This window comes from Anguilla anguilla, chromosome 16, assembly GCF_013347855.1.
Source record: "Anguilla anguilla isolate fAngAng1 chromosome 16, fAngAng1.pri, whole genome shotgun sequence".
NCBI lineage: Eukaryota > Metazoa > Chordata > Actinopteri > Anguilliformes > Anguillidae > Anguilla > Anguilla anguilla.
Window position 1 is genome coordinate 25970814 of NC_049216.1, and position 141508 is coordinate 26112321.

At 42.3% G+C, this 141508-nt stretch overlaps 7 protein-coding genes across 16 annotated transcripts; 5 read left to right on the forward strand and 2 right to left on the reverse strand.

Annotated features, from left to right (window-relative positions):
- Nucleotides 1–12775: 12775 nt before the first annotated feature.
- On the forward strand, nucleotides 12776–15014 carry LOC118215583 (ribonuclease P protein subunit p25-like protein). Its single transcript, XM_035396477.1, has one exon. The coding sequence runs from the start codon at nucleotides 13686–13688 to the stop codon at nucleotides 14445–14447; it is 762 nt and encodes a 253-aa protein (XP_035252368.1). The 5' UTR covers nucleotides 12776–13685; the 3' UTR covers nucleotides 14448–15014.
- Nucleotides 15015–21094: 6080 nt separating this feature from the next.
- LOC118214692 (cytochrome c oxidase subunit 5A, mitochondrial) lies at nucleotides 21095–26193 on the forward strand. The gene is made up of 5 exons (XM_035394826.1): nucleotides 21095–21251; nucleotides 23460–23576; nucleotides 23914–24035; nucleotides 24504–24632; nucleotides 25476–26193. The coding sequence occupies exons 1-4, from the start codon at nucleotides 21179–21181 to the stop codon at nucleotides 24615–24617; spliced, it is 426 nt and encodes a 141-aa protein (XP_035250717.1). The 5' UTR covers nucleotides 21095–21178; the 3' UTR covers nucleotides 24618–24632; nucleotides 25476–26193.
- Nucleotides 26194–29050: 2857 nt separating this feature from the next.
- On the forward strand, nucleotides 29051–67861 carry LOC118215425 (AT-rich interactive domain-containing protein 3B-like). 2 transcript variants are annotated; one of them, XM_035396215.1, is made up of 9 exons: nucleotides 29055–29424; nucleotides 31537–32211; nucleotides 50218–50295; nucleotides 50799–50871; nucleotides 62724–62907; nucleotides 63416–63681; nucleotides 64822–65067; nucleotides 65534–65623; nucleotides 65966–67861. In XM_035396215.1, exons 1-9 carry the CDS (start codon nucleotides 29389–29391, stop codon nucleotides 66139–66141), a joined length of 1824 nt encoding a protein of 607 aa, XP_035252106.1. In that variant the 5' UTR covers nucleotides 29055–29388; the 3' UTR covers nucleotides 66142–67861. The 2 variants fall into 2 exon arrangements, with proteins under 2 accessions (XP_035252107.1, XP_035252106.1); XM_035396216.1 differs by lacking the exons at nucleotides 64822–65067; nucleotides 65534–65623; nucleotides 65966–67861 and adding an exon at nucleotides 64309–64496 and having other exon boundaries at nucleotides 29051–29424.
- Nucleotides 67862–70046: 2185 nt separating this feature from the next.
- On the reverse strand, nucleotides 70047–83190 carry LOC118215424 (semaphorin-7A-like). 3 transcript variants are annotated; one of them, XM_035396212.1, is made up of 17 exons: nucleotides 83016–83190; nucleotides 79974–80116; nucleotides 79650–79691; nucleotides 79409–79510; nucleotides 79191–79281; nucleotides 78923–79030; nucleotides 78550–78692; nucleotides 78071–78234; nucleotides 77436–77544; nucleotides 77092–77287; nucleotides 76188–76303; nucleotides 75612–75757; nucleotides 74681–74733; nucleotides 73550–73860; nucleotides 73007–73146; nucleotides 72345–72397; nucleotides 70047–71600 (listed from the first exon to the last, which is right to left on the reverse strand). In XM_035396212.1, the coding sequence occupies exons 1-17, from the start codon at nucleotides 83116–83118 to the stop codon at nucleotides 71263–71265; spliced, it is 2358 nt and encodes a 785-aa protein (XP_035252103.1). In that variant the 5' UTR covers nucleotides 83119–83190; the 3' UTR covers nucleotides 70047–71262. The 3 variants fall into 3 exon arrangements, with proteins under 3 accessions (XP_035252103.1, XP_035252105.1, XP_035252104.1); XM_035396213.1 differs by lacking the exons at nucleotides 70047–71600; nucleotides 72345–72397 and having other exon boundaries at nucleotides 73037–73146; nucleotides 73452–73860; XM_035396214.1 differs by lacking the exons at nucleotides 79650–79691; nucleotides 79974–80116; nucleotides 83016–83190 and having other exon boundaries at nucleotides 79191–79295; nucleotides 79409–79464.
- A 1343-nt stretch (nucleotides 83191–84533) lies between these two features.
- Nucleotides 84534–88497, forward strand: LOC118215590 (synaptotagmin-4-like). Its single transcript, XM_035396486.1, has 6 exons — nucleotides 84534–84606; nucleotides 84690–84842; nucleotides 85421–86442; nucleotides 87047–87215; nucleotides 87991–88157; nucleotides 88348–88497. Exons 1-6 carry the CDS (start codon nucleotides 84534–84536, stop codon nucleotides 88495–88497), a joined length of 1734 nt encoding a protein of 577 aa, XP_035252377.1.
- A 792-nt stretch (nucleotides 88498–89289) lies between these two features.
- On the reverse strand, nucleotides 89290–105337 carry LOC118214784 (trichohyalin-like). Of its 6 annotated transcripts, XM_035395007.1 has the most exons (30): nucleotides 105230–105337; nucleotides 104453–104661; nucleotides 104096–104160; nucleotides 103323–103611; nucleotides 102941–103038; nucleotides 102562–102727; nucleotides 102318–102443; nucleotides 101895–102020; nucleotides 101465–101569; nucleotides 100789–100977; nucleotides 100163–100377; nucleotides 99120–99405; nucleotides 98969–99042; nucleotides 98716–98779; nucleotides 98269–98376; nucleotides 97339–97382; nucleotides 96830–96876; nucleotides 95851–95884; nucleotides 95335–95413; nucleotides 94982–95113; nucleotides 94829–94902; nucleotides 94565–94649; nucleotides 94031–94148; nucleotides 93549–93622; nucleotides 93339–93431; nucleotides 92863–92979; nucleotides 92518–92709; nucleotides 91260–91320; nucleotides 90664–90827; nucleotides 89290–90415 (listed from the first exon to the last, which is right to left on the reverse strand). In XM_035395007.1, exons 2-30 carry the CDS (start codon nucleotides 104627–104629, stop codon nucleotides 90320–90322), a joined length of 3498 nt encoding a protein of 1165 aa, XP_035250898.1. In that variant the 5' UTR covers nucleotides 104630–104661; nucleotides 105230–105337; the 3' UTR covers nucleotides 89290–90319. The 6 variants fall into 6 exon arrangements, with proteins under 6 accessions (XP_035250898.1, XP_035250897.1, XP_035250895.1 ...); XM_035395006.1 differs by having other exon boundaries at nucleotides 89290–90827; nucleotides 92518–92604; XM_035395004.1 differs by having other exon boundaries at nucleotides 89290–90827.
- A 3858-nt stretch (nucleotides 105338–109195) lies between these two features.
- Nucleotides 109196–122576, forward strand: LOC118214957 (collagen and calcium-binding EGF domain-containing protein 1-like). Of its 2 annotated transcripts, XM_035395267.1 has the most exons (12): nucleotides 109196–109607; nucleotides 111339–111419; nucleotides 117295–117347; nucleotides 117745–117879; nucleotides 118080–118115; nucleotides 118351–118488; nucleotides 118643–118779; nucleotides 119083–119203; nucleotides 119304–119443; nucleotides 119564–119599; nucleotides 119873–119908; nucleotides 120003–122576. In XM_035395267.1, the coding sequence occupies exons 1-12, from the start codon at nucleotides 109498–109500 to the stop codon at nucleotides 120168–120170; spliced, it is 1191 nt and encodes a 396-aa protein (XP_035251158.1). In that variant the 5' UTR covers nucleotides 109196–109497; the 3' UTR covers nucleotides 120171–122576. The 2 variants fall into 2 exon arrangements, with proteins under 2 accessions (XP_035251158.1, XP_035251159.1); XM_035395268.1 differs by lacking the exon at nucleotides 118080–118115.
- The last annotated feature ends 18932 nt before the right edge of the window (nucleotides 122577–141508 follow it).

Consider the following 141508-nt stretch of genomic DNA (forward strand, 5'->3'; position numbering starts at 1 on the left):
ATGTGTCACACAGCCCCTCCCCGCCCCCCACCCACCAGCCCCCGCACCACTGCCCAAAGACATCCAGCCTTCCCCATCTGTATCTTTAAGCCCTCTGTTTTGCCAGACACAATACAGCACGCAGGAAAGAAGGAAATTAAAACGGGCAGACGGCTCATTGCCATTCAGATCAGGGACAGCCTTATTTGTAATCAGGGGACAGTGAAATCTATGGGGTGTGTTCAATGGGTAAATATTTTGGAGAGAAGAAAAGGAGGCGTAATTAAAGAAGAGAGCTGAAACATTGGATGAGGGGAGAAGCACAGAAGGCCGGGCCCGTGGAGCATCTAACTGATCAAGCATCACTGGCTTATTGGAACTGGACCTCTTTCAGCAGGCTGCAGAATGCCACTGAACATGCAGCTGGAGGAGGCATCTCTGGTGATGGGGCTGCTGCTGCGTTTTATGGTATGAAGTTGTGTGGATGTTGAGCGGATTCTGTGCAGTTTCAGAAACGGTTATGGAATGTGGTTAGACTAATGGGGCAGGCAGAGCTGGAGGGAGCCATGAAGTAAAATCTGCATAGTACCTAGACATTCCCTGAAGATCATAACAAACATAATAATAATAATAATAATAATAATAATAATAATAATAATAATAATAAATACAACTTTTTTGTAGAGCATGATTAAGGGACAACTGACACCCTATTTGTGTTGCTCTGTGCAGATGCAGCCACAAATGTGGTGAGTTTTACAGTATAATTACAGCATGATAATGATGTAATATGCCTGTCCCAGTCACCAGCATGAGCTACGCAGCTGAATTAAAGATCAATGAGACTGCACAAGATATGCTCAGCATTTGCAGAGCGACGCCCTGAAAGGTGATGCCCCACTGTGCACACGGTGTGCTCACGTTGAGGGTCACAGCATCTTGTAGCCCGACTACTGTTTATGTTTAGCATAGTGCAGCTCAGTCAGACAGCCAGTCGGGCAGTCAGTCAAGTGTACCAGTCTCCACCTCTGTCTTTGAGTGGAAAACCCAATGGTATGTATGTCCTTACCATGTGTTGGAGTGTCAGTCTGTATGTTTCTCTCTGTTAGGTTGACCCTCTATGAGAAACGGCCTGCAGGTGCTGGCTCTCAACAAGGTGTTTCAACACTCACAGCCAGAAAAGAAGCATCCAAACAGTGGGACTTAAATTAACACAGGGATGAAAGATTTCATAGATTAACAGGGTTTGTGACCCGTCACAAACTACATCATTATACAAATAATTTACCAGTCTGGTTCAATAATAGATGGTTCCATGGGTGTTCTACTTTGTAGTCTGTCTGTGTGTGTGTGCATGTGTGTGTGTGTGTGCGTGTGCGTGTGCGTGTGCATGTGTGTGTGTGTGTGTGTGTGTGTGTGTGTAATGCTCTGTCCTAGCATTAATTGCTGTGAGTACCCTGCAGCAAAACTCTAGTGAGGCAGAAATACAGTGCTACTAAAGCACACTATCTCCATATGAGTTCAACATCTGGCACCTCGCTCATTTAACCCCACATATTCTCTCTCTGAGTCTCTTTCTTTCTATTACCCTACAGTCCCTTTCTGTCTCTTACCCCATACAATCCCTTGCTCTCTATTACCCCACAACTCCTCTCTGCCTCTAAAAACATTGAAGGCAGCAGACAATCACTGAGAGCTCTGATAATGCACCAGCACGGTTCAGCATTGTCCTACTGCAAGTCATTGCTCCCTCACACAACAGATCTGGCAGATCCTGATGGGAAACAACACAGGTCTGCTATTAGGAGGTTTTATTCCTGCCAATGTGTGTTTGTGTAGCCCTGAAATTGTACCATTTCTGTTGGGCTTGTGGTGCTATTCCTGGGCTGGGGTTTCAGTCCTCCTTTAATGTAGCCAGTGGTGCCCATCATCATGGCACCTTGGCTACCATATCTGGCTAATTCTCTGCTGCCGGTCCATGGTAGCAAAGCTTGAATTTGTATGCAGGAGACGGAGGAGCCTGGTAATAATGTGTGAATAATAGCCAGTTGGGTGCTGGTGAAAAACCGGGGGGTGCAGTGGATGTCCTGTCACTGAGTCCATGGACAGGGATGGCTTCATTTACAGAATCACATGCAGAGGTCAAACAGGACGGACAAACATGCCCGTTGTTTTAACTTTGTTCATCAATGCATTCATTGCGAAGATATTTCAGATGGTTAAGAATTGCAGAACACTGTCAGAGACATGAATGCTTTCCAATCTCATAACTGAGCTTGATTACATCTTTGTTGACATGTTAAGATGTAAAAAACCTGATTATATTTTTGTTGACATGATTGACATGCCTGTGTAGCATGCATATTATTTTATAAGCATCTCTGTGAAAACTAATTTTTCCACTTAGTTTAATGTATAACCTGTCGTTCAGTTGGTGATACACTGCTCATTTGGCTATATTGATATCCATGTACGGTGGTATTGTTTTGCGTATCATATGCCAACGCCCATGAAAATGCTCAGATGAGCACTACTGCGCTGTATTCTTCAGAGGTCACGGTGCTTTCAGCTGTGCTAACTACAGGGACTGGGAGGAAAGAAAATTTTTCAGTTTGTACCTCCAGTGGAATACAGATCAGGAGGAGATTTATACACTTTCCTCCATTTCAAAAGCTGTGTTTTGGGCTGTGGCTTTTTTATTTTCTCTCCGGGCAAAACAAAAGACACAGTCCCATTCATTCTGAGCGACTGCATCGCTCCAGGATGAAGAAGCTCAGAGGTGCACACTGCACTCAGCACAGGACGTACAGCAGATAAGAGTTTATTTGTTAGATTTGTTACACTTTTGCTTTTTTGTTTTCACAGTTACCCAAACGAAAAATAGAAATGCTCACGGCTCCCCTCAAAGGCTTTTCTGTGTTCCACGATTTATTGTATTTATTACCCGGAAATGTCAGCTGAGAATAGAATCTGCTGCTCTGCAGCTGGGATGCCTTTGAAAGCGCAGTTTATAAGAGCAATGAGCACTCCTCTCCTGCTGTCCTGGCCTGTGGGCTGTTGGGTATTGAGTTCTGACAGGCCTGCTAAGACCCCAGCCGTGACTGAGTGATGAATGCGTTCTGGATCTGCAACTGCACAGTGTCAACACTGATCCTGTGTGTGTGTGTGTGTGTGTGTGTGCGTATGTGTGCGCACATGTGCGTGTGTGTGTGCGTGTGTGCATGTGTGTGTGTTTGTACATGGATGCATGTGTGTGCGCGTGTGTGTGTTTGTGCAGGTGTGCGTGTGTGTGTCTGTGTATGTGTGTGTGTGTGTGTATGTGTGTTTGTATATGGATGCAGGTGTGTGTGCATGTGTGTGTGTCTGTGTGTTTGTGTCTGTCTGTGCGTGTGTGTGTCTGTGTGTGTGTGTGTGTGTGTGTATGTGTGTATGTGTGTATGCGTGTGTGCGCGCGTGAATGCTCACGTGTGCCTGAGAGCACAGAGCGATAATGCTTCTCCTTTTCTCATCCCGCTCCCCTGACACCCCCGTGCCCTCTCCGTCACAGCTTTGAGTCTCATCTCAAACCTCATCATCTCGCCCCTTCGGCATGGTGGCGCGTGTGGCCAGAATTAAAATGCCTTTTTGTTCCTCTTCTTTCTTCCTCAGCAGCGCGAGTGCAGGACCTGTATCGATTCCCAGTATCTGCTAAAACCCTGCATCTGGTGGAGCACGTGAAATGCTTATCGTGTGGTCATTCACTGCAGACAAGAAACACTGGTTAATACGTGTTGGGGCTGGTGTAGCGATGGGATTTTTTTATAGGATTTGTGAAAGAGGCATGGCGTGTATTGACAAAAAGCCAGGCTGATGGAGGCACACACTGAGGGCTAATGGCTATAATTGCCACTTTGGGTTTAGACAAACAGCCTCAGAACCAGGAAAGAAAGCATCACCATTTTGCAAGAGATATGTCTCTGTTTATTAGCTACCGCAGCCATGGCAACTAGCATCTGCATTTTCAACCAACATTGATAAACAAAGATACATATTCAAACAGAATGTTTTAAACATAATATTAGCATTCCTATAATATATTTAGAGTGTGTGCCATGACTGTTAACCTTTCTTGTCAAAAGCTACTTCTTACAAATATAGCCAGAACTAGAAGATATAGGTCAGAAGAATAAATGGAGAAGTGCGGAATTGTGGGAATGAAAGACATCCTGAACTAGGTGACATGGGCCTGTTGACACAGTATCTCATTTAAATTGTTTCATAAATCTGTCACCAGCTAATCTCTTTCATTTGTGCTTTTTACAGTGGCTTTTCCATCAAAAGGAGCACATTAATTTTCATTTTGGCCGTCTGTTTTTCAAAGCTGCCATAAGCACAATCACTTGGAGCGGGGGATAGATATTAAAGTCTTAAAATTAGAAAACAAATTTAAATTCAGACCTTAAAGACAGAGTAACGCCTTCTGGGCCTTTTGCTGTCTGGGTGATACAGCTTCCAATTTAAAAATCCAACAAGTATTTAATGTTATCTCTTTAAAATGAAAGATGAAGAAAAAGGACGAAGAAAACAGTGGTGTGCTCATTCATATTGTGCCTTTGATGCAGTGGCACAACAAACACACAGTCTGCAAATGTCCTTCGTATTTCTGTGTCCTTCTGAAAGGATCTATGGAAGTGCCTTCATATAGTCTATAGCTATCCTGGGTTTTACTGTGTTCTTTGTGTGAATGCTTTCTTGAGAAACATATGCTATTTCTGTTGAATCTCTGAATTTGAACAAGCATTGTCTACAGCTGTATCCATGGCACTTATACTGTGGCTTGACAATAACTGAAGAAATTGTTATCAACCCCTCCCCCCGCCTCCTTCCCCCAGCAAAAAGTCTTTTGATTCTTGTTTTGAGTGGTGATGTTTGTATTATTCTTCCTTTTTTTTCCAATTGACAGACAAAACACATCACATAAAGCAAACAGCTTTTTTATGACTTTCTCTTTAATTCTCTCCTTATCTCATCTCTCTTTCATTCTCATGGCAGGCCTGTCCACAGCAACATCGCCATCCAATCAATTTCAACAGACTGCGACCCATTAGTCCACAAAGAACACACAGCAATTAGAAAGAGCTGGTCATGTGCGTCAGAGCGGGATCAATAGTGCCCATTTTCCATGCTGAGAGGTATCTGGGCAAAAGCAAAGGTCTTTAACAAAGCTGGAAAAAAATGGCTAATGCACTCCAAGTGAGGGATCAGGCTAATTTGTGCTGCGATAATTCAGGGAGAGATGCACCCTGAATGCGAATTAAAAAGTAAAGCATCACCCAAGTAATTCTAATGGCAGATAAAATATGGATTTTAGCATTTTTTAATTAATTTTTTATTTTTGCTTTACTTGTTCGTACATTTAACATTTTCTCAACTGATTTTCACTGCTACATTATTGACATTTCCATTCCGTCTGTTGTTGGCATTAAATTGTCAATACATAATTAATCTTAATCTTTGCTCAAATGGATGCGTTATATTAAACACAGGAATTTAGACGACTCTGGCCATGAAGTTGTGTTAATACTGATGCTATGGCATGCGGGCCCCTTCCAGCTCTAGGTTTACTCTGAGCCCCTTTTACCCCTCCACCCACCCTCTGTTTACTGCCGCAGAGGCAGACATGTGAGCTGGGGCTTTTGGCGGCTGTAATTTTCCGCCACGCTTCCCCTGCCTTTTCTCTCTTTTCCCCTCCCTCCCTCCATCCGGAGATAGCGGCGAATACCGCCGCGGTCCCCAGCAGCGGGCGTCCTCCTCGCTGGGATTATTAATGCGACAGCAGCCACTGTGTCAGACAGGTTAAACCAGCAATCAGCATTCTGTAGATAGCGTAATTCGCCGCGTCTTTAAACACGGCTCTCTCCACGCTCGTGCCCGCTGCTCTGTGCCCGCTGCGCTGAGGTCGGCTGTGCCCGGGCATGGCACGCTGCACTAACCTGCCTCTCAAAGGCACAGGTTACTCAGGGGGTTTATGTGCCATCAAACCTAGCTGGAAATACCAGGCCTTTTGTGTGCTTAAAAAATAGAGAAAATCTCCCCGAGTTATTGTAATGATGCATAAAAAGGGCCATGAAAACAACATTCTAATGGATTATATATGCATTGTAATGTGTGTTTTTCAATATTGCTGTCATAGCGAATCTGTGAAACTAAGGCACCTATGGAATCTTTACAGCGCTGATTTTGCATACATTTATTCATTTTACCCAGATCAATTATCCATTCAGGTTACATTTACACTGAACACTGATGAAATGAATAATTTTCACAACATACATACAAACACAAAGTGAGTGAGTGTGTGCGAGCGAACGCACATGCGTTCATGCTGGTCTAAATACATATGTGTATATGAAAGGGAGAGGAACACACTCAAATGAAGGAAGTGAAATCTACCCCCATCATTCCCTGCTGTTTCATGAACAATGAAGCCTTTCCCGCAAAATTTCTTCCTGCTCCAGTTCCCTGCTCTGCAACTGCCTCACTGTGCTTTTGAGAAGGTATTTTGTTGAGGATGTAGCCACTGGTGACCAAATTAGCCAGCTGGCACCCACATTAAACAAGTTTCTGTCACAAGGTAATATTGTTCTGTGTAGTGTCTTCAGTGCTCCAGTGCTCCTATAAAACAAGTTGTAGCTGTGAGTTAAAGCGCTGGTGTAATACTTTATATTAAGCTGACCTTATAACAGAGTAACACTAGTGTAATTGCTTTAGGAATGACTGTTAAACGGAACATTGTAATTTAGCACCGACATAATCCCACAGTCCAACAGATTTGTGGGGCTTGTGCACTAATAACTATCCCATATGTGTTGCTATGTGGCTGTCTGTACACACTTGATCCAAAAGTAATAGCAATACTGATACATTAGTAACTTTAAAGAAATACATTGGTATCCCCAAGCCTTGATTATAAAAATATTAAAACAAGGAAGGTATTTTTAACCTTCCAATGTAATAGTCATTGGCTTAGTTTAATTTAAAATCCAGAAAAACATTTAATTAATTATTAATCAACAATCGCCAATAAAAAAAGCTTCTGATAATGCTGCGTATGTATGTATGTATGTATGTATGTATGCATGTATGTATGTATTTGCATCTGAATAAAATACTATTTCTGATATTTTGGATGAACGGGGCCAGGAGAATGTGTGAAATTGTGCTGGTATCTGGGTTCTTAAATAAATATATATGCATGACATTGCACTGCATTCATCAAGAGGAAGCCAGATGAAAAATGCATTTCTGGGAAATGCTGATAAATGGCTTTGAATCATACCCAAGCCACACTGGAAAAGGCATGTCAAAGGGAATCAGGCGATGAGAAGTAATTCCCACGAATTCAAGGTTGATTTGGTTTTGTTTTCTTATTACTATTGTGACCCTCCTTTCTTTTCTATTCTGCAGTCTGTGCACATGTCCTGTTCATTTTTGTGTAAGAAAATATGATTGCCTTGTATTTAAATGTATTTCTTTGAAGCAGTGGTCCGACGAAATGCTTCTGCAATACCATTCACAGAGGAGCACACCTCATTTAAATCTGTGAAAAGGTTTTTGATTCCATCAGCAAAATGCTCTCAGGGGCAAAGCAAAGACCACACAATAAACGGGCAGTTCTGAGAGATATTCTTACAGTTCACAAAACTGGTATTTGGCAAAACACCTTCTCTTTATACACCTATAGCTGTTCGTCTTTTGCTATTGATAATTGCTCTAAAATGATTTTCAGTAGATACCTCTGTATTAGTCAGACGTAAATTTAATGAAGAGTTGTACTGTCTCTTTTTAACAAAACAGTCGGTTTCATTAAAGGCTTGTACAACAGGACTTAACGGTGCTTAACACTTCCTGTCCGCATAACTGAAGGAGCTGAAATGGTGAACTATGTTTTCAGTGTTTAGAAAATGTCTGGAAATATCTTCATAGTAGCAGCTTGTTGACCTTCAACTGGATCTCTACATATCTTTTTGTTTAGGGAGTTGCCAGCCTTTCCTCGGTCCATGAGGGACTGGATAATTCATCCTAAATTAAAAGCATCCATAAATCCAGGCACCTGATTGCTTGTGCGCCAGTGAGAGTTGATAAAACCTTGACGTTGAAGGGCTGCCTGATTCCCAATGTCATTTTCCCATTCATTATTTATCTTTCTCCCCACAGTTTGCTTTTCACCATCTTGGGATTTTCTTGTGCCAGCATGCAAACAGACAAACAGGAAAAGATTAAGCAGGAGCCTCACATTTTGGAACTGAAAGGATTTCATATCCTGTTGGTTCTTGCAGACAATGAGGAACATTTTTTTCAATGATTGTGTGTTTGTGCCAGTTTGTTCATGTGTCCCTGAGTAAATAATGACATAAAGGCGCTGAAATATGTTTTATCTTCAGTATTGATCTGACTGCTCTGATTACACATGGGTTTCTAATAATTAAACTCATTAAGCAGTCATATCACATTTCACACTTAGCCCTTTTCACGAGTTTCATATTGTACTTTACAAAGTACAATACAGAGATGGACACATTAAGACAGCACTATAAATTGCCAAAGATTGGAGGAAATTTTAGCCACAGAACAGATGGGAAAATATAAACAGAATGAGGATGTCGCAGCACGAGGAAATAGTCACAAAGTAATTAATAGCCACCAAAGTATGTTTTATGATAAAGCCATTTTTTAAAGCAGCAGTAGCTATTTCACAAAGAAAGCAAATGAACCAGAGCAGAAAAGTGAAGCTCGAAACCATTAAAATGTTGGTTAGGAAACCAAAGCCCATGTCAGCGGGAAGGAGCACAAGACGAGTGACACAGGACTGCATAATACTGGAGAAGAATGCTGAAGGCTCTTCTTTTGCATTATGATAATCGCTTGTACAAAATTGCCACCTAATTTTTCTGGTTGTAATTATTAAGCTCTCCAGTACCAGCATGCACAGGGCATTTGCAGGCAATTAAATTCCTTCAATTATTGGTCTATTGTGAAGCACAGCTTTACAGAGGATTTTGTGTGAGTGTGTGTGTTGGGGGGCGGGGAGGTAGAAGAGCTCAGTGATTGCTTTTCGGTGCTATTAAAAATAGTGCAAACCAGTAAACATGATTTAAAAAGACACTGCCTCACTCCTGTCCTCTGGCTGAGGCTAGGGTGTGAATCCTAGAGTGTTCATCTGCATTAACTGAACTGCACACAAAAGCCAATAGGAGGACACAAAAAGGACGCAGGATATTGGCTGAGAAACAGAGACGCACGCTCTGAAGTATGCCCTCCGTGTGCACGTTCGTTGTGGAACAGCCCACCTGGACGCGCTCACTCACGGGGAACTGGACCTCGTGCGTGTGCACGCTCACAGTGGACCCAGCCCCCCTGCACGCACTCACTCACAATGGAACGCACCTATTTGCATTCAACGTTTCAACTGTGGCGTTTGATTAGTTCTCCTCCCCCATAATGTGTGTCGGTGAGAGCAGTGACCCAACACGAGCCAGTGCATCGCTTTGGGTAAGGCACCTGATTCCAGCCATCCCCCCACCCCCTTCTCTCTCTCTCTCTTTCTCTCTCTCTCTAAGCTCCCTTTCTTAGCTCTCATTGGATGAAAGTTTTCTGCTGCTGAGCGTGGCTCACATCTGCATTGCAGTGTTGAGGGGAAGACCGTTCCTTTGAGTCAGATGTCGTGGGGGTTATTCTCACTCGTTGTCCCCTGGTGACAGAATGTTAATTCCGCCTTTCATCCCCAGAGATGCCTCCGTGTCCTGTTTCCCTTTTATGGAAAAAATGTGTCATCTGGTCACCCTGAGAGGACATGTGACAACACATAAAGATAAAAAGGCAAACTAGTATAATAATATTTGTCTCACTGCATACCCACATGAGTCATTCATACTGCCATCTGCAGAATACTATAAAGAACTGTCAGAAATTAATAGAGATCATTACATCATAGCGTCTATATTGATGGTTTTTTAATATTTCTCTTTCCCCCAGGGTTTGTGGATGCATTTACATCTTGTTCTGACCACATGGCTGTCTTATATCTAGTCTCTTGCTGTACACATTTGTACGTCATGTGGGAGGCCAAATGTGATTGAAGCAGGTTGGGAGTTTGTAGAGTGGAACCATAGAGCTGTGGGCTCACAACACTTAGAGCGAAATGATGGCCTTGAGGCCGCTGTGTTGGTTGAGGACTATAAAGTTCTCATAGTGAATGCAAAGTGAACAGCTGTCTGGCACAGCGAAGGGCTATGAAAACTTCTATCAGCATTAGAACAGCATCCGAGCACTTTCTATATGCAGTGATGTCGGAATGGCGTGGGCAGCAACAGCGGCATCAGCAGCAGCTTCATGAATGTTCCATTTATAACAGCACTGCCACACACAAAAGAACAGCATACGTGCTACACCATTTACATAATGACATCACACTTTACCAATAATTATTTTCAGAATATGGAAAATGAAAAATATAATGGTACAGCAGGTGAGAGCATATGCTATCGGTGATGAAACGAGAAAAAGTGAAATACTGGAAATACCCTCTCAATACTGAGTTTAACTAAATTTAAATAAGGGCAACTTCATATTAGCTGACCTCATATGCGTATGATAATATCAGTTACTTCAGGAATTATAACGAGTTTTAATTATAAAAATGTTAGAGCAACTTATGTAATGGTTGCCTTAGAGCAAAATAATGTTACTACATAAAGCAAAAGAGCAAGGTTCTGCATTTTTGTAAAACTGATCTCTTCTCGCAACTCTCATTCTGGTGCAACTGTTACTCCAACCTCAACCTCCAGTTGCGGTTGGAGTAACAATTCCCCCAGACCAAAAATAAACACTAGGTCTGCCCCTTTAAACGATAACGCATTTTACATAATAATGTGACCAAAATAAGCTATGCGCAGAGGTGCCAGTTTCTAGAGCACTGTAAAAAGCACACGCACACATAAAGAACGAGGGCTCTGTGAAAGTCAAGAGCACAGCTATTAAAATAAGTGATGTAGGCACAGTTGAGCAAAGCGGTCCGACATGGAGGAGGTGTAAAAGGCTTTGGAATTACAGGTGTGATTTAAGATAAGAGCAGCTGCTCTAAAGACAATTTAAATCCACTTTGACTTTTGAAAAATCTCATCTTGAAGCGTTCAAAATCGGATATTTAGGAGTTATCGTTTAGTAAAAACCCGAATATACAGTTCATCTGCTGTTAGTGCAGAGATAAAACCATTGTTACCACTTGAGTCTTAGGACTGTTAAGGTTCTGTGTGGAGGACATTTTGGGCCATGGAAAAGTTGAAGGATGCTCTGTTCTGTTCATGTGATTATGTATTATGTGCACCCACATCCAGAGGGCTAAAGTTTTACAGTATGAGTTGACTCATCATCATCATCTTCAACGCCATCATCCTCATCTCTCCCCCCTTTCTCTCTTTCTTTTGCACCCTTTCTCTTACCCTGTCTCCTCGCTCACTCTCTATCTATCTGGCTCTCTGATGTTGGCTTGCAGGTTTCAGCTTATTCCTGGCAAGAATGACCCTCGGTTAGAAGAAACAGAGAACAAAAGCACCGATGCTTCTGCTAGGCTAGGCAGTGCGCTGGCCTCACACACAGTATCACTAAGCCCAGTCAAGCCCAACCGCTATCTGGGAAAATGGCTTTCATTTATAACAGCCTGCATTGACCCTGTGTGCGCCATACTGTATCTTTACTCTTCTCGGTTCTTCTTTCATTCCTGGAATAGATTCATTTTTACTGCCAGTCTATTAAATTTCATATGCATACGATTGTCAAATCTACCTGTCTAATAAACATATGCATGGGAATGGATTGAAAGATGGAAGAGTAATGCACCCTCTGATTGGTCCAGATTAGAATAGAATGCGGATGCATCGTCAGCTCTGTTTCTCAGCCCCATCCACAGCACCTTCACCCATTCCTCCAGCTGTCAGTCACAAGATGAAAACAAATTCACCTGTCATCTGAAAGCCAGGTTCCAGAACCCCCAGCTGTCACAGATAATGATGGGCATGGGTGACGGCGTGTCCATAATGCTACTGCCCAGGTGTCCAACCAGCTCCGTTCCCCGGAAGAAACAGAGAACTCGTAGTACGCTTCTCACTGACAATTCTGTTTGGGTGAAAAAACATGGATGTTGACAGATGCTGGAGCATTTTTTTTTTTTTTTGGAACAATGCGGCAAGGTGTCATTATGTGTTTTAATATTCACTTTCCTATTTCGGTTCTAGCAATTTGCTAGTAATTCCCATTTTACCCACAGCAGTAAACATTTTTTTTTGTCCAAAAGCCATGTATTCCCATTGTGCTTTTAGTTTAAATTGAAAAAAATGCCCATAAATTCCAAACTAAATCCAGTGCCATTTAGTGCCTTTCAGTTTTCACACTATGTTGCCTCAATCAAAGGATGCTTTCAGTTAAAATGACACTAATTTGATTCATTTTTTGCAAGCTGAAAACACATTTTAAGCCTCACTGCTTCCCTGTTCGAGAAATCAGGCTTAATCAGTCATGTACATTGAACACACGCTGTAAAACGTCCTCTAAAGAGATTGACAAAGTTGGGCGTGACTTGCACACTCTCTCTTAAAGCAACAGCCGCCCATTGTCTGCCAATGGCCGTGATTTATGAAAGGGACAGCATTCATCAAAGCAAAAAAACGACTGTGTCTTTGTGCCTTTAAGAGGGCTGTCTTTCGTTCCCCGCACCCCCCTTCTGTCTCCCTCAACCACACAGTCACTCCTCCTACAAGCATTTGTGAGGCAGTGACTGTCCCCTCTCCCACTTTGTGTGTGTGTGTGTGTGTGCTGCATACTTTTTCCAGCATCAATGAAGACAGGACACAGGGGGAAAAGCAGCACTTGTGAGCCTCCCGGTCCCAGGCGACCAATTCCCTGCAGCCTTCACTCCAGCGCAGAGTGAGGAAGAGGAGGCTGGCCTTCCCTCCTTCCCTCAGGTCTCTGAGGACCCAGCGGGGTGCCGACGGGAACGGGCACTGTGAACTGCAGTAACTGGACCATCCCGACATGATAGAAGACTTTTCATGGATACGCAGACCATGATCATCCCCTATTGCTCTAAGTTAGCTGGCAACTGGACAAAAGAGCACGCAGCAATTGGCAGAGAATCGTGCTCTTCCAAAAGAAAAGTTTTGGGACTGGCAGGACGGTCATACGCAATTGCTTTTTTTCTGGTAGTGTTTGTACCCTTTTGATTTTTTTTGCTCTTTTTTTGTTGTTGCCATTTTTCCCTTGAGAAAGGCATGTCCTTTAAACGCAGCAGGACTGAGAAGGTTGTGCCAGCTGACAGGATTCAGATGTCCCGTGCACCTCGCGCTGCTCAGCATAATCTCCTTCATTTCAGCGCCTCTATCTTTCGTTTAATGTAGCTGGACGTTATTTATGGGCAATCACTGAGGAGCGCAGAACACTGGTGGGATTCTGCAGGCACCAGACTTTAATTGGAAACGCATCCGCATTGGATTTCAACAACAGCAAATGGACTGAAAATCAGCATCCACTATGTGAGCTATTCAGAGGTCAGTATATGACTTTTGAGGGTCTTTGATTCCTGGATGGGAGCTGTTGGACACCAGACTCGAAGGTGCAGGTTAGAGCACCTATAAGACCACAGCGACTGACCTGAGGACTGCAAAGGAGCATCTATGGAGGTCAGGGTGACCCAGGATGCATTTCTTCCTTTCCGGGGGCAGATACATAGCGGACAGCCCTCTGCTGCATGCAGCGGCACTGCCGGTGGCGTGGATTTAGCCACACCACCCTTCCCCACCCCTACAGTCCCCCCTGCCCCTCCCAGACCGGGGCAGCAGGGTGGCTTCAGGAAGGTGTGCCGCACCGAGGAGGCCAGCCCATGCCCCTTCCCGGGGCTGGCGGCGGGCGTGCTGCAGATGCGGGTGAAGGAGGGCAGCAAGATCCGTAACCTGATGGGCTTTGCCATGGCCCGCATGCAGGTGGAGGGCGGGGAGGGCGGGCAGGGCGGGCGGGGTGCCGGAGGGGCGGCGAGGCAGATCGTTTTCGCAGGCTCCGGCCGCGCGGTCACAAAGACCATCACCTGCGCGGAGATCATGAAGCGTAAGGTGCAGGGGCTGCACCAGGTCACCAAGCTGCACTACAAGGGCGTGCAGGAGGTGTGGGAGAGCCAGGAGGGCGGAGCCTCCGAAATGACCGTGCACAGGACCGTCCCGTCCATCAGCATACTCCTCTCCAAAGACCCACTGGACCCCCAGGAGCCCGGCTACCAGCCCCCCGCGGCCGTCAGCGCTCTCTGGGAGGCACCGTCCCAGGAGGAGAAGGAAGGAAGAGAGCTCCCCCTGACCGCAAACAAGAGGCCCTATCATCCCTCAACCCATCCCAGCCAGACTGACACTAAAAGAGTCTGTTTAATGGACAGGTCTCATCAGTGCTGACAAACCTGTTTTCTTAGGGACAATACAGGACAGGGATGAGTACTGTTCACTATGTGCCACGCACAGGAAAAACTTACTTTGGGACTTTGAGACAGAGTGATACTCATTCTGATAACAGCCAGAGTTAATCTCCAGAGGTTGATCTAAGTGAGAACTGAATGCTTATCTGTAAATTTATTGCATATATTACATAAGGAAATAAGGGATAATACTTTCACCAGTTTGTGAGGATTGTAAGGATACAAGCACACACAAGAAAGACTGAAGTTCAGTTTATTGCTTGAATGCCATTTGAATGTTACAGGACACAAAGCATTTCCATTGTTTTAGAGGTATAGAACTTTAGCGGATGGTAAGTGACCATATTTCTACAGATCTTCTGCGTTAAACCATTTGTTTAAACTTTTTATTAAATTGGTTTTATTCAAATACACGGTAAGTTGTGAATACTATGATTGATGCTATAATTTAAGACAAAAGCTTATGTACATATTGCTCTGATATACTGAGACAAACACATCCTAATAAGTGGTCCATATGTTCCATTAAAGTAATATATTCATTGGATATATTGAACACATTTGTTTCTTATGATTTTCTTCTCTTAGGGGCAGCATTAAAGACAGGGTATAAATCCTGATTGAAAAGGAATCATGCAATTCTTATCTTTTGATGAAATTGAGGAGAAAGAGATTTGTCCTCCAGAAAAAGAAGGCTGCTGTAATGGCATCCCATCTGATAAAACTACACTTCCCAGAGCGAATTTAGACAGAAACACCAGCAGGCAGCTGAGCGTGGGCGCTGATTATCATTAAGATTGCACGGGCGCATGGCGAGGTGCACTTTGAATGAAGAACAGGAATAACAGTACAGTGTGTCGCCAAATGCCTGCCTTCTGAGGGAAACTGTGGAAGTGCCCAAACTGAGCTGCGGAACTGCCTGACCTCCACTCGGGCTGCCCACTGATGTGGAGCTCACAATAAATTGCCCATGTCAGGCAAGCTAAAGGACTAGTGGGGTTAATAGTGCAGTGAACTATTGATCACAAGGTGGGTCAGAGTTAATATCTGTGTTAAGGGTACAAGTCCCGTAAAATTACTCCCGGGGAGTCTTGATATGGTAAGTTGCTCCCTGAATGATTGCATTTTATTGATTATGAATGGAGCGTTGATCTCTCCAGCTCTACAATCTGAAACATGCATACCTGACAATATCTTCCAGACTGGATTTGATTTTGAAGTATAAAGTAACAGTAATATTTCTTCTATGACACACACACAAAAACAGAGGATATAGAGTATGTTTTCTCATGTGCTGAATTAAACTCTTTCTGAAACTGATTATATATATATTATTATGAATTTTATATATAATATATACAATATGTAAAAATATAAAACATTCTGTTTGGGCAGCACCTTCAATTTTCTGTTATCTTTTGAGAATCCAGCCATAAGCTTACATAATCTTAGGGTGAACCTACATTTCCTGTGTAATTAACAAGTCGAAATCATAATTTTCATTAATGCCTTTTACAAGACTATGGTTCTCCTTAGCCCATTACCACCCACTGCAGACCTAATAATTAACTTTCTTCCCTCAAGGTTTCAAACAAATCAAACAAAGTAGTACAGAAAGAAAATAAAAATGCTGCAGACACAATAAGCCGCAGACATTGGGAAGGGTCATTGAGGTTATCAGCTTGCGAATGGAGTTAACAGCTTGTGATGTGTAGCCTGAGGTGCTGTCATCGATGCAGGTCACATATGCATGGCTAGCTAAATCCAGTATCGACCTGCATCCTTTATCAAGCATTGCATATTCTGGGCCAACTGTAAACTGCAGCGTGGGTAATTAAGGATGACTCAATAACCTATCCGAGTGAATGAAAAGATAAAAAACAGCGGCAAAGGCATTAGCCAAAGGCCTGGCTTTCTCTGATTGGAAATAGGAGCAATCAAAAGCAGAGCGGAAAAGCCATGGAGGAGCACAGGTTTAAGCATGAGGCAACAACAATACAAGTTTGCCATTAGTCTGTAAAATTTTTGGGTTTTAAAAAAAAATATTTTGCAATGTGTTGATGGAACACGGATTAGTTTAAAGAGGGATCACATGTGTGTTTCTGTGCCTGGGTGTATATATTAATTTGTGTACGTGTGTATGTATCCTGGGTTCAAATGAACAGTACGAAAACAAATATGCGGTAAAAAAGCTCCGCTCCTGGTGAATGACTACGGAATGCTTCTGCTCGACAAGCATGCCGTCAGTCATGCAATGTCGCTCCAGATGGGGATATCGGGATGTAGGCTTTGTCTGAAAAACCAGGTTTACACAAATATGGACCTGGCCCTCTTTCAATAAAGGTGTACAACCTGATTAATTCCAGTGACAATATGAAGCATTCCTCTATGACATCACTCTATGCTTTTTACTTCACTCTTATAACATACTGTTATCATAAAATATAACATTTCCCATTATCTTGTCTTTGATCAGTGTTTATTTTAAAATTATGCTGAATATTATTCTCATTTCCAAGCTTGTGATTCTCTTACCACATAACCATTTTCAATAGGAGGGACAAATAATCACACTTCAGGGACACACCTTTTTATATTAGATACATTTATTTTAAGTCTTATTGTCTTTTGACCAATAAACCACCAACATCGCAAAGAGTGGGGAAAGTGTTCACTTTGTGTACTATTATTATTATTTTCAGAACACAATTTTCCTGTTTTCTGCACCGTTGCAGATGAAGACAAGGTCTCTCATTTGGTTTGAGACTTGCTATCTCACCCGCCAGATGGCTCTGTCTTTTCTTATCTTGATGAGTGGGCACTGCCTCCATTTTTAAAACTGCCCTTATCTAGAAATCCTTCAAATCTAATATTTATTCATTCAATGTTTTCTGCCAGGGCTATTTGAATTACGCACTTTCCCTTTAATTTTGTCCTCACTCTAAGTCAGATTTTTTGACGGTCCTTAAAGCATGCTCATGGTCTTGTTTCTAGGAGGGAGGGAGACTATTATTATCTGATAATTGGCTGGACCGAGAGGCATTAAGTTGGGAACATTTTAAGGACAAATCGATGATTGTGAAACTGAATGGAATATTAGAGGTGAACAATTTCAAGTTCAAAATGAATCTGGTGGCATCTCTTTGTTTATATTTTCAGAAGCAACACATTTTATAGAGCACTGAAACCACATTTTTCAAAACATCTTTAAAGATCTACATACATTAAACGAGACCCATTTGCATTCAGGAAACATGCTTCAAACACACATACCATCAATTTGGTTACAATGGATTATTGTAAAATAAATGGTTGGTGATAACATGAATTATGCCATGACCACAAAAAAAGAATGTCACATTATTGTTTCAATAGATGGAATTTTAACTTTGCATTTGAATGTGTAATTGCAGTAAATGGCTATTTCTTTACATCTGCAAACCAGGGGTTTTCAGGCATTAAATATTCAGTTAAATTAAATTCTATATGTATATCACAAAACCAGGCCTGAACCTCCAAATATCAATCAATTGAGGTAATTTATAAAAGCTTCCTACTAGGAACACAAAACCATAAAATTGACAGACAATATCATAATGATTGAGGTACCATTAAAAGTTATTTTCATGATGGGTATGTGTTCCATCAAATCTCTCAGAGAACTAAAAGGGGCAAGATTAAAAACAATGAGATGGTCACAGTCTAAATTTTATTTTATTTTTTAAAAGCTTTAAAATTACATTTTACATGATCTGATGTCCAACTGGAAGATTTGGTTTGATTTTTTTAATACGTCACTGGGTTTATGGGGAATAAAGAGCAATTGATTATGTGGACAGTGTCGACATCACTTCCTGAAAATAGTACTTGAAGTTAGCTTATGAGCTTAAGCTTATACTGCCGCCTTGTGGAACAAACAAACAGTTCAAATCTTTTTTTTTTTTAAACCAGAATGAAGTTTGTAGCTGATCACCAGGATGAAGACCTAGCCTTTTGGAGGAGTGTTCTCTGGTCAGATGAAACAAAAATTTAATTTATTTTAATTTAATTTAATTTTAAAATTTGAACTGTTAATGATCAGCGCTATGTATGGAGGAAAAAGGGTGAGGCTTTTAATCTGAAGAACACCATCCCAACTCTGAAGCATGGGGGTGGCAGCATCATGTTGTGGGGGTGTTTTGATGGAAAAGCAACTGGTGCACTTCAGAAAATAGATGGCATCATGAGGAAGAAAGATTATCTAGAAATACTGAAGCAACACCTCAAGACATCAGCTATAAAGTTAAAACTTGGCCGCAAACTCTGTCTTCCAGTAGGACAATGATCCTAAGCATACCTCCAAGTTGTAATAAAATGGCTTAAAGACAACAAAGTGAAAGTATTGGAGTGGCCATCACAAAGCCCTGACCTGAATCCCACAGAAAATTTGTGGACTGAACTGAAAAAGCGTGTCCGAGCAAGGAGGACCACAAACCTGAGTTACACCAGCTCTGTCAGGAGGAATGGGCAAAAATTCTGGCAAAGTATTGTGAGAAACTTGTGGAAGGTTACCCCAAGCATTTGATTCAAGTTAAGCAATTAAAAGGCAATGCCACCAAATACTAACAAAGTGTATTTAAATTTTTGACCCACTGGAATTATGATATAGTAAATTAAACCTGAAATAAATATATCTCTAATTGATTGTTCTAAAATTACCTCTGATGTGAACAAAGTAGATGCCCTATTTGACTTGCCAAAAGAAATGTGTACATAGAAAGTTGTAAGTAAATAGGTATTAAAGTTGTAAGAAATATAGCAAAGAAGAAGGTGTTAGGCTCGGATATATCATATATATTATTTCATACCTGCCGCTTCACTGTAATCAGGGGAACTGGTTTCTCTCTAGTTGCATTGAGTTCTTCCTGTACTTGCAATTTCTCACAGGAAATAACATTCTTGCCACACCGTTTGCTTGGCCCTGCACATCCAAGCTTTTTTCTTTTCCCAGAAAAGGGGCAGTGCTTAGGCATTTTCAACTTAGCTTGCCTTACCCGCATAAAAGTGGCAAGACCATCATTTATATATTAAATGTAGAAAGAATTTCACTGGACTTAAAGTTTTTATTACCTAACGAACACCCAGTTAGCCCCGACCACTAAAAACCTGACATTTAACCAAGGAAGAAAGCCAATTTTGGCACAGACGTTTATCCTTTTTTTTTTTTTTGCAAGAATCATTTTTAAATGTTTCTTGGCCGTTTGTGAATGCAAATACGTATTAGAACAACACATCAGCAAAGAATTGACAGATTTTAGTGTCAGTTACATAAGATTTCACTCACACATTTTAATTACCACTCCACGTCCCTCCCTCCCTTTAATTGCCCACTTTGCAAAATGATTGGATAGACTTCCAATAATTAATTTAATTGTAATTAAAGCCAAAGGAGGCTATTTTGAGGAAAGGCATTTCTAAGATTACTTTTACATAAAACTCATCTTTTTGTGTTATTGTACGTAAAAATGGAAAAAAATGTTTGTACTTTGGTTTGTTATTCAATAAATGTGAATATATTAACTGAATTGTTCCCTACATAAAGTCTCAAAGGCTGCCACAGGTACAGGCTCGCTTGTCTTGACTGATGTTGTAACTGCTCATAGCAACAGCAGAATTAATTCTGAAATGTACAAAAGCATCTTATCTGTGGAAGTTTAAGCAAATGCCTCCAAACCCATTGAACAGCACTTCATCCTAAAGCAAGACAATGATCCCAAACATACTTTTAAAGCAACAAAAGAGTTTTTCAAAGCTAGAAACTGGAAAATTCTTTACTTGCTAAGTCATTCCACCCTGGTCTGAAGATGCAGCTCTTCAGACTGTATCTAGACTATCACTGCTCTGCAGGGCACTGACAATCTAGGATCGCTCTTACTATTTGTATCCTTCAATCTTGTTCTTCCAGCACTTTCATGTTACATCTCTTGTATCATTATCTTGATGTTGTAGCTCGTCATCATGCCTCCTTGTATGCTAACTTAACATAACTTTCTGACCTAGCCTATGCTTACTGTGTGAACTGGACTTGATGTTCATGGGTATGGATAACTGATACATTAAGAGATTGTACCTTATTGTTCCAATGACCGTCGGTATGAACTTATTGTATGTCGCTTTGGATAAAAGCGTCTGCCAAATAAATGTAATGTACTTTCATTTACATAACATGAATATGACCCAAATATTATGGTGCCTTGAAATGAGTGGGCTATGTATAAATGTTCTGAATGTTCTGTAATTTCATCATGGTGAAACCAGTGCAAATAAAAAATACCCTTAAATAAAAGCTGCGAAAATGTACTTTAGCCCCATGTGAATTGTTTAATTTGTTAATTCGGCAGAGTATATACATATATATATATATATATATATATATATATATATATACTTAGAGAGAGAGAGAGAGAGCACGTGAGCAACTTGACTTTTTACATTAAAACATTTTTATTCAGATTGCAGATGCACTTCCCTTTGAATTTACTAATGAAAAATATTTAGAATTAGGCTCAATAGTGTTTACCATCGTATGACTGCGAAAAATCAAAAATCCCAAATGTGACGTATGGGCGGAAATGCTTTGCGCAGACGCAGTTTTGCCTTTCCTTTGCAGTGCCCTTCTCTACCATTTCGGCTAGCGTTTCCTCCTCAGTGTCTCTCCCGCCGGCCCACACAATGTTCAGAGCTGCAGTCCAACTTTCAGTCTCCGGGGTTCGGAGTTTGGCACGATCTCGACCTTCATATACAGGTATAGTTGATCTGTAAAGACATGGTTGTGGATTTTTGTTGTTCATAGTTAAAATGAAAAGTCCCGGCTGGCTTTATTGTAACAGGAACTGTAGCCTGTGTATGCTATCCAGCTAAGGGTCACTCTCACATGGAGAATGCGGACCATATGAGAACGAGACATTTAGCTAGCAAGCTATCAGACTTTGCGTTGTGAATGTACAGATAGCTTGACAGGTGACAAGAAACCGTTTGTTACGTTGGTTATAGACATTGAACCCGAGTATGTAGCTATTTGTGACCTAGCTAGCGGTAGCTACGTGAAAGAGTTAGCTAGTTAACATTCTAGCTAGCTAGCCTAGCAGGGGTGTCCTATCTTATCCGAAAAGGGCCGGTGTGGGTGCAGGTGATTTGTTTTAGCCCAGCACTAAGGCCCCTGGATCTAGTAGACTAGTCAATCTTTTATTGAAGATCGCAAATTGTTAGTTAATTAGCTAGCTGAATCAAGTGTCACAGTGCAGGGATAAAACAAAGACCTGAATCCACACTGGCCCCTAATATAATAGACACCCCTGCTCTAGACTATACAGCATTGTGTGTATTCATTAACCGGCGGTCTAGCTTCTACCCTCATATAGCGTTAGCTGCCTGAGTCCTTCGGTAACAGCTTACCTACATGTTCAATGTTTCAGCGATTGCTAAGTTAGCTAGCGACTTAACATTGCGCAAGTGGGCTGCAGCTAGCTAACGTTAGCTAATCAGATGAATCTTTCCTTTTTGTTAGGTCTTTTTTAAAGGTTACTTTTTTACATGTGTGCTTCTCTTACTGTACCTTGCATACCTGGCACAATTCAAACACTGTCTTGATTACAGTAGTTCACCTTTTTAGCCGCGCCAAAGCCGGCTTATTGGAGCATGCTCTGCTTTTGAGTTCGTTAGCACTGGCGCTAGCAGCTAGCTAGTGTGTCTTTTGGAAGTGACATAGCTGACTAGCTGGCTGTCACGTATCACCTACATGTAGCTACCGGTTTTTTTAAATACGGGCGTATAGCTGGTATGACTGGTGACGACTTTCGATTGTATGTGTTTCATAGAGCCAGACTTAAAAGCTTTTCGTGCATTTCAACGGAGCACACCAGTTCATGTGTCCTTGTAATGACCCACAAACACTGAGGCTTTGTGGCCTAGTTAAGCTACTTGACGAATGATGCTAAATCGTAACACGGTATCGTAGTGTGCTAACAAATGGTTTGATTCTGTGGTCAGGTCAAAATGTGTTAATTGTCAATCGTTAAATCGCAAACAGCTTGGCAGCGCTGAGCTGAACCCTCCGTGGTGATGGTTACATATGCTAACCGGGTTAGTCTAGTATATGAAGGTAACTGGCTTCTGTTTTGCGTCAAGATTCGGTTGAAAAATATGTGCGTCTAGCAAGCTAATCGTGTGTACACTACTAGTGTCATTGACTTTATGTAGGAAAATAATAAAGATTGTTAATTAGGGGATCTCGCAGTTGCATTCGCTGATTCTCTATTACTGTTACCTGAAATGACCCTGTGAGGCAACGCTAGCTTGCAAGACTTCAGAGGGTTAACTACATTGAACGAACAACGTCAGATTCCATTGGAGGCTTGAATTCGAACGTCAGTCATACGGTTTTTTTTTAGCACATTGGAGTACGGTCTGATGAGAAGTTACCTGTTTGTTTTTCTGTGCTACCGTGACTGGTAGCTTTCTGAGTAGCTAGCTTGTCACGTGGGAATTCATGGCTGCCAGCCAGCTGAAATACGGAACTGCTTATTTTAGCTGTATTGAAGACAACGGTTTTAATCAAATCTGTTATCATTTTGTTCATAATGACGTCATGTGTTTGTTTAGTTTGCTTAATCATACCTGGCTGTGTTTTCTGTTTTAGGGAAATAGGCTAAATTTACCACAGTAAAACTAGCTAGAGTCTGTGCCTGTTGTCAATTATCGTTGGACTCTCGGTTTTGGAGTGAATTGAGCAGATTTGGGGAAATTTAACAGGCTTGAAGTGAAGTTGATCAACAGTATTCTATATCAACTGAGGAGTATGTAGTTGCTGCTGAACCATTAAAGAAGGCTTGCAAAGAGAATTGCTACAGCTGCTTAAGACGTGAATGAGAATGAAAGGTAGTCTGAATGTTGCTGAGTGAAAATTGGCAAGACTGAATCTTATTGTAGATTTCTTTCCCCTTTATTTTTTCAGCTCCATTGGCATCCCGCTGTTATTCTCATGGCAAGCAAGAGACGGACGAAGAGTTTGATGCCCGCTGGGTCACCTATTTCAACAAGCCGGACATTGATGCCTGGGAGCTAAGGAAAGGTGTGTGGAGGGTACAAGGGTCTAGAGACAATGGTACAGTCTGATGCTATGCCATGATACTTCCTTTAATATTTCCTCTTCCTCTGACAAGATTTTGTTGAGGCAGAGGAAAAGCCAGATTGGTACTCATGCCCAGTGCAGGAATATGGTACAAACATTACCGAATTAGGGCATGATTTGGTGCCTTTGTGTAAATAGTAATGACACCACAAAATAAGGAATATTTGACCCATTTTTAGTTTTTGTCGTTTTTTTGCTATAAGAATGTGGTGATGCTGATGCCCCTAAATATACCAACAGCTGTACGTTGTCTGTTTCCATCTTGCAACACTTTCAGGCATGAATACTCTGATTGGTTATGACCTGGTACCAGAACCAAAGATCATTGACGCAGCTTTGCGAGCTTGTCGGAGGTTAAATGACCTGGCCAGTGCTGTCCGTATCCTCGAGGCAGTCAAGGTGAGTGAGGTGGCCCCAAGAGTATACAGCTGGCTTTTGTTGGCATCATTTTTATCAAATTTTATTCAGATTACTTATATTGTGTCTTCTATAAAGCACTTTTGCTGTTTTGTGAATGTTTAATCTGCGCAACATGAGTGTTTTAATGATTGTATCTCAAACACTTAACCCAGGTTTTGATCTGGGGTGTACTTCATATTATAGGGAATAACAGAAAGCTGTCGTCTGCCTACGTTAAGTCAAAGAAACAGTGGTTCCATCTGTTTTTTAACACCATTGTTTGTATTTGGGATTATTTCTTTTCTGGAGAACTGGCTCATTTTAACCTTTACATTTTCATGTGAAATTACATTGCTGTTAATAAAATCCTGAAACGATCACAATGCACAAACACACATGTTGCTGACTATACAAATTGTGGTGGTTAAGTCAGATGTTTTTCACTTTTCCATTCGTGTCTTGTTGCAGAATAAGGCTGGCCCTCACAAAGATATATACCCGTACTTGATTCAAGAACTGCGGCCCACTCTGGATGAACTGGGCGTCCCCACACCCGAAGAGCTTGGCATTGACAAAGTATAGACCCCAACACATTGGGTGGGTACAGCCAGGGCTTTATTGTATTATTCATTGTATTACATGACGGTCCTATTCCTCACTGTGACAGTTGTTTTTCTATGTTGTTGATGCTGCTCCACTATGTAGTACAGTTTGACAGCAGTGCTCCAGTGCAGTGTAAATATGTTGTTTTTTGGGGTTTTTTTGCTTTGTTTTTAAAGAAAAGCACTCAATAATGGCATTGCTTGTATGTGCAACTAACCCATCCCATACACACCAAATTTGCCTCAACAACCCAAAAAATCCACCATATTGCATTTTCCACCATATTGAATTATATGAAAAACATTTCAATTACTACTCCTACAACTGTTACTGATTCACACAAAATCTTATGGGTTACTCAGGTCTTACTTTTCTTGTGGCTTCGCCAAAGAATGGGGAAACGAGGAGCTAAAGAACAGGCATGGCTTAGCACAGAAATGCCTATAAATCTCTAATGGTTTTACCTAAAGGGGTGCAATGTGGTAGACTAATCCTAAAGTACTGGCACTATCGAACTCCGTATTAAAAATAATACATTTAAAAATCACAGTGCACCACATTTATCTGAAAGTTGATGTAGTGGTACATCCGATCAGCTGGGGCAGCCACTGCTGCAGGTGCTTGGACCCTGAGAATTGCTGCTTGCTGCTATATCATAGCTTTTAACTTTGCACCACTTCTTATTCTTCAGCTGTAGGAAAAAAATGCTTTCTAATTTACAATGTGTAAAGTCCAAGGTGCACTGTTTGCACAGTGGTACTGTTAACTGTACACGGGCACAAGTTTGAATCTGCGGCAGAACTCAAATCTAATTTTATTCCTCTTGTTTCCCCTCAGGTCTTCCAGAGGACTTCTGTTGCTGTGACGTCGATGTGACATTGTAGTTGCCCAATGCACTTGAAGTCTCAGCCTTGTATACATATATTTCTGTGATATTTAATTTGGCCTTTGTTTTGTCCTGTTGTGTATAAATATTGATGGACCTAATAAAGGGGAAAATATCTTTAAGGAATGCTTATAGTTATCAGTTATTTCAAATCTTCATTTTGCATTTTACAAAAGAAATAATGTGTACCTTCCAATGTCTAGTTTCTGAGCAAAAACAATTGTATTGACTGCTATTGTACATTATATATTAATTTGGCTCTTGTGTTTGTGATATGACAAATAAATGGTGTGATGTTGGGAGTACCAACATCACTATGTTGTGAGGAAGTCCATGAAAAGGTAGGTACTTGTTTTGTTTCTCTGATTTGACCAGAAGTCAGAAAGACCATATTAGTGTGATCCTGCCAGGACCTGGGCATGACGCTTAGATCAATGTATTTTATTCAACTAATCGTACTGGGCTCAAACACTTGTCACGTGCTTCATTGCTGCAAATGCTCTGGATGACGCTGTCAAATTTGTAATGTATTGCAGCGTTGCATGACCACTTTGGTGAATGGGATTTACCTTCTACTTCAGTTTCAAGCTGTATGTGTGCCTATGCCTTTGTGTGTATTGGGTACATTCTGTGACAAATCAAATTGATTAAAGCTGTGCAAAAATGCCACTATCAGTGTAGATACCTTTGGACCATAGAGATAATAAAACCAGTTCAGTTTTATTATGAAGGGTAAGAATGTTCTGTTTTTCTTGAGGAGTTCTATGTGTAATGTATAGTAGATTGTCCTGCATATATGTTAGCGAGGTATGTTATCTAGAGCAGTAACTGAGTTACTCAAAATTAGCATTATGTAATGGGAAAAGGGGCTGAATACATATATATTTGGGATTATACCTTTTTACGGAAATATCTAATTTTATATATTTTGCCTTCAAATGTATATAGATGTATGAGCTGTAATGAAACATAATTGTATAGGAAAGTATTTAACAACATTCAATATTGATGGTGAACCAAGGCTGAGTGTTAAATTACCTGCTTGCACATCTCCACGGTACTGCAGTTCGTTACATGAATTTCCTGTTAATACCCAGTTGTATAAATGGGTAATTTGTAAAATATAAATGTTGTTCTAGGTATTGTTTATCCCACACTGATGTATTGGTGGATGGTGTTCTTCAGAATATTTCTGAGCTTAGGAACAGGAAACCTGAAATAACATTTATGGCTGTAACTAAAAAAAAAAAAAAAGCTGCATGTACAACTGGAATGCAATTGTGTTTTTAAACGTTTTATGGGTGGGATACGTTGAAATTTTTTTCTGAAAGTATGCTTTAGAGAGTGTTGTGTAGAAACATTTATGCTTTTTGATGCTGATATTAAATACTGACATAAGTGATTACCACTGCTTACACTGCATAGACGATTAGCTGTGTTATTGTTGATGACTGCGTGTTTGGTTCAGTGCCTTCAGCAAGTTGCGCTTGAGGTTATTGAGTTTAGCCAATACCTGTTTAACATGTTCATTCATGTGTTCTGGATTCCATAGCTTATCACCTCAGTTATTCCTTACCTGATTTGACTCAACTGAAAACATCATCTTCCTGACTGACAGAAACACCCCAAAGCTACTTGAATAGAGAGGAGTTGTCTTGGGAATCATTTTAGTTAACTAAGTTAATGTACATTGCACATTGTAAAACATGTCAGGAGATGTTTTTTGTATATGAATGTGCACACCTTGTACAATGCACTCAAGCAGCTAACCCACATTTGCTTACCCTTGCCTATGCTATGGGAAAAAAAAAAACATGACAATGTTATTGTGTTGTGTGGAATCATAAAGAATCTCTGTTGCAGACAACAAACATTTAAATCGCTTATTAATGTTGTGGGTCTACATTTAGTCTTCTTTAACTGAAGATTCTATATCCCTGCAGTTTTTGAGTTCAGTTTTAAATTTTACTGCCTAAAATGTAAACTGAACCAAAATGTTTCAGCAATGTGTTATACTATTCTCAAGGTTTAATTATGGCGAAGGTGGTCTAGTAATACTTGCGATATGAAATGACCAGTTTTGCATTTAAAATGTTTTATCTGCTTTAAACTCGATAGTAGGTTTTTCTACTGTGTTTCGTGAGTTTACGATACACACGTGACGTGTACTCACGTGAATGACCACAGTTCATAAACTGTATTAGGGCACTGTTTGACCACTAGGGAGCAGTGGAGCCATTGCATATTTTGCCAAAACACAGAAGGACATATACTTACTGTACCGTGATTGAGTAATTAAAAATAAATACTCAATAAAAAATAATAAATACTCAAGTACATTTAAATTAACTTCAACAAATAACGATTCCTTTATGCATTTCCTGACTTTTGCAGAAAACCAAGAAATTATTTGATGAGATCAGCCACATCCGCTGTAATACTTGTACTTATCTCATCGACTCACAAACAGTAATAGTTCACGTTTAGATTTATATTGAAATTACGAATAAATCTGTTGTTGACGTGATACACGGAGTAAAAACTTTCAGTCACATACCACCACCAACCAGTACCACACGTAAGGTATTTGAATATTTATATTTATTTGAAAGGCCCGTATGCAAAAAAAGCTGTTATGCACAATGCTAATGAAATATTCAAGCTCAAAGCAAACCATAACAGATTTTTATGGCGTTTATGGTATATTTAACATCTATTATGTTTTTTTGCTAAAATTGTTTATATTGGGGTTTTTTTAAACTCGATTTAAATAAAGAAGTTAAAGCGCTTAAATCAAAACAATACGTGATCGTAGTAGTAGTAGTAGTAGTAGTAGTAGTAATAATAATAATAATAACAAGAACACAAGCATCATTAAAATCATCAGTATAGTCACATGCAATTTAAAATTTTCAATATTTTTCAGTAACTGAAATACACTGAGCAACTCCAGTTTTTCAATCCTTAACACAATTGCATTTGTTTTACATTTATTTAAATGAAACATTTAATTACGAACGACATAATAATAATAATAATAATAATAATAATAATAATAATAATAATCGTTATCATTAAAATCATAATATTCTAAATAAACATATGCAATTTCAAATTTACAGAACATGTAACAGATGAGGAACTCAAATGCTGAGTGACATAGTTTTCAGTCCTTAACACAATTGCTTTGCTTTATTTTTATTTAAATTATTATATATATATAATTGTGAACGAAAAAAAATCATCCTCTGTTATTTATATCGTTCGCCTACTCATTTTTTTCGTTTTTTCGTTTTTTTATTATTATTTTTTTATTATTAAGAGTACTTTAGTATAAATAATTGTCACCAACTGTTATATAAAATTGTCACTGCAACATAGTAATAAAATAAGCCATTCAGAATTTTGACAGTGAATTCAGAATATAGAGAATTACCATTACATTCATAGATTGTTAGCAGAAAGGTGTCAGTGTGATTCATGGTTGATTTGCATAGTGCGGTAATTATTCAACCACTCATTGCAGCGCAGTAACTCAGGAACTTGTTGCTGTCACGGGGCGGGCCTTAGATGTTGTTTGTTGAGGCGGGGGTGTAATTCAAGGGGAGGAAAGTCGAGTAAGGGAGTGGGAGCTCCAACGTTAAGCGCTCTGAGAGATGAAGCCAGGCGTCTTTCTTGGTCGTCCTCTTTTTAATTGCAAAACAGCAGTCTGAAGTTCGTTTTCTGCACCAGAGGCTGGCGCATTATCGCCTCCAGCGCGAGGAAGAGTTTATTTTAAAGCACCGAGAGTGAATGCACGGTTTTCCGGTAGGTCGGTTTGTGTCCGAGTGCGCCAGAAACGAGGGTTAACCCCAGGAAGGAGGGATGGTGGACAATTCCGGTAGCAGCAAGGCGCAAATGGTGAGTTTCGTCGCCCTGTTTGGCGCTGTGCCCAGTTGTATATGTGCGTGTGTGTGAGACCGATACTACCGTGACACAGTTTTTATTGCAGGAGGAATTACAAACAATTAGACAACTATTACACTACACAAACGTAAAGCGAAAGCCAGTAAATGCACGGTGATATTTCTGTATTTCAAGCGTTACCCCAAGTGTTGTCGAAATAATTCGAGCAACTTCGTGTGACGTAGTCATTCCCAAGGTTTCTTTTTTACTAACAGCAGTAATCGTTTGTGTAAATATTGTTACCAATACTTGGCCTCTGAAAACGTGTTGATTAGAAGTCATTTTGTCAATGCAACAAGGTAACACGTGCAGCACTATCCGTGTACACTACGCTCAGTGATTCGTCATTTGGCCTAATTCCAGTAGCTTGAGAAGTAATGTCGGCGTCGATATGAATGGCTACAGTAGATGGTTTCATTCGTGTCTTCTGGAACCGCGCCATATGTTTTTAGTGATCAGTGGTCTACAGCGTATTGTATTCGTAATTTAACTTTTTACGCACGTATAATATTTACGTGCTCGACCTTAAACCACTGTAGCGATAAAATAACGTTGTTAACGTTGGTACAGATAATTAGTTGGCAATTAATTGATTGAAAAACCTATTTTGAAATTAAACATTGTGATTGCAAAGTATAATTTGTTTAGGCCTATGGTCATTAACTTGCAGTGCCCCTAATATAATGAGTGATTTTGGTTACAGTAGCCTACTTCTCTTTGGTTAACGAATAAGGTTGTCGAAAGACTACATTTAACTAAAAATGCCTCTCAATGTGCAGTGACCGCGTGCCGAAAGATTTTTTATTGCTGATCAAGCGACGCTAGTCGCCACTGTGGCAGGTTATGGGTTTGAGATCAAAGGTAGACAAAATGTTTATTTATGTTATGCAGTCTTATGTAATTCGCATTTATTATACATTGTGTGTGCCTAACCTGCTAATGATCATTAATTGCTTTTTTCGGCTACCATTTAAAATAATTCAGTGCATTTCACAATCACAACTAATAAAAGCTGTCGCACAGGCCCCGTCGACTTTTTGTCTGAGATTGATTGTACGGTTGTTTGCTAACCTTTGTTAACGTGCCGTGGTTTTACATGGGCTTTCTTGGTGTAACGTTTAACCACAAAGCCCGTAGATACGGATATGTTTTATTATTGAAACGAATGGTTTATAAAATGAGTTTCTACTTTGTTTATAGAAAATAAAGGTTTTTCAGAAAAGTGTTTATTTTGCATTCCCATAATCTTTCCAACTCTCCAGCTGTTATTTGTACATTGTTTGTTTCAACAAGCATTTTATAAATGACTCGTTCTTGAGTTTTTGTTTATTTTTTATTTATTTATTTAATCTGTAGTGTTTTTTGTCTCTGAAAGTGGCCTTCCATATCAAGCTACCCTTTCCCCATTCACTTTTTGTTCTTGGCCTTTCAATTAAGGACAGCTTTCTGTGAAATGTCAATGTTCTTGGGGTACAGAATAACATTATTTCTTTATACACGCTAAACTCTGTAGTAGGATAAAGTAGCTGGGATATGAACATTTTTCAAAGACGCTTTGGCTAGAAGTATTACAGCTGGGGTGTGCCAGTCAATATTCCATTTAGAATTCTATTTTGAGGTCTACAGAAACATAAAGAATGCAAAATCTCAGCATATATTTACACTGACTGTGTTCTTTTAGGGTCCTCATGTTACCAGTGCCATAGCTACACCTACAATTAAAACAACTTCATAATTTAGTCAATGTGTGAAGTATTTTGTTTGTTTACCGCACAAGTGACACACATAGCAGCCTATATTTTAAACTGTGAAGTTGCTAATTTGACCGTAATCTGAGTTGTTTGCTTATAGCAAAGTTTTCCTATTCTTCTAAATTCAAGTAAACTATAAAACTTTATTTAACACAATACAATGAGGATTATGCACTCTACACATCAGAATATATTTAAAAAAATAGTTTAAGCAATTGTGCATGTAACCCAGTTGAATGAATTAGTCCTAGCGGAGGACCCTATATAAACGTGCACATAAGAGAGTATATTAAATAAATGACTTTTTCTCTCTCAGCCCAGCTTGTCCCAGGAGGGTGGTCTAGGAGGTACTTACTCCCAGGGTGGGCCAGTGGGGGTGAAGCTGGAGGCAGTGATGGAGCAGTTGCAGCGGCAGCAGCAGGCAAGACTGGAGATGGAGCGTAAGGAGAGACACATGCGCGAGGCCCACATTATGTACGCCCAGCAAGTGGCTGCCCAGCAGGCTATCCTGGCAGCTGCCAGGGCATCAGGGTCCCCGCTGGGGTCCGCAGTGCTGGGCAAGGGCCTTGGGCGAGGGCCCCCTGGAGGTGGACATCAGTCGAGGGTCTCAAACCAGAGCAGTGTGGAGTCAGAGCGGGAGGACGAAGATGACCGAGGGCGGGGCTCAGAAGAGGAAGATGACGACGAAGAGGAGGAGATGATGGAGGACGAAGATGGTAGTGAAGAGGATGAGGAGCGAGCAGGCATGGGGTTGGAGTACCTTCGAAAGCAGACCCTCGCCCTCCAACAGGGAGTCCCCCATATCCCCCCCGGCCCGTATCCACCTTACCCCTCCTCCTCTCCCCCGGCGCCTGGCGTCCAGCGCAGCCCCTCGCCCCCAGTCAGGGTGAAACAAGAGCCAGAGGACGAGGACCAGTCCCCAGCGGGCCCCCATTTGTTCACATCACCGAGTGGACAGGCTGACTGGGCCTATGATGAGCAGTTCAAACAGGTAAGACTGCCTTACCTGATTCGCACGGGTGTGTGTATGCTTTGCAGAGTTCACTGCGGTTAGCAGTTACAGAATACAGAAACTCTAGTGACATTCCTGAAGACAGTTTTTGAGGTCTGCAATGTTCATGTCTGTCTTTAAAAACAAAAAGAAAAAACAGCGAATCAGGAAGACACAGTCGGCTGTGTTGTGGTGTCCCATTTAAATTTCACTCTGAAATTATATTGTGTTCACCACTGCGATGGGTATCCTAACTATGTTTAAAAATAGAATTTACAGGACAGTCGTATTTCGAAGAGGGTTTGCCTCCGGCCCTCAAGACTGGCAACAATGTTGCGGGGACTTATTTTAACACTTCCACACAAAGTGGAGCTGTGTAATCGCAGCACATGTGTTCCACAGAAAGGCGAACAAAGGAAAGAGGCTTCGCACTTTCTGCCCTCCGCTGCTGCACGGTGTGTTTTTTGTCTCGATTGTTAACCTGACCCTGCTGAGAGCGAGGGGCTAATCTTCAGCGCAGCGCAACCCTGGCAGACTACAACTTTTTTTGTTGTCCTCTCAAATCTCCGGGGGAGAGCTGTCAGCTGGCTTTTGCAGCAAAAAAAAAAAAAAAAAATCCTGGAAGTGTGTCCTGGCGGACAGCCAAGCGGGAGCAGCGCGCGGTTCAGGCAGCGCTCAGCGCTCTCACTTTCTCCCCTCGTCTTGCTCCTGGTGCTTCCGGGAAAGTGCTCTTGGCAGAGCAGGCGCTGGCTTGGCCCAGGTCCAGGAAGCGGAGACGATTGGATCTGAGCTGTCAGGGAGCCGGCGGTGGGGGGGGTGGGGGGTGTGTCGCCAAGCAGACCTGAGCGAGGCCGGCGTAGCGAGGGGGCGGGTTTCCCTCGCTGTAGAACCCCGCGGGCCTGGGCGCGGTGACGTCGTCCACGCGGCCCGGGTGTTTTTCACACAGCCCGCCAAGATTTCCCAGCCTGCTGTTGGGTTCGTCAGAGTGCGAGGGAGAAACCATGAGTCTGTGTGACTTACTGTGCTAACGACTAATGCAAGGTTTTCACGGCTTGGCTGGTCACCCTTAGATATCACATCTAGACTGTTCTGTTAGCTACATTGCATTTAAAAAGGGACTTTTTGTCAACTGTGTTTCAACACTTTCTAAGTAGCTAGAGGGAAGTGGTGTGGGCAGTTGCCTCATGGATTTTGAAATAAAGGCCATATACTCTATATGGCTGATACAAGGAGCGGCAGTTTAACTATGATAGCAGGGCAGACGGGAGTGAGGAAGTGGAGCCGGCAGTGAGGGTGGAGTGTAATCAGAGGTTTCATCAGAATAACAGCCGAAAAGAGGGCTTGCTTGCTTGCTCGCTCGTTTTTTCCTTTGTTGGTTTGACAGCTTTAAAAATTCACAAACAACATGTAAGTAGGAAAATGCTGAAGATGATGCAATAATAAAGTCCGAGGTGTGGGTGGAGTCATTGTCTGTGCCGAAGGCCCCAACTGACGCTCAGAAGCGGACAGCAGAGACGGCAGGAAGGTGTGGTCTAGGGGTAATTTCCCTGTGGTCTGCTGTTTTATTGCGGATGGGGCTGCGTCTGGCCGTGGAGAGTGTTTTGTGGAGTTGGGATTCCTCTGCCTCTGTCCGTTTCCTTTTCTTTCTCTTTTCAGGCCCTTGGTATTAATGGCGCTCATCTGCCGTAGTTTCAGGTTGCACTGGTAAAGGAGGAGGGGACAGAGCGGGATGAGGGGCTGTTGATGGTATTGTCTGCTCAAAGGGGTTTGGGCGAAGGGTAACAGATGCCACAAATGTCTTTCTTGAGTGAAGGTGGGGGGTTGCCTTTTTGTGAGCATGTGCGTACATGCACGTTAAGGTACGGCAGTCAAAGACAGAACTGTTAGACGTGCTTTAACAGCATTTAACTGAGATATTTAAAACGGAGTGTTTCAGCAAAAGTCAAGGATATGAGTAAAATGAACACTTTAAATGTTTATCACCAGCAACAATGTCCAATTCGCTTTGCCGTCCAGTTGCTTTGCTTACTAGCTAATTGCTGACCTTTCATTGCAAATGAAAGCTAACTTACTTCCTCTCCTGTGTGTGATGTAACAGTGGTTTAATTTTCTAAATTATATGGGTGTATTTTTGAAATGGGTCAAATTTAGAAATATTTATTGGATTAATGGGGTCAAAAGGGCGAGGTTCTGTAGTATAGATGAGCAGTTGCTAAATAAAATGTGCTTCTGTTGTTTAGAGATAGGCAGCGAGGATGGGCAGTGTCGTCTGTTCCCGTCTGCTAATGTTCTGATGTGGTAATGTGCTGTGCCAACCCGGAGGCCAGCAAGCGTAGAGGAAGAGCGGAGTGGTGAAATGGGAACGGGGGGATAGAGGAAGGAGTGGTGCGTTTTTTGTCATTGATGTATGTTTCCTGACCTTGCCCCTGCCCTAAACGGCGGAGTAAATGATTGTCAAACAAGGCGACGGACAAAAGGGCCCGGTGGAGGGATTGTCAGGGAGGGTCAGATGACTCTTGAGGCACGGAGGATCAAGGCAGGGCCTTCTCCGTCCCAGTCCGCAGTGGGACACAGGGGCCGGCCGACCCCAATAATCTCTTGCCTCTCCCCAGGGACGTCCAGACCGTCCTCCCTGTGCCACCCCCATCCCCCCTCGCACCCCCTTCCACAGCCCTCTGTTAACTAATCCTAGCGTGATTAATGGCTTTTTAATCACGCTTGGTGGACAGTGAGCCACGTGTTTGTCTCAATAATGGCGGCGACGGGCTCTGCCCCACGCCCCCCCACTGTCCCGAACAGTCACACGCCACGCTGGGCTTGGAGACAGCGAATCACCTGAACAGACCGCACCTTCGCTCTGTGCTGAATGCAGCCGCACATTCCCTCATTGATTATTTTGGTAATTGCAACACATTTTTTTCTTTTAATCATCTTAGAATTTTGGGCAGCAGTCAGCTGCTCTGTGTCCTCAAAGTCAACGCTCAGGCCGTGATGCATTCGGGCCATTTGTTGAATACTCCTGCATAATTTAGCTGTCGCCCAGCAACACATCAGCGCCGAGCCTAAGGAGGAAGCGAGGAGCCACACAGCTGCAAGTGATCGATGGGGATTATGTAAGCTTTTTAGTAGGGGGAAGACCGGTTTTGTTTATGTCTCATGCATTATGAATTAGATGCTGTAATTTTGGCTTATGGGTTTCTTTTAGCAGAAGATCGAGAAGCAAATGTAGCGCTAGAGTGTATGCTGGACTCGTGATTCCGAGGGGCTGTGTAACGGAAATGTGTACAGTCAGTTCTCTGACGCGTTGTTGGAAACTGGGGGGGGCCACCTTTCCTTTATGTGGCACAGGTGAGATTTCTTGCCTTTTGCTGAGTTTAAAGAAGTAGTGTTTTGAGTGGATTTCCCCCTCCCTCTCAGCTTCTTAATCCATGCCTGCTCGGAACCTGCATGCATTCTGTCACATAGACTCATGCTGCAAGGGTCATTTAACAATTTCATTCAGGCATTATTGCAGGACAGCTGCCAGAGGTCCTGTTATTTGTGATCTCTGGCATCTGTGTAAACTGTCGGCGTCAGCAGAGTAGATTGCCTCAGCTCTGAGTGACACTTAAACTCTGTCCCTCCTTCTCACCTTAGAATACATATTATATCCAATTTATAAGAATGGAAACTATTGTAAAATAGATTGTGTGTACAGTGGGGTTGTGGTACAGGGTTTCTACAAACTCCCTAGTATGATTTTTAATGTTGTTTAACCAAATGTTTTGACAGGGAAAGGAGCAGGCAAACCACTTTGTGTTGTGGTATGAGATCATTAAGATTTGTTGCACTGTAGAAATGCTGTCTTCATAAAGGAATTTTGTCAGCTTAATCTTTCTAAAGTCTCAGCACACAAGGGATTTTTCCAGATGAATGTGCACGTGTATTCATTTTACTCTGGAGTTTTACTGGGAAATTATTTTGGTAACATGGGATTAGGCAGTTAATGTAGCATTTCCCGTTCTTTAAACTGACTTGAGCCCCAGAGTGTATGCTTTGGGCTCATGAGCTGCATTGCGTCTACAGTGGAATTTTCTATGTGTGTGGCTAACTGCTTTGTACGCCTCCGTTTTGCCTCATTTACAGCAGGCCCCAGCTAGTGTTCTGGGGTGGGGGGTGGTGGGGGTGCCGCTTCACTCAGTACTGGAAGCTTTGACATTCCCACAACAAGGGAAAAGTCTTTTTGAACATGGATTCCATGCATGAGATGTGTTAACTTTGTTCAGTAACAGAAACAGAATGCGTAATTGGATATTGCAACATAACCATTGAAATGTTTTCTGTAAGTCAGTTGGAAATGTCTACAGAGCTGACATGGTCATGTGCATTTCAGCATGTTTGTTGATGGTCTTGTGCCATCTTGGCATTTACAGTGGAGCAAAGTGGACCATACAATAGTCTGCACTCTCTAAACTTAGAGCAGGAGCCATTTAATTTAGTGTAGAGACGGATGGGTGGTGTGTAGGATTGGGGGCGGGGGTGCGAAGAAGGGGGAGTCTGCCTACTGATTGCCCTGCCCCACCCAAAGGAAACATTCCAGACAGAATTAAAGAGTTAACTCTTCAAATAGTGAACATTCCCATTGGGGGCTCCAAAAAGACACTGGAGGGAGTGTCCATACACTAGTCCTCCTGTAATTTGTGATCTTTTCATTCGCTGGTAAAGTTATGTCACTTCCCCTAGCAACAGGCACAGTGATGACTGCCTCGTGTCCAGAACAAATGTGTTTAGAAGGTACTTCTGATCCATTTGATATAGGACTAACTCTATTGTTAATGTATAATCTAAAATGAGATAAAATGTACGGTTGTTGTGAATGTTCCACGGTGAAAGACAGTGACCCTTGACTGCTGTGTAACCGTTTGATTGGGTAGTTAGCAGACTGGCTTTTTTTGGAAGAAAAGCAAAGTGAATGGAGAGATTAGCTGTGTAACTCAATTCGAGGGGAAATGCACCTAATTATTTCAGCGCTTGAAACTGGTTGATAATCTTATGAGTTCAAAATTGATCCGTGTGTAACTATAGCAAATGTAGCACATTTTTTTACTAATAACCATACTCACCATTTGTTTGTTACGTTGCAGTATGCACACTTGCCACTTGAATATATTTTAATATCTGTATTTTGTATCATGGAAAGTCAACAAACCATTTTTCACATCATATCAGGTTAAACAAATTAGCCTCATCAATCTCATTTAGTATTTGGTTTGTGTCCAAGGGCAGCGTTGCTAGGGAACCTGACGTCACCCTTTACCAGCATATTAATTTCACTGAATGTCATTGGCTGTTAAAGAAAGAGGGGGAAAGAAGCACATGAGAGAAATGGGAGGAGAGTGGAGAAGAGGTTGGGGGAGGGTGAAGAGGAGGCACTTTTATTTATCTGTCCGTTTCCTCCCAAAGCAGCCTATAGTGCCCCACAGCAGCCTGGCTTCTGACTCACATCTGTTGTGTTTTTTTTAGGGCTGCACTTTTGGCCTCCTGAGGTGTCTGAGACTGAGGAAGTGCTCTTAGTCGTTGCTGTTGGCTGCTTAGCTAAAGAGGCTGCTCTAGTCTTGTTGTTTTTTAATTGTTGCGACATGGTGCTGCCTGTGTAAGTTTAACATATACTGACTGTATGGCTTTCTCGGTGTTCGCTCATTTGGGCACAATAGCAGAAGCAGGAAATGAGACTAGTTCAGCGAAGCCATGGGTCTATTATATGTATATATTGTTATATGCCATGTGGTGTGCGTGTGTAAACGTGCGTTTGTGTGTGTGCCTGCTTTGCGTGTCTGTATGGTGCATGTCCGTGTGTGTGTGTGTGGTACATGTGTGTGCGGTACATGTCCGTGTGTGTGTTTTGGGAAGTGAAGGGCACGCTTCCTCAGCTCTTCTGAGCTGTATCATTGACCTCTCCTGTAATTTGACCAGTCAACATTACTATGTCCCCCAACCCCCTCCACACATCTAAAAATCACACCCATCCAGCACACCTTCAACTACTTGTTTTTTTATGAACAATTGTGTGTGAGAATAATTTTTTTTTGTATGTAACTGAAGAAAACTGCCCCTGTGTACTAATTGGTTAATTATTTGCACTGCATAGATGCATTTTTATGACACAATAGACTCACATCTGAGCGCAGTACAAAGTAGCTCCTTTGCTAAATTATGTATGCTGCTTCCTCCTTAACATGTCACGGGCATCTCAATTTACTAAGAAATTGCTGAATCATGTTGAGCGTTTTTTTTTTTTTTTTTTTTTAATGCTTGCCAGAGGCAGTGCCTGTGTCCCCGTTTTTAGGCTCCGGTGTGGTGATACCGGTGCTGTTTTCAGGCTCTAATGAAAAAGGGCTGTGCTGTGATGAGAGGTGTTCGCGCTGTCGTTAGCATCTGTCTTTTTTGTCTCCTGAGCGTTGGCTTGGCTCAGTTCCTGGGTGGTGGCAAGCCCCGGGGTGCTAAACGACATGCTCTGTCATAAGCCTTCCAATCCCGCCACACTCCACCTCACATGCTGTCTATTGCTGCCCCCAGTTCCACTCTGTGGGGAAGTCCAGTGAGTGGGTGATTTCACCACGGCCTTCCACCACGGTGTCGTGACTCCAATGACTGGTTCTGGCAGTCTCATATGGCCCGGGTTGTACAAATGTGCAGTAAATATTGATGGCACTCTTGATTTTTCCTTGGCTCTAAGCCGCTTATCTTTCTGCAGTTCATGTGTTACTGAGTGTGACCAAAGGACTGCTTCAGATATCCGTTGACTGTGCATTTTGAAGTAATTAATTAAGTGATTAATAAGTAATGTTTTGGTGACGCAGATATCGCCATGGTGACTCCTGGTAATTGGAGTATTTCTATAAACAAATTGAGAAAAATGACTTGTTTAAGCATGAGTTTCATCCAGCTGTCAGTGCTCTAGGTGACATATTTATTCTCTACAGGGGGGCTTTGTTCAGCTGCTGCTGGATGGGGGAGGTAGGAGATCTGATTCTCTGAATAGACTAGATAGGTTTTTCATTACCTGCCATTTATTTATTTAGTTACCTGTTTGTGTGTTCATTCATTTGCTTGCTTTAAAGCTTCATGCACCCTGAAGGCGCATCACCACGTGTGACTACTTTTGCCGAAGTGATAAAATTCAGTTTGTTTTCACACAATATTACTGGTGTAAGGAATTAGCTTTCTGTTTGAAATGGCCTGAATGTTTGTTTGGCATCTCCATTGGGAAATAGCTCTCCAGAAGATGCAGAAAATGAACAGCAGGCAGTGGTTTGGAGTTGCGAAGAGCAATGCTATTGATGTTCCCTTGAAAACGTCATTTGCCATGTTACCCTTCCACTTACTATTACGCCCATACCCTATTGCTCTCAAAGCCCTTCACTGTATTGGTAATAAATTGGGACACTGAATGCAGTTTATTCCATTTTCAATTTAACAAATCAATAGAAATGCCTTTTAAAAATTTAGAAATCATGACAAGATCATGAAACTCAATTAAAAATTATTTTTCTAAAAAGTAAACCAAACAATATGAAAGGTTCCACATTTCCAAATGGTTCATCCAATGTAGATTAAATACCCTCAAATGAAAGATGAAATTCTGCATCGCAACCTCATATTCACCATTTCGTTTCAAATCAAACGTGCTGGAGTAGAGAGCCAAAACGACAAAATGGACTGCGCTGTTAATAATTAGAAAACAAATGCAGATAGTTTACAGATTTGTTTATCTTGAACAGCAGACAATTTACTATGCCACAGACCAACTGCTACTGTCAAAATCAGAAAGCTTTGTGAAATAAAGACAATTCAAAGCTGCATCCTTTGTATCTTGTGTCAATGGATGGCTTTGTAGGGGTTAACCATTTTATAGGCAGACAAACCAGGATGGTCACTCAGTGATTTTCTGTAGCAAAACCTGATGAATACTAAAACTGGGTGTAGAATTTAGCTTACTTATTTTGTAATAAATGGGGAAATGGCTTATAGTATTGCTTAGCATTACTGGACAAGTTTGTTTTTACAAAAGTGTCACGTTTCGCAACGTGGAGCGGCTGTGGTATAGGACATGAATGAATGGGTTTTTCCCCATTTCATGAATTCTTCCTATTATCATGTGTTTCTGCAATTAAATCCACACGTCTATATGCTCAGCGTGTAGAAGTGTCGATCTTCAGCATACTCTTCAGGAGGGGATCCTACTGTTCCAATTCCACATTATCAGTTGCCACCTTTGCTAATAATCCTAATAATCCTTTAAATTCATTCAAACTCAGATGACTGGTGTTTTGTTTTTCATGACCGAATTGTAGCATGTCGAAGAGCTGAGACATTCTGTGATTTTGTGAATGCCCTGGTGGCTATTAAACAGCTCATGCAAATGGTGCCCAACGGAGGCATATTGCAAAATTTTTACCATCTTCAAATTCAGCTAATCTCAGTGGTAGCATGTCTTAGACAGACACTTTAAGGATAAGATCAGTAGTTTTGTTCATGTGAGCTGTGTAAAATGTGGGAGGGGCTAAGCGATTGAAAGGTGAGACTGCTGCTTGTTTCCCGTTTCCACAGCTGGCTCCAGTAGTCTGCGTGTGCTGTTACTGCATATAGTGACACATTGTGAGATGGTGGCCTTATGTATGCCAACTTTGCATTGCAAAACTTGTTCACTTGTACTCGTGTCTATTTTATCCTAATATTTCCATATTGTTGTTTTATGCAAGGGAAACCGTGCAGTGAATGAATGCGTTGCTATGGTTTCATGTCCCAGACTTTTGAAAACTATGTTACTGCCCACATTCATTTCAGCTTGTAAAAATGCGTGATTCAGCTGCAATCCCTTATAAACTTGCAGTTTTTTATCTTCTTGCACCACTAATATTTAAAAGGTTAAGTGTTTCCTTGTCTTTAATGAATAGTGAAGACAAGAATTTACCAGTTTATGTAGCCTATATTTAACATATTTACAGAAATACAGCAGTGTGTTAATACTTAGCACTCATTCTGTTTCAAGTACACATGCCCTCGAATACTCATTCGCTCCTCTCACTAGTTTGGTTTGAGAGTGCTAAAACCAGCAGTGTGCTTCACTTTTGAAAAGCTGTCTCTTCTAGTTTTACAGTAGGATGAGCAGTGCCCATTCTTAACTTGGTAGTGGGGAATGTTTTGTAGACCCCTGAATACAGTTGAATTCCACTGATTTTAATTACATTAAGAATAAACAAAATAGTCTAAACTAAATGTGTGTAGAACCAATGACAGCACAGTGAGTGAGTGATGTCTCTTCGACAAGGTATATTTATTAGCTTTAGTTTTACTGACCTCAAAAAACATAGAATTGTATCTCGGAGCAGTTTGGAGCATCAGAGTCAGCTGAAATAAAGATAAAGTTAAGTAAAGTAAAAGTAAATGCAAAATGCAAAAAAATGCTAATTTCAAAGTTAAATAGTAGTTGTTCATTTTGGCAACATGCATTGGTCATCCTTAAAAAATGTTTAATGTGATCAAGTCATCCTCATCTGCTCAGATGTAGTTTTTTCGTGGCATGATGCTGCTTACTACACATACCTTTAATTTGACGTGCAAAAAACCTGCCCAGTTGAAACCGGTGTAGCTGCTTGCAAAGGTATGCTGTTTTTCATCGGTCAGTGTCCCTTTGCATCATGCTTCAACCAGGTGCACTGTGTCGCTAATGGAGTTTTCAGATTTCTTATTTTGACTGCCAGTCTTTCATGGGGACTCCCCAGCGTGCTCGCCTGTAAGCGTTGCATGGACGTGTGTGGAGGAAGGTAGGGTGGCGCATGTGTAGGGGGAGGGGAACCTGCCTGAGGAATGTGATGTCTTGGTGAAAGGGCTTTAGCAGAACAAACGCAGCTAGAATGTTTGGCCGGCCGGAGCTGCCAGTGGCCACCAAACCTGTTTACTTTGGCTTCTTGCACTGACATGTTGATAAGCTCATTCTCTACAATCCTCGCCCTTTCTTCTTGGCCTCACCTCAACTTGTTTTGTATTACCATCTACCACGCTGAACAGAATTTGTTTTTGGAATGCTAACCTTTGTTTCTTTGGGGCATTTTTGAGTGCTGCTTTCGTCATGTATTGGGGAATGTACTACCCAGTGGAAAGAGTTGATTATTTGATAGATTTTGGTATGTTTTATGCATTTGCATTTTCTGTTCTCCCGCCCCCCCCCCCCCATGTTAACAATAAAATACTTAGTCTTTTGGCTAGCTTGGATACTTTGCATTACGTGAATACCATTATATTAATGTTTTAGTTGTACTCTGGGCTAATAAGTAAATACATTTTTAAAAGTATGCCTGTGTAGTCCAGCCCTTTGTCCAGGACTCTTTACTCAAATGAGAGTTAAAAGAGGATGAGCAGGGAGTGAGAACCATTTTGTCAGCGTGACCAAAAATTTTTTTATTTCCCCCCTATTTCTGTCCATCTCTCCCTCTCGCCCCTGTTTCCCTCTGTTCACTTGGGACTCCTCTGTGGATCTCAGGTGGCTGAAGGTGAGAACTCTCTCAGAAGGGTGAAGGTGTGATTGGGGTGATTAATGGAAGGAGCCCTGGTGTTGCCTGGGGCCTGGCTGGGGCTCTGTAGGGCTGCAGCCTGCGGGGGAGACGTGTCACTGCACGCTTTCTCTTTGGACATTTGGCTGTCCACCATCTTTAAAGTGTAAGATCACAGGAGGTCCCAGACGTGAATGAGCAGAACAAAAGTTATAGTTCTTTGATTGCAATTCAGGTGGATGTGGATCCTTCATTTTTAATTGCCATGCGCGTTTGAGCGCATGCGTGTGTGCGTGTGTACATGAAGGCAGGTTGCTTGGCCAGTCATGGGAGTGATTAGGCCGATTGGAAACTGCCTCTACTGACAGCTCCCCATACATTCTGTTAGGAAAGTTATCTGATAAACAGTGCCGTCAGCCCATAACCTCCCCCTCCCCCCTTATTGATGCTCAATTATTTGTATTAGCGCTTGCACACACCCCCTTGCCCACAGCACACCCTCTCCTGAAGTGTGTGTTTTTAAATCTGATTTTTCTGGTGACATCCTGAAGCCACTATGTGCATTTAAATTGGTATACTGGTGATATTTTAAAGCATGTAAGCCTACATAGGGTGCGGCATGCATGTATGTGAGAGAGACGAGGAGAAGGAAGAGTGGGAGGGGAAGTAGGGGGGAGAGAGCGCAGGACAGGGAGATGGAGCTGGTTTAACATTTTTTATTGTGGGAGTACAAGATGCAAAATTGAACTGGAAATGTACTTTATTTCGTGCAACTGTTGGGTTACTTGCTGGTCGTTTTTCATGGAAGAGTATACCATCTGTACCTTTATGGCATGTTGGTCAGTCACCAGGGTCACCGCACATCGTAAGTGCCGGCTGTGATCCATTCTTTGAGTTGATGGATGGAGCCGTCTCTGTTGTGGCACGCTTAGCCCAGAAACAACCTTGAATGTAATTAAATTACCACTCCCCATGTCTGCTTTAGACATTTCCTCCTCTGTCTACCATGTAGTAACCAGCAATTTTACAGAAGATTAGTAAGAGGGTTTGCGATGAGGGAGGGATGGCAGATGGGGTACTACTGTGCCATTACCCTAGAGCTCCGAGTGTAAATATACATTGGAATGTGCGATGGTTTCATGTAGATTTACAGTTTTGCTGCCCTTATAGGGAAATTACTGTTTTTTGGTTTTAGACAATTTGGGAGTGTTTCTTTGTTTGGCTTGGCCTTTGCCTTGAACTGGAGACATGAATTTGTGGCTCACGTCAGTTGCCCTGTCTGTAGACCTTCGCTAGTATGTGTTGGGTTTTGGGCGCACTTCCTGATCATGAATCACAGTCACAGCAAAGCTTCCTTCTTTGCATTACTTTAAAGGTGGCCAGTGGGAAATGTAAGATCTAGATCTGAGGGGCAGATTACACTGCTGTTGTCTTCCAGTTTTTCAAGCTTGTGCTCAAACTAGGCCAATGGTCTGTTAGCTTCTTTTGCTTCCATGGAATTTTTTTGTTTATGGTCACAATAACACTGTGAGCCCAGTCCACCTTAACATAACTAGTGTCAATGCGCTTCACTTCCTCTCATGTTTGTGTGGCTCTGTACTACTGTTACCAGGATTCATCTGCATAAATTGATTCATAAATTGATTCCAAAACTGTAGAAGCTCCTACTGATATGCAAGCTTTGTGACAAAATATCCCCAGGGACACTGCTGGCAGGCTACACGTAAAAGACAGAGTATGCATAAGGGGCATCGTTGACCAGTTCACTGATGTGGTTTGTATATGGCTGTTCTACTTCGGATTTGGGGTGTAAGAATTCATGGGCAAAGTGCTTAAAATGCAACTGCAGTCTTGTTTAGATGGAATGCTGAGTTTGTTAATGGTATTGGAATGTAACCTATACACAAGAGTCCTGAATTGCACAATCACCGAGCCTGGCCCCCAGATCCTCTCTTCAGTGGAATATATGGCAGTCCTGGTGTAGTTTCATGAAATGCAGTAGATGCATTGGATGGACTGGTTAGCCTGGTGTAGCGAGCAAGAGTTTTAAACTACTACTTTACCTAAACTAGTTTTTAATTACTTTTCAGTTTGCAAAAGATTCATGGCAGATAGAGGTGATGCACTGTATGAAAATTATGCAAGCTGAACAGTTTAAAGATATGAGATGGTACAGCCATATCAAAGAGGATTTTCTATAAAAGCCACCCCCAACACAACATGCAACATAGGCATGATAAAGGCCATAAATGCCTGAATATGAAGCCTGGTATTGATGAGTGCAATGAGATCGGATGAAGGTTCCCATGTTTGCAAATCCAGAGCTATTGATTAGAATACAGTTCGATTACCATCCATCCTCTGGGAATTAGACTCATAATATGAAGCTGTAGGAATGGTTTTCATTGCTTTGTCAGTCCTGATGGAAGCATGATGCAAGCTACTGATTGTCGGCTGTTTAGATTTTACATATAATGTTGCAGGAATTTGCCTAGATCTCATGAAGTGCCCGTAGATATGAGGGACACGAATGTTGCACAATCAATTAGGTTCGCATTCTCCATTCTAACCCTCATTATCTACATGTGTTATAGTGACATACGTATATATAGTGACAAATATATATGACAACGTTATGTCCTTCCCCTGGCTGCAGATTAAAGCCTTTTTAAAAAGCATTGTATCTGCAATGGATCACCATCTTATTCTTGGGAGTTTACTGTTTTACAGTTTTCTAGTTTCATGAGCCTAGATTTGTATGAAAATAGGACACACTGTAATATTGGGGCCACAGTGTTATCAGTTAATACTGGTTTAAAACACTTTTCATTTGTGGTCCAGTGATAAGATTATGGCTAATATGACAATGCAATATATATTGGCCAATATGGCCAGGAAAATATTGATTATTGATTGTCCACTCATATTTTTTTTTATATTGGGGATCTAAATATTGTCATCCTAATTTTATTAGGAAACACCTGTATGGCCTGGGTGTAGATTGTGCAGGGCCATTTTGCCATTGTGACAGTGTGTCATGATCCGGTTCCAAGCATCAGCCATGTTGATGCTCTGGTTCCTGGCAATAAGCTCTGTGAGTCCTCTGATATAAATAATCATTGACTGTGCTTCAGGCCAAAGAGCTGGTGTCTTGTGTCAGTGCTTGTATTTAATGGCGAAGCGTGTTTGTTTTAGTTTGAATGGCCAAGTAACGTAGACGATCACCTGCTTTCGTTTTCACCCCTAATTCATCTGGTTGTCATATGTGGATATAACCTGATTATTCCTTAAAGCTCAAGGAAACCTGATCTTGTTAACATGAGAAAAAATGGATCAACCTTGAAAAATGCATTTTTGGCAGCCCTGTCTGATTTGGGTCTGGTTTACAGGATGGTGTAGGCGTGCCATTGATGTGCAAATTAGTTAGACATCAAACATAAACAAACGAGCATGTCTGTGGTTGCAAGGCTGCACACTGTACTTCTCTGCAGCCGATGCGGCTGGTTATCATGGCGGAATGTGGTAATATTTCTATTGTGAGAATATATAGGCTATATATATATATATATATATGAACTAGAGGAGCCTGATAAACCACAAGATGATTTCATCATGGAAGATGCCTTGCCACATTTGGCACAACAAATGAGTGTCTGTTGCACTGTTACATTATGGTGTGTAGTGAGCTGAACAAGAAGACATGTCTAGCTAACATATCTAGCTATGTGGCTATCTTTACCTTGTGTCTCGTTTTACAAGAATGATGATGAACAAAAGTCAGGTTGTGTGAAACTGCCTGCTGGTTGGCTGAACACAAGCCAATAAACCATGGGAAGGTTTTTAATCAGGGACGCAGAAGTTTTTGTTAATGCTTTGGGGCGATGCCATGTCTGTTAGTACCCCAGAGATGTGCATTATTGCAAATTCATGGCTTTTGGTTAACTCCAGCTTAATGCAAGCTGGCCAGGCCATCACAGATTCTGTCTTTTGGAAAGCACCACTACATGCACTGTAGGCTGGAGCCCGCGGTTTAGCGTGATGCTATGCGTGCGCTTTGCGTCTGTGGAGCAGGCCTGGCGTGTGTGATTGCTGGGGATGTGGGAGAAATGCGATGAAATGCAGTGGTGGTTAAAAAAGGGTGTGAGGCAGCCTAGGGGGGAAAACAAAATATTTTCAACATTTCTCAAATGACCACGTCTCTTTTACAAGCCTCTACTGTGTGGGCGAACGTGGAGTTTCTGTGCGTCAGTGAGTGAGAGTATATGTTGTGTGTGAGTAGCTGTGGTAAATGAACTGCTACATGCACCCATTACTGCATTACATTAAATCATATCTCTTCCATGTGCTGGAATTAAAATTGAAGTTGAACTCGAGTTGCAAATAGCATTCTGTATTTTGTTGTGTATGAAGAAGTATAGATCTCTTCAGAAGGCTTCCGTGCATAGTGCTCTGATCGCATTAACTTAATAAATAATTCATAAATGCTTATTGTGAGTTTATTAATGTGTGGCTTGCTTATGATTTTCTTGCGTGGATGTTGATAAGAAGGAAATATTGCTCATTCCCTTTGTTACCCTCGATGAAAGAGAGAATGTGAAAATAATTTCTAATGTTTTTATTTCATTCTAATTAAAATGTAGCTTGCCATTAGTTAGTAGATCTGTATGATCCTGTCATAAAAACATTGCATTTTATTTTCTGACCGAACTTCTGGATGCACAGCGGGTGTAGGGATATACAGAGGTCAGTAGCCTCACTGGGCATTGCTCCCTGCTGTCACTCCTCTGCCCCTCAGAACAGAAGGGCAAAATCTGTCTACCTGCCCTGGGGGAGCAGGGTGTTTTTTGTGAAACTGGTTGATCTCACTTTTGATGAAGAGTGAAGCGATGGAGCTGTGTCTGTGTGACATGTGTCTGTCGTAGTTCATGAAGATGGCCAGCCCAGGCAAAGGGCGAAAGGCGCTGCCACTGATGCCAGAGCTGCTGTCTCGAGAGTGACAGTCTTGAGGAAAGTGGGGAAAACCCCTGTCACAGCATGATGAAGATAGACAAATCATAATGCATGTTTGTGCTGACTTGTATTTATAGATGGTTTATATAGATGAATTGGAGGGGAAGTGGATTTTTCGGAGGAGTGGGAGGTTCAGCAGAGACCTGCACAATACTGTATTATTATTTGCCGGCAGCAGCAATTACGGGGTGATTTTAAGCCATTATTTCTATTTCAGGCCTCCATTATTTTCATGGGTGAGTGTCTTTGTGCAAAACTAGGGTTCTGAGTTTACCTCTATAAACTGTAGAGGCTTTTCAGTAAATGTAATGTAATGATACTTCACAGGCTTAAGATAATGTTCCTGAATTTTAGTTTTGTACTCTCCTTATTTCTGTTCATTTAAAAAATATATATATTATATGGTAACTAGAAAATGAGGACAGTGTAGCTTATATATTTAGTTGATATTTGGGGAATTGAAATGGACTGTTAATCAAAATAAATCTGACTTTGTAGACATTTTTGTAATCAGTTTTTCATTGATTGTGCAAATACATCCCACTTTTTTTGTTTTCAAAAGATGGAAACTGACCAGTGACTACAAACTCCATATCTGCTAGGTGTTATATCTTAAGGGCCTTTGACACTTGTAAATTGATACAGGAAAGAAGGTGCGAAGGCAAAGGTAGTGTCAAAGCAAAAGCGTATTGATTTAGGTGTAAGCCATACTACACTGACCTGCTTTCAGCCATGAGATGTAGTGATGCTCTGTTCCTAAAGTGCCATGAATTGTCTGGTTGTAATTTTAGCATGCTATGTATATCACTTTTCACAGCATTTGATTAATTACACTTGCATTATTCCCTTTCTCTTTTGTCATTGGAGCTAGTGTAGAGACAGTTTAATGTCAAAATGTAGGTCTGTTTATTTATTGAACAATGGCTTATGTTTTATGCATGTTTAATGGCAGAAACCTTTACATGCAATGATTTTGGACTGGGTATGAATTCAGATGCCTAACAGCAAGTAGGGGTGTACAAAATATTTGGACACATGTATTCGTTTTTAAACATTACATTTTTCAAAGTATTGTGAAAAGACATCTAAATCAGTCCATCAGGCATTTTGTCAAATTCTAAACAAGTGCCATTTGATTTGTAAGCCATCACGGCTGTATTGCTATTAAGATAATTTTGTTAAATGTTTATTAATTTGTATTTGATTTATTTTATCGCTATATTGTGACAGTGGCTTATCCTATTCGGAGTGTTGCACCCTTGCCCCAAACAGACTGGGCCCCTTGCTCCTTATCTCTTTTACAGGGCTTCTTTGACCTGACCAATCATGTCCCTGATTAAATGAGCTGCATGGTCTTTGATGTGATATAGCATGTGTTTCAAGTTGGTCAGGGAATATAGTTTTCATTCTGAATGTTCTAATAGGCATGTATCTTAGCTGAAATGTCTGTTCTTCACATAGCTTGAACCTCCAACTCTTATGCTCCCTACTAGGGGTGCATCGATCAATCGGCCATGCATCTTAAACAGCTGGTTTTAGCTCCATAACACACAATCGGTGACCGGCAGGTTTATTTTTATTTTGGCCGATCTGTTTTATGGTGTAAGAAATGTGAGCCGAGTTTATGTGCAAGATGTATTGGAATGCTGCTGCTGTATCTTTCCCAAAAAGTCACTCGTCTGGAAACCATACAAAGTCTGTGAAGCTGAAGTTAACGGTCTGTTTTTTCAAACTGGGTCTTATTTTCCTAATATTTTTTTTCAATCCTATGGATTCTGATAGTATTTTACCTAACTGATTCATTGTGAAGTGTTGGTTTTTTAGATGTTTTTTTTCCTCTATGCCAGTAGCTTCACCAGAGTGTCTATGGGGTATGTCAAGGCTACAGTTCAATCAACCTTCAAGAAAGTCCAGTTAATCTTAATCTGTTACTAGAAAGTAAAAATGAATGTGAATGTTGAAATTTATTTGTCGAAATTCCATCTGAACTTGCATAATTGACCATAAGCTACAAATTAAATTTAGCTCTTCATCTGTGTATTCCAGTCTAAATAAATATAGTCAGCCATCAAAGTCAAGAGGCTTGACAACATCTTCATTATAGTCTGATTAATAATTAGCTAGTGCAACATGTTCAGGATTTGGGTTTTCAACATTATCTTATGAAGGTAATCCACTTTAAAGGTAAAACACGTTGACGTTGAGCAAAATTATTTAAAATCATTTTGAGATGATTAGATTTTCATTTTAATTCTTAATTGGTGCTCTTTAGGCTTTTTGACCTGGCCTGATTTGATGGGCATTCACCCTGATCTTTCCTGGCTTACCCGTCTGGGGGCTGGGCATTGGGTAGATGTGGGGGAAGGGTGGCCAGGAACTCCAGGAATTTTATTTGCTCGGTCGGCTGAGCGCCTTTTCCGCGTTTGCACTTCCCACCTTTGAGATTGTCCATTCTGTTTACCAGCTGAATGGAAGCAGCACCTGGGGTGAGGAAGCTGATGGTGGAAGAGCGAGAGGAGAAGCCTCCAGAGATTTCTGCAAGGTGAGCGTCCTCAGAGCATAGCTGCCGTACTGAGAGATTTCTCTTCTGGTTTAAAATTGAAACTCATGTTGTGACATGCTTTGCCAATGTTAGTTATTTCTGACATTATTCTAGTAATAGGGACAAATACGAAGGTGCAGAAAGTAGGTTTGGCTTTGATAAAAGCTTAGATTTGGCGTGCTTTCTCTTACACTCATCCATGCGCTTGGCGCTAGACCTACTGGATATTTCTGTGTACGAAATGTGACGTGTCTTGCTAATACATGTAGTAAGCAGTGACTGTTCTTAAGTGTCCGCTGATTGACAAATATGCAAACCACTGTTGGATAAAGTGTTTTGTACCTTAATTAAGAAGCAGTTGCTGTAGTCATTGATTGTTCATTTTTTGTCTGCTTGGATATTTACTTGAGTTTTATGTCATGTCTCACACTGTTTAACTATAAGCAGATTGTATTCTTATTCTATGAAAAAGTGCAGTTTTAACCATAATTCTGTCCTCACAGCTATATGAACTAGACAGTGACCCCAATCGAAAAGAGTTCCTAGATGACCTGTTTGCCTACATGCAGAAAAGAGGTAAGTCACCTCCTCTGTCCCCTCACGGCTACACTAACATCTACCCTTTTTGAGTCCTCCCTAAAGCCTGGTATACACCAAGCTGACTGATACGTGTCTTTGGTACTGGTCAGGACGGATCGTCCCAGTTCTCTGATGAAGTGGTCACACAGCACTGACGGTTGCCTCCTCATTTGCACCTATTTGCCTTCTTCGCTTCGCTTGCATCCAGTCAACACTGCAAGAGATGAGCAGCGAGAGATCAGTGAAGGTGATCTCTGACTCCGAACGTAATCTGCAGTAGCACTGGCTTTACCAAGTGTAGCCTTGCTTGTGATGTGGAGTAAAACGTAGCGGTGAAAGCGTAGGAGGCGTTCCATGTGGGTTAAGCCACAGTGGCTACGGAGACTAGCACAGGGTGCCTTCAGGAGTTTTTTGTCGCAAATTGGAAGGGGAAGAGATCACAGATTTTGTGAATTTCTCCTGGTTGTTTTACTTCCCAGTTTTGCATGTCAGAAGAGTTGGTCATTCTTGGACACTGGTTTGTCAAACTGAGGAAGTAGCTACTGAAATGCGCGGATAAAGCCGTAAAGAAATAATGCATTTTGAAAGTGCTGCTGCAGAGACACCAGCCTTTTGTTGTCATTTTCCACTTCTGCCCCACGCCCCGTGTCCCACGTCAAGACTCTACTGCATGCTATTTGGTTTGAAGAGCCAACCAATAGCAGCCCAATTCAAAACAACACGCACACGCCTGGCAGACTGTTCTCCGATGCGTGTACCTCACTGTTGTTGGCCTGTAGCCTCTGTGTATTCTCGGCTTAAGACTGGCTCAGGAATTTAAATTACATTTTGAAACTTCCTGTCAAGCCAGTTGGTACCTTGGAGAACTACTTTTTAAAATTGAATACATTCACTCCCTTGTTTGAATCATGCTCATCTACATAATGCACAATATCATTATGATTTATTAGAATGCAAATGCATCTTCCTTGTCAGTCTCCTCTTCCGAGCTGATATGAAGTACAAATTGGCAGAAAATGTTTCCCAGCGAGAATATTTAAAAGTCCCCTGTCAGTGTTTTGTTTGCTTTAAATTGACTAAATGAATAATTCTTTACTTTTGCATGAATAGCAGAATTGATGTCTCAGATGTTGGAGGTAGTAGTTTTGTGAACCCAATGTGTTGTCAGTTTGTCTTACCATCACTGGCCCTCCTAGTGCTCTCTGACATCTGTCTGACATATGTAAGCCAGAGAGATATTTTCTCAGTGCTTCTCATCAAACAATGGTGTTTTATGTTGCTGGCAGACAAACGGTGACTCTGCTTTTCACTCCTTTACGATAGTTTGGTGTTATTTTTTTCTTTTCTTTTTCATTTGTGAAGATTTTTTTTGTTTGCTAAAGTGTAAAAGTTATTTCCTGAAGCTCAGCACCCCCTCAGCCACTTCTGTCATAAATTGACAAAAGAAGTGGTGTTGAGGATAAAGAGGGGGAGGGTCGTCATGGAAACCCAATGTGTGAAACCTTTTAAATCATTGGCGCTTTTTGAACCAATTAAAAATCTGTTCTTCTGGATGTGCTCCTTAGTTCCACCTAACAATATCAGGAACGTGTAAGCCATGTGATGCATATTCTCTACTATATTGTAATGCAGTTTGTTGCCATACAGATTAGTACATGTCCTGCCATGTCTTGCCTACTTGTCTTCATTTCCTGGTGTCTCTACCAAGCTGTGAGATACAGTAGCTCTGTCAGATGTGAGACTGATGCTCTATTGGTCTGGTGCTCATCAGAGATTTATAAACCTAGAACCTGCTTATCTCAGCATCACCCTAATTGCTGTGCACAGAGCATTAATATGCGCTTCTTGAGGAACTGGTCTGGTAACCCAAGTGGCCTATAACCATTTTAACCGTCTATGGAGATGTTGTACTGTTGTGTCTTTTGTGGTAGTGCCGTTGTTTGGCTCCCCTGCAGTGCCCCCCCCCCCCCCCCACCCCCACCCCAGTGAGATTGATTGCAATACAAATGAGACAGTTGCCACATGCCACTATCATGTGACTCCCTCTTTCCACAAATGTACTAGAGGGGGGAGGTGAGCCTCTCTCCATGTTGCTTAGACAAGAAGCCAATGGACTCATCAAACTAAGTGAAGGGTCTAGAACTGTTCTAAATAAACCGCACCATGTACTATTGTGCTCTCTTAGTGGAAGCAGGACATTAATCAGTTCCTGTTGTGAACATAGGAAATGACTTTAAAGATGTACATTTCAAATATTTGTTGTTTTGTTTAAAGAATGATGTGCTGACATAAATAATGTCAGGACAATCGGTTATTTTCGCTGACTTTCCTACTGTGTACCCTCCTCACTGTCTTATCTTGACAAAGTGAGAGAAATGGTGGCTCGAAACTGTTGAATAAAAATGAAATTGACACTGCATAATGGAGGTATTAACCTTCTCCAAAAGGTTTAAATTAAGCAGATGGGTGACTGTTTATGTTGCTTCCCCCCTATGTCCTCCTGGCAGAAATGGGGGGTGGGGGGTGGGGGGGTGGGCGGGGTTCTGCAAGCGAGACTACTGGCGCTTTATTACAGAGGATAAAAAAAGCCTGTCAGTGCTGTCCACTCAACATGATTAATGGTGTTGCCAGTGATGGACGCAATGAGAGTGAGAGACTTGTGTTAGTGCGATCAGGATGGGGAAGTGGGGGGATAAGATAAGTGTACAGAAATGAACAGGATGGTAGGACTCTATGCCCCTCTGTGGTTGCGTGAGCATCACAGCAGGAGACACGAGAACATTTGAGCAACACTGAGATGAACTCTCTCACCTACTAGCCAATTCAAATGAGCTGCTTTGGGGGGGAGGGCGTCTGCCGCATTCTGTATTTGCTTTGGAGATGCCGTCTTGGTCCCCAATACCTCTTTCAAGGCTCATTGTTTTACATGTTAGACTTTGTTTAGTTCAGTTTTGTTGGGGCAACGAAAGTAAAAAGGTAAGACGGCCGGGCTTGTTCTAGGATTCATTTACACGGCTCTTATACAGTCCGTAAATACACCCCCACTTTACCATCTGTAGCATGTCCATTCAGTGACGCTAGCAGTCTAGCCACTCCTGTACTGGAGGGTCCCTTTGAGTGTCTAGTACGAAGATTCTGTCACAACCTCAAGAAATTATTTAGAGCTCTTCCAGAACAGCCAGCCGTTGTCAGTTAGGTTAACCTGTGTTGGTGTGAAAATGGATGTACAGGTCATGGCAGCATCGTTGTTCAGCTTAAACCACAAAATATTGCATTTATCTTTTTCAAACCGCATGTTAAATTGCTTTAATGAGCCCTTTCTGTTTATCCTCAGGGCCTTCCTTTGCTGTAAAAATATTTTAATTTTAGCGGTCACATATGGTCACAAAGCGATCATATGATCATATGGTGTATCATCAGGAAAGAAGAGGGCTTTATAAATTGATTCAATAACTCCCTCACAAGCAACATTACACTTACAGTACTGAGATGGGCAGGAGAGGAACAATATCCCTTCTATGTCCCTGTCTTCCTTCCTCCCTTGTGTTTATTGTGCTACAGTTACAGCCATTGAAACTTGATAACCCTACAGGGGATAGGGGCCGCGGGGAGGGGGGCAGCACCATTAAGTGTTTAGGGATGGGGGGCAGTGGGGGTGGGGTTGGATTAAGGGGCCTCCTGTCCTGCAGAGGATGATTAATGAGCCCCTAAAACTGAGAGCCCAGCCTTTGATATGGGAAGAGTGATGGACAGCAGGCATGGAGGGAAAGCGGCCGTGTGTCTGGTGTGAGAGCGGGCGAGCGATTGTGGGGATGAAAGGACGAGACGAGAGGAAAGCTGAGAAAGAGGGAAAGGGAGTGGAGTGAAGCAGCGGCCTTGTTTGTACAGAAACAAGGCTTCGATCTCCACTCCCTCTGGAGCCCACTTCTATATCACTGGGGAGGTTTGGGCAGGCACAGAGACTCTATAAGTTCAGACTGAAGTCAGACTTTTAGGCCTGGGATTCCATGCTAACCTTGCATTAAAATGTATTTAATGCAACATTTTCAGTGCTTTTTAATGGATGGTGAAGTATGCCTAAAAAAGACACTACTATTTTGTTTGGAATCTTGTTATTTTTGATTAATGTATGGACTTACAGTTTTGATAGGGTTCAGGCTGAAGACTGAAATAGAAATCATGAAGGGTATACACTACTGGAAAATTACAAACCTGTATTCTGTGGTGATGGAGACGATCTCCCAAGAGTCATCTCAGTCCTGCTCATCAAAACAACTAAAAAGCCATTAAGCAGTGGAGTATGATTTGCGGGATGGGTGGAAGTTTGATGTGGTTTTGGCTTTCTGTCCCCTTTTAGCTCCGTTTCGCCCATAATCTGTCCGCCGCCTTTTTGTTTTCTCATTGTTTCTGGTCTTTCAGAGCCTCCGCTTAGTTTTAATTTTTTTTATTTATTCTTTATTTTTTTGAGCAAGTTCATTCTTTTTCCACTGCATTTTCAGCCAATTTGGTTTTTTTAACCACTTTCTCTGATCTACAACCCCTTGATTTTGTTTGTAAAACACTATTGAACCATTGGTGATTCTTTTAAGTCTTTACGGACATTATCATTATTTTTTGTGGTCAGACTTTTTTTTCCACTCACTCACTGACTCCATGTTCCCTGATTTGGTCTGCTGGATGTTATCTCTCCATTTTCCTGTCCTCCTTAACTGCAGGCATACTGCATGGTCATTTACTTTTCCTAAGCTGTGAAATTGAGAGGAGCTTAATCACTGTCCCTATAAACACATTCATTGAGGGTCAGGGTATGATCAAGAGGTGTGTGTTGGTGTGAGTGTGTACTTGTGTGTGTGTGCCTGCGTGTCTGCGTTTGTGTGTATATCTCTATTTGTGAGTGTGTCAGTGTGTGTGTGTGTGTGTGTGTGTGTGTACATGTATTTGTGAGAGAGACCATCTGTGTCCTGTTGTGTGAATTGGAGATCTTGCCATTGCCAAAAGACTGATCAATAGAATACTGTATTGCCCCCAAAGGGGACATTGTTATTCTTATGGTATGCACTATGGAATATCACATGGTTGACAACCGTAGTAATAATTTGTTAGAGGAAGATATCCATGTGCAGTGTATTTTGGAAGATTTCTGATGGTCGGGAGGAAACAAACGGTTCCTTTCCTTCCTGTGGTCGCCAGCCCTGTGGCAGTCCTCGGCCGAGCCGTGGTCCTACACAGCTGCTGACGTAGGCGTATTGATCACCACAGCGGAGCCAGAAATGGTCCTCATGAGCTGATGGCTTTATTTGTCAATCTCTTTCCATTGATCTGAACAGCGAGCGAAAAAGCAGGGGGAAGGGCAGGAGAGCCATTGAAGGGCCCCTGAGACGCTGTCAATAAACCACCTACTTTAGCCATTGGGGAAGCCTCGATCTCCTCTTTGCCCTTTGAAAAATGACCACTTTCACCTACACTGTGGTCAGTGAGTAGGTCTTAATGTTCTCTGTGATATCGAGAGTGGGGACAGGAATGGTGAGATGTTCCTTTCAGTGCTGTCGGGATCAGTTACAAAAAATGACATTTGTTTTCTGAGTTGTCTGCAAAATTTGTAATAAACAAAATTAACAAATGTATGCCTGAATTTGATGTGAGCATGACTAACGGTGCATGCTTAAACAAAAGAAAAATGTTGCCTTTCTCCTCTGTATTTTTGGAGGCATATTTTGTATAGAGAGATTTAGCAGTGTCAGTGAACATTGATACCAAGCTTTTCATTAATGAAGTATGTTCATTAATGAAAACCTGGAAAAGTATTTCTGTCCATGTCAGACAGTAAATAAATTAGTAAATAAAATAAAATGCCTCAAAATCTAGCAGTGCATTTACTGGATATTACTTATTTTTCTAAAACTGTGTAGTGCCATAGCCCCTTGAAGAAAGTATTTTAACAGCAGTGCAGTTTTGTCAGATTTGTGTGTAAATCCAGAGAGAAAAGACTTTTGTGGTGTTGAAATGGGTGTCATTAAGATCAAAGCTGTCCCTGGGAGTTTGGCTGACACCTTAGCCAGGTGTGGCATGCTTTGGGGTAAAAGGGTTAGTGTGTGTGTGTGTGTGTGTGTGCGCGTATTTGCGCGCATGCATACCGCTTGGGGGAGTTGTTTCCGCCACTGAGAGTGGTTGATCTGGAGACTCTATTTTGCGTAGCTGCAGTTTGTTTCATGATGACACTGTTTGGTTACTTGCCATCTCTTCCTCAATCTGACTGAGTGTTGATTTGAGTCAGATTAGTTTTGGCCTGTTTGACCTCCAGGGACTGAGGTGACTTGGGTTACAGTCAAAGTGGCCATCTCACTTTTCGCGGTCAACCCTCCCCTCACCCCTCCCCCCATATCTCTCCAGGTGACCCATCTTTACATCCTGAGAGAAGGGAGTCGGGTTACTTTTGCTACCACAATTGATCGCCTAGGGGCTATAAGAAAGTCATTAGGCTTCCGAAACAACAGCTCTCTGCTATGCTGGCCTATCAGGCCATGTACGCTGCACAGGAGGGGGTAATGAACGATAGCTCTTTATCTTCATACTTATCTAAATGAGCTGAATGAGATTAAGCACTCCTGCTCAAATGTTTGGCCCAGTCCCAGTGTACAGGGCATATTAAGTCATGATAATATTTTTTGGGTGGGGCAGAGAGTTAATGGGATTGTTTCTTTGATTAACATAAGGGAAGTTAATATGGAAATGAGCTTTAGCATTGGCGGTTCTCACTGCGAAGACCCACAAAGCTTCTGTTTCTCGGCTCACGGGTTGAAGCACTGTTACGGCATGCTCAATCCTGGGCCTTGCACGGCAGCCAGTGTGGCGACTCGTAGAGAAGAGTCTGTCGACTATGTGCTTTAGTCTTTTGTTAGAGCAGCCATCACTGTATTTATACTTTAAGCCCGAATGGTTTCTCATCTGAAGTCATGTTATGTTGTTGGAAGCAGGTGTTCTGGAGGGGTTTCAACCATTGTGAACCTTGTGTTATTCAATACGGTGGCTTTTGTTGAACTGATTATAGTTGAGTGAATGAGGCACTTAATTTTTGTGTTCTCATGTCTGTGGATTGAAATACAGGAAGCATTTTTTTCTAGGTAATTCCTGAATTATACCCTGCCTTAGACGCATTCTCTGTCTCTCTATTTTTTATGCTGTTACCTAACAGAATATGGATGACCCGATAGCAGATGCGTATTGTACTTCATAATTTTCAATGAGAAGGAAACCGTGGGAATATACTTGTATTCAGTTGCCATGGCATTGTGTTTTCGGTTTGGTCTGTTGTTAGTGGAACTAATTTACTTTTTCCAGATGGGAAAAACAGTCCTAAAGTATCAAGTGTAATATTACTTACTGAAATTTATTTTCCAAAATTATTAGGTGGTTCCAAGATTTTAGAAAATTTCTTTAAAATCCAGGATGTTGGCTAACTACTGTAAGTGTGTGCATGTTTGCGTGTGTATGTAATATGCATTAAGCTTGAATTTGATGATGTTTTATGGTGGAAGGGCTGTAGTTTAAGTAAATGAACAGATACCACCAATAAATAACTTTTTCCACTGCAGTCCTGCTTGTAATTTCCATAGTTTGACCAGACTATGAAGCTGAGAGAGACACATTCTGGAGGCTTTAGTTTTCACCTGGTTCTCATCTTTCATCTTTGAGGCCCCGCCCTCAGCAGTGGCTTCTACCTCTCTGCCTCGCAGACCTCCACCCCTCCACCCCTCCTCCCCTCCCCAGGCAGAAAGTATGGTGTCGTGGTGAAAACTGTGCGCAGTCAAAGCAGTGCAAAATTCCTCATTTCCTGATTCCTCCTCCTCAATCTCATTGCACAGGAAGGCTGTCACTCTCTGGTCCTTTATTATTTGAAGAATGTCAGCAATGCGAAATCAGTGATATTTAATTTGCCACACTGGCGTCAGGGGCCCAGCCCATTGATTTATTATAGAACCCCTTAATGTGGGCAGCTGTTTTACTCTAAAAATAGGTCAGGGGTCAGATGTAATGACCTTGTTTTTACAGAGGGGATGAGTGGAGTGTTGCTGGATCACGCGGGGAAGAGCAGGGGGCGGGGGGTTAAAACACCACGCCATAATTAGTGCCACGTACGCATCTTTTATCTGCCCTTAGTTTGCTCGGCCCTTTAAAACGCGAACGTGCCAGCGCCGCGGGCCGCTATCTGTTCACATGCCCGCGATGTCTGTGCCCAAGTGCCTGCAATACTTCACTGTATGGTTCTCCACAGAGGGGTGAGAGGTGAATGACTTCTGCTCCTCTCTGCCTCTTGAAGCTCTGGATAGACAAGCTCTCCATGTGCAGACTAAAGATATGGTGAAGGGAAAGGCTTAGAGGCCCTCTCCAAGACTACTTTCCACAAAGGTGACCTCTCGCCCTTTGAGCCATTAATCACTTGATTTTTGATGGGCCAGTCCCATGGGGCCTGGAGATGATGGGAGAGCTCGTAGCCAATCGGAAACTACTGTATTTCATCAGCGCACTGGGCCAATCCCCTTAGATCATTGTAAGCACTGACCAATGAAAGAAGGCATTAACATCCTGTGTACCAATCCTGAGTCAGCCTTTCAGAGCACAGAGTACATTCTTGTTGCCAGCGCTATGAGCGCTACTGGAGTTTGCTTTTTTTTGACTGAGTCCACTCTGGGCCTTGCATAATTTCTAATAATGTTAATATAGCTCTTCAGAATCGATAAAATTTGCAAATAATTTGTCTTAGGTCCTCAGTGTCAGAATCTAAATTAGTCTGAATATCAAAAGAATGTGGGACTCAGTTTTCAGCCAAAAAGGCTATTGTTCAGTGTATGAAAAGGTGTGACATGTATGAGCATGCCCAGGAGGGTCAATTTGTATATTTTTATCAACATGCAATTTGAATATTTGGAAGAAAAATATGTTAAATACGGCATGGACATTTTCTTGATGAGAATCAAAACATTTAATGAAGAAATGCACTGTCACCCTTTTCATGCCAGCAAAGATTTGTCTACTTTTACCTCCCCTAAAGCAAGTTTGGAGAGCCTGATGGTAAGGCGTGGCCTCATGACATTTGCACAGTTGTCCTGGATGTATTGGGTAGTTCACGTTGGAATGATGACATCAATATTTCATAAAATTTTACACGAGAGGACAGTGATCCATTATTTTCATGATTCATTTTAGCTAGGTTACTACTCTGACAATAGGCATTTACCACTGTGGTTGTACTACAGTAAGGACAACATACAACATAGCGCAGAATTCTATATCGGTAAAATTCTTTAATTTTGTAAATAAGATTTTCTTGAAACACTCATTTTTATTAATTTACCCTGCTCATTTACTGCATTTCATTCACTGCTGTGTAACTGTGTAATGATTTAAGGATTGTTAAAGGAGAATATTAATTACCTGAATTGTAAAAATATTTCAAAGCAGACTATGCTCATAAATTATCATTAGAAAAACTTTTTAGTTTTTCATTGGTGGTTAGATTACCTCACCTCCAGAAAGGGTCCACTATCTACAGTTGAATGGCTTGGGAGGTTCTCAACAGGGCAATAGTGACGCACAAGGCATGGCACATTAATCTGGTTTAACAAGCAGTGGTATTGTTTCAGCTTATAGAGTTGTGACAAAAGCATACAAATCAATTAAGAGGTAAATCCTAATTTATAACTGGGTGTGTAAATAAGAACAGACTTGTTTATCGATCTCTGTTGTTGAAACTCAGTACATATCTTTCATATTTAATTTATATTAAATTAAGTGCATCTCGTTGCTTTACTATTAAAGTCAAATTCTAACAAAATTCTTCATAAATTTTCATTGTGAGCTCTGTACCGTTCAGCAGCAGCCTGTGGTCACACGTGCATTAGTGTGTTTGGGTTTCTGAATCAAAACCAAAACACTGGCCTGCTATTACCAATCGGTTCTTTTGTACATCTGTTTTGCCCTTTGTCCAGATTGACGAATACTTCTTTATGAAAACATCACTCCGCATGGCTTCCTGCTGACCTGCACTTTAATTCACATGTTGGTAACCTCTGGCTGACCTCTCACCTCTGCAGTTGTACTAATTGTTTGATGTACGATTGATGTCCAGTGCTGCATTAAATAACTTGTTTCCTGGGATAGCCCCTCAATAGGCATGTAGTCCTCACTACCTTTTTCTGGGTGGATTTTGTTTTAAAATGTCTTGCTTTCTTGATGCAGTAAGCATGTAGCAGCTGGTCAGCATCAATGCTAGTGAAATAGACTGTCACTCTGATGCTGTGCCTTTTCCCACTGGTTGTGGGATGTATTTTTGGATGACATGGTATAGCAGAATGTTAAAGGTTACCCTGCTTCAAGCTACTCTGCTGTACCAGTTCACCTCTAATAAATGTTGATGATGAACAAGAATTGTTCTGAAGCATATTAGTCCATTCTGTGATTTGGGAGTTCCTGGTTATTGACCTGTCCCACTGTGAGGTGTCCCATGAGTACATCTGATTGAATTGGGGCCCAGACCTCAGAATTGAAATGCAGAGTATACTAAAATAGCTGCGGAAACATGACCCACATAGCACATGGCTGTAGGAGGAACTACTGGACCCCCCCAGTGGAATTATGCAGGGTAGAGGGACACCTTCCTGTCATCGCACAGTTTCTGCTGATGTCGGACACTGGGTTCATAACCCGGCAGCTGCCTGTCCGAGTGGGCTTGGGAGAGACGGGGCCGTTTTGTGCTGGGACAGTCTATTACCCCTGAAGAGTGAGAATAAATATACAGCTGTGTAAAGCGTGAACTTAAGGGCCCAGGTCTTCTCTCCTGCCTGACGTGTGTGTGCTGCTTACATCACAGGATCTAAGACAAATGGAATAACTGCAGACAGCAGGGCGTGTGGCCTTACTATATTGAGACATAAATTCAGGATAATCTCCACCCGAGCCAGGGGCCATTTGGAAAAGGCATTAATTGGTTTTATTCCAGGTCTGGAGCAGCCCCTTTGGAGGCTGAGGGGATTGGCTGGACTTACCCCCCCCCCCCCCCAGCCCATACAGCAGCAGAATGGTGCGGATTTACTGTGGCCAATCCCTCAAATGAGCTTCATTATATAGGCCTATCTACACCCCCCCCCAATGGATTAGCATCCCTGCACAATCCCAATGCCATGTGGAATTGAGGATCTGTGCACAGAAATTTCATGCTGACGACCCTCCCTCACCTCCTCCCCCCTCCCCACAGCCACCTACACACTTAGCTTCCGATAATCCGTTGACAAGATTAATGCAACTGCATCAAAACCAAGATGGTGGTGGTCTGGGGTTGGCTTCTGTGCTCGTTTGGAGTCCTCTCCTCTCTTTGGAACTGCACAGTTTTTATATTTTTTATATATTTTTTTAATCAACATCAAGCTACTCCACAAAAATCCAACCAGTGTGCAATCAACGTTTTGTGTAAGTCTAGAGTTTAAAAATGGCAGATTGTGTTCATGATATATTAGAAAGAGTTCCAGGCCTATATCATAACATTGTTCCATATTCCATCTACATGAGTTTTAACATGTTTAAAAATGATGTACAATATTTCATCTGTTCTGTAGTGACTGCAAGGGCTCTGTATCTGTTTGTCCTTCCACATGAAAGTGATTTCTGCTATTCTAACATCTCAGTTTGGCTTTGATGGACTTTATTCTGGTTTTAGTTTGACAGAGGTTGCAGTGCATCTGTATTTTTGTGGTTCCTCTTCCTCCAGCGTGATGAGCACCACTGATCTTTCCCTCTTGGAAATGTAGGGGGAATACTCTTTCATACTATCTCATTATTGGCTGTGTCCTCTCCAGGAACCCCAGTCAACAGGATCCCCATCATGGCCAAGCAGGTGCTGGACCTGTACATGCTGTACAAGCTGGTGACGGAGAAGGGTGGCCTGGTGGAGGTCATCAACAAGAAGATCTGGAGGGAGATCACCAAGGGGCTGAACCTGCCCACCTCCATCACCAGCGCGGCCTTCACCCTCCGCACTCAGTGAGTGCCCATCCGCCCGGTGTCCCTGCTACTTCATCCGCCCCCTTCATCTTCACTTTCGACTGTCTTTGTGCTCCTTTTCCTTCTTATTTTCAGCGCGCTTCTGCCACACGTCTGAGGAAATGATTGATTTTAATTTATTGATGTCATTTTGGGGTCAGAGTTCAGAGCTGTAATCTGAGGGGTAGTGTGTGAGTGAATTAACGTTATTTACTTTTTGCAGTGAACCCATTCATCTTCCATCTTTTGTGCTCCTGTAATGGTAACTAGATGTTTGTAACGGAAGAGTTCACCAAATATTTTATAATGGGCTTGTAATCGGGTATATTGATCTCAGGTGTGTTGGAGGCTTCCCTTGTTGTTTATTTCATATTTGTAGTATGGAGGCCACTCATTCCACCACACATTTCCTGTGAGATGCGTCATTCAGCGTGAGCTAATAGTTCAGGGTACAGTTGAGTAAAGCCCTGTTGTAATGGCCCTGTGGTATATTGTTTGATCTGTGCAGGTATATGAAGTACTTGTACCCGTATGAGTGTGAAAAGAAAGGCCTGAGCTCTCCTGGGGAGCTGCAGGCCGCCATCGACAGCAACCGCCGCGAGGGGCGTCGCCCCAGCTACAGCACCAGCCTGTTCCGCTTCTCGCCTTCCCCCAGCACTGCACCCCACATCCTCACTCCTCCCAAGATGCACCTGTCCTCGCTGGGGGGCGGGGTCTCCGCGGTTCACAATGGCATACAGGCATCACCAGGCCCCTCCCTCAAAAAAGCTATAGGTGAGTGTACACTTTATATTTAAAGATCGGATCAGATGATCAAGTTCAGCTCACTTGAGCTTATTAGGGTTGCCCATGTGACAGTTGACCAGTGCACTTTGTTTTTTATTTACTCAATTTCATGACTCAACTCAGCCCTCCAAACTGAATTTCACTCTGTAAAATTGGAGGAGTGATTTGCCCATTGTCAGTTGATCCCGAGCTGAACGCTGTGTTGGCTAATGGCAAATTTGCATGCATATGGCAGGCTTTCTGCAGCGTATCATGTGACTACGTAGTCTGCACAAATGTGTTAGCCGTGAAAGAGCACCCTCTCTTGTGCAGCACTGGAACTACAGCAGATACAATTTCCGAAGGCGCATGCTTTATTTCACAGATTCGAAACCGGCACTTATTTAGCTTAAAGAATATATAGATGCTGTAAAAAAATAAAGACTTTACATGTTGTAAACTGGTTCGAGAGCTGTTTCCCGCTCTGTTTCAATAGAGCATTACAAAACAACAAAATTCCTGTGCTGTAGCCTACAGGAAATCTGTTCAGGAAATCCTGTGTTGTTGTCATCAACTATGGGTCATTAATGGCGAGTTGGGCTGTTAAAGGCATTAAAGTGCAATCTTCCTGTTTAGCCCTGCAGCGGCTTGCACTGAGGGGAGGGCCGCTGGAGAGCCACGCGCCCTCTGTTAATCCAGGTGTGTTTCGCATTGAGCGATCAGGGCCAGCAGGGCAGTCCTGTAGCTTTCACAGAGAAGTGAGAGCACATGTTCCTGGGGAAACACACATTTTGATTTTTAATAATTAAAAAATGTGTCATTCGTGATGAGTAGGTTTGAAAGGCAAAGTTATTGAATGTGCCTTTTTTGTCCCACTCTCCACTTGTGTTGTACCTGTAAGTTTCACTAGGGGGCACCATCACTTCAAGAGGATTACTCTTATTTGGCAGCTCTGTTTGTCTTTTGGCATAACACCCATTTACTCTTTGTCCTGGATCTTTTAGTCAAAGGGTGTTGGCTTCTTGTCTGAAATTATTTGTGGGGGGGCTTTAGGACAGTGTTGCTTTTTGCTCAGAGTGACATGTGATCCGAATGTGCACACACACACACGCGCACACACACACGCCTCACTGCCCTCTCTGCCCACAGAAGAGGGCTCCCCGGCGCTCATGTCCAGCCGGCTGCCCATGGCCATGGCTCTGGGGCAGCAGCAGCTGGCGCGGGCCGCCACCCTGGAGCAGCTGCGGGTGAAGCTGGAGACAGGCGACGGGCCCGAGAGGAAGATGGCGCGGCTGGCCGAGGAGCAGCAGCGCCTGATGCAGCAGGCCTTCCAGCACAACCTGCTGGCCATGGCGTCCCAGGTCCCCATGAACCTGCGCCTCAACAGTGCTCGCGGTCAGTCCCTTTCTCGCACGCGCACACTCACCACACACACACGCACATGCACACGCACACGAGCCAGTCACATTCTCTACTCAATCTCCTGCAGTCATGTGGTATGTTTCCCCAGGAAACCCTTTGAGCAGAATGCGTGTGTTTAAGAGTGAATCTGCATGCATGTATGTCCTCCATCACAGTGTGTGTGCATAATGAGCATATTTTAACAAACCATTTTTCAAAAAGGGAATTAACACCTGTCACCTTTTGTCCCTCCAGTGTGTCAGAATGACCAGCCATAATGTCTATACCGTAGTTGTCTGTCAGAATGGATAAAATGAGGGGCCTTTCAGTGCACAGAGATTAACACACCTTATCTTGTGTTTTATTGTGACCCGTTCATGCAAGTTTTGATTATTTGGCTCCCCCCCCCCCCCCATGTTGGTTATTGTGCTCATTGTGTTTTGTGTTCCCTCCATTTCAGAAGACAAGCAGGACCTGGCGCTTAGCATCTCCTCCAACGGATCCACCAGCATCAGCGTGTCTGTGGAGGTCAACGGCACGCTTTACTCAGGTACACAGGGCACACTGGCTGTGCATGCTGGGAAATGACTCTTGCATTCTGAAAGAATACCTTTAAAAATGACTCCCCCTACCCCACCCCACATTTAAAATTCTTATAAGAAACCATATGTTTTTCTTCTTTTTATAGTTTATTTTACAGCATACTTATCCTCTGACACAATATTTATTTACATTTGTGTATTTCATAGTATATTCTTATATATTTAGTGCCCCTTAAGGCACTGTTGGATGTTGGGTTTCTCTTGCATGTTCTCATTCTTGTACAGTAAAAGTCCCTTACATGTATATGTAGCGACTCTCAGTATGCCTGCTGTGTTCACTGTCTCTCCAGGGATGTTGTTTGCCCAGAAGTCTGCAGCTGCTGGTGCCGCGGCGTCTGCTACAGCGCCCTCTGCTGGCCCTAGTGGAGGCTTTGGGATTTTGTCCTCTGCTCACAGCCCCGGCGTCTCCTCCTCCTCTTCTAAGGGCCCCAGCTCTGCTGAGCCCTCCACCAGTGGCTCACCCTAGCTGGAGCTCCCCACCACCCGCTCCCCAGGTCTCTCTACAAACACCTAGGCCCAGCAGGGATTCCGTGAATACATCTATAGATCAACCTGACTGATGGAAAAAAACAAACTGTTGCACAACAAATACCTCGTCACTCCTGTCGACCTTGGCTGTTCATACACGGTGCACACTCAGACATGCAAACATTCATGCGAACACGTGTCGCGTAAATAACATTCAAATTATCATGCAGTCAGCAGACCACACTCAAACACTAAAGACACGCGCACACATGCATACATACATACACAAACACGCACACGCGCACACACAGCCAAAAACACTGACAGGTGGTCAAATGAACTTGAAGATTTTTCGTTTTGTTTGCCATTTATTGTCTTTTGATTTTCAATTTTAGTGTAATTTTCTCCATGTACGTAATACTTACCTCACATAAAGTAATCTGCAGTGCTTTGGTAAAACAAGTATCTATACCTCATGAGCTGTTGTATACTTAAGATGAATTAACTGTTTTTTTTGTAGCTACAGTTTTGTTCTTTGGTCACAAGACAGGAAATCTTTGGTTGATCTCTATGCATTGAAAGCCCCGTCAGCTTATTCAAGATGGTTCCCTAAACTTCTGGGGACCATAACTGTGGACTGCGGATAATACCGGTCAGTTCCATAACATGTTTGAAAGAGCTTTTTTATTCTCTTTCACTGTTAATTTAGTATCGCACCACTTTCACTTTTTCTTCCAGGAATATTTTCTTTTTTTGTTAAGGTTTTGATCAACGTGTGTTCATTAATATGAATTACAGGAGGAGTTCACAGTTCTGTGCAAACCCAGCAGTACAGAAAGAGAGAGGGCACTAATTTCCTACCACGAGTCTGACGGTGTTCGAGCCCTCTCTCTGCTCCTTTCTGCAGCACCTGTCAATCACAATAACAGTGGGCTTTCCTGAAGACCTCGGCACAGAGCATTGTGCTGTATGTTTGCAGTTTGATTTTTATATATATTTATGTATACATAAGAAAAAAAAGCGTGTTTTTACTTTTTCTTTCTCTCGGCATTATCACCGGACCAGATTTTTTTTTGTTGTAAACTGCCATTTCAATTTCAGACCTCACTTTTTGGCTTTCCATATTGGAAAATTTCTCAGGAAGAACAGAGGTGTTTCCACAGGACTCACTTCATCACAAAAAGCTTTGTACCAAAAAAAAAAAAAAAAGAAAAGGAACAATCCACAACCACTCAAGACTGAGAAATACCTCAGAGACTCTTATGGAGAACAACATTACATACCTCATGCAATCAATCTGGCGAGACTTGACTTCATTTGAAACTCTGTCACCACCCACTGTCTGCGGAGGAGTGCTGAATCAGAACTCTGGACTGCAGACTGGATTTGACTTTAAAGAGAACTCACTTCCGGGTTTCTGATGAACATCATGTGTAAACGGGGAGGGCGCGTCCCTTCCCGTAGTGCGTTTCATATCTTGAGACATTTTTAAAAGTTAAGCGTCCTGCTCGGGTACAATCAGGTGGCCAGTATTTAACCTTTATTCTCCGCTTGGCCATGTTTGCCTCAGATTACTGCACAGCTATGAATGCCAAAGATCAGCCCAGTCTGTGTCCCAGTCCTTAAATCCACTTTAACCCTTGTGTGGGCACAGCGTGTCACTGTTCAGGTCAAGCTGGTGCTTTTTAATTAAAGAATCGTTTGATGCAGAAGACAAAGTTGGTTGCCCCGAATGTTGATTCATTGTTCTGTCTTGTCTGATGTCAGTGTGGCAAAAGCGGATCCGGCTGCTTTGTCTTGTAAGTTTTGACAACTACGTCTACATTTAGACCTGGTCTTTTTGAACTGCCAGATCATCAAACCCCCCCCCGCCCCCCCGCCCCCCCCCCCCCCCCCCCCCAATTCCTTCAAGTGGGCACCCACTCAGGGCCTTATGGCTGACAGGCTGCCAGTGGTGCTCCAAAATTGAGCAGCTCATTGGCTGAATTCTGTTCATGCTCTACCCTTTAAAACAGCTGTTTCTCCAGTTCCGTTTGTTTCTTTGCCTGCAGGGATGATTAGGTTTGAATACATCGTGCATTTAAATGAATCGATGTTCATGATGGGGATACATGTATATGCACATGCAAATTGTCATGTGAGATCATCATCTTCGGATTTACTTGGTGGCACTTGCCTGCCACCACCTTTCTGTTTTCAGTACTATAGTACCTCAAACAAGAATGTGTGAACCACATACCTTGTGGATCACCAGCCATTATGGCATTTCCAGTTTTCTGTTTTCACCGGGTGTTCATTGCCAGTGACAACCGCTCTTGCATGAAAATATAAGACCATATGTTTCACAGAAATAGGGAATATATGAATAATGTGGTAGTTGCTGGCTGCCTTAATATATTCACTTGTAATTACCTGTAGTCTTTTGAAGGTCTGATTTAAGGTCTTTTTTATACTTCAAGCTCAGTCTTTGAACATTCATTGATCTGCTTAAAGTTTAAATTAAAAACCAACATCACTGTCCCTCATTTGAGCTACTAATTTTAAAAATGACAAATTTTAATATTTATTGTTTTTTAGTTGGAGCATCCCCAGTCTTGTTTAAGGATGTTTTTAAGTTGGAGCAATGCTAAATATGCTTTGCGGTAAACACAACAGCTGTTGGAGATTAATTTTAAAGAAGATGTTGAAGAAATGACTGTTGTTTTACCATGTCCTTGGTTCCAGGTTTGACTAGTCTTTGGGCCTTTTCTAGCCTTCTGTGTCTCCTCAGAGTGACTGTGTGCCTGTGATACAGGCCCGCTGGCTCAGATGCCTCTAGCATGGCCTGGATGTAAGCTTTGAGACCATAAACAAAGAATGGGTGCATGCTGGGTTCTGTATTGGTAGAATTTGTTCACGAAACAGGAGATCTGGACAGTTCCACTATGCCCCGAAGCACCTTCAGCCATGGTGAGAGATTATTTCTCTTTGGTTCGGTCTTGGTGATGGGAAAATCAAACATCACTGTGATGCCAACTTGCAGCTGGAACAGAGACTGAATCATTCTGTGTGAAATTGCTCTCAGTGGTGGGTTGTGTGTGTGGGTGTGTCTGTGTGTGTGTGTGTGTGTGTGTGTGTGTGTGTGTGTGTGCGTGCATGGGAAAGGGCGAGAGAGTCAAAGATGCAAAAGCCAGAAGTCCAATGCTGAGACTCCGTAAATGGATATTATAGGTTAATATGCTATGTATTTGTGCGTATGTGCCTGTGAGTGTGTGTGAGAACGGGGATGGGCGATATCTGGATAATATGATCTTAAGATTTAGAGTCTCAAGTCATGACTGCAGTGGGGACAGTGTAACATTTCCACAGATGAGCCTTGGTTAGTGTTTGCCTGTGAACTCTGGTGTGCGGCTATATTGAACAGCTGATCATCTTAATGCTGATGGACTGGGAATTGTTCTTTTTTTTAAAGACAGTGGCTAAGTTCATATGTAGCATGCCCTTACTCTCTAAGGGGAAAGTGGATGCTAGATGTTAGGCTTTAGTTTTAGACAGTTTGGCGTTTTGTTTTGACGTTGTGGCTTTGCTTTTTGTCTTCTGTATTTCCAGTGAGATGAGTGCTCAGGAAATTTTTTATTTTATTTTTGTTCTGCAGAACCTTGTCTCGGGATGGCTTGGATTTTACATTTATTTGAAATATAACCTGATCTGTGTATTCCAGGTGTGTATGCAAGTGGATATTGAATACCTCATTTATCAGCCTTTTTGTGATTGAAATTTGTACAATGCTCCATTATAAAATCAGTCTGTGGGGTATGTGCATATTTTGTATTATTATTATTATTATTATTACATCTTTAATGAAAACAAAACATATGAATGCTTGTAAAATTGGTTTGTGCTGATTGTAAAGTGTATTTAAAAGTGGAGCACTTTCCCAAAGGTGATTTTGACACATTCAGTTTTGTTCACATAATTAATATAAGGATGTGGTTCTCAGGGCTTTAAACATGTATGTCATGATAAAGTTTTACTTTATATCTTGCCTTTCTGTGGTGTGGTGTTTTGGCCTCGGCTGTAAATTGCATGGAGGGCAGCTGCCAGTGACATCTGTCGCCTCCAGCCTTCAGAACCCTCTTGTCTGTATTTGAATGAGAAATTTTGTCTTTTGGTTATTCGTTATTTGGAGAGGATCCAATGAGCCCCACCAGACTCCCTCTGGCCTCTTTGAATGGTAGGAGCTGGCATGATTGTGTTTGTGATAATGCAGAGCTTATTCAGCTACTGTACCCTGCGTTCTGAACCATGCAAAATTGGTGGAATCTGCAGTGCGGACAATTTTCACACAGGAGCAAAAGAGAGAAATCGTATGGCTCACCCAGCTCTGGAGAGCTACAGGGGGTAATTTGTGGGAGCATACAGGTTGACATACTTCATGCTCACAATTCATCCCACCAAATTCTATCAGCTCTAACATGTTACAGAAGAGGGCTGCAGCAGTACAGTCAGATCTGGGGCTGTGGAACTTCTGTTAAACAATTGTGGCTTTGCTGCATCGTACGGAGTATACAGAGAACAGTGGGAACAGTAATACGTTTATCTGTATTACTTTCAGTAGTCAGTAGTTCAGGTTCAGGAGTCTGAATTTTCCATTCCAATTGTCTACTTCAGAATCCTGAACCACTTGCCCACAGTAGGCCAATGCTAACTCAGGAAGAAATGAAACACAATATGTTGGATGTGGGTAAAAATAATGTAGTTGACACACACATATATATATATAGTTTTACAATGTATATAACCCTAACCCTCCATGTATATAATGCATATACCTATTTCTAAGATTAGATTTCCCAAAATACAGTATTAAAAAAAACTAAAATATATTTTTCATGTGTTCAAGTTTAAACATTAAGACTTAAAAGACTTTTTAATGTAAGGCAGGATTTTGCTTTATGAAAAACATCAATGGCATATGTAACGATTACTGTAAATCAGGACCTTGAATGTCTCCTACTTCACTGTGTCCCTATCATTGCACTGGGGCTCGGTGCTCAACTTGGACCAAAAAGAAGCGCAGTTTTTTTAGGCCTACCAGCCCGAGCAAGCGCTGCAGCGGTTCGAATGGCTGCTGGTTTGACTAGTGGAGCAGGATCAGGCAAATCAGGACGACGACTGAGGCCAGTAGAGAAGAGTCCAGTCCTGGGGCCCTGCTCTCCATCAGCAGCTCGTACTCTACCAGCGTTCTCACATAGCCCCCCTCTGAGGACACGCAGCTGTAGTTGCCTACCATTGCAGGGGACATGTTCTCTATGAGCAGCAGGCATTGCCCCTCTGCCTGGAGGCACGCTGTCGTCCTTCCATGGTGGTGCCAGCTGTAGTTGGCATGGCCAGACACAGTGGGGCACAGCAGGACGTGCTTGGCCAATGGGGGGACGTTGTAAAATTTTCGTGAACTGATAGATCTTTCGGTCTTACCTGTGGAACACAAGGAAAAAAAAAAATCTGTATCTTGGTTTTGATACTGTATATAAAATGAACCAAGATTGGCCACAGAGAACCAGGTAAGTTTAATTGGTGCAATTAACACCAAAATAGCAGTTGATTTTGTTTAAGATAATGTGTTATTGTTTTGCATTGTAGCGTTTGGTAAAAATGAAACAATACTATAAATTTCTTGTGTCGTTTGCTTGGGTGCAGTCAGCAGCCTCTGTCACCTGCACATATGATCACTGTTTTATTTATGTATTTTTGCTGGTGTTTGTATTTCATTGTATGCAGTATAACTGGCTACATGGAACTCCATTCCTTGGAACTGAATTACTGTCAGGACAGAAAGAGCATATTATTCCCATAAATCATGCAGCACGCTGCCTTCAGAAATTGTGATGGCAAATGCTTTTTTGATCTAATGAGGTTATACTTTGTTCCACTTGTATACATTTGAAGCAAACGTATCATAGTGATTACAGTTTTATCTTGTATAAGCATTCTCTGTGCTGTACACTATACTAATATTAGCATTGTGAGATGGCCCGGAGCCTGCTAGATAAAGCATCAGGTTAACAAACATAACCAGCACCTGAAAGACTGACTTTCATCTGAAGGAGAGGTAATGTGCAATGAGAAGGAGCAGGGGACCACATGCTGCATTACCAATGAAACTAATATTCTACCTTCCAGAAAAAGATGTCTGGTAACTTCACGTTTTAAACGTCTTACCTGTCTCTTCGCACACCATATAGTTTCCATGCTCCACATCCTGAACCGTGTCACTGTTTCAAGAGGTGCACAAATTCTAAGTTAGAAATAGGTGATCAAAGATTCACTGGCTTTACTCTGCATGTTCCAACATAGTTGTACCTGCTGCTGCAGGAAATGTGAGCTGTAGTATTTGTATAATGTGAGCAGGGTATATGTGATTGGCTTTTGTCTATGGCCCTGTGCGTACTGTTTGACTAGCTGTATTCCTATTTTGTTCACTAAATTAACGGGCCTGCAGTCATAAAAGTGAGAGGACCTGTTTTAATGTTTCCAGAGGCAGTCACATGTTTTGTTTCAGCGGTACTGCTGAGGATAAACCCTATAACCAAGGGGGAACCAGCATGTGTATTTTCGTTTAAGAAAAATGATTTAATTGTTTCTGAAGCACAAATTAAGTATTAAGCTGGGATCAAAGCAGGGACCTGCATCACAAAGCAGGATTACTGAATTCGCTGGATACCTGCACTGATTAAAGCCAGGAATGGCTCTTTTTACTTCGTTCCATGTTCCAGATTCACCTCATTTAGCCAGAGTAGTTGGTAAACAAAAACCTGCATACACTGGCATTCCAGGCCCGGATTTGCCCAGACCCCTGCCATATATGGTGTGCTGAGTCTTACCTGGAGGCTGCAGTGCATATGGTCCCATCCCAGGTGCAGTTGAGGTCTCTGGCCTGGACACAGTCCTCGCACCGTTGGCCATATTTCATGCAGCTGTGCAGGTCCAGTTCCTTACGGCTGGACATCAAATTCACATTATACTGCACAGAAGAAAGGAAGGATGAGGACTCGGGTGCTACTAATGCTGCTACTTGTCCAGTCAACAAAATTGCCAGTCCAGCCATTGTGCTAGAGTGTTCACTGTGATACAGTTATATAGTATTAATTGCACCTCTTCTCCCTTCCCTAAAGTAATACCGTCTAACTGTTCTGAATTGCTTGTGTAACTCAGATATGTAAAAAAAAATTTAAAAAAAGCGCACAGCATAACAGCCCCAAACCTAGTTTAAAGCCATGAAAATGTAATCCTGACTATGAGGTTGAATTAGTTGCAATAGCTTTATACCTTTCTGGTGAGCTTCCACAGGTTGGGCTGGGCACAGAGAGCAGACGTAACACAAATAGCGACAGGACAGCACTGCCCAAGGGCATTGTGGGACACACCGTGGCTGGCTGCAGCACCGGGTCCTGATTGCTGGTTGTGGCTATGCTCTCGATCCGCAGCTCGTACTCTACCAGCGTTCTCTCGTAGCCCCTCTCTGAGGACACGCAGCTGTAGGTGCCCTCCATTGCAGGGGACATGTTCTCTATGAGCAGCAGGCATTGCCCCTCTGCCCGGGTGCATTCTGTCGTCTTTCCATGGTGGTGCCAGCTGTATTGAGCATGGCCAGACAGAGTGGGGCACTGCAGGACGTACCTGGCCGATGGGGGGAGGTTGTCAACTTTGCGAGGTGCCACATATTTGTCGGTCTTACCTGAGGAAGACAAGGAAAAAATCACTAGGAATAAATAAATAAAAAAACCTGCACCTTGGTTTTTATGTATTCTGTGGGGGGAAAAAAAGAACTGACCAAAAAGAACTCTGCAAGCTTATTGACAAGATGAACAACAAGATATTAGTTGGTTTTGTTTTAAGACAATTTGTTATTGTTTTACACTGTAGTGTTTGATAAAAATGCAGTAATACTGTGGATTTCCTGTGCCTTTTGCTTTATGGGTGCGGTCAGCAGCCTCTGTCACCTGCAAATATGATAATTGTTTTGTTTTTTTAGTTTTTTGTTTTTGCTTCTGTTCGCTTATCTTTATGCAGTAAAACTGGTTACATAGAACTCCAGTCCTTGGCACTGAATTACTGTCAGGACAGAAAGAGGATATTATTCCCATGAATCATGCATAACGCCGCCTTAAAAAATTGTGATTGCAAATGAGATGTAAAAATGAGGCAAAAACATGTCTTGCTAACATGAGCGCAGTGGTTTTTGCCCTATTGAGTTTGCACTTTGTTCCACTTGTATACAATTGCAGCGAACATATCATAGTAATTACAGTTTTATCTTGTATAAGCATTCTCTGTGCTGTACACTATACTAATATTAGCATTGTGAGATGGGCCGGAGCCTGCTAGATAAAGCATCAGGTTGTTTAACAAACATAACCAGCACCTGAAAGACTGACTTTCATCTGAAGGAGAGGTAATGTGCAATGAGAAGGAGCAGGGGACCGCATGCTGCATTACCAATGAAACTAATATTCTACCTTCCAGAAAAAGATAAATTCACATTTTAAATGTCTTACCTGCTTCTTCGCACACCGTATAGTTTCCATGCTCCACATCCTGAACCGTGTCACTGTTTCAAAAAGGGCACAAATTATAAGTGTTAGAAATAGGTCATCAACAACCCACTCTGGCTTTGCTCAGGATGTTCCAGAATAGTCGTAACTGCTGCGGTAGGACGTGTGAGCTGTACTACTTGGATAACGTGGGCAGGGTATATACGAGAGACTGGCTCTTGTCCATGGCTCTGTGCATACTGTTTGACTAGCCGTATTCCTGTTCTGTTTGCAAGTTAGCGGGGCCTGCAGTCATGAAAGTGACCAGTCCTGTTTTAATGTTTACAGAGGCAGTCACATGTTTTGTTTCAATAATATTTGCTGAGGATAAGCCTTATTTGTGTTTTAAAAGCCAGAGTTGACCGAGCAGACTGTCAGCATTCAGTTGCTCCCATGTTTGTTCCTGCTTTTTCGCATACTACCAAGCTGGCACCAGTTTTAAGAAAAATGATTTCATTGTTTCTGTAGCACAAATTAAGTTATTAAGCTGGGATCAAAGCAGGCACTTTGTTTTCTTGACAGTCAGTGTTGTGGCAAAAAGCACCTTGTGCTTGACCTTTGACCTTTTCTGAAATTGCAAGGTGTGTTTACAATTAAACGCAATCACGCTGCTGTGAATAGACATGCGGATATACGCTATATGGCAGAGGTGGACAACAGGGCCATATCCGTTTCTGGTTTTCATGCCAACTTCTGGCATTAGTTGACATGAATGACAGCCGAAGACTGTACTTTTGTCCCAATATGAAGTGTTTCACTGTGATCTAATCTACAAGTGAACCTTAGCCATGGTAATTGGATGAAACAAAAACCTGCATATACACTGGCCCTCCAGGTCCAGGGGTCCAGGTCCAATTGCCTGAACCCCTGCCATATATGGTGTTCTGAGTCTTACCTGGAGGCTGCAGTGCATTTGGTCCCATCCCAGCCACAGTAGGGGTCTCTGGCCTGGACACACTCCTCGCACCGTTGGCCATATTCCATGCAGCTGTGCAGGTCCAGTTCCACGACCTCAGTGCTGGAGCTCACGTACATCTTCTTCTGCATGGTCACGAGGATGCGGACTCATTAGTGATGAGAAATCACAACTCCTGCTACGCTACGAATGCTGCTAAGGCTGTCTCTTCTCCTGCTGACAAAACTGCCAGTCCAGCCATTGCAATAGTGTGTTCATTACAGTACAATCAGATAGCATTTGTGGTACTATAACCTTTTCTCCCTTTCCTAAAGCAATCCTGTCTAACTGTTCTACATTGCCTGTGTAACTCATATGTAAGAAAGCATATAGCATAATGAAAGCCACAAATCTAATTTAAAACCATGGAATTGTAATCCTGACAACTAGGTTGAATTTGTTGCAATAGCTTCATAGCTTCTGGTAAGTTTCCACAGGTTGGACTGGGCACACAGAGAGCAGACGTAACACAGACTGTGACATGACAGCACTACCCAAGGGCATTGTGGGACACACCGTGGATGACTGCAGTAGCATGTTTTGGATGTGGGTTCTGTTGCCGAAAGGCTGCAGCTCAGCGATGACAAAAGTTGGACCTGCCTGCTCCAGCACCTTGTGCACCTTCCCGCTGTCTGCGTGAGTAATAGCATTTACACAGGCAACACCCTGTTTTCTCAGTGCTTTTCATATTGCTAATGTCATTCAGAAACTTCATTTGCTTCATTTTGGTAGGCTAATTTGTTCTAGGACCCACCTATACACCTACAATGTCACATTATACAATTGAAACTGAACCCATGTAACAAGCCTTTTATATCCTGACCACTGCTCCATGCTGTACTCAATATATGACATAAAGATCAAGACAAGAGTGTCCAATCTTACCTGAAATTAGCTAGTGTGGGTGCAGATTTTTGTTTTAGACCAGATTCTAAATCAAGACACCTGATTCTACTTGTCAAGTTCCTGATTGAAGTCCATGATTACTTAATTAGTTAAAATCAGGGTCATAGTAATGGGCTAAAACAAAAACCTGCACTCAGACCGGACATTTTTGAGTAGGATTGGACACTCCTGGCTTAAGATCTTAATACTTTATGGCTGCAGTACTGCTAGTATTAGGTTATGCATTTATGTTTTAAACAAACTAAGAAGTGTTGGAATAGTAAATTTCCAGTGATTAATTAAACATTTAGTCAAGACTAGTTTAGTTACGGATCTTTTTAATAATTTAATATAATGAAAACGGGCTATAGACTGTATGTACCCCCTTGAGTTTTGATAAACTTGCAAAAAATATTTTCAATGTCAATGAGTTGCTATAAGTCATGCAAGGAGAATAATGGGGCACTTGTCAATTAACTTAACTAACAGATATAACTGAACTGCTTAGTAAAATGTGTAATGTGTGAGGACTCACCCAGAGATAAGAATAAGACGGTGTGCTGTACGCCGCCCCTGCCAATCACAGTGTCAGCCCTGATGTGTCTGTAGTGGCGGTGACTGACCATGAAGGGGGACTTGTCATTCACAGGTCTGATCCAATCTTTCAGCTCTTGGTAGTCTTTCCTTTGCCTTAGCACTTCCCGGGGGAGAGTCTGGCTGTTTTCAACGCACTGTGAGAAGCGTAAACGCGATGAAGTCTAACATGCCTACATGAACAGAACACGCTGAACGGCTATGCAATGACTGTCCTGCTGAAGCTTGCATATAGCTAAATGGTGAGAGAAAGGTGTTCAGTTTTAAAGCCTTAAGTTTGCGTACCGTTCTATTCCGACTGTTTGGTGAAGGCCCTCCACTGTTTTTGAATTTTGAGTTCATGAAGACGTCATCAATAGTACCCAAGGTGTACACACACACTGCCCTCATGCCCCTGTAGAAAACAACAGCTCAGAGTTTTGTTCTGTTTTGTTTCAGTGGTAAAAAAAATAAATAATGTAAGGCCTTTGACAAAAAGCTATTAAATCCAATATGCATTTTTGCATGAGATTAGATGTTTTGAAAGATTTATTACACATTCAGGCTTAGAGCAAAATGTATTTGTCTCCATAAGGTCACCAGTAAAAATGTAAATTGAATTTTTACCCCTTAGCAAACCTTGTTCTTAGTTTCTTTTGCATTTGAATTTACCTTAAAGTAATTTCAAATGATCTATTTTCTGCAATGATCCTGAACAGATAATTTGCATTCATGCATTTTACGTTCAATGCTTATTTAACACCATATCGCTGGTATATGTTAAGTTGCTTTAAAACAATTTTATCACATCTACATATATCACACTGAACTGATATAATGTGCTAGAAATTGAAATTATATTCTGAATTATATTCAATGTGTAATTTTATTTTCCCAAGTGGTCTAGGAAACGAGGAACGAGACTTGCAGTGATGTCGTACCATACATTGGTGAAGAGTGCATACACCTTGCTGTCTCTCCAGTTGGCTGCATGCAGGACATCCACATCCAGAATCTTGCTGAAGTGAATTCCACAGTAAAGCCGGGCACTCAGGAGCGAGGTCCAGAGCCTCTCCAGAATATTTTTGGTTCCACCGCGATCTACCTGGAGCAGAGAGGTACATCAGTTTAATGTCATGGTTATGGTCTCGTTCCTGCTCATCTCTACACTTAAAGTAACATACGGAGGTGTTCTACCACACGAAAGGACCTTCTATTAAATGATGTTCACACCCCTCCCCTCAAGAAACACTCCCAAACCCTTGATCAGAACATCAATTCCATTACACGTTGCACAGACATATGCTGACCTCCCTGTAGAAATTTTCTGGTTAACTCATAAATCTGATATTTGGGATGTGTACTGAAGTTAGTTAAATATGTTTGCTGTTTTCTTCAAAAGAAGGGGTGCAGTTATTACCTTGCACACCTGGACAACCTGGGAAACCCAACGGTCAGCGTCTGGGTGCTTATCCCGATTCCTCTGTGCCAAAAAGGCGTAGATTCTGTCCTGTAGTGGATCAGCCCTGGGCCCACTTATTTCCATGGCCACAAATCTCTGCTCTGCAGGGCCCATATCAGCAAAAGACAAGCTGTTCATCTCGTGTTTTTGAATATTATTTATAGGATAAATTAGTACAGGGGTGAGCTTTCAAACAAAAGCAGCCTGGTCAGAACAGTTGCTAATGCAAGACAAATACTTGAGCAGTTATCTCTGTGTTTAGGGTTATTACTTTAACAACAGATCCAATCTTTAAATGACTATAAGAAAAGAAAAAAAAAAATCTGCTGACCTGTTTTACTGGCAGGTGCTGAGAGTTTGCCGTTTGTCCCAAAGTGCCTACGGATGCCCACCCCATCGCCTCGGGCGTCAAGGTTGGCAGTGGTGAAAAGCTCCTCCTCTGAGGAAGATGTAGAAATTACCACAGTGCCAAATAACGTTGTCCTACCTCTCCTCATACAGAATTTACCACTTTGTCCCAAACTCCCACAGTAGGATGTTGACAATTAATTTCAATTAACCACAGTATATGTTGACACAATTTTTAGTAAGGGATTTACCAATGTAGAGGGATGGTGCTTTCTCTTTCACAGAGAATGGAGCTATTCCTTCAGCTGGAAATGATGAGCAGGTGCCAAATTCAGATTGTTTCTGGAAAAACAAAACTTTCTGTGCTTTAGGATGGCTAGTCCTGGACATTATATTACAAGGCAGCAGAACCCTGGTATTCCTAATGAATAAATAAAAAGGAACATGGTAGGAATATGATCTGCCATACCATATAACAGCACACTGGGAGGATGCCATTTGTTCCACAAACAAAAATGTCTGTTCTCCCTTTGAATGTATGCAGGATGGTGATGTCATGTTCACAGCTGTCCTAAAAATGTAATTACGATTTAGTTACCATAGTAGCAAATTGTTTCAATATAATCCACCATTTATTCAAAAAAATTTTGAATCCCCTACCAGTTTAGGTGCAAATGTAGCTCAATAATTATTTTGTTTTAAATACTCACAGTTGAATTTTGGTCCTTACATTCATTTTCAAACAAGGTGACCTAGCCAAGCAACAAAAAAGGAAATGAGAGATTATCTTTTTACCTCTTTTGTTATACACAATGGTATAATCAACAGATCCAACTGTGCATGTACAATATGGTATTCCAATTAACCCATGCAACCTGAGTCTAAACATGAGTGTAATTTGAAGTATTTTATGTGTCTTCCAACACCAAGCAGACCAACACCAAGAAGCACAGATGTTCTGAAGAGCTCTCCCCGCTAGCTAAAATTTGTCCAGGAGGAACAAAGTGGGAACAAACCCTATACATTAAGCCTACCTCTTTTGACTGGCTGGGGTTCTGGAAATCAATGTAGGACAGCGTTCCGTGGCCTCCAACATAAATGCTGTCATTGTGTGGTCCCTGAACGATCTCGGTGCGGTCATGTGTCCCATTGCGGCTGTGCCTCCTGAATGTCATATCTGAAAGCACGTGGAGCAAAACGTATTTGCACCTGCTCCCTAAAACAGAACACTGGAACACTGCAGGCTTGCATCATAAAACTTACGTAAAAAAGGATTTCCGTAATTACACTACAGTGGAAATTTTTCATTGGGTTAGGTGGCTGTTCATGAGAAAATATGTGAACAAAATGAGCCATTTTTCATGAACAATGGGCACTGTGTTTGAAATACTGAAGAGGCGTTTTAAATTGCTCAATCAGTTGCTAGTGCAAATGCTTTGAAGTTACTCAGTGTAGGTTTTGTTGAGATTCCAAGTTACAAATGTGGGGAATTTTCAGTCGTTTCATTGTCTTGGATATTAACGATCTGATTTTAACATACAATTCAAGTCATGTTGCCAACAGCATTATAATGAAGTAATTACAGTACACAATTGATAAAGTTTTAGAAGTGGTTCTTTGGCTTGTAAAGCTTTTGACGAATGTGTTAGCAGTAGATAAAGGTAAAAAAAAAAAGGTAATAGGGTAAAATATATTTAACTGGGGGAAAAATAGACCTTGTTAGAATTTAGAATAATTAGAATTTAGAGAAAGAGAATGTATAGCGCAATAAAACAACCTAAATAAATACAGGTCATCATTTAAGTCTCCAAATTTTATATTTATTAACACCTCAAATGTATGCTGAGATACAGAAGGTACTGACATTGTCAGGTAATATAACAGATTGCAAATGAGTGACAGCCAGTCGGCTATTTCGAATAAGTAGGGTGAATTCAGCAAATGTGGGACACTTTTTGGTATATTCAGTGGGAGACTATCAAAAACCTTTTTTTACTTGCACCAGTGATGTTTCTAGGAATAGTTTTAAGTCTTATTAACATCTATGTGTGAAATTTTTTTTTTGTATAGAAGATGAACACCCTTAAACATAGCATAGCACCCTCTTTCACTCAGTCGGAGTATTCCGGTGAAGTGGGACAGTCATTTCAAAGCTTAACCCATTAATGTCCTATAGTGGAAGTTTTGAAATTCCTTTGGTATACTTTTCAAGCTAGGTGAGCTGATCTCAAATCTGTTATATTCAAATCAGCCAATGTATAAGGCAGTATTTCTTGCTTTTCTTAACATACTATTTTTAGTATTTATTCAAAATGATTTCAAGTTTTTTTGATTATCCATGAAATAATCCCTAGAAACATAAGTTAGGAGTGTCAGATCTTTATCATTTTTGGTACACAGAGTCCAGCCTCTTACTGTTAAAGTGCAAAAAGAAATATGAAATATATTACTCATTCATTGTATAGCCAGGAAAATATGCAGGCATGCACATACTTCAAAACCATGTATATAGAATTCCTATGGGATTTGTAACATTAGTGATGTCTTTCCATTTTATATAAGTTCTTTTTCACTGAAAATTTGTTGCTCTCTCTCTATCTCACACACACACACACAAACTCTGTTGCATGTAATTTTATGTAACCTCAATGTATTTATTATGATGTTCTCATCATCATATGATACATTTAAAATTATTTTCTGTGTAAACTAAAAATAAAGCTTCAAGCACAAAAGTAGTGTATGTAATGTTAAGTTTCTAAACTACACTGCATTTAGATCGCATTTGAATAAAAGAGTTTGAAAAGATGTACTTGAATTGCAGAAAATTTATCCTGAACTAAAATCACATAAAGCAACTGAACGCAACTGTGTTCTATCACTGGGTGGCACAGTTTTCCTGAAATTAGCAAAAGAAATATCAATAAGATTTATGATTTTATCATACTTTTTGTGTAAAAAAATGTACTTGTTACTAAAAAACAGTAAGATGTGAAGTACTGAGAGACACCAAATAATCATCAGTATGGTTTAAACTAGCACGTAAGTGTATAAACTTGTGGTAAATTGTAGGTTTATTACACCAGGACTGATTAAAACGTTGTCCCACTTCACCTGAAAAACAGGTGAAGTGGGACCCCCTGCCCCCCCCCCCCCCCCCCCCCCCCCCCCCAATCATAAAAACTAAAGACAATATGACCAAAAAAAACTATTTTGACTAGTGTTTTAACCGCTATATTGCAGATCAAAAGAGGACGTTTTTCACTCGTTTTTATTAACCTAGTAACCTTATCATTCCTTAGTGTCATTTCACATGCCGGTCCACTTTCAGTTCACTTGCAATGATCAGGCTTCGTTTGACGGCTGACCACGCCCACTGTAAAGACGGCAGTCCGATAAATACAATTGTTGAATGACAGTAACTATTGTAGCAACAATTCAAGAATGTTTTTTTTTTTTTTTGATCGCCTGTTGATTCTTACATGGCAGAGTAATGCAAAGCTTAAGTGTCCCACATCTGCTGATCTCCCACATTCGTCCAAAACGAATATTTTATCGAATCGCACAGAAGTTACTTGAATCTTGAAACATTATTTATTTCGTGATAAATGCAAGTTGGGACAGTATAAAGTTTTTTTATGAATTAAAAAGAGAAATGAAATGAAAAAGATCCAACGTCATTAATACAATAAATTAATACCTTAATTCAGACATGTTTTTGAAAGTTATTTTATTCGGGTTTCGGGAGGAAAATACTAAATATACAGCCTATAGGTGTAGATACGGTCAATTAGAGTAGCCTAATCTATGCCAAAAAGTACGCTGCGATAGAAAGTGTGCGCGACCACGTATGTAATATATTTTTCAGCAGATCACTGCCGATATTTCTATACAGTCATGGCAATTATTAGTTGAAGAAACATTAATTTACATTAAAATGAATTTAAACGTTTATGAAATTGCATGCTATTAAAAGCAATAATAGTAGGCTAAATTACTAGAAATGCTTCAGGCAATTAATTTGTCGTGGATGTAGCGGCAGTGTGAACTTCTTTGTAAGCTCATTGTTACTTTACCTTTTGGCGTCAGAATTATTCGTGGGTTGTGGTGATACTCCGAAGCATTTGCGATGTTCAAAGTGGAAAAGACCGCGTATAAGATCCAGATAGATAGCAACATTCTCTCCAGGAGCAACTCACGGTTCGCAGAACTATATCAGAATGATTATCTCCAGCGACGTCATTTGCTGCGTCTGTCAGGCTCAGAGATGGTTCTGAGCCTTAGTAGTGCGTGTGACCTCATCAAATCAAATGATTCAATCGTGTTTTTTTTTCATGTTAGGTGACAATGTGGCTGTTTGTGGCTTAGAGGCAATTCATTGGTCGCATTACCCTTGTATTACTATGGAAGATGTTATAACCTGGATATTATTGGATCACGGTTTGCTTTTTTGATTAATGTTTACTTTTGGCTGTGTAATGGAGGGCTACCATCTGGTCTTAAGAACAGGAAATCATTCTTGCCCTCTTGCCTTAACTGGTAGGTGGGGTTTCGACAAATGTTTTTTTAAACATTTTTAAGTGACCTGCTATGAATCTCAGAAACCTGGGTTTCATACATCAATCTTAATGTTTTTGATGACATTTAATGCAGGCTGTACCTTCCTGGATAACACCATAAGCAGGACACGTTTCCAGGTAATCATTCTGTTGAGTGCTGAGCTTTTAATGCATCTCAGTATAATTTCAATTCATTTAAATTTCTGCTGGATGGCAAGGCCATACTATGAAAATGCATCAGTACTCATTGTGACAATAATTTTAATAAAGCTGATCTTAGGGCCCATACAGTTCCTATGTCCCTAAAAGCCAGCAGGGTAATGAAGCACACAGAGCAGCAGCTTTTGGATCAGCTGACAGCCTGTAAACTCACTGTGAAATCACGTCCGCTGCATGCAAGCTAGAAGTACTGAGCTTGGTGATCTGTCAGAGTCCGGGCCATAGACATACTAATGGAAGTGACAGATTGCAGGTTACTGAAAGGAGGGGATGGAGGATTGAAGGAAGGGGTAGGCTTGTGTGTGTGTGTGTGTGTGTGTGTGTGTGTGTGTGAGAGAGAGAGAGAGAGAGATTGGATTTCTAGATTCCCACACAACTGTATCTACACCATAAGAACAGCGTTTTTGGCGACTATCTCTGGCGCAGTGCAGGGTCATTGGAGACAGTCTAAAGCCAGTTTTTTTTCAGTTTGATTATGTGTATGCAGTAGGGGAAATGAATATATTAATGCTGTAGATAGGATATTTTTTTCAAGCAATGATGTCCTACCTATAGCCTCAGACTATCATTGAACATATCTGGCTAACAACAGCATATCTGTCACTGAGGACACTACAAATGAAAATTATTATTGCTTCCAAAACGGATCTTTAGAAAGAAAAACAGAAGAAGTGTGCTGAGGAAAGAGCGTGTGAACGATCAAAAAAAAGGAGAAAAACATAAAAGGGAAAGCAGTGGACGAGTGGTTCTTAGAGCAGAGACTGGCTGAAGACTGCAGCCTGGGCTGGAGAGCCAGCGAACTGAGGAAGAGGAGGAATGCGGCGGCTGGCACAGGATGCTAATCTGCATCAGAGGAAGTGGCAGGGCAGCGGTGTGCAAATGAGCAGGGGTGAGCAGAGGTGATCGTGCAACAGTAGGGTCACATCCCTGCCCCTGTGGCAGAAGCTCTGTTGAGTTTTTTTTTTCTCCCAGTTGACCCCATGCCCTATCAGGAGGAGGAGTGCCCCGAGCAGCCGCTCTGGCGGTCGGTACTCCAGTTCTGCTGCAAGGGGATGATCGAGGGCATCATCGTCCTGCTTTTCATCTGGCTGCTGGTGCAGGTCCTGTTCACCAAACACCAGGAAGGTACAGTGTGGTGCTCTACGCCTATTTTACTTCCTCTTACAGCATTCCATGTGTCCATTCTCTTTCCATTTGAATGCCCTCAAATATTATTAAAAACTATCCTCCCATATTCATAACTAACATCCTTTAATAACCTCAATTATTCATATGTGACTGAGCTGTTGATTCAAAACTGATATAGATGAGATATTTGCTGACCTTTGTCCTTTGTCCTATTGTTGGTTGTGAGTTTATGCTACCTGCACATTTAAAGGTATTTTAACCATGTATTTCTGTTAACATCAATTAAACATGAATTGTATTACAACTTTTAAATATATAGCTCATCACTCTAACAATAACTAATCTCAGTTTATTGACTGAGCATCACAAGATTTCAAGAAGATAAGGTGAAGAAAACTGTTTCCATTTATAATTTTGTTGCAATAAAATACCACCAAAAAACTGATTATTAGTATTTGTTAGTGGATAGAGGGCAGCATCTCTCTGAATGCTGACATTCTGAATTATTTCACGGTGGTGTATTTCCTGCTTGTCAGTGCTTTCTGAATGTGCCCCCTGCTTGTCTCCCTGCACAGTTCACTTACAGCTCCTGCTTGGAGTGGGTCTGGCTCTCTTCTGTTTGAGCCTGATTCTGGGCTGCGTTCTATGCGGGTGCTGGAGGAGGTCCCCTCTGTCCCAAGACAAGGAGGCTGTGATTGCTCCTCTTCCCACGCCTTGTGATCAACCCCTAAGCTCCTCCCCCTCTGGTGACACCACACCGGTCGAGCAGCGGTATGAGGAACTGGACGGGGACACCCTGGAGCAGCCCTCCTCGCTGAGCTGCTCCACCCCGTCTGACGGCGACTCTGTCGACCTGCCGTTCATCCCACGCCCGCGTGCCACCTCGGAGCGGAACGAGCACCCCAAGTCCTTCTTCCCCCTGCGCCGACTTGGCTCGTCCGTGGCCTCGCTCTCGTCACGCACAGCCTGTGGCCGGTCCTCCCTGTCCTCCCTGCCCAGGCTGGGCCTGCTCTCCATTACCCGGCGGGTGCTGGAGCGCCGCTGCACTGTGACGGGCGACAGCCTTCTGCACAGTGAGCACAGCGGGCTGACCAGCCCCACCCTCAGCACTCTCTCCTCAGATTCTGTGTTCCAGCCCCAGGCTCTGTCAGAGGAGCTCTACTTCCGCCATTACGGCTCTGGTTGCAGCAGTCGCGAACCAGCCTCTCAGCTGCACTTCTCTCTGCTCTTCTCTCTGGCTCGGGGCTCTCTGATGGTCAACGTCCTTGGCATATCGAGAGTTCCTCCGGTCAGCCTGGGAGGGGTTTCTGTGCATGCCAGCCTGCCCCCACTCTGCCCCACCCCTAAGAAGTTATTGATCCAGCGATGTAGCCTAAGCCATGAGTTTCAGAGCCAGAGCTTCACTTTGCAAGTGGGATCGATTGAGGAGCTCCAGAGATGCACGCTGCAAATGTCCATCTTTGCCCAAGATTTGTCTGGCCTAAAGGAGGAGCCACTGGGGGAGCTAGAGCTTCTGTGTTCGGAACTGGACTGGGAGCCCAACCACACCATCCCCTGCAGTAAGGAGCTAAGCCCATCAACATCCAGGGTTAAAAAGGTAAGAAACAATGCTGTAAAACTAAGTAGGCGAGGCTTCCCAGGCTACCTGTTGTTTTCACAGAGAGATTACCCCCAATCAGAGCAAATTTTGGCAGGTCCCTCAGAGTACTGTGTGATCTGTTGAATGTAAAACAGTCACTGGCTCACAAGTGACTGCATCAGAGGACTGCACACACTTCAGCAGCAGTGCTCCTTACACATGGTGAGGGATACACAATGGTGACTTGCGATGTCCTCGCTATTGTGGACTTTCATATGAACGGTGCACCTGCTAGTCCTTGTTTTCAGTCTCCGTGTTCAGCAGGCTTATGTAGATAGGCATGCATGGCATGCATTCACCCACCAAGCTAGAGCCTACCTACATGGATGTGGATCATTCTGCAGTGCTGTACTTCATTGGGCTATATCATTAAGTTTCTTGCGTATGATTGATAGATGGTGCCCTTCCCAGAGATTACTATTTTTAACTAGGTCTTCGGAATAAAGATTTGCTTGGTTGGTCATGTAAGGGGTTAAATGAACAGAAATAAAGTAAATACTATGTGGTGCAGTAGAAAAACAGAGTTGCCCTGTTTACTGTGCAATTTCTTGTTGTGTCTCAGAGTTTGAGTTCCCCAGACCCACCAGGTCCAAGGCTATTGGCCGGCTCTCAGGAGCCTATTGGTCAGCTCTATATCCTGCTGCAGTACCAGGCCATTGCCCATCGCATTAAGGTCATGGTTCAGAAGGCAGAAAATTTGGCCATGCTGACCCAAATGACGGGGGCGCAAGGTACGGCACCATATCCTCCTTATTTTAATATCTTAAAAACCATGAAAACATGACGCAAATATTTTTTCTTTTCAGGAGCAGTCTTTAGCATTTCCCAAGCAAAATCTCAAAAAGACCTAAGAGGAGTTATTCATATAAATACGTTCTTTACTCAAAGCCTTCATGGGTAATATAGGCAAAATGTGCACATGGAAGTTAAGATTTTAATGTTGAGAATGCTGACAAATCATATTTTCCTAAAATTTCTGGACCAAAAGGTAGAAAAGTGAGAGTATTCTACATACTGAGTGATGGTTTATAAATGGAATGCCACATGCTCAGGATGTTTTGTAAATCCTAGAAGGTTATCAGTGCTCAGCTCGATGGGTAAAGTGCACCATGATGTCAGAGTGGGGATTAATCTATTGTCTGACAGGACCAGAGAACTGCAGAGGATCATGCTGATTATAATAACCTTGTATTTTTAATCCTTCTCTCACTATTCAAAATCCCCAAGATGATCTTCTGACTCCTGCATGATGTCATCTCATGAGCTGGCTCTCAGGCCGATGTGAACACACGGCACGCACGTGCGACACAGACTTGACTTCCGAGGCTTCGTTCCGCTATAGAGTGAGGCCACTCAATGAGGAAGGTTTATGACTGGTGTGGTTCATGCACGTGGTGTACACTTTGGTAACAGGCTCAGCAGCTGTTCCCTTGGGGTTAATTAACACCAGAGAAAGAGGTGTGGTGATGCTCAGAGCTGCACTCACTGATGGCTTGTCCCCCACAGATCACTATGTGGTAATCAACCTTCGTCATGAGGGCAGGGTGATTGGCTCGAAAGAGACCAAAGGGACAGGCGGGTACGACACGGTGTGGAACACCCCCTTCCTATTTGACCTGCCACCTGGCGATGTCACTCAGCTGCCCCTTGTCCTGGAATTTATAGTCATGCAGGTGAGCTGCTAAATTGGACTCATCTGAATGTTCAATTATTTGTTGCTTTCAATATAAGACAATGTAAGATCAAACCATGTTTCTGCAGGCTGGTTTTTTCTTTTCAGACCCCTGATTGGTGTTCAATTAGAAATGATAAAGCAGGAGAGCAATCTTTCTCTCTCTCTCTCTCTCTCTCTCTCTGTCATAGGGGCGGGTGTTTGTAAAAAGCAGCGAGCTGGGCCGTGTTCTGATTGGCAGTGTGGCGCCCGAGGCAGGGCAGGCTCACTGGTGGGACATGTGTAGCAGGGAGCAGGTGGAGACAGCACGCTGGCATGCTATCCAGCCTAAATCACCATAGAAGAAATGCGGCATCAGAGACTGACGGCTTTATCCACCAGGCTCTCCACTCTCCCATTTTCACATAATCTCCCTTATCCCATCCCTGGAACCCTAGACCAAGGGGGTGGGAGTAGAGATCATGGGAGAATACCAGAGGATCTGGCTTCGCTGCATGTAAGGTTGACCTCATAAAGCTTTGGCCAGCAGGGTTTGTATAGATGAGTTCTGAGTAGAGTTGAACTGCCTACCTCTGAAAATGCACAGGGAATTAGCAGGGACGCTAGCGAGACTTCCTGTTATACCTAGGTTTTGGAACATCAGGAAGTCTGACAGCCTGTCTGTGGCTGATTGTCTCAATTGCTATTACATTTGACATTCAATCCAGTTTACAGAAGCAGCGTATGTTAAATTCCATGCTCAATGGTACATGTGGCAGTGCTTCACCTGGGGATCGGACCTGCAACTTCTGAGTTACATGTTGAGTTCCCTAACCATTGTATTATACTGTCACCCCTTTGTGTTTAATTTTGTACCCTGTGCTGTGAGTTAACTTCCAATTGTGCGATTGGCTTGACCTCACTGAAGTGATATATTTACTTGTATATTTACTTGTACATAATTTGTGATTTGTGTAACATCTCAGGTAGAATGGAATTTAGTATCGGTTTTTTTTGTTTGTTTCTTATTTATTTATTTATTTGTATAGTTGGCACATTTATTACCAGGATAAAAATAATCTGTATCTCCTATTTTTGATACATACACACAAGATGATTGATTTAAGGCACTCAAAAACTACATACTGACTTACTGGAGCACACCCGGATTTTATTTTCAGAAACAGTTTTAAACAGTTTTCAAGTGAAAATATGCTCAAAATTACAAAGATTGGAGCACAATAGAATAATTAATCAATTCAATTTGGGAGTGTTAATTTAAAGTCAGAGTTTGTGTTACAATGTTTCATTGAATTAAATGGACAGTAAAAGTAAATCCTAATTTTTCATTTGTTAAATTACACAATCAGAAGTCACACACAAACATTTACATATTTTGCAGGCAATAAAATAATTGTATTGTTCAATGTGTGTAACTGGAACAAAAAACATAAGAAGTGCAACCAGTGTTCCATTAAATATGAGAGGTATTGCACGTGTAACAAAAGCATCACCAGCAGCTGCGTGTTATTCATCGTATACAGGTCTTTTGCAGTGAGGTTTTATCAGAAATGTTTGAAGTGAATTTGTGGCTTGTTCAGGAATCACTGACATGTATTGTTACAGTGTTCACATCTCTGTCTGAGATATAAAAATGCAAAGGGAATTAGAAAATGAAGTCACTGTTACTTAGTTCCCCTGGGGCTCCTGTTCTTAATAGTCATGTCCGCGTGGTCCAATAAGACCAACAGTGATAAAACACTGTAACCTTCAATGAGAGATGATTCTTCAAGTTGGTGGTAATACCATGTCTTCCCAGTATTCTGGTATAGGAGGCTAGTGATACGGACAGACGATAAATATGTAAACACACAAACATTGAAAAAGCCTTGTGAAATTTGTACAAATAAAATAGGTTAGCTTCACAGAGATTTAGGTTTTTAAAGATCAAAAAACATAACTGCATGGCCTGAGTTTATCAGCCTTTGAGGTATTGCAGATAGTGCACTGGGACCCAGGGCAGATCACCCTGTTTGGCACCATGGTGCTGCAGTATTAAGGCTCCTCGTGCAGTGCAGTGCAGTCCACTTAATTCAAGAAGGCACCTGTGAGATGACAGCAGTTGGCACAGAGCTGCAGATTTAAACATCACTGGCTCTAATGGCTCTAGTCTCCATTCCGTGTCTAAACTGGGAGAAGAGTAGGCTCTATTGTGTCTCTCTGGCAGACTGTGGGCGGTAGGGCCGTGGGGAGGGCAGGCATTCCTGGGACCCTGCCCAGCTGTGGGGGAAGCGGGGGGAGAGGTCAGGGGACCAGTTCGCTGAGGGGGGCGGGAGGTTGAGGGTGTCGGCGGAGATCGCACGTAAAAGGGGCGTGGATGTGGTGTCAGTGCAGGCAGGGGAAGGGAGGCTATCCCAGCATGGCCAGGGGTCTTGCCGGCTGCTCCCTCCAGCTTCCCCAGCCACTGCCACCCTCACCTCTTTTTCCTCCTCATCACCCTCTTCTTCCTCAGAGCCCCCGACATTCACCTGTTTGGCCACGTATGTCCCATCTTCAATGTTGGAGAAAGGCTCCGGCTCCCTCTTTCCCTCCATGGGCATGTCAACACGATGGGGAACTCCCCGCGCCTTCCTCTCTCCTGATGGCTCTGTCCCTCTCAGCCCCTGTATTTGTTGCTGGAATCTCAGCTTGGCTTTGCAGTACACAGAATGTTACATAATGTCACTTCCTGTTACGTAGAGTATGCCACCATACAATATACATGGATGCCACTTGGATGCCATTAACCGCTGTTTTCAATATTTTTATTCTTCAAACTCAATTTGAAAATGATTGTTGACAGCTTTGACAGGAAGAGAACCTAAACCACCAAAAGATGCAAAAGAAATAAATGTTTCTTTTTCTATTACTCAAAAGGTTTACTTGTCAATGATTAGCCCATTTTAGGTGGGGACCAATGAGATGCAGTGTTTATTGTTAGCAGAAAGAAGACACATGCCCCAGTATCCAAGACTTGACATACACGTACAGGCACACTGCAGTGTCAGGTAATGAATTATCTACGGCATCAGTTTGTCATCAGTTATTTTGTTGATTTCACTGATTTTGTCTTTCATGCTTTCACCTGTTAGGAGATTCTCATTTCTCTCTCTCAGATTGCAGATTTCCACACTCATTGCTGACATCTGGGACAAGAGAAAAGAGCTTCACATTTGAGGTCTTGTAAGAATTGGGAATTTTAAGAACATCATTTTAGGGTTTTGTTTCATTGCGTCTGAGAGTATTTGTGGGTTTTCACACACTTAGTTTTTGGCCCTGATTTGAAGTTTACTGATCCTTCAGGAAATTGCATATGTTGTAATATATTGTGAATGAGTACATTTTTGGTAAAATATATTTCAGAGAAATCCATTCTAAAATGTATTGCAATATCTGATAGTGGCAATAATTTGTATATTCATCCACATATTATTATAAGTTGCAATATCTTTTCTGATATTGGTAATATGCCTGGGTATGCTCACTCTGGCTCATATAGGCACTGTTGCTAATGTTGACATTTGAGTGGAAAAATAAAAATTGCTTAAACAGTGATGATATGATTGTGATATGATGTTTTTATTTTCCTTCACTCAATGTAACAATGAACGTTAATTTGGAGACAAACAATTATATGTAATGTAATCAATGTGTACTCAAGTGCCTCAAACAACCTGCAGCAGTGTGAAGCAGTGCAAGCATTTCATTTTAATAATGATCAGGGAGCCCTCAGATAACTATTGAGCATATGCACTTTCACCTGAGAATCTTGCTGAAAATTATTTTTATTCCATAGCTAGCTGGTGTTGGGAGTCTCTACCATTTAGCAACTAATGTAACAGATGTTTTGGTTCAGATCATTTCAGATGTAATTGGCCAGATGCCTTGTTTTATTCCACCATAAAGCCAACCACCCCTCAGATAAAATCAGGGGTCTGTGAACAGATACTCCTCCCTCACCCACCCACCTGCTTGAGTCATTTGGCTTGTTGCAGGGTTATATGTGTGTGTTTCTGTATGTGTGTGTGAGAGGTGGGATTGTGAGAGATGTGTTTGTTTGTACAGTACTACATCTTGATTAATATTACTATTTTTGTTATTATTACGTTTGCATCTGAAGCTACAGATTGAGCCACCTGTTGTAATGAAAGGATCTGATTCACTCACTTGCTCCTGAAGTTTATATGAGCAAGTGTATCAGGTTCCTTTATGTACATACAAATAGTATTATTCTATATAGAAGGCTGTTAATGCCTGCACTAGAACCAGCTAGGTACAACTGAATCATCCCTTTTATATATATATATATATATATATATTAGTTAATAATTTTGTGCACTCACCTTATCAGTCTTGCTGTGTAGTTCCTCTGTAAGCCTCGCCACTTGCTCCTGCATTCCTTGAAGCTCTGGAATATCTGGCACCCCCTGCTGCCCATCAGACACAACCCTCTCTGTTACCCCAGGCAGACTGTTTCTGCCCTGCTGGAGCTCATGCTCTCTCCTCTTCTGATTGGCTAGTGTGTCCATAGCATTCTACGGCATGAGGATGAATAGTCTGTTTCAGATCAAAGAGCTCTTCAGATCTCCGTCAGTTCCAGTGACTCAGCTCTATTGTGACCTCATTTGATTGGCAGCACAGAAAAGCACGACTGTTAGCTGTAGTTGCACAAGTGTAGTGTGTCTCACCTTTATGATCTTTGATTTTCCTGTCCAGTCCTGCAATGAATGTGACCCCCTTTGCGCAGCTGCCGATTTTTCGTAAGCCCGTCCGAGCTGCTCTCTCTCCTTGAACAGACTCTTCAGCTGAAAATACAGTACAGGGGCCGATTGCCATGACTACATGCACAGGATAAAGCAAAGGGTAAATCCAGGTCGACTCTCACTTGACCACGTATGCATTCTACTGTTGAGCTGTAGGTCAGAATATCCTTGAAATACTGTGACTCATTTGCCCATTGATCCAGTGTCTTATTGACTGGTTGATTCAATAGCAATCACTGTGTAAGTGCATGCTCTCTCATGCAGTGCCTTGTTGACTCTGGTGATAATTTATATTGCACGCCATTATATTTTGAAGCATTGTATCACTTCAATATCTCGATAATATATTTTATTTCAACAGCTGCTCAGCGTATTCCATTTCTGTAAAGGTTGTTCAGTACCTGCTCAGTGACCAGCCTCCTCTGTTTGTCATGGTCCAGGTTTTCTGGACGAATCTCCTTCTTGCTCTCCGGAAGGACTCTCTCTGTTTTACGCTGGAAGAGGGATTGAACAGCAGCAGCAGTGATGGGTGGCCTAATGGAGGTTTCTCTACTCTTGCTGTACTAGTGTGTGCTGGTGTGGATATGATGACACTAAAAGCCCATGGTTACCTGTTGCAGCTGCTGCAGAGTCTGCACAACCCTGTCTCTCTCCTGCTGCAACTGAACATTTTTCATCCTCATGTCTGTGAGTATGGTACAAACAGTGTCCCGTCAGCCATGCCCTTTCAGTTTTGGACTGTGGCCACACAGCTGATGCCTCCTCCATTTCTACATTTTTAATGCTCTTTAAAAATGTTTATTTTAAAGAGCATTAAAAACGTAGGAAGCATTTTGATGTCAATGCAGTTTGAACAGGGAACTCAAAATTATTTGTATTCGTTAATGCAAAGAACATTATTTTGTTAGACAGATCAACAATTTAATACCCTCAGATTTGGACCAATTATTGTGGCTTTCCCTGAGTAACAGGTTGTTTCAAGTAGTTCAAACGAGTCAGGTATTAACAGCACAGTAGCGGTTGTAGCTGCATCCATTATGAAGGGTATATCATTTAGCTAATAGCCTACTACCCTTTACATACAGGGACTTACCCTCCAGCTCCGCTTGCAGGGAGTCTGGGTGTGAATTTGCCGGGCCAGAGGATCTGGTACGCTCTGGACTTCCTTTCCTCTCATTCTCTGTGACTCCCAGATCCGTCAGCTCTGCCAGCTGCAAGAGGGCAAAGGTCAGTCCCAGGGATAACACTTCCATTACATTACATTACATTACAGGCATTTAGCAGACGCTCTTATCCAGAGCGACTTACACAACTTTTTACATAGCACTTTACATTGTATCCATTTATACAGCTGGATATATACTGAAGCAATGCAGGTTAAGTACCTTGCTCAAGGGTACAACGGCAGTGTCCTTACCCGGGAATCGAACCTGCGACCTTCGGTTACAAGCGCAGTTCCTTACCCACTGCGCCACACTCCGTCCTCCGTTCTCCTTCCAGTTCATTAACACCAGCCCTCAGATAGGGGATGTCTGATGCAGAAGATCTACAGTAATTCCCCCATGCTGCAGCCTGGCTCTTTCCCCCCAGATGCTCAGTAATGGCGACGTGGTGTGATGGAGCTTACCTTCATCTCCAGTGAGGAGACTGTAATTTGTGTTTCGGTACGCTCTGCTTCTCGCAACCTCTCCATACGCCTCAGAGCTTGCTCCCTGCGCCACAGGGGTACATGCCGTATTAATGAGGGTATGCTTAAGACCCTGCTACACCGCAGCAGAATCATTACAGCAGAACGATTGCTAATTTGGAGTGATATCTTCACGTCTCTGTAGGAGTGGTGTATTGGCATCGCGATGCACAGTTCTGCTGTAAATGAGTGACTCTTCCTTACTTCTTTTCCAGCTCTTCTTCCTTCTCTGTCAGTTGCTGCTCTAGCCTCTGTACCTCGCTGCTTTGCTGTGATACCTGTCAATCACAAAGAAGGAGACTGTAAGTGTCAGTGCAGAGACCTGAGGCTTCAGCAGTGTTTAGACCTCCACCTCACCTGCCCGCGTGCAGACTGCAGCTCCTGCTGATGCTCCTCCAGCTCAGTGTCCCGCTCTCGCAACATGTCCCACACTTTCTGTAGCTCCGCCCTCATCTGCCCCAGCTCCCCATCCACTTCCTGCAGAGATGTCTGGGATGGACAGACATCCACGCACGCACGCACACACACACACACACACACACACACACACCAGAGAAACTGGCACTGGAGCTCCATGACACAGATTCAAACAGGTTTGTGAACCAGACCAATGTGTTGTACTGGACATATTGTGTTACAGCTGACAGTAATAAATGATCCAGGATATTTTTAGTAATTCTGGTCTTTCAGGTCTGTAAAATGGCACTCACTGCACTGAGGGCCTGGACAATGTCCTGTTGGCTTGAGCTCATCTGAAGAGACTGAACATGCTCTAGAGCTGGAAAAAAACTAGATCAGGGAAAGAGATTTGGTTACAGAAAGGAAGTAGCCACATTATTTAATGGCTATACAAATATTTTGCCATTGTATTACAACGAGTGTTGTCAGTTAAAATCCAACTTTCGGTCTTATAGTGCACTGATAAAAAACACCTGCAATAAAGTTCCTGGAGAACAACACAGAGTAGGTCCCGTTGACCTTCTTCACCCATATTCTCACACCAGACCCTTTGCTGAACACCTGCAGCCAAACAGGCTCTCTCTCCCCAAAACCACAAAGAGGGCACAATTCACACCACAATCTGCATATTACTCTCTCACCCACAGCCTCAGAGCCATGTCTCGGGGCTCCATTTTGGCTCCACACTCAGACATTTTGCATAGCAAAAACACAGAGGACACACACACACACACACACACACACACACGCACACACACTCCACTTACTCTGTCTCTGTGCCTCTGTCCTGAGTTTCAGCTGCTGGAATACAGTGGAAACCATAACAGGTGAGTAGGCTAAGCAATATCTGAAATACTGGCTGTTTATGATGTCCACATCAGTGTCAGGACATGAGGCAGCACTGATTATATTACAGTTCTAAATACTGTGTTCACAGCACAAGGTACACTCTATGATAGGAAAAATGAACTCAACTCCCTCTTCTGGTCCAGACTGGTATAACTGTTTGCCCTGTATGAATTGATGTCATATACTTTAAATAATGCAGCACTCAAATTATATCCTCAAAACATTTCAGTGCCTGGTCTCTATATTTGTGAGTGTAATAAATCATATTTGGCTGAACTTTAGCTATGTAGGTGTGAACAGAAGGATCCTGTCTCACTCCTGTAGCTGATGTATGCTCTCTACACACATCAGCTACAGGGCTGGCACACAGCTCTTATAGGTGCTATTCAGCATTTCAAAGTGCTGTCCCTCTGTCACACTGCCTGAAACATCATTCTCACCCTGAACTCTCTCTAACCTTCTTTCCTCACCTTCCTTTAGGGCAAGGGTGGCCAACCCAGGTCCTGGAGAGCCGCAGGGTCTGCTGGCTTTTGTTTTTACTCGGCACTTAATTGATAAATTAAAGCAGTTGATTACATAGTTAACTCACCTCACCTGGTTTATTTTGTGTAAGTGGTTGTTGTATTTAAGGTCAAAACAAAAACCCGCAGACCCTGCGGCTCCCCAGGACCGGATTTGGCCACCCCTGCTTTAGGGCAAAGCTGAGGTTTCTCTGAATTGGACAAGAGGGGTTGAGTCAGATGACTCTATTTATTATCAGTGTAAAAAAAAAATTAAAAGAAAGGAGATTAAAAGTCCCTCTAGCCCCCACCCCCACTGCCATTCCACCTTTCTGTCATCTTTGGCACCACCAGGGATGTGAGCCTGTACACTGAACGGAGAGGTGAAGGGATTTACCTGGGTTCCTGACTCCTCCGCCTGTCCAGTCTGAAACCTCCCTCTCTCTATAAAAATAGTCAGAGACACACAAACTGAAATAATGCCTTCAGCCATTACCATGTTGATCTCTCCTGCCATTTTTAGTGTAAAACATTTTCCTGCTGATATCATGTTCCTTCTTAACTATTAGGTGACTAATACAGTACTTGGATGAGATTGATGTGTTTTCTTGTAAAAATAAATCCTACAGTGGGGGTTGGTATCAGATTCCCCACACTACTTATCAAAGAGAGCTTTATGTTTTAATTTGATAATTCCTTTAATTATTGTCATTTCTTGAAGAAAAACCAAAGTAGATGCATTTGTATGTATTTTGCAGCAGTTGTAACTTGTAAATTACTTGAGTCCCTTTATAAGTAAATGTGTCATTGAATGTAGAAGTGTGGAGGGAGCTCAAGGTTTCGTTCTAAATCCCAAAGTTTAATGATAAATAGAGCTCCACACAGCAGGACAGGCCCCAGACTCACCTGGGAGACTCCTGAAGCAGGCTACCTCGTCTTCCCTCCCTCACCTGTGTACGGCCAAAGAACACACAGGTGTCTGTTAATCAAACAGGCTGTATCTCTGCACTGTTTGTTGCTCGTCTGTGAGGAGAAAGCAAGGGCTAGGATGAGGAAAGTGCTTGAGCGGTGACTTCAGACCTGGAAGGATATGTTCCTTGGCCTGGTGGCTCGAGGTTCAGATTGCGCCAATAACCGTGGATGCCAGATCTGTGCTGAGCATTCCACAATCTCCTGTTTACCACCACAAGCCAATGGGATTTACATAAATACTGTACACTGACATTTTGACAAACCAAATCTCTTTTGTAATGTCACTGATATGTGGGAGCCAGTTCCAAGCCTGGATGGCTTGTCAGGTCAGACATTTTCAGGATATTTTTGCTGTGAAATAGCTTGACCTCCATGCACATGCGTTGGACAGGAAAGGGATTTATTACAGGGTTATTACCCCAGGCAGCCTCTTCCAATGCTGAGAGCAAGCGAGAGGGAGACAGTATGATTTTTGTATGTTACTTGTGTAACTCTTCTCTGGATTACATCGCCATCGTAATTATGTGTGATATATGGCCAACACTAAATAATTGTTGTAAAATGTATTATACAACAATGTCTAATTCTATAGTCTAAAAGACATGTAAAACGTGCTGGTCTAGTAAACCAAAGCTTTGTTATTTCTGAACAATAATGACCTTGTGCAGTTTGGGCTCCAAATAGAGGCAGTGATTCAACCACTGACCTACAAAATGCTGCTGGCTAAAACTTGCCAGAACTATCATATGCAGCCATGCTAATTCCCAGTCTCTAATTCTGTAAAATGCAGATCTTGATCCCAGATTCATTAAACACAGGACTGTTTGTTTTACAGAATGCTAGTTGTGTGTATTGGGGACATACAGGGCTGCTGCTCAGCTGACGCAGTAAAGCCTGGCTCCTGTTCTTCTCCAGGTCCAGCTGCTGCCTGCAGGCATCCAGCTCCACTTTCACCAGAGCACCTCCCTCTTTCTGCATACGCACACACACACACACATGCACACACACACACACACACACACACACATACACATGCACACACACACGCATACATACACACACATACGCACGTGCACACACCCATGCACACACGTGCAGGTACACACACACACACACACATACACAAATGGATACACACACACGCACATGCACATATTCATTGATGTTTACTGCTGCCATTCTAGCTCTAAATTTCTACAGCTGATCACTTCCATCCCATTTCCCCTGCAAAACAAATACTGACTACTCAGTTTCCTTACAGTGCCTGTCACTGCGGTCAGATGGGAGGTGGAGAGAGAGTGGTGCCCTTACCTTGACTCTATTGAGCTCTGCCTCCATGTCTGCTTTCTGCTGCAGCATGGCCTGCATCTGCTCTCTGGAGACAGCGGAAGGTACATGAGCTCTTCCACATGCGGATTTATCCCAAAACATATAGATCTAGCGTAGACCACAGCTAATGGTTTTAGGTAGACTCAAATGTGCGTGATGCAACTACGGTGCTTATGACAGTATGAGTGAAGATACTGTTTTGCAGGTATGTGTGGTCATGTCTGCATGTACTCACTGGCTGCTCTGGGCTTCCCTCTGAACTTTCTCCAGCTCCTGGGCCAGTTGTGCTGCCTCCTGCCTCAACTGGGACTACATGAAGCATATCAAAGAGTATTAAGAAGATATCTTGACAGTTTATTCAAGACTATTCTGGAAGAAGGCCGTACCATTTCTGCAGAGTGCTGCCTCCTGGCATCCTCCAGTTGGTCTTGGGCGGTCCGCAGTGCCACCGCTGTCTCCTGCCACCTCTCCTTCCAGTGTGACCCCACCCTCCGCTGCTCCTCCACCTCCTGCGCCATGTCTGCCTCCGTCTGCGCATGATCCTCCTCCCTCTGCTGGAGCTGTGCTTCCTTCTGCCGGAGCTCCGCCTCCTTCCCAAAAATCCCTGCCTCCTGCGCCTGGCACTTACTCTGCAGCTCCTGGTTCTCCAGCAGCAGGGAATTCTGGGATTCTCTATTTGACATTGGGCAGAGAAGCCTCAGGTCAGTATAAATTATGTCATCTGATAAAACCTAATTGGTAGTTTTCTAAAATTAATGGCATATTTTTCAAGTTATTTTAATTCGGCCATTTTCACATTAGTGATTATTTCTTTTTCTTTTTTTTTTTTTTTTAGATATTTCCTTTGAGAAACCCTTTCAATTTTTAAGTCAATATAACCATGAAATAAAACAGAAACAGTAATTTTTCTGCGACTGCTACAATATACAGCAAGCAATCACATACAGCAAGCAAATGAACATTGTGGCTGACTGAATGATATAATGTGCTTTCCAAATAAGCATCAAAAGGCCTGCCGGTGTCTGCCACAGATACTCTGAAGTCTCACTGCCTTCTGTTTTCTTCGAATGCAGCCACTTGAATTTTCCATGTAAACAAATAAGCTTGACGTGATGAAAACATGTCTCGAAACTTCATTAGAAAAGTTTACTTGAGAGTAAACGTTACAGATGCATATTAACGAACAATCAAACTGTTTCTTCATAGACGTCCTTCAACGAATTCATATGATGACAGTGACTTCACCGTAGTCTAATTTAACAGAGCATCAAATAGGGAAATTTGAATGCAAATGTGATATTCAAGTGTACTTATAAATTTATATCATAATTAAATTACGGTTAGTGTAGTTATCAAATAACAGTACCCAGTGATGTCTGTTTAACTCCGCCCTGACCTCTCATTGGCTGTCCCATCTCCAGACTCTCACCTGAGCTTATGGCAGCTCTTTCTCAGCTCTGTCACTTCCTCCTGGCTGCTCACCAGCTCCTCCTTCTCTCCAATCAGCTGCGAGCGTTCTGTCTCCAGCGCCACAATCTGATTGGTGTGAATCACCTTCTCAGCCTCCAGCTCATGTAATTGCCCCAGCACTGCCTCAAGCCTCTGTCTTGCCTCCCCCAACTCTGTTGACCCTGTCTTATGCAACTGAGGAAAGATAACAGATGAGAAACATAGGTGTGATATACATGTAATCTTTTGTATTTTTACAATATCCTCCATTTTTTTCAATGGTTGAATTTCTCATTTTGCCTATTAGGGTAATGCTGTCAGCTGAAATCCTGTTAAGTGCCCAGCAGTTCACCAGCAGGAGCTAATTCATGTGGTAACCTAGGAAACCCTGGCTGAATTAAAGCCCTACCAGCACAAAGCCAACTGTTTTATGTTTTTGTTTGCAAAAGGCACAGCCAGGACTCAAACTTGTGGTATATTTGTTATACTCAGCCTGCCCTCTTGGTGAGCACCTTTACTAATGGAGTTGCTTGAGAGCCCATTGTACATTTCATGGAGAAGTGTTGGAGAAACCATGTCCTCCTCTCTCGTTCATCCCTCACCCACCTCTTTCAGAGTGACCAGCTCTTCCTTCATCTGGACTTTCTCCTGTTCCAGCCGGTTGACATGGGACTTGGTGTCCACCAGCTCCCCGTGCAGCTCACACACCTGGTCGGTGTAGCCCTCTCGGCCATGCTGGGCCCTCTCCAACTGCAGCTCCAGGCTCTGAACACGCTGGTGCAGCTCCACCTTCTCCTGTAGAGTGCAGACAGATGGACAGACACAGACCGACAGACAGGCGGACATGCAGATATAGATTAAGACAAACAGACATGTATGGACAGATGAACAGTAAATGTGTTTTCACTTGAAGCAAAAATCCAAATGCCAATATTGTGCCTATCTGACCTGAAGTGGTATCATTGCTATGGATTTGAATTTAGAAGAATGGTGGAATAGTGAATCGGACTTAGCGGACTCCACAGTGGAGGAACATTTTGATACATATGCTATCAGATGCTGACAAACCGGCATTACACTTTGTTACAAGTCCCTCACACCCATTTTCAGACATCCAGTCAGTTTGTTGTAGCGCAAAGCCATGCCAAGAGCTCCAGGGAATATCATCTGACTGTGGAAAAATTTGTGCGATATTATATTACCTTACTGCGCACAGAACAATGCAAGTGTCTGGAAATCCCTGTTCAGCCACTTATGGTCGGTTTTGACGCACTGAATGTACCTGCATGAGGCGGTCTTTATCAGCCATTGCTGTGGACAGCTTGAGCTTCACGTCCTCCAGGCAGTCCTCGATCCTCAGCACTTTGGAGGACAGCAGATCTCTCTCCTGGGAGAAGAGGGTGAGGAAGAGGGGTATCATCACTTAGACAAGAGTGGAACCCCACCATTGCCACTCATAGCAAAGGCAAAAGGTAGGTCTATGCTTGTGTAACCAGTGGTGTGGCGGGGTATTTTGGGCCCCATGAAAAGATTTCTCAATGAGCTCCACACCACCCCAACCGAGGCCACCCCTTCTCTGCACAACTGCAGCACAATTTTTGAGGGGCCCTGTTAGTCAGGGTCCTTGGAATCATCCTTACTACCCCCATATGGTGCCACTGTGTGTAACCCTAACACTGTAACATAGGGCTGCTGTGTCTCCCTCCCCTCACCAGGCCTGTCTGCCCCAGGTGGCTGCGGGCTTCACTCAGCTGGTCCTGCAGCTCGCTCTGGGTTCGCATGGCGCTGTTGAGCCTTTGTTTGGCCTCCTCCACCTGGGTCTGCACCGCCAGCTGGCTCTGAGACACAGCACGGAGAGCCAGGAATCCACACACTGATCAAGCAGGGCAATGACGCTGTGAACATGAAATGCTCAAAGCAAATGACTGACTGGATGCTTTTCACTGATGAGTGGGCCTGAAAATACATTTGGCTGAAGCTTGGAGAAGTAAAGTAAAGAAAAGATGGGGGATTAAAATGAGATAAATGACATGCATAGGGGATTTGGTATATGATGTCAGTTTTGTGGAGACTGTCAGGGTCTTACAGTGTAGAAACTTAAAGAGAAAAATAACGGTGGCCATGGAGATTCTGACCTCTTTGGCTGAGTGGAGTTCCTGGAGAGCCTGGTCTTTCTCCTCATCCAGAGACTGGAGACTCTCCTGTGCATCTCTCAGGGCCTCTCTGGCCTCCCTCAGCTCTCTCTCCATCTGGCGCCTCCTCTGCAGAGGGGAGTCACACACACTTATCTCCCCAAATTACATCTTTAACCTGGCAGAGGGGGAATGATGTATGAAATACAACATGGCATCTGGTTTCGAGTTTATGGGATTCTGTCACCTGCTTGGAGAAGTCTTCCTGAGTGCTGGGCAGTGTTTTACTGAGTGGTGAACTGTAGGTGGCGCTACCGAGTGGGGTGAGGGTCAGCGGAGGAGTATGCTGGGCACAGGCCTTCCTCTCCAGGGTAGATCGCATCTTCAGCATGTCCAGCTCCAACTGCAGGACCCTCCATTGAGACAGACATCCCGAGCACAGATCAGTCTCTATGTAATACACACAGTAGTTATCCAGGTACACTCTCACAAACACACACACGCACACTTAGCCACACATGTTCACCCACACTAGGTGAGAGGGATTGTATGAGCGATGCTGCTTATGGTGGCTGCAGTAGGGCTCTCTCGCTTGCGTGCTGCAAATGGGTGGATCTGGCACTCACTTGTCCTGAAGCTCACCCCGGCGTCGACTCTCCTCAAATCGGCACAGCTCGGCCGTCTCCTTCTCCTGTTCGAGAGAGCTCACGGCATCCGCCAGCTGCTGTAGGGGTCAGAGGAGGAGCAATGTCACAGAGAGGGAACAGGACATTACCCTGCGTGCACAGCAGGGCTGTCGCAAGTAGGGTGGAAGGTGGTGACAATTCTAGGGGCCCACAGCTGAAAAAATTCAATTTGTTTTATTTTTAAAAAATGGGGTCCCAGAGTAATATTCATCCAGGGGACCCAGAATTCCTAGCTACACCCCTGGCTCTCAGCCACGGCAGGGGAACAGTTCTCACAGTCAGGAAGCAGGCTGCACAGAGAGACAGCAGGCCCAGACTTTACCTTCTGCCTCAGCTCCAGCAGCTGTGTGCTGGTCTGGCTGTGGTGCAGCTGCGTGTCTCTGGCCTTCAGCAGGTCCGTCTGGCTGTCCAGCCTCTCCTGGGCCTCCCGGAGCCTCTGGATCAGCTCCGCCCTCCTCGCCCCACTTTCCATCAGAGCTGCCCGAAGCTCGGCCCCCGGGGAGGGGGACAGGGACCGTGGGGCACCCTCGGGGGCCAGGCGGGACAGGGACTGCCACCGTCTCGCACCTTGAGAGGTCCGGAGACTCACCTCGGTGTCACTGCCAGGGGAACTGGGCCACAGAATTTAGTGGGAAGAGGAAGCTGGCTGATTAAGGTCAGTATTATCTCACCACAATGCAGGTGCAGCCTCTTTTATTACACAGCAACCAGGATTACATGGAAAATGAGTAAATCCAGAGAGAAATGCAACATCTAATTATTCCTTTTCTTGATGAGATATTCGCTGGGAGCGGCCCTATCTTGGGAGATGATTCAGTGGATATTGTGCCAGGTAGCAACTGGTACCATTGTGTATGACTTAGTCTAAATTGGCACTGGTTCTGCAGTAACTTACCAGTACTGATCTGCACTGTTTGTATGATGAATATTTTGATACTCTGTGTGTTCATTGGTACGCAATACTTGGCTGATTTAATCCTTTATTGCAGTAATTCATGTACTGACTGTGTGTGTGTGTGTGTGTGTGTGTGTGTGTGTGTGTGCATGTGCGTGCGTGTGCGTGTGTGTGTGTGTGTGTGCACATGCAGTACTGACCTGGCCTTGTGTGTGTAGTAGAGTCCGCCCCCAGGCATGCCTTCCTTGCTGCTCCATACTGAGGACTGAGGGAACACAAACCGTGACTGTAGAGCTCAAAACTTAAAAAAAACTACCGTCACCACGCAACAGACTGCAGTGATTGGGGTCAGGCTTAGCCTTTCCCAATTATCCTGTTTTCCTATTTCCCTGTGACGTGTCTTTGTGACAGAGTCTCTGTAGAACACGTGACAAATGAATTTGAGCAGAATCACATTCTCATATATTTGGCCAGTCTATACTCTGAAATTAACATGCAGGGGTTTTGCAGTACATGCTGTCATTGGTGGTGATTTCCTTGCTATCTTCTGCCATCACCTGAGCTCTGAGGGGGGCCTTCTTGTCCCACATGTCCAGGTGAGTCAGAGAGAGGGGACTGGATGCTCTGAATGGCTGTCTGTGACTGTGGGCCAGGGACGCCCAGCCCAATTCTGACCCCCAGCCATCGCTGCTGGGGGTCCGACTGCCCTCTCCGCTTCCCCGCTGCTGGGACATGTCCTGTATGTGGAATGGCTTGGTGCTGTTTCCTGGAAAAGAATGTGCATGGGGCGTGGCAGGCATCACAGCAACATATTTAAAGACAGACTATCTAATCGAGACGCCTATCGAGTCTAAATTCTTCTTCACACTGCCGTAAGAACTATTAGTGTTACCTGATGTAGGCGAAAGTTGAAACATAATGTTTTTAATAAAAAAATAAATCAATACTTTCTTACAGGTGGGGACTGAATCTTTCATTCAATCTATTATTCATTGATGTAAACTTAAAATTACAAACAGAACCATTGCATCACCTGTGATCTTTTAATTACCAAAATGGCTCTAATACCTTTAGCTTTCTAATTACGGTACACAGTTTGGGGATGGAAAGCCTTTGTTTGTCAAGAAACAATGTCAGACAGCCTAAACCGAAAGCATTTGAAATGCCCTTTGTCAAACATGGAAATACACAATCACTGTGCAGGTGAAAGAGGATTTAATGAACAACCCTGAAAATACACTGCCACTATTGTTTAACCAACGGGAAAAATTTGCAGGTACAGATTGGCACAAAACAAAACACTAGTGTGTTAACACAGGCAAACCTGCACCTACCTCACTGTCTTCCTTCGTCCTTCCCCTAAGGGAACAAGGCCTCAGTGCACCCTCCAGGCTCCACACAGCTGCTCTGATTGTCAAGCGGCAGCAGTTGAGAGCGCAACCAGGCAGCAGGTGTCCATGGCAACCAGCATACACAGGACGCGTCGAGTGTGTAAAGTCCAGCCCATGGTGGATAATCTCTTGGTCACATGATGGAGTACCACAGGAGGGCATATTCACCCTAACCTGCACAAATAGGCCCCAGGTCTAAATATCGTTATTTCCATACAGTATATATATGTGTGTGTGTGTGTGTGTGTGTGTAATGGTTTTTTAGATACACTGTCACAAAGATGCTATAGAGAACAACAAGACAACAAGAAGAAAAAGAACAGCAAGTGAGGTCAAAACTACATACACACGTAAAAAGATTAATTGACACTCAATTATTAATGATCATAATGAGAAATAGTTGTATTTGGTTTATATTATTTTAATCTGCAGTGTGAAAATACAGCTCTTGTTAAGCTGTAAGCAAGTGGACTGGTGTTTTTCAACATTCATTAGCATGAATTAACACAGAACAGTCATTGATAGGGTCAGATGGGATGAGGGGCAGGGTATAGAAGTGCTTATAAAAATGCACCCCTCTCAACTTTCACTTTAATTTCAGGGGTACATTTCAGTTACAATTTTGCATGGCTTCACCACCCCTCCCCCACATGAATTTACAGTATATCACCTGGCATAGTGCCCAAAACCCCAATAACACTCAATATCCTTTCCAATGAGAATTTTCAATAAATCACGTTATACTTCACAGAGGCCTCAGGGACCGGCTGGAAGCCACAGGCTGAACTGCACAGCCAGCTAAACGTCTTGTAAATCAGGAATGAAAATAAGTTTCACCCAGAGGGCTTTTTTTTAAAGCCTCGGTACCTTCTGGAATATATTACTATGAAATATCAGCAATTAAATAACAGCTCTCCTCTCGTCTGAATTTCTGCAACTCAGACAAAAACGAGAAATAAGCTCTCCTGTGATTTTTATTTCTGTTGGAAACCTAAGTTCAAACTGGTCCAAAGCGGCAAATGTCTGTTTGTACATCACATCAAGCACGTGTGCAATGTTGATGATTAGCAGGACAGAGAGAAAGAAATCAGATCCATGTGCTTTCTGAAGTAGGGTCTATTTGAAAGGTGTACCCTTTATTAACTCTATTGTATACTGAACTGCGTTCTTGTGGTGGAAGAAACAAAGCAAAAGGAAGCTCTTCTATCAAAATCGGGTACACCCTTGTCTAAATTTTATGTCTGTAAATTTTCTCTAGTCATAATGAGATTTTACCTCTGCTCTTGGCATATCATATTGTTGCTATTATGTTGATACTCAACTATCTAATTTTCTCCTTCCAGCACCCAAGTTCAGGCACATATCTGCATGCCTGGCTGGCTGACTTTACCGCCTGGATGTCTGCCCACCACCTGAGGAGTTCTGTCTTTCGCAGGTTGTTCCTCCCAGAATTGGGTTCCCCACAGACTGATGCTTCGTCCTCTGGTGATGACTCCACAGTCTCTCTCACTTGGCTAAGAGCCTTGGTGTGACCCCGGATGGCCAGCTGGACTTCTCAGGACACGTCACGGTAACCGCCTGATCATGCAGGTTTTCCATTTACAACAGCAGGAGAATCTACCCCTCACACACCCCAGAGGCTGCAACAGGCACTTGTGTAAACCCTCACAATCCCTCCTCTGAATCACTGTGACACCTTGCTGGCCAGTTTACAGCCTGAGGCAAACAAACTTCTAACTAACTTCTCTTTCTTAATTTCCCAGATCCTGAGGTATGGAGTTTTGTGGTGGCACTTATATTATGCTAACTTTGCATATCTCTAGGCCTAGTGCTGTTTGCAAGTAGCTTTCTCTAAAAGCAGCTGACAAATCACTAAACTGTAAATTGTAATTGTAGATGTAGTGCATGGCATTATTTCTTTTCCTTGTTGACTTGCTTTATGTTTGAACAGCCACATGATTTGCCTCAGTTCTACAGCCCTGAAAAGGTAGGACTCTGCCACGGTTACCAAGCAATGGTAAACAAATAGTCAGATTACAGCAATAAAGACAGGACACACAAAAAAATTAAATCAGAGGAACAAGACTTTTAAAGATCTATGGAACTATGTTGCTTCTCTGTGATTATGCAAAGTTCTGGAACAGCACTGTTTCATCCCCTAAAGAGCACCTTACATATCACACTAATGCACAAGCATCACGATCATCTAATGAGTGCTTTCAACCACAATTTCCGAAAAACATTTACTGATGTTTTTTCAATAGATCTAAATGCAGATATCATTTTAGTCACTGTTTCTATTGAAACACTAGCCAGTTTAGCAGTCTTTGTGACTGAACCTCCTGCCATCTATGCCCCAATAATGAACCCTCTTTCAAAGTCACTTAGATTTCTTCCTCTTGCCATCTTGATCCAGGTCACCTGGGCCCGCTCAGCATTTTCAAACATGCCACAGAGCATAATAAGATGTAAATTGCTTAATTGTATCATGCAGTACACCTGTATGGAAGTGTCTGCATTCGTTATGTTTCTCCACTCATTTATTCAAGTTTTTCCTTCAATTTGCCATCTGTCTGTATGTGCATGTTCATGCGCACAGTCAATGTGTTGGCTCAGTGCTTTCACATTTGTCTTTTGCATTTGACTGTTAAGTGAAATAAGCCACAAAAGGAAATCTGTGCATCATTGTGCAGTCTGCCTTGCAAATAAATCCTAGTCAGCTTAAGGCAAGCATACTCTGGCAGCACAGCAGGTCATTTTTACAGCTCCAAACAGCTTAAAATTTTAGTGCATGATTTCACAACCTGTTTTCTGCATTGCATGAAAACCTTTTCCTTTTCCCTGGAAATTACGTAAGACATGCACTTATTATTGATCGGTTTCTAAGTGCAACTGAAGCCTCTAACTGTGCTGTCAAAATAGAAAAAAAAATTCCATTGTTCTGCCCACGCAAAGACCTTCCTGGTTAACAAGGGATTGCCATTGAGTTGCTCGGGCCAACCTTTGAAAATTCCCCCTGTCACTTGAGAACATTTCCCCTGCTTGAATATACCACATGTAAACATAGCATGTGGAGCAAAAGTGTGTCCACATTATGCTATTCTGCGCAGTCACATCAACACTTACACACGTGGCTCGTTGTTAAATTTTAAGTGATTGGTGGACGCAACTTCAAATAAAAAAAAATCTAATCAAAATGTATTTATATAGCGCATTCCACAAACAATTATCAGAATATGCTTCACAGACCACCCTGGCCTAAACTTCCCTCACCTATTGGTGCCCATGCACTCAGCAATGGGACCATTTTGGTCTCTCTATGGAATAGCTGCTACTGAGACCAGTCAGATTTAGGAAACTGCTATAATGACAAATATTATGTAATCACATATCAAGGAATGGGCCTCCAAACAAATGCAATTTCACACAAGTTATTTATTTTCTACACCACTGACTGAGGTATCAAATTAATTATTAGGACGATATAGGGTACGATACTGCATTGGATTGCATATTATATTCCTAAAATTGACCAAGAATTACAACTCTAACAACAGTTTCACTTGATATACAATTAGCTATTTGAATTTCTGCATGGAAAAAAATGTGAACTTGATGGTCCATGCGTGCATCTTTTATAAAAGTGTAATATGGTGTATCACACTGTTTAATGACAAAATATCGGGATTCATTTATTTCACATTCTTGAATTATGAGCCTTTAAATTTGGTCATATTCGGAAAACCAAAGATGGGGATAGGATAGAGATGAGAAGGGGTTGAGGTTGTAACTGCAGATTTGTTCCACGAGAGGACGGTGAAGAAATACTTTTTGCGGACACAGTGATATTTTCCTCTCCCTAAAATCAGTCCTTAGGAAAAGGAACTCAAATCTAGGCGGAGATGACTCGTAGTCTAGGTCGCCCAAATGATACGATGCGTTATAACTCAGTTGAGACGGAAGACATGCTCGTACATACGACTGCGGTCTTTAGAACGTTGCATTTAATTGCCTATAATAACAATAAAATGTTTTGCTTTCGTGTGTTTGAAATTGATATTATAATGAATTAAAAATATGTTTAAAAGTATATGTTTAGTCATAGCTTACAGGAACGACTATTAGTTGAAAATAGTTACAATTTATCCTGTGAAAGTATTACAGCGTCTCGCTCCCTTGAACTTAAGCGTCCTTCGGGATAGTAGCAGGATATGGAGCGGCTATTTTGTACAACAGTAATCCCATATTCTGTTGTCTGTTTTATTTTTCTGCGGGATTTCGCCGAAACTTCTAAATTTCGCTCTAAAATGGACCTTACTGGGTAAGTTCGTGGATCCATTTATTCATTCATTCGCGTATGTATTTTAACGTTGCTTTCTGCGAGTAAAATAAATTTTATTAAGCCGGTCAGTAAATATTTCGAAGGGAAATTAGCCGGTGTTCGTTCGTGGTGTTAAAAAGACCCCGCCTTTGGGACCGAAGAATGTGGGAACCCGTTACCATAATAACCTAAGATACATATTGATAAGTTGGGAGCTAGTGAAATTTTTGGATTTTTCAGTTATACGATGGATCTGGCGTATTATCTCACATAATATTGAAACCAAAGAGACTGGTATGTGCAGACTGAGTATAACCATGGGAAGTCTGTCCTGCCAGAATAGTTCCAAATACCATCTGGTCCTGTCGTCAGAAATCCTGCATGGTGTAAGCATAAGAGTTACAGTTTGCAGTGCTTTTGTGTTAAAGTGGTTTTGCTGTGTACATGGCCATATTCAAAGAAGGGGTGATGGGTGTCAGAAATATTGAAGACAAACAAGAGAAGTAACAAACTATGCTTGCACTGACAAACCAAGGATGAGGAGAGAAGAACAATTACCTACATCTAAATCAAAGCTCTTATGAAAAACTCCAAGACTCAAGTTTTTACAACTACTATCACCTCTTTTAGCAATGGCTTGGTTTTCTCGGTATACGTTCTGTCCAGGTACAGTGCTAGCATGTACTAGTATGTATTATCAAATCCCGGCCTCAATTATCCATTGAAAGTCCTGTATCATTTTTCAAAATGTTAATTGAGTGCCTGTCTGCTACATATTGTATCATTTGTATTGAGTTTCTCTCGGCTTACTCAATGGAATCTGGCCTGCTACACCAAGTGTATTGTGAAATCAGTGAGTCACGGTATGTTTTTCTACCTCATGATGGGGCCACGATTTTTAAGACTTACAGTGCCGCAAAGTAAACAATGTTTTTGGCACAGCTCAATAAGATCTTTGTCTTATTATGTCAAATTTGTTTTTCTTTTGTCTTATATTGTTGGCTTGCTGTAGGTTTGTTTTCTTTGTGCGCGTATCAGGTTTTAACTGTCTTTAATCGAGCGCTCTCTCAGTGCTTCATAGCAGATGGGCAGAAGACAGCTTACCCGAAACAGCTACGAGGAAACACCTGAAAAATTCTCCCTGCGTTAGATTGTTGAATGATCATTCTCATAGATGGTCATCATTCTTCCACATAAGCTCATGGTATTGGGGCTGCAATCATTTAGGGTAATCTTTTCCTACTTGCACCATTTGGCAGCACAGCTTGTAAAATGCCACAAAAAAGACTGATATAGCCAGACCAACCAGCAGCCTGGTTCCAAACCAGTCTTGTGACAATTGGTAATGTCTATCACACAACTTTACGTGTACTTCAATGTAACATAGTTTTTTTTTTCATTTTTTTTTTATTTGGACGACTACCCTTATAGGTTGTCTGATGTAGTCATGCTATGGGCCTTACAGTCCTGTAAATTGCTTACCGGACAACACATCATACACATTTCAGTATGTAGGGAGTCTTTTTGCAGAAAGGGGTGGAATGCATTGTAGTACAACTGAGGGTAAATGCACCAATATGCAGAGGCCTTATATTACTGTTTACGTGTATTATTTGATGACAAATTGTTCAAAAAATGTGCTTGAGTGTCACATTGTCTTCATTCACTCAAGCCATGTCATACTGTAGTGCTGCTCTTATTTGCATCTTTCTTTCTTGATCTGTTGTAAAGGGAGGTTTGTCCAGAGGACAAGATTGTGACAGTTGAATACCCCTGCACTAAGCCAGGGGGACAGAATGCCACCTGTCTCAGGTAAGAGGCTCTCACCTCCAATTGTTTTCAACGTGCTTGGTGGCAGTCCCACAATCCCCCTCTTCATCACACTATGTGCCACTGATGTGATAATATTAGTGCTTGCACTGGCTAGCTCATGCTACATACCCAGGGTAAAATTGTAATATATGATCTGTTTGCAGTTATGGTTTGCAGTTTGCACTGAAATCAGTGTTGTGGTCTGTGTAATTATTGGGTTCAGATGAGCCATGGCATCAGGGGGCTTGGCCCCTCCTGATGTATCACTCTGGAAGGGGTATATATTGCCCCAGGCTGGTTAACATGACTTAAAGTAATAATGATGGGTATAAATTAGTGTCACTAATGATTAGCTTAAATATGAGGCTACCAGTTTGGTTAACATAGTTTGGACTGCAAGCAGACCATTCTCTGTTCCATTCCAGCATAGATCATGCAGTGACTTACTAGTGAGCTGGAAATCCACACAGATTTGTCTTCCAGCAAATAAATACTAAACTGTGCAGTTTTTTCCTCTCCTCAGTAGTGGCTTTCACTTGAAAAAAAAGGAAAATGATTTGAAACTAGTGTGAGCAGTGCCAACCCAAACACATGGCTGTTTTGTCTCCACTTCTTTGCTCTTTGACTGTGTGTATTGTCTCCTAACCGCAGGGCAGCCTCTCCTGACCTGCGGAGGAGAGTGTGATGATGTGGGGATGGGTTTATTTACTGGCCCTGGGGCCTCCTATGGTGCGCACTCTCAGCTATGTGTTTGAGCACGGCATCAGCATTTAAACACACGGATACAGCACTGATAAACACCCTGAGGATCATTTGACGATCTCACATTTAACCAGACGAGATGGTTAGGAAATGAGATTAAACGCACTCTACTCTGTTTAGTTTATGGGGTTTTGCAGAGACTCAGAGAGCTTCTTGGATTGCAAGCTAATAGTGGGATCTGCAGTGATGTGGTAGAATGCAAGTGATGAAAGAATGCTTGGTATAAAGACTTGTAAGCAATGAAAGTTGAGCGATTAATCATTGTCTGGTCTTTCAGCTCTACCTCTCCAAGACCATTCTTTTGTTAATATAGTGTGGATTTGTTCTGTCGATTTGTTTTGCCATCACTGGTAAGGCAATACTGACCAAAAATGAAGAAACATTTTGCTTGATCGGGGCTTGCTAGGTGTTTCTTTATAGTCCATAACTCTGTTTACATGTTTAAATGTCTGTAAAAAAAAAAAAAAAAAGCACAGGCCTCAAACAACCTGTACTTATCTGAATTTCCAAGTCTCCTTTAAATCTCACACAGTCTTCTATCTTTCAGGGAAGCCTTGGCCCTAAGCATGTTTTTTTACACAAAGAATGAAAGAGAATGGGACTAGTCTGTTTCCACTTGAGTGACTGTCAAAATCATTGTTGTGGTGCCGTGCCAGAGTCCCTGGAGTGAGGCAGATATTTATATATTTTGGATCACAGTTGTCTCTCCACCCCTGAATGTCAGAACGCACAGGCCTGAACATGTGGTCAGACTGAAAAAGATCCGGAAACCTTCATACCTTTTTGTACAAAAGCAGTTAAATAAATGTTTTCTTTTATTTGCTTCCAAGTTCAGACTCAAGCATGTCCCAGAAGGCACCTTTACTCTAGAGCAGGGTTCTCTAAGTCTTGTCCTGGTGGGTACAGTTTCTTACAGGCTTTTTAATTTCCTTTTTATCAGCTGCCAGTTCAGGCCTCAGAAACATGGCATACAGGCTCATTACCCAATCGATGACTTAAATCGTGCTCTTTAGTAAATATATAAAAAACCGGGCAGACAGTGACCCTCTTGGATTTGAGTCTGGGATCTCTGCTCTAGAAATATTGTATATCCTTTCTGCCTCTATGATCAGGAGGGGTGGAGTGTTTTTTTTTCATTCTACACTATTTCAGAGCCCCCTCAATGGAAGCCAGAGCATCTGGATTTTAGGTGAATGATGTTTGTAATTTCCTATTACGTTTCACCCATTATCTGTGAATGAAGTACAGTATGCGGTGCTGTGGAGCCAGTATTTCACTCTCAGGAACTCTCTGTCTACCGGAGGCCCTGCAGCTGCACAAGATTGAAATGCCAGTGTAGTTTCCCAGCTTTTAGCTCTATGCTAAGGAGCCATATCCCTGTTCTCAGCTTATCCGGTCCTATTCTTTAGCTTCTTGTTTTGTTATTATTTTTTTTCTTACTTTGGCCTGGCTTTCCACCACCAACCATGCCCATGTTGACAATCACTAACAAACACTATGGCTGTAAACAAGAGACCTGCGTCCTAGACAAAAAGAAGACTGAAGGGGGTATGAAGGGGGAGAATTTTGGGAGAGGTAATGTTACAGCACATCCACACGGAATAAAGCACAACTCTGGCAGGCAGTGCACTCCCCTCTGAAGGCCTGCAGGGAAATGACAGAGCGCTGTAAAAGTGCTGTGGGTAAGCAGGAAGTATTGGGCAATAGTAGTCCTGAATTCGCTTCTTATTTTTATTTATTGACAGTATTTAACACGTGAACTCGTCTGCAGAGGTTGTCCTTTTAATTAGGGTCTTTTGTTATCGATGTTAAAGATTCAAAGTGGACAGTGAGTGTCTGCGTTGTGTAAAAAAATAAAAATAAAATGTGGGGGAAAAAATCCAGGGCTGATGTAACTCGATACCTCCAATGACCTAACTATTAATTGTTACTATGACATGTATTTTATTTGCTATCACATCTCATATAAAGGACGCCATTTGCAAATGTTCTTCATCCCTTCATCCCATCTTACTGTACAAATAGCTCCACCACACTTCACTGGACAGATACAGGATGCTGCAAGGTGATATAAAATATATAGTGCATTACATGAATACAATTTGTAGAGTGTTGGTGGCTTACTGGTATGTTGCTGTTCCTTCCTTCTTATTTCAGCCAAAAGAGGGCTTACTGTAGAGGTACTGAAATCTAAAATCCTGTAAAACTGTTCTTTGCCTAGTTTCATTAATAACATATCAAGTCATCAGTGTGGATTCCCGGGTGAAACATCACTGTGTGGCCAGGGTGAGTCATGGTGTCCACGGGATGCCTGAGTCTCTCCTCCCTCCTGTCTGAGTGTGTTCCGGCTGCACTGAGGTGGGAGCAGCTGCAGTCGCTGGTGTTTTTGCCTGTCAGTGGAAAGGATAGAGTTAAGATGGCACTGGCCGTGGTAGAGAATGAAAGAGTGAAAGAGGAGAGATAAGGGAGAGAGAGAGAGAAAGACGACTCACACCACTGTTTTTCAGCTGCCCAGCAGTCCCGGAGCTCCTCGGCTCTCAGTGAAAGTGTGCTCTGTTGGAATTGTGGTGTCCGCCACTTTGATGCGTCCCCGGGGAAACGTGGATCTGGAAGTGTGCTGACAGAGTAAATAAACACTGCAGGCCACATGCTCACCCTTAGCACAGGCAACCATGTCCAGCAAGAAAAGATTACAGCCCCACTTTATTCCAGGCTTTTTATCCCAACCATTTCCTTATTTCAGGGGGAATCACTGGTAAGAGCAGTACCTTTATGAGGTAGAGACGCAATGGGAGAACATCCCCTGAAATGTTCGTTTTAATTCCATTTTCTCCTTTATTCCTTTATTAATCAGCCTGTTGACATACGTTGTACAGCTAGTCTTTTGTTTTTTAGGGAGGTGTGAGGACTGTGTCTCTCTGCGAGGCTCATTTGGTTAAGGCACCATGCTGCGGTGCATGAACAGGTCCCATGATCTCAGATCAAATCTGGACCATGCTAGTGCCACCTGTAGCTATTAGCTCCATAATGTGGCACGTAATTTTATTTTTTATTTAATTTTAGTTTATATTTTTTCCTCAGTTGGATAGGGATCCATGTTTCATTGTTCTCTAGCGATACCTGCTGGCCAGTCAGGTGCCTGGGAACTGCATACCAAAGCCACATATGAAAGGTCTTCCTCCAACATGCTATGCAAGCCTAGCTACGGGCTGCCATGTGAATAGAAGCTGGCTGGGAGCAACGTGTTTTGGAGAGGAACCGCGGATGTCTTCGCTCTCCCGAATCAGCAGTGGAGTTCAAGCATGAATGCAGCTATGGTCAAAATAGTTTGACATTCAAAATTAGGGTGGGAATTGTACATGCACAACCCCACATTGGATGGCAAGATTGAATAAATAAATAAATAAATAACTAAGTAAATAAAAGACCATTTTGGTTTGTTTTTTTCATGTTCCTCAAGCAATGACACAGAGGGAACACTCCGTTCCCTTGGTTGCTCAAAGGCCACTTATCAAGTCACGACATAAGGTCTCTTTATGGAAACCATAAACTACATTTCCCTGCTCTGTTCACTTTCCAAGCCCTGTGGTTCAGCGATAATGGACTTTATTTCTTTGTAGTGCACTCCAACTCATTAGCACGCAAACAAATTACATGGTTATAAACAAATATGGAAAAACTACAGTTGAGGAGTAGGTTCTGTAGTGTGGGCTGGCGTACCGCTATTGTTCCCGAGACCGTGCTGCGCTGTTCTTGGAAGCAATCAGCAATCAGTCAGGCACCATGTGGACCCAGCGTTCTCCCAGCAGTTTGCCACAGTGTGCAACAGTGGGATGCTGGCTGGACCACATAAAAAAACGTGTGGAGCCGAAGAGCACGGCCTGGCTGCTCCAGCGGTGGCTCTCTGGAGGCAGCATCTGAGTGACTCCCAGGGTCAGTGTGTGGAATCAGCTGGGGCAAACTAACAAATAAATCATGCCTGCTACCCTTCACTAGCAGTAAAAACAAACAGCGAGGAATATGACACAGGGAGGGTGTGAAGGAGAAAGAAAAAATAAAAAAATGGAAAAGTAGAGAGGATCGTTCGCAGGGGCTATTTTTCCTGAGCTGGGGTGGTTTTACAAGCCTTGGTGTGTCAGAGTTTGCCTTCACTAATGATCCAAATGGATGTTAACAAGCTCTACTCAGGTACTTGCCTTGTGTCCTGGGCCTCATGCACACACACGTTCTTTGCAGCGTGGGAAATTTTGAACTGGTACAGTATCTGTGCATTGAGCTGAGTCTCAGTTTAGACCCCACATTTGTCAGGTCCAGACCTGCAGGTAGAAATGTGGGGAGTCCTGGATCTGTTCACCAAATGGGGTTCCCACCAGCGTGCAGTCCTGGCTCTGTTCTGGGAACACTAATGAGGACATCCCAACCGTTCGGCAGATAGACAGGGGTGCGGTTTCTGTTTGAACTCCAGACCTCATCAAAACAATATCAAGTGCACTGTATATGTAGGAAGGAGGCATTTTTATCTTAAGTAACTGAGATGATGCCAGATTTTTTTGTATTTAATTTGGTGCATTTATTAATCTATTTATCTGGAGAGTGACTTATGGGTTTGAGTGAGTTTAAGAATAAAATGGTGTTGATATCTTGGTTGAATCCTTGACAATGTTTTAGTTTCTGTAAAGTGTTATTTCTGCACTGTACCCATGTACCTAATGTTTTGCCTCCACAGTTTCATCCTTAATTCCAGTAAATTGTATGATTTGAAAGTATGAGCCTTTGTTGTTGGAGACAACAAAAAACAAAGTCTAAAGTAATGGCGGATTTCTCTGTTTGTGGCAGTTTACAAACTGTTGATGTGGCAATGAGTCTCAGCTGATGCACTGTTCTGGAATGACACTAGCCCTTGGAAACCACAGATTCCAGAAAACAGATGACAGGAGATTTGGAATTATAATGCATCACAGACATTAGGAGGAAGTTACATTGTAGGAAAGATGGGAAAGCTTTTCAAGTGAGAGGAACATTGCCTGTTTATTTATTTATTTATTTATTTATTTTTACACAACGCACATTTGGATTTATTAGTGTGAGTGAGATAAATGTTTTCCCATTTCAGGAGGAGATGCTGTGAGGGGTACCGGTTTGTGATGGGCCACTGCATCCCAGAAAGTAGGTAAAAACATAGACTCCCTATCTATACCAGTAGAGAAAAATGTACCTGTTTGAGCACCATGGATATTGATAAAGGATCAGTGTGTGTTCAATCGTCATTTCTATTCAGTAACAGAAATCTCCAGAACAGTTTGTATTACTGATTCCAAGGAATTTGACTGATTTGTATTTGTTAGCATGTATTATGCTAAATGTTTCACATAGTATTTTTTTTCATGCTGTAACACAGCCAAAGCATTTTGAATAATCTATGCTGAAAACATAAACTGAATGGAAATGCTGGTTGTCTCAGTGAATGTGCAGGTGTAAGGAGGCCAACTCTGCACCATGTTGCTGTATCAGCATACGTGGGTCTTGGTGTGACATCACCCTGTTCTGTCTCTCTGTGGCGTAGGCGTGGACGTGTGTGCAGGCTCACCCTGTGAACAGCAGTGCACGGACCACTTTGGACGGGTCGTTTGCACCTGTTACCCTGGGTTCCGCTTTGATCGGAAGCGCCACCGCGGAAACCAGCACCCATACTGCCTCGGTCAGTCCGCCCTCCTCTCCAACAGTGAGAGATATCTGAACCCTGTTATCTGGCCAGTGCTGCCTGTCTCATCTCTCACTAAGTCAACACTGTCTGTCTCTGCCTCTCTCTCTTTCTCCATCTGGCCATTTCCCTAATCAGCTCTGTCCAATTTGGTCTCTCTGCCAGACAGCATTTTCTGTCTACTCTCTTTCCTACAGGTCCCAGGATTTCAAACAAGCTGCCAAATACCCTAGGTAGTACATCCTGCTCTTTTTGCTGCTGTACTTTTACTGTATTTTTTTTACCACTGCCCAGGGGTTATGAATTCCATTTTCATTTCATGCCGTTCATGTCATTTTGAAACTCATTTAGTAGTTAGTAATTACTTAGCTCTTACATTTTAGCGTGACAACTCCAAAGCGAAGAGGTCACAGGGTAATACAGAAAGCCTATGGAAAACGGTCTTTGATTTACGCCCTGTTTTCTCAGACGTGGATGAGTGTGAGGAGTCTAATGGCACCGTGTGTGAGCAGGCCTGTGAGAACACACTGGGCAGCTTCCTGTGTCACTGCCACAGTGGCTACAGCCTGGACGCAGACAAGCACTCCTGCGTCCCCCGCCACAATCGTGAGTCTATCGCCCCTGATATTCCTCCCTGCACAAGCAGACATGAGCATCCTTTCTTTGTGCATCATACAATTAATTATTTGCTTTCTCTCTGTCTCGCTTTCTTTCTCCCTCTATTTCTCTTTCTGCCTCTCTATCTCCCTGTCCCCCTCAGTGAGTGCCACAAGTGGGACTTTGCACTCTCTGGTTAGTGCTGGGTCCTGCCCCTTTACCTGTCAGGACTTCATGAGCATGAGGAACAGCCTACTGCAGCTCAAATTGAGGCTGACTGGTGCTCCGCCCAGTTCCCAGGTGTGTCTACAGTGCCTTTACATGTATAGACACTGACAGCAGAATTTACCACACAAGTATGGTTGATTTTTGTGCAAATAGGGTTCAGCTCAGAGAAGGCTGACTATTCTAAATAGGCATGGTAAAAATACTGTGTGTAGACATCTCACATTCACTGCAAAACTGTAACCAGACCAGATGAGATGGCAAAAAACAGTTGAGTGTGCAAGACCATTAGCCTTGCATTAGAAGAATTGCTGGATAGTTTTTTTTTTTTCACAGACAGGGCGCAACTGAGTGTTCATGTTTCTGTATGATGTTTAGATACTCACCCCAGACCTGCCTAACAGCAGTGACAAACCATCACATAGGTGGGGGGATAAAGGGCCAAACACCTCCACCCTGCCTGGCGCCCCTGGTTCCCCTGGACCCCCTGGACCCCCAGGTGTGTTTTGGGATGATGAACACAAAGTTGTCAGGTCACACAGGCACTTCAGTTTGACCAAACCTTCACGTTGTCCATTTCATTTGGGTCCATGGCATAGGACTGCAGGGACTACCCGGAGAGAAAGGGGAATCTGGAGCCATGGGCCCACCTGGCCCTCAGGGGCCACGAGGGGACATGGGCCCCATGGGGCCAGAGTCAGATCTGGAGCATGTTAAGAGAGGACGCAGAGGCCCGGTGGTGAGGTTATTGTGTGTGCTTTATTGATCAGCGACCAGCGATCACTCTGTTCAATGAAATTCAATGGCAGCGGCAGCACCTTTCCCTGCAGCCCTGATTGGTTAGTTTCTGTTTCCACAGGGCCCTGCTGGTGCACCAGGGAGAGATGGGAAGAAGGTAGTTTTATCTTTATCTGTTAATGCTATGTGTGTGTTACTTCAGTGTGTGTGTGTGTGTGTGAGAGAGAGAGAGAGAGAGAGAGGCTTGCTTTAGCCAGTGCTTCAAGATGGCCAGAGAGAAGCCCCTGCCATGTGGACTGACTCCAGCTGATGTGAACATTTGGAGGGTTTCCCCAGTATGCCTTGTATCCATATCTATGAGAAGCCTTTCATGTGGAAGGACTTTGTAAAAAGAAATCTGTGTGTGTTGTTTCCTGTGTGTACACTGCAGGGGGACAGGGGCCCTCCTGGTCCCAGAGGCCCAGCGGTGAGTCCTGATTCGCTAATGCTATTACTATAAACCAAGTAAGAGCTGTTGTTCTTCCTGCAGTCATCCAATACTGTGTTCCTCTTGCCTCCAGGGACCTCCCGGCTCATTCGACTTCCTCCTGCTGATGTTGGCTGACATTCGCAATGACATCATGGAACTGCAGGAGCAGGTGTTCAGGAGTAGGCATGAAGTGTCCCTGGAGGACCCATTCCAGTCCAGCAGAGAGACAGGTCGTAGTGAATGGGGATCAGGGGACTAGTGGAGGTATCACACAAAACCTGACTTTGGGAGTGTCAGGTATAGCGCCCTTTATAGGAAATAAACTGCCAAAGAAGAATAAGAAACCGTCCAAACCCTGTGATGCTCAAAAGGTTTAAAATGCTTGACCTCTGTACGATGTGTGGCTGGCATTGAAAATGTAGACATTTCTCTGTGTCCTCAGATAACAAAAGCTGTTTAGAGAACAATTGGATTCCACTCAATTCCAAAACAAATGGATTGCTACAATGTTGTCTCTGCCTTGTGGAATATATCTGAGCATGTGCACAAAGAATGGCCAGATGATGTCGGTCTTTCTGGGCAGCACCAGCATTGGCTTTTGGGTCAATACTGGTGTGGCTCCCTTCACAGTGAACCAATGTGACCACTCTGATTTAATGATTATTGAGACAAGAAGGACAATTCTATTTAAGAGGTACTTTCCAATTCTCAGATATACACACTGTATATGCAATATATTTGTGTATTTATTCGAAGGGACTATTTTTTTTTATTACTTTGTTTGGGAAAACATGAATTGTAAAGGCAAATATTTTTTTTAAATTACCACTGTGTGTCTCCCTGACCTGTCATTCATTTAGTGGCTCATTCACCTGTGGTCCTGACACTCCAGCTTCACAGGGCTTGTATTACCCTCATTTTGATTGTGCTGTACGGAGCTGCACCATGAAACTACCAAGGGATTAGAGAGCATTGGGTTACTAGCTGACCATTGTGTGGTAGGATGGTGTGTGAATTGTGCTAGTAAACCTGTTCATTATTTCACATGGCTGTTCTCTCTGGATCCTAGATAACTGGAGGAAATATACCTGTTTACCTGTATGCTCTGGGCATTAATTTGAACAATGTTAACGTGCTGGACTGTGAACTGTACCGCTGTGTGTGCGTGTGTGTGTGTGTGTCTGTGTCTGTGTCTGTGCGTGTGTGTGTTTGAGAGAGAGAGAGAGAGAGAGAGAGAGAGAGAGAACAATGTGAGAAATTGATGGAAGTAGGTGGCTAATGAGCGAATCTCATGTGCCCTCTTTCTCATTCAAAGTTCTTGCCTATGGGGTTTTCCTTTATGTCCAGCAGTGGGCGCTATTGCACATGTAAAGCCTTGTTTTGGAAATGGCAGGTGTTGAGAGCACAATTTCTTGGCCCTGAGAAGCTCTTGCTCATTGCACGATTGTTGATTTTTATTTCTTCTCTTGTATTCGCCACAAAACAACTGCTTTGCTCCATTCCTTCAAGTTCAGTCTCTGCAGCTAAGGCATAAACAGCAGGTGTGTGAATGTTTTGGAGATTTCTGGAGGCAACCATTTTACGTGATCAGGAGAAAATCTGTGTAATTGGGGTTAACGTAGGTGCTGAATATTGCAAGTTTTCAAGATATTAATAACTCACATTATAGTATTGGCTGTGAAGCAACTGAGTACTTTTTACAATATCAATATGGAATAAGTGGTATTACTGTACTGTATATCATCATATTTATTTTTAAGTAAAACATAGGGTTCTATAGAGTTATTCATCATGTTCGGGTTCTACTGCTGGTAGCAGAATCGTGATAAGCAGCATATCCCGACATATGTCATATCATAACCCTGGTGTTGTGTTACATATTGAAATGTGAGTCGAGTATCAATACATAGTTACATCTGTATTAGATGTTACTGTTTTTGTTTTTTTATATTCGAAAAGCATCCCCACTGCTCAGCTGTCTTCTGAAATGTATCCACTTCTACAGGTGAAGGTGTGCATTTGACAGGACTGTCACTGGACATCTCCACCCCCTTACGTGCAGCCAGGGCTCATGGTTGAGATGTTGTTTGATAGCAAGTAATCAGGACACGCCCAAACTATAATTCAAGAATGGTGCCAGCTTTAAAAAAGAACAAGGGATTAGTTTATCTCTCAGGTTGCAGTCCAGTGCCACTTCATTATTTGTCCAGTGGATGGCAGTGCACCGGATCATGAGAGTTCATCATGAAGATCTACGACTAAAGCCAAGAATAACAAGGCTTATCTCTCAAATGAGATATTTCTCGTTTCTTTATGTAATGGGGAATGTGACCTCTAAAAATATTTTTCGAAGAAAAGAGGTGGTACAGAGAACAAAGAAGAATAGGTGTATACTAACTTTAGATTTTACTTGCAGCTGAACTTTTTGTTTTTTTACAATGGCTGTCACATTTCTTATATCGTACACCTTTGTGAATATACTGACATTCCGTACATTTATACTAGTGCACATTGTTCAAAACTGATGGATAAAGAAAATAACATGTTTCCAGAGGTTTAAATCATGTACATCATGACTTTACTGTTATTGCCAGTTATTGTTGCTCAAGGGAGCAACCTTTGTATGCTGAACAGCTTATTATATTGAATAAAAGCTCCCATTACATGAGGATATCAAATAATTCATGGGATATGTCTAGCAGTTTGTGAATTTCTCCACTGGAAAATGTCTTATTTTTAAGCCATATTTTAAATTCTTAAATTACTCAATTCAATTCAACTATACCTATATTGAGAGTATTGAGACAAGTAAATGATTACTCACATCCATCTAAAACACAAAGCATGAAGTGAAAAGTGCAAGTCCCCTGATATTTCACCCCATGGGGCTAGGGTTGAGGGGAGCAGGTAAAGTGGGGATGGAGTCATGTGGATTGTGGGTGAATATATTTGTGAATGTGGAAATGCTGCCATAGCGTGTGGCCGATAGTAGAAGGGAGAACATGGAGTGGCCAGGGTGGCTAGGGTCTTTCATGATGCCATGGGCTTTCTTTAGGCAGTGCTTGTTGTAAAACTCCTGGATGGGGGGGGGGGGTTAGCTGCCAGTGGTGGCCTGAGCAGTCCTCACTTCTCTTTGTAGTACTTTTCTGTCATGTGCAGTGCTGTTGCTATACAGTGCCTGGCTGTTATGCTGCTGGCTAAAATGCTCTGCAGTGTGCAGGTAAACAAGTTGGTGAGGACCTGTGTGTTCATACCAAATTTCTTCAGCGGGTGCAGAAAGAGTGCAGTCTTCAGGATGCTTTGTTCATGGCTGTACTTGTGTTGAGGGACTGATATGCGTGCCTAGGAATTTGATGGTGCTGACTGTTCCCATGGCAACCCTATTGGTGTTGATTTGGGTGTGGCTTACTCTGTATTTTTTTTTTTGATTATTTTTTTTGGACATTAATGGTAAGGTTGTTCTCATAACACCTTATGGACAGATGTCTTACAATGGTATGGTATGGTGTGGATCAGACCTATTTCTGTGGTATCGTCAAACTTGATAATGGAGTTATTGCTATCCTCGACAATGCGGTCATGGGTAAACAGACAGTAGAGCAATGGGCTAAGCTCCCATCCCGATGGAGCTCCCATACTGAGAGTCAGTCAGTGTGGGCAATGTTAGTTTGCCTTTCGTACTGTATTTTTATCTTTCTCCGTGGAAAATGTCATTATATCGTTTAAACGCCAGCACTGCAGGAAAATGCTTAGTAAAACTGTCATTCCTGCCCCTGAGTACTCAGGTTTTGATTTGAACACAGCCAGGAATGCGTTTTAAAGCAGCTCAGATGTTAGCTGTTCATCATCACTGACGCTGCATGGGTAGCCCACTAAGGCATACTCCACCTCACTTTTACGGAGAAACTGTGTCATTTTGTGGCGCATTCCTCTCATGAAGAGTGAATTCCTTAAGAACACCTGTGTGTATGTGTGTGCATGCGTGCAATTGTGCATGCGTGCACATCGTTATCAGTCAGAGCAGTGGATCTACTCAGGACTGAAACTACCTGCACGTACACCTCTGCAGTAGGCCGTGTTGTGATGCATGGGGGCCAGCCGAAAATAGCCGGCCTTCTGCGAGGTTTCCTCCACCACGGCGCCACAATATTTCACCTAACATTCCGACAACACGCGTGTCTGTGACCTTACGCTGACCTTGTCTTTTTCCTTCCTGCTTATTCAAAGCCAGACAGAAACTGGAGGGCAGTTATCTGATCGCATTCCTTGGACGACACAATTCTGGAGGCTTTTGATGTTGCCAGCGACAGAGCAGTTGCAATTCTTCACATTAACCTGGTTGTTCCCAGCCAATTCCCTGTGGGCTTGGTCCTAGGGTGGTATATGGGCTTTGATATGTCCATAGACCTTATGAAGTTAAGCCAACATCAGTCGTGCCAGCCTGTGTCCCTAGAAGATAAGTAGGGTAGTATTAACTATAATCTATGAGCTGGCTGTTTTTTATTGTCAAATTATTGTTTATTGTTCTGTTTTGAACAAGAGTCGCCTTCACAACCTTACATTAGAACTCCAGGTACACACCCAAAAGAGAAAATCCCCTCAGCTTGCCTGGCACTGAACTGAGTATAGTGCAGTGCATCCCTGATTGGGGTGTGAGAATTATTGAAGGGTGCACAACTGCAGATATATCTGTGTACGTCCGTATCAAAGACTCCTGAAATACCCTAAAATAAATCTCCATGCAGCTGTAAGTTCAGCTTGCATTTCTTTCAGTCTGCAGGAGAAGCTGTGTAACTGCATGAGTGTGCATGAGCGCTTTCCGCTGATTGTGTGAGTGAGTGATAACAGGACATGGCTATAGCTGTGAAAAGAGTGTGCCTTCCACCTTTGTGGTGAACTACTAGTGGGCACTTGAGCTTGACCTTGACCACTTGCAGGAAAGACAGAGGAAGTGAGAGAAAGAAAAGGACATTTAAATCTTTACAGGCACAAAATTTGGGGAAATTTATTGTCTCCTTCGGGCAAGCCTGACAACATTTAAATATTTTTATTTGGCATCTCCCCAGTCCCACCTGAATTTAGAATGTCCAGTTTGTAAACTATGTACAAGCATGTTCATATACTCCTGCCGCCAGCTCAGGAAAATGAATGAGCAGTGCTCTTTCTACTGACTTTATCCCTTCCCTTATCTGTGAGCAATTTGAAGCCAATTATGCGCAGAGGGCGAGAAAAAAAGAAATAATTAACAATAAATTCCCCACGCTTCCTTCCGCTTTTGTTTATGTAACTACCCCATTGTGTGCACAGGTATGGATGAGAACTTATGCGATGGGACCTTCTGTGATGGCTTAACACTGCAAATATGTGCATATGACATGGACTGCACAACCACTGCCAGAATCAGATCAATCATGGGTGTCAATCAACAACAGGATATGCAAGTAAATTGAGGGAGCTAAATGAAACAAAAGAGATGAACTATTTTTCTCTCTTTCTCTCCCTCCCTCCCCCTCTCTCTCATACTTTTTCTCTTTCTATCTCTCTCTCTCTCTCTTGCTCTCTCTCTCTCTCACACACACACACACACACACGTACACACGCACGCATACAAAACACTGCACAGACACCCAGATGCTCACACGGATACACTCTCACACCTGAGTTCCTGCACGAACCAACATGCATGCCAGAGAGCACTTGACAGGTGCGGGCGTGGTCTGAAGCTGGGACACCTTGACACGCTAGCTCACCTGGCCCCAGGCCAGAACTTCGAGCTGCCAAATATACCAAACATTTCAAGTCTTCCACCTTTCCTTTCTGTTTGGTCCTCAGCATTGAGTGATTGTTTGGGGTGAAGGCCCTGCAATAGACTGGCATTCTGCTGGGGGCAGAAGCACATTGAGCTTCATCATTCAAGAGAGAAACCCAGACCCATGGGCATTTGAGAGTTGGACACAAATTCCGTCTATTTTTACTCAACAAAGTGAATATTTTTACTTAATATTTGAATATTTTTTCTGGATTGAAATTCATCGAAAGAGTGCTATAGACTAATGAATCTGCACTCTGGCTGTTACATTAATATATAGATATCTTAGTTAGTCTTTTTTTATTTTATTTGCAGTAAAATAAACATATAATAATGTATAGCATATGGTGCATGACAGGCTGATTTTCTTGGTCTTCCATCTTATTTGTCATGTGTATTAGAAGGTAATCAGCCAAAATGATTCAGATATTTCTCACTGGAATAGTTGTGCTTTATTGTCATTACCACTGTGTTTGAAAAAGGATAAAAAATATCCGACAGGTGGATAAAAGCTCAGGCTCTGTGTAAACTCCCTTAGCTCCAGGCATTTTGTCTCTACACCCTGGTTTCCTCTGTCATTTACAAGCTGCTCGCATGCAGAGCGCAGAGGAGCAAACAGCCAACCGGTCCGACAGGTCTGGGGAGTAGTCGCGCTCATTCTTAGGGGGAAAGAGTATGGCCTCCGGGCGTGCGGCTGCCTGGCGTGCGTGAGGACCAATCCCTGAGCTTCTCATTTCTATGACATTTCCATCTCGCTTTGTGGGAGGTGCCATTCTCACAACTCGGTGTTTCATTCTCTTCTGCTGCCATTGATAAAAAAATTACTTCTGCACTTATTCTTTGCTTCAGATCATTTATTAACATTTTTTTAAATCAATGTCATGCAATCATAATTGTGTGCCTTAGTCAACAGCGGTATGGCAATATTAGTCTTCAATATTAGTATATTAGTCATATATTAGTCATCATGAGACATATTATGTGATGCATACAGCTGTTAGATAAGAATAAATCTAGAAACCAAAGGGATTGGGATATATGGCCTCATCTCCAGACGATGTTTTCAGGGTCATGTGGGTGCTTTTCTGTAGTAAAGCACTCAGTCTAACTATAGCTAATCCTTCCTGCCAAGTTACTTCTTTCAGCTTTGCTGTATGTCATGATAAATATTTGTGGGGGAGCAGATAAACTCTCACACTTTTACCAAAATTCAGTAAAGCTCTTCCTCGGCTAATTCCTCTCCTGTATTTTACAAGTGTTACTCCTGAAACCCCTCTTTGAATGCATTCCAGCAAAATAAATAATAAAATAACAAATGTAAAAATTTGTACACTTGAAAACAAGCTCATGAGAGCAATTACAGTAAGCATACTCTAAGATTTTTGCTGTTGTACACTTTCAGTGTGTGCATGCCAAATTCCAACAAAAACCTTTAGCAAATCCATAATCAACTTATGACTAAATTTGTATTGTGTACAATGAGTACTGTCGATTCCAATTGCCTACCATTGCTGGTAGTGAAGAAATGGTTCACCTAGTAATAACCTATACACATTGGCTTAGTGTGTTTTAGGGTATAATGTTTTTTTTTTTTTCCCTATTGCTACACTTCTGATAATGCAATCTGCAATGAGCAGATCAAATCAATTTAAGCAGGGCTGCATGTACATATTCAGCAACTGGCACACCATTTCCATATGTGCAGCCCCATTAAATAGTTCCTAGCCCATTATTTTCTGGTTTATAGAGTATCAATGTATTTCATAAAGTGGTTTCAATACATATCTCAAGTTTGCAAATAACAAAATCTAGTCAGTGTAAATATTAATACAGGTAGTTCTTTTTTTAATGAACTGATTCATAACAATTTTTTTTCATGTGTGACATTTCTCAATGCACAAACAAGTAGCAACAGGTGTTGTCAACAGCATGCAAACATTTCTGCCATATCCTCATCATGAACGACAGCTAGTCAAATTAACTGTTGCATAAAACAGCAAAACAGCCTCAGAGTATGTATGCTTGAGCCAAGCCACAGGATGGGAGTGTTACATGACCTGAAACCACAAATCAAACAAGTATTACAACTTGACATGGCAAATATAAAGAGCAGCAGTTTGGGACAGGTTAGGTCTGCATACGCTGTTCTAATGCAACCAGGAACGGTGGTCTGCGCCACATTCGGTCAGCTGTGCATTCTAGCAATAGGGTGAACATGCCAACTTTCACCGAGAGCCTTAGGAGCACAACTATGGCCAACAAACTGTCAGCCCAGAGCAATTTTCTGTAGGAACGTCAGATTTTCCTCAAGAATACCTCATCTGAGGAGGAGGGTCATTGGAGATGTGGTCATTGGTTGATTTCTGTGACTGATTAATGACACCCTGTACTTTGACCCAGGTTGTACATTAAATAAGTCTCACTTCGTTTCTGTCCACTTCTGTCTATCTGTTTCTCTTTGATAAGCAATTCCAGTGTATTGCAGTGGAGCTGGTCATTTGGCACCCCCTTGCTGCTCACCGGTCAGCAGATAAAATTCAGCAAGTAATCCATTCTGGCACAGTATTTGAATCTATATCCCAAAATAAAATGGATTCAATAATTGTTATATTGCTGGAGAGCTGCGGCTTGAGATAATGTGAGACTAATTTGAATGAGAAATCAATGCAAACACCTTTGAGACAGATTGCTCATTATTTCAAGAGAGAAATTCTGCAATTGCTCTTGCCAACGTCTCCTTTGCATCTAGTATTTGTGGAAGGAAAGCAGGGACACCTCAACCAAAAACCTTTTGTGGTCACATAACGTAAGAGATGTGATATTACCGTACAGCTCATGAAAAATGTTGAAAATCACTGGCATTGATTTTGATGAATGGGTGTATAGGCTGGGAGGTAGCACGAGAGGTGTGCTGGGCCATAAAGATGAGACACATCATGAGAAACCACACTGTCAAGAAAAGACATAGTTGTAACAATAATGATACCCTGTGCGATCATAAAAGCCTGTGACGGAATACACAGGATGTAATTAAATACAGCAACAGTAGTCCACATTCTTTTGATCTTGCTTTCACAGTGAATATAAGTGACATTCTTCATTGTGTACACATGGCTTAGTTAGCAGCATCACATGGACACCCAGGATTTAGTTAAATGAGAGACTTGAAAACTGTGATCTGCCAGCTATACAGAGACATCATTCTATATAATAGGACCATCAATGCTGCATTCAAGTGAGATGACAATTGGCCTAGCCTTGGGGTCTCTCAGATATTTGATTCATTCTGATGCCTAGTATTAATCTTGTTTCTGGCATCTCAGTAAAAATAATGGTGAATCTGATAGACTGAGTGGTCGTTTAAAAGGCAGGCAATCATATACTGTACGCTAAATTGTTTGTCATTGCAGATTTATATGCAATAAGGACCGTGCACTTTCCAAGACTTCAACAGAAGGACTGATAATTTTCCAGAAAATGAACCATTAATCGTAGCACAAGTGCTTTCTTGAGAGAAGTAGCCTCGGGTCACAAGAGAACAGAGGAGTACGCCATCACATTTCCCCGAAAGTCGCTTTCTTCAGTGGTACACATACAGTATATGCTGGAGTTACAGAAACCTACACATGCACACAACAACATGTCCCACACATGGTACTACCCCTATCTTCAGCACGCTCCCCCCCCCCCCCCCCCCCCCCCCCCCCACAGGCTATGACTGACAGGCAGCACAGTGCGTGAGAATCTTAGACTCGCAGTCACGACAGCCACTTCCTGTGTTGCAGGCAGACAGGATGGGGGGGAAGTGTTGGGCTCAGGTAACCAAAACAGTATCTTGGAGAGAATGCGGCAGTGGCATCTCTTTGTAGGTAGGATGCATTCACACGTGTAGCACACATATTCAAAGACCACTTGAAGTCTGACACTGTCCTCAGCTTGACCTATTGCAGGACTCAATGGCTGAACCTTCAAAGCGATAGACAAATAGTGGCATTCACAAAAATAAATCTCCCACTACATGTGCTGTTTTGCCTCTTGAATGCCATTAAGTCAATATAAATCATTTCCAAAATCTGAGTAATGCATTACACATGCATGCAATGTGAAGTGTAGTGAATACCATAAGTTAAGAGAGATTCGTCCATATATTTCCTGTTTTCTAAATGATAATTACAGTAATTAATTTATGTGTCATGTTTCCTCTCCTTGGCCTCATAGCATGACCAAGGACTCTTAGCCCCAAAAGTGCATTTTTATTATTTATTGCATTATACAAGACTAGACATAAACACACGCACATACACACACACACACACACACACACACACGTATATATAAATTTCATGCATTTAAAAAAAATCATCACTTGCATTTAGTTGCGAGTCTGTTAATGAAAACGGATGACTGCAAGCAGGTGCATGTTTGTGTGGCAGCATTGTTCCAGACCACTGGATATTTTTGGGGAATATGCTTTCTTTGATTACCTGAACTAATTATTTCACTATGAAACATTTGTAGACATGGAGAACATGTGTATTCAAGCTGCACCATACAACCACAATATAATGTGGAAACATGTTCACGCAGGTGCTTTGGCTCTTTAAAACCTGTTGATTCAGTGCCACATAAAAGACAGAAACTGGGCAGAGTCCTGGCTATGAATTGGTAGCATACATTTCAGTCTTTATGCTCAATGTCTGTCATTCTTTTCTTCACTGCCTGCGTCCCTTTCTTAATCTCTTAGGTTTGGTTTCAGCAAAGCATTTTTTTTTTGAGCATTGCATGTCATGGTGTCCTTCATTATTTTATACTGTCTTTAAACATTATTCATGCCGAAAGAATCTGCACACCGTGTGGCATACCTAACCATTTACTCATTCGGTTCCCTGAAGAGAATTGCAATGAAAATTGCATCTCTTGTTGCAGACCTGTAGTTATAGTTACGTATGTTTTAGCCACAACATCTTTACTAACTGACACACAGAGGAGCTCATGTATCGTCTGGAGGTTTTCTTCGTGCTTCATCTCTCTATAGGCATTTACATGCATGGTGCTGTATCTGTAGCTATAGGCTGACCCCATTTAGAGTAGCCAATTTGTGCATGGAACCTATACCACACATTTCATTATCGCAAAGGGTCGCAGTGCACTGTCAAGTAGTTTCTGTTGAAGCCTATTCATACATCATGGTTTGATTTAAACTCAAGTTTATATAACTTGAATCACTCGCTGGGAGGCTGAAAGCACTTGGTGGGGGGCTTCTATACCCATCGAGAGTCCTCAAGGCAAGGTGCCAGTAGACTGTTTTTATGAATGAGAGGCCACAAAGCAAAAGCCCCCACTGAGTCCTGTGACTGAGCAGTGCTGTAAGAGCTTCAGTGACAGCTGCTGTTAATTGTCGGTTGACAACTGGCTGAAACTCAGAAGCTCCTTCGTTTTGCACCTGGCAGACGAGCCAAAGGGCAGGCTGGCTGGTCGATTTGTCTCCTGGGTTGGTTTCTGAGTAAAGTGTTTTACCGAGTGTTGTGGTGTGCGGGACCAAGGAACAGCTAGCTTCAATGGTGTTGATTGAGAATGCACACACCTCTGCCTCTAGCATTCAGAAACATGAAGCTCTGAAGAGCTTCTTGCTGAAACCGAAAGCATCTCTGCTCCCCCTTTTATTCTGAATCAGGAGAATGTTATGCATCGGTGCATTGCAGCCTTCATCAAATTAAGATTCAAAAGTTAAAACATAATCTGGCTTATTAATTAGAAAGAAGAACAAGTGCATGGTGGTGTGAAAATCTATCATAATTGTAAAAGCTGAGTGTGGATATGGGAGGAGAGAGTTATTTTTCCTGTTTAATATTTCTCTTGCCCCTGAGCCATGACTGAAGAGAATGGGGGGGTGGGGGGGGGAGCTGCCTCGGGGGGGAAGGCAGTTCATTTAAGAGTACCTAGCAAAAATATCAGTGCCACTGTACATGCAGGCATGCATGTAGTCATCATATTCACACACGTGTATACAAGGTTACATGCATGCCTACAGATACAAACACAGCACGCTTGTATGCATACAAAAATGCACATTTGCACGCACACACATACACAAACACACATATAGACACGAGGGTACGTGAGCGTGCTGTTTATCAGTTTGTGCAGTGCTCTGCTAGCTGTGGCTTGGCACCTGCAGCCCTCAGCTGCTGCCAAATACCAAACAAGTCTCCAATCTGGGGCAGTGCGATACAGGCTTCACAGCTAGCGGTGATTGTTACCTGTCTTATCACAGCGCAACAGTCTGTCTAGTACAACCATAAAACGGCAATAATGAATCAGAGTAATTCAGACCAAACACATTTGTCTCTGTTCTTTCTTCCTAAGTGTTACAATTACAACAGTGTGCCTTTGTCTCCTTCAGTCCTCTAATTATTAACCAGGAGTTAATAGGACTGATAACTGAGTACTAAACTGAGATTGCATTTGGGACACCACCATTTTGGTCTACTTGCATAAACCTCAGATGCTTCCGAAATATTTTAATTCAGTTTCCCTGTAACATTGAACAGTATGGCAAGGTCTTACAAATGTACCATGTATAAATATTGGGGAAAAAAGTGTGTTAAAAAATACAAGTAATTCTATTACCAGGGACAATGAAATGCTTTCCAGCATATAAATGTTTTGCAGCTCCAGTAAGATTCCTTGATTTTTAATTTAAATTTACTTGCATTACTTTGATCCTTATATGTTGAATGAAGCAAAATTAGTGTGTGTAATTTGGATTTTTTTTGTGTGTGCAAATATGCATATGTATGCACCCATACAGTGCAGTCTTATTTGGTAAATGGACTGCATTTATATAGCGCTTTTATCCAAAGCGCTTTACAATTGATGCCTCTCATTCGCCAGAGCAGTTAGGGGTTAGGTGTCTTGCTCAAGGACACTTCGACACACCCAGGGTGGGGTTTGAACCGGCAACCCTCCGACTGCCAGACAATCGGTCTTACCTCCTGAGCTATGTCACCCCATCTGATTTCATCAGATACGTGACTGTTAATCTGTCAGATTATTCTGTCACAAGTGGATGGCTTTAAAGCAGTTCATACATAGACATGGTGACCCAAAAAAGGGAAATACCAATGCATGTCAATTTCTGTAGTAGTAGGCCACCATCACTGGCCTGTATGTGCTATGGTTTAAAGTCTAGATCAGGGTCTGGAATCCTACAGAAGAATTTTTCCGGGGACAGTGGTGCAGTGGGTAGCACTGGTGCCTCTCAGCAAGAAGGTCCCAGGTTCGAATCCCAGTCGAGGTCTTTGCGTGTGGAGTTATCCCTGTGTCTGTGTGGATTTCCTATGGGCAATTTTACCATCAAAAAACCTGCAGATGGATATATTCCTGCTATATGGATATATATAGCCCAATGCATGCTGGGATAGGCACCAGCACCCCCATGACCCTGACATGGTATAATGGTCTGTCTTGACCATTATTCTGGAATTCAATTGCTCAGTTATGTGCAGATCTGAAAAGGCCATGACCTATGGATAACTTCAGTGGCATGTTCCTTGAACCACTAGACAAGTGCTCATGCACTTTGGACAGAAGTTGTAGGAGAGCAACTCCAGGCAGGAGAGGCATTAAGCTAACCTTAACACAAGGCTGCCATCCATATTATTCATCTGATTTTTCTCATGATCTGGTTTATTCAGAGGCATTGAAAGATGAGTTAGAACGAGCCACAAGTCTTCCTCCTCCTCTTCCTCCTCCTCACACGCACACACACACACACACACACACACTCCCTCAAACTCACACATTTCCCAAGTTCACATAAGTTATTTTCTTTCTCTTTATGCGTGTAAGGATGCTTTATTTTGCTACTGATGTTTTGATCTCACTGTCACGCAACGGCACAATGAACAGTCTGAGGTGAAGCTGTGGGTGAGGGTGGGCGGTTTCATGTTTCCCTTTTGTCAGTTCAACACTTGCACCTTCTTTGAAACTTGGAACTTCTCTTGTTCATAGCTGGCTGTAATGTATGCGTTTTTTTGTTTTAGTTGAGAGGGAAAAGATTATGAGTCTGATCGATCAGAATAAATTTGTTCATAAAGTAAATTTACCCTCACTACAAACACCTACAAACACAAGTTCCTTATATTTTGTATTCCTAGTATGATCATTATATTATTTTGTTGGTTGTGAGAACCTGGTAGTTTAGATGCATAAAGCAACTAAACAGTGCAGCTAAGAACAGCAACCAGAGGTAATGAGTAATGAGGAAAAGGTCTCCAGACTTTAACACCAAATACATTTTGAGGCCCAAATGAGAACAAGTCTCAAAAACCAAAAAAAACATTGCAGACATGTTTCTGGTGTTATACACCTAACAAAAAAAGTTGCATAATCTACTGAGCACTGGGCTATTAGGCTTTCACTACTGAGCAGCAATGACCCCATGTAGATCTTAAGATTGTATGAGACAGTCAGATTGATGAATGGGGGAGAACCGGTGCAAATAAGCCATATTTGAAGGGGGGCTTCCACAACACTTTACCATTTAAAGGTATTACAGGGCCACCTAATCTCTGCTTAAATAACCACTTCAGAACTGATGCTGCAGGAAAGTCAGCTTAGTCACTTTCATAGAAATGTGAGAGATTTTTGGAGCTGTGCATGTTAACATGAGATTGCTCTTCAGTTGTGCCTCACACATGAGATCTATGCAGTCAGAGATACAGAATATTCAGTAATAGATGACATAGAGCCATACAGGCCAGAAGTGTGGCTGTATGTCACATGACCACAAATGTTAACTACAACCTGGCTTTTTAAAATACTGTGAATTGCACTTAACAATCTGTCTTGAATGTCTTGTATGTCTTGGCCAATTTGGGTTTTGGACAAAATGATTGCCATTATTCACTACCTTAAACAAACACAATGGACAGAAAATGTCAACAACAGATTGCTTCATATTGCATAAACCAGGGGTGTTGTGGGAACTTAGTCAATCAATGACTTAATCTCTCATGCTGAAACACACTGAAAACCAGCAGACACTGCAACCCTCCAGGACTGTAGTTTGACACCCCTGGCATAAACAATAATGGCATTATTTTCCTTCTTTGGACATGAAGAAATTATCATACCTTGAAGGCACTGACATCAAATAACAAAATGAGTTTAATGTGAAATCAAATGTCATAACAAATGGTTTAAAATATTTTGGGCTCATATAACCTATGACTCATCTTTATATTATATTTTAAACATATTATGACAATATTATGAAACATAGTATGACAACATATTTTTTCTCTGTATAATCACCAATTACATTATGAAACTTCTCTTTTATGCCACTTGAGTTACACATACACAGAAAGGGCACTATCAGTGGAGGCATGTAAATAATATACCATATTCAGTCAAAAATTATTGTTTTATTAACAAATGTGTAAATTATAAAAATAAGTCATTAGCAAATAATCCTAGTTTTCTGTTAATTGTCTCGATATGTAATATTTTATTTTCTTTTGTCTAATTAGAGAATGTTGCTAGTTATTAAAATAAAATGTGCAATTCCATAAAATCAGTTTGAGGCCTAAGCAATTCAAAGAATAGACTACACTTCAGAGGTAAAACCTCTGTTGTGTTGTGCTCAAATCTGGTCAAACAAACTTTATTGCACTGAGAACAAAGAATAGACTATATTTATTCAGAGGTTTCCAATAAATCTGAAGCAATAAGAAATGCTACACAACTAGAAGTGCATTTAGATTGTGCTGAGGCATTTAGCAGACACTCTTTTCCAAAGAGGCTTACAAATACATGTACATAAAGGCTCAGGCAACAAGGAGACAATACGAAGTCACCACTGTCAAAACCAATAATATTCATTGATGCATAAACCTATAACATGTGCTTTAACTCTGAAGAGTAGGTTTTTTGGAATGTTTTTCAGAAGTCTGTGTTCTAGAACTGCATTGATTTCAATTACAAGTATTTTTTGTTACATTAGAATGTTAAGTTAAGAACATTCTAATCATATACATTACATTGTCAAAAGTATGTGGACGCCTGACATCCAACATCTCACGCAAAATTATGGGCATTAATATGGAGTTGGTCCACCCTTTGCTGCTATAACAACCTCCACTCTTCTGGGAGGGCCTTATACTAGATGTTGGGGCCTTGCTGCAGAGATTTTTTTCCATTCAGCCAGAAGAGCATTACTGAGGTCGAGCACTGATTTGGCATTTAGGCCTGGCCTCACAGTTGGCTTTCCACTTGATCCCATAGGTGTTGGATGGGGTTGGTTGGGGCTCTGTGCAGGCCAGTCAAGTTCTTCCACACCGTTCTTGAGGCTATAGACTTTGTTGTGTGCCTGGGGTCATTGTCGTGCTGAAACAGGAAAGGGCCTTCCCCCAAACTGTTGGGGAAGCACAGAATTGTCTAGAATGTGATTGTGTGGTGTAGCATTAAGATTTGCCTTCTCGGGAACTAAAAGGCCTAGCCCAAACCATGAAAACAACCCCAGACCAAGGGGGGTCCAGATACTTTTTGGTCATACAGTGTATTTGTGATCTTACACCTTAAAGGGTTAAATTGCAAATGGGTGTGCAAATTCATTGTGAAATTTAGCATACTGTAGGTAGGGTTGACACTGTATACTCAAACCCATTTACTACTTAAAGCACTTATATGCACTAACAAAAATAGTGATAGAAATTAATGAACACCAACAAAGACATATTACATATACAGTGCAGTCCATATTTTTGTTGTTTTGGCTCTGTACTCCAACACATTTGAAATTAACCAATGAATATGAAGTTAAAGTGCAGACTGTCAGCTTTAATTTGTGGGTATTTACATCCATACTGGGTGAACTGTGTAGCAATTGCAACTTTTTGTACATAGTTCTCCCCATTTTATGGCACAAAAAGTACTTGGACAATTAATTGGCTGTTCAAATACCCTCAAATTAATTTTCTGCATTGATATCATGTGAAAAAAATTTAGAATTCTCCACAAAACTTTTTCAGGATTTTGGACGTTTTTCATAGATTAACAAATTCATACCATGAGCACATTTTTACCACGGACAGTCTGCTATCAGTAAAGCCCATAGCTGCCAACTTCTGCATTTACACAACAGTAGCCTAGCGTGCTTCCAAAGAAACAGCTAACGATTGTCATGATAAAGGGGTGACCCTGCAAGGCTGGCCGATGCCCCCCACTGCTCTTCCTGCATACAGCCTCGCGACCCTTGGCACAGCCCGAGTAAACATAGTCTGCACGCAATGCCGGGTCTGTGGCACAAATGATTAACCCATGGTGCTTTTTGTCAGTACGTGGGTCCGGCCTTAGGACTAGCTGCAATCGTTTTTTATTTATATATTTATATATATACAGATTTGTTTGTTTTGTCAGGCCTGTTCTACTTGTCCAAGAATATCACTATAAGTGCTTTCCTGTGATTTCTTTCCACACTGTTTCAGTTGACAAATCGAAAGCATTCAGAAACAAGAGGTGACATGAAGATGGATCGCTGTGATAGCTGTCTGCACGCAACCAGTCAAAGTGGCAAAGATATGTTACTGTTAGTTTATTTACTTGCACAGTTCACCTGTCTATCAGTTCATGAATATCTGTTCTTCCACCTCCAAGACTCTTTGTAAGAACTAGTGGGCATGCCATTTGCTTGTTATTGCCATTTGTTGTTACTGTTTTGAAGGTTAGTTTGTGTGTTTAATCTCTCTCCCTCTCTCTCTTGCTCTTGCTCTCACCCTCTCTCTCTCATTCTTCATCTCTATAGTGAAATTAAATAAAAGTTGATGTATTGCATTTCTCTTTCCCTGTTTATCTTCCCTTGATTCTCACATGATTGATAAAAATGTATTTTTCTTTTTTCCTTCTTTTATATTTTTTGTAAAAAAAAAAAAAAAAGGATCTGATTTTACATTTATCTAAGAGCACTAAATGGGGAAAAAAAGTCATTGCTTGCATGTGTGAGGGAGCTCTAAAAGGTTCTTTTCACAGGGCTGGCGTCTGTGTGGAGTCAGCCTGAGGTGGACCCCAGCAGGGAATGCCAGTGCATGTGAGGTTAGCGGTGGGGGTCACGGGCTATGTGTCCTGACGTGGAACTCCACATAATCCCATTAAGCTCAGCCATGATCAGAGCGCACGCCAGTGTGCTGGAATGCGGACGGCAGCCTTAATGCTGACTTCTAATCAAAGCTTCCACTGCATCCTCTTTCCCTCAGAATTCTGCCAAAGGGTACGCAGAGAGTGTATCTCTCCCACTCCTTTTTAGTTTCGTAGGCCCTTCTTCATGTCCTCTAGTATTGCAGGACAGAAGACTGGACTCCTGGAGTTAGAATTCCAGGTGAAACATTCCCGTCGTGCCCTTGAGCAAAGCACTTCACTTAAATTGCTCTAATGTAGATGGTTCAATGTTTAGAGGGAGGTTATTGAATATGTAAAATATAGGACTGCAAAAACTTTGTAAAGAAGGACACCAAGCTGCATGATGATAATCCTTCTGTAAATACTTCTGCTGCTCCAGGTAATAATAAGAATAAGCATAATAATCATAATGGTTTGGGTGCACGTTGGTGGCATTGCCGGCTTCTCAGATATTCTTTCCCACCTATCAAACAGTCCTGTGAAATAGGTGCACCTGAAGTGTCGTCTTTATGAGGTTCTAACTGATATAATGTGCATGCAGTACAGACATAAATTTGGGGGTGTGCACCCTCAAGCCATTCTCTTGTATTCTGTTTCTGATCGCGTGCAGATGGGGTTTTTTTTCTCCAAAAGATCAAACATCACATTTCTTAACCCATTTCACCCAGCCACAGGTATGTCTATGAAGAAAAGACATGAGTGATGGTGAAGTCTCTACAACTTACTCTTCATGTGTGGGCGAAGCTGACCCCCCCCGACACACACCCACACAAACACACACCTGGTTGAGAAGGTGAGTGTGACAGGTGCTGGCCTATTGCGTGCTGAGGCTTCATCTGCTTCACAGTCGTTTGACTCCCATTCATCTTGCACATTCGACACAAGAGATTCCTTTGGAGATCAGCGCTAAGGGCTAAACTTTTTTAAAAGTAGCATGTATTGTGTGCGTGTGTGTGCATGTGTGTGTGCGTGTGTGTGCGTGTGTGTGCATGTGTGTATGTGTGTGTGCATGTGTGTGTGTGTGTGTGTGTGTGTGTAAGTGCACACGAGCACACACGTGTACGTGTTGTTTGTGTGTGTGTGTGTGTGTGTGTGTGGGTGGGTGGGTGGGTGTGGGTGCACCTGCAACACTGGAGCATACACAGTAAAATGGACAGTGTTAATTTAATTCTAACAGGCTCCAGTAATGATCAAATGTACTTTTTCAGAGTAAAAGGTACTCCAGCAGAGTTGATTGAGCATGAATCTGTTGCTGAGTATAAGCTGTTTTCGATTGAAAGCTTCAGCTTTCTTCAGTTTTCACTTGCAAGATTTGGATGTGCCACATTCAAGAGTCTTTCTGAAGTTTTTCTTAAAGTAAAATATTAATTCAGGTGGACTTCATTATAGCATGCCAATAAAGTACCATAAGCAGTGAGAAGGGTTTTTTTTTTTTTTTTTTTTTTTTGGTTTTCATTGTCATATGCAAATATATTTTTCAAATTTTAATTTAAAAAAATGGCATTATGCATACAACTACTAGTTTGCCCATGAATTGTGATAACGGGTCACCTGACTCCAAAGCCCCAAAATGTGTATTTACAGTAGATTTAGGACACAAATATTTACTCCGCTGTGTCCAGAAAACATCCCCACATCCCGTTGGCTTTGCTCGGCGAACCTAGGACCTCGTCTCGTTCCAGGGGCCGCTGCTTTTTTCGCGTGACTGACCAAGCAGATTTAGGATTGTCTCGAAGACCGATCCCACCCCCTCTGGGTTGCATGAACTCGGCTTTCTCACGCGAACACTAGGACCAGAGACAGCTCTGTGGGACACGATAGACTTGCGATAAAGCGAAAGCTAAAATATTCGCTAATGGGACATGACATAGCCGAAGGTATCCCGTACAGTCGCTGTGCAATCCGAGTTCGTGCTGGCGCGGAATAAAAATGACCTTGCTATGTGCGAGACTGCGCACGAAATTTTTTGAACGAGCATGACTGTAATGTTCAGGTTCCTTCGTCTATTGTGAGTCGACGAACCTTTTCGTGTACTGAATCATGTAAAAACAAGGATTATATAACGCCTGCGTTTTGCCTACTAGACACCCATTGCGTCTTTTATAAGTTACACTCACATATTATCCATTGATACAGAGTGAAAGAAGTAGGCGAATGTATCTTAAAAAGCAAGTCATGTTAAATGTCGCTTCGTAATCACTGTGACATTCTTCATTAGTTTTGTATCACATAATGTTTGAATTGCAGTATTTTTCAACCTACAAAGAGAAAAGAAACAGTGAACTCAGTTATCCTTTCACCCCTGTAAGGCTGACAGATAATTCCCTCCAGCATCCCTTACCGGAGGGAGGGCTGGAGGAAGTGCTGCCGTGGCGAAAGCGTTCTCACGCAACTTGGCCAATCTTTAACCCGAACGCTAACAGGTGCATGCACGCGATGGTGTTTGACTGTTTTATCACGACTCCACCACATTGTGATAACTCTTCTTTCTGTGTGCGTGACATAAATCGAGGAGACAGCGTCTAAATTTCGATATGAACATCTGATTTGATTTCTGGACCGAATCGCCGTTTTGGGAGTTATTTCACTGTTTAAATTTACCGACATATTCATTTTAGATAAAACACAACATGTAGACTAGACTACTACTCTGTAAAAAAGTTATTCAGTTCAAATAATGCTATTTAGTAAAATATGTAACTTAAATTATTACATTAAATTGTAACAAGGAAAACTGATTTCCCCAGCAATGCTTTCAGTGTAACGCTGAAAAGTTAGCGTTTCTACTTTGACACAGTGAGTGAGATTTATCAAGCTGTCAAAGGCGAGTTCCTTCTTCAAAAAACACTCCGGGGCTTGAAGTTCTCCCTCCCGGAACGTATACCTTTGCACGCTATCGAAACTCTTACCTTAATGAGCACAAAAACAAGACTTGCAACTGGGAACATGAATGAACATCAAACGTGACGATTTGATTAGTGCATAGAAAACAATTGCTTGACATTCTTCCTCCTGTAGCTAAATGAATTTCAAATACGCGGCCTACTGTACAAATGTCGAGTTTAAATAGATGTCACAGTTCGATCAGTTCTTGTTTCATGTAATCATAGGGCATTTAGTCAAAGTTGCCGTTATGGATTAGATTCGCGTTTAATCTGTGTTGATTGTGATTAATCAGACTAATTTCGTTACACTAGCAGGCTATACATTTATTATAGCCCTGTTTTTATTTATCTCAGGTAATTAACCGAACATTTAGTGCAACTGATTGGCCAAGCCGTCTTCACGCCTGACTCCCAGGTAGGGAGGGTGGAAAACAACAGTTCTCGGCCCTTGGGGACCGAGTAACAAGGCTTTCATATATACTTACAACCTGAATGAATTCCAGTGTGATATGTATTTCTATTTAACAAATGGCTAACAGTCGATATTTACATAGTGTAAATATGTATATAAATATAAACATATTAATAAACATTTAAACAAATAATGTAGGCACCATTGTGTGTGTGTGTGTGTGTGTGTGTGTGTTTCATAATGTGCATGAATTATTAATTGCTATTAGGTAATGTGCTCCTTTCTTGGAAAATCTGAGGCATACACTACAC

Coding starts and splice junctions, on each gene's coding strand:
- LOC118215583 (XM_035396477.1), top strand. CDS start 13,686: ATGGAGGTCAGGGTGACCCAGGATGCATTTCTTCCTTTCCGGGGGCAG.
- LOC118214692 (XM_035394826.1), top strand. CDS start 21,179: ATGTTCAGAGCTGCAGTCCAACTTTCAGTCTCCGGGGTTCGGAGTTTG. Junction 23,577..23,913: donor TGCCTGGGAGCTAAGGAAAG/GTGTGTGGAGGG, acceptor CAACACTTTCAG/GCATGAATACTCTGATTGGT. Junction 24,036..24,503: donor GTATCCTCGAGGCAGTCAAG/GTGAGTGAGGTG, acceptor GTCTTGTTGCAG/AATAAGGCTGGCCCTCACAA.
- LOC118215425 (XM_035396215.1), top strand. CDS start 29,389: ATGGTGGACAATTCCGGTAGCAGCAAGGCGCAAATG. Junction 32,212..50,217: donor ATGATGAGCAGTTCAAACAG/GTAAGACTGCCT, acceptor TCTGTTTACCAG/CTGAATGGAAGCAGCACCTG. Junction 50,872..62,723: donor TGCCTACATGCAGAAAAGAG/GTAAGTCACCTC, acceptor TGTCCTCTCCAG/GAACCCCAGTCAACAGGATC.
- LOC118215424 (XM_035396212.1), bottom strand. CDS start 83,118: ATGTTGCTATCTATCTGGATCTTATACGCGGTCTTTTCCACTTTGAAC. Junction 73,147..73,549: donor CGGTGCTGCAGCCAGCCACG/GTGTGTCCCACA, acceptor TCTTCTGTGCAG/TATAATGTGAATTTGATGTC. Junction 71,601..72,344: donor TATGGTGTGCGAAGAGACAG/GTAAGACGTTTA, acceptor TGTGTTCCACAG/GTAAGACCGAAAGATCTATC.
- LOC118215590 (XM_035396486.1), top strand. CDS start 84,534: ATGCGGCGGCTGGCACAGGATGCTAATCTGCATCAGAGGAAGTGGCAG. Junction 84,607..84,689: donor CGGTGTGCAAATGAGCAGGG/GTGAGCAGAGGT, acceptor TTTTTCTCCCAG/TTGACCCCATGCCCTATCAG. Junction 84,843..85,420: donor GTTCACCAAACACCAGGAAG/GTACAGTGTGGT, acceptor CTCCCTGCACAG/TTCACTTACAGCTCCTGCTT.
- LOC118214784 (XM_035395004.1), bottom strand. CDS start 104,629: ATGTCCCAGCAGCGGGGAAGCGGAGAGGGCAGTCGGACCCCCAGCAGC. Junction 99,406..100,162: donor AAGAGCTGCCATAAGCTCAG/GTGAGAGTCTGG, acceptor AATGTCAAATAG/AGAATCCCAGAATTCCCTGC. Junction 95,114..95,334: donor TTGTCCAGGCCCTCAGTGCA/GTGAGTGCCATT, acceptor TGTCCATCCCAG/ACATCTCTGCAGGAAGTGGA.
- LOC118214957 (XM_035395267.1), top strand. CDS start 109,498: ATGGAGCGGCTATTTTGTACAACAGTAATCCCATATTCTGTTGTCTGT. Junction 117,880..118,079: donor CCAGCACCCATACTGCCTCG/GTCAGTCCGCCC, acceptor TCTTTCCTACAG/GTCCCAGGATTTCAAACAAG. Junction 119,204..119,303: donor TGGACCCCCTGGACCCCCAG/GTGTGTTTTGGG, acceptor TCCATGGCATAG/GACTGCAGGGACTACCCGGA.